Source organism: Toxotes jaculatrix, chromosome 21 (genome assembly GCF_017976425.1).
Source record: "Toxotes jaculatrix isolate fToxJac2 chromosome 21, fToxJac2.pri, whole genome shotgun sequence".
In the NCBI taxonomy this organism is placed as follows: domain Eukaryota; kingdom Metazoa; phylum Chordata; class Actinopteri; family Toxotidae; genus Toxotes; species Toxotes jaculatrix.
In genome coordinates, this window is record NC_054414.1 from 9,493,064 (window position 1) to 9,599,197 (window position 106,134).

The 106,134-nt window shown below is 39.2% G+C and overlaps 4 protein-coding genes across 9 annotated transcripts; 2 read left to right on the forward strand and 2 right to left on the reverse strand.

The window, feature by feature from the left end:
* Positions 1-31,378: 31,378 nt before the first annotated feature.
* Positions 31,379-33,810, forward strand: prr35 (proline rich 35). The gene is made up of 2 exons (XM_041029280.1): positions 31,379-32,787; positions 32,991-33,810. The coding sequence occupies exons 1-2, from the start codon at positions 31,379-31,381 to the stop codon at positions 33,808-33,810; spliced, it is 2,229 nt and encodes a 742-aa protein (XP_040885214.1).
* Positions 33,811-35,866: 2,056 nt separating this feature from the next.
* LOC121200935 (toll-like receptor 13) lies at positions 35,867-40,364 on the forward strand. The gene is made up of 6 exons (XM_041066440.1): positions 35,867-36,779; positions 36,877-37,439; positions 37,516-37,663; positions 37,782-38,152; positions 39,087-39,180; positions 39,316-40,364. The coding sequence occupies exons 1-6, from the start codon at positions 35,940-35,942 to the stop codon at positions 40,063-40,065; spliced, it is 2,766 nt and encodes a 921-aa protein (XP_040922374.1). The 5' UTR covers positions 35,867-35,939; the 3' UTR covers positions 40,066-40,364.
* A 682-nt stretch (positions 40,365-41,046) lies between these two features.
* On the reverse strand, positions 41,047-88,223 carry si:ch73-103b11.2 (early endosome antigen 1). Of its 6 annotated transcripts, XM_041066436.1 has the most exons (27): positions 87,375-88,223; positions 84,832-84,909; positions 82,693-82,758; positions 65,594-65,745; positions 63,739-63,823; positions 60,994-61,047; positions 59,704-59,929; positions 58,912-59,473; positions 57,433-57,574; positions 57,181-57,297; positions 55,730-55,786; positions 55,541-55,609; positions 55,317-55,406; positions 53,309-53,418; positions 53,121-53,159; positions 50,609-51,392; positions 50,406-50,522; positions 45,757-49,506; positions 44,454-44,601; positions 44,242-44,347; positions 43,741-43,900; positions 43,537-43,644; positions 43,366-43,452; positions 43,086-43,248; positions 42,895-42,980; positions 42,551-42,632; positions 41,047-41,775 (listed from the first exon to the last, which is right to left on the reverse strand). In XM_041066436.1, the coding sequence occupies exons 1-26, from the start codon at positions 87,492-87,494 to the stop codon at positions 42,600-42,602; spliced, it is 7,509 nt and encodes a 2,502-aa protein (XP_040922370.1). In that variant the 5' UTR covers positions 87,495-88,223; the 3' UTR covers positions 41,047-41,775; positions 42,551-42,599. The 6 variants fall into 6 exon arrangements, with proteins under 6 accessions (XP_040922370.1, XP_040922372.1, XP_040922367.1 ...); XM_041066438.1 differs by lacking the exon at positions 42,551-42,632 and having other exon boundaries at positions 59,293-59,473; XM_041066433.1 differs by lacking the exon at positions 42,551-42,632.
* Positions 88,224-89,899: 1,676 nt separating this feature from the next.
* LOC121175630 (actin-binding LIM protein 1-like) lies at positions 89,900-101,688 on the reverse strand. The gene is made up of 20 exons (XM_041029441.1): positions 101,508-101,688; positions 99,907-100,090; positions 99,704-99,813; positions 98,542-98,668; positions 98,297-98,390; positions 98,123-98,210; positions 97,870-97,928; positions 97,569-97,625; positions 96,922-96,999; positions 95,894-96,064; positions 95,096-95,125; positions 94,797-94,926; positions 94,564-94,653; positions 93,528-93,575; positions 92,811-92,866; positions 92,511-92,556; positions 92,387-92,394; positions 91,986-92,060; positions 91,373-91,453; positions 89,900-91,255 (listed from the first exon to the last, which is right to left on the reverse strand). Exons 1-20 carry the CDS (start codon positions 101,686-101,688, stop codon positions 91,142-91,144), a joined length of 1,827 nt encoding a protein of 608 aa, XP_040885375.1. The 3' UTR covers positions 89,900-91,141.
* Positions 101,689-106,134: the final 4,446 nt, after the last annotated feature.

Consider the following 106,134-nt stretch of genomic DNA (forward strand, 5'->3'; position numbering starts at 1 on the left):
TAAAAAACGTCATAGTATAGTATGGCGTTTTTTTCGGGCAAAAAAAGTCCAAATTTTTTTTGGCCTCTAAATGTCATAAAAAACGTCATAGTATAGTATGGCGTTTTTTTCGGCCAAAAAAAGTCAAAATTTTTTTTGGCCTCAAAATTTCATTAAAAACGTCATAGTATAGTATGGCGTTTTTTTCGGCCAAAAAAAGTCCAAATTTTTTTTGGCCTCAAAATTTCATAAAAAACGTCATAGTATAGTATGGCGTTTTTTTCGGCCAAAAAAAGTCACAATTTTTTTTGGCCTCAAAATTTCATAAAAAACGTCATAGTATAGTATGGCGTTTTTTTCGGCCAAAAAAAGTTCAAATTTTTTTTGGCCTCAAAATTTCATAAAAAACGTCATAGTATAGTATGGCGTTTTTTTCGGGCAAAAAAAGTCAAAATTTTTTTTGGCCTCAAAATTTCATAAAAAACGTCATAGTATAGTATGGCGTTTTTTTCGGGCAAAAAAAGTCAAAATTTTTTTTGGCCTCAAAATTTCATAAAAAACGTCATAGTATAGTATGGCGTTTTTTTCGGCCAAAAAAAGTCCAAATTTTTTTTGGCCTCAAAATTTCATAAAAAACGTCATAGTATAGTATGGCGTTTTTTTCTGGCAAAAAAAGTCAAAATTTATTTTGGCCTCAAAATTTCATAAAAAACGTCATAGTATAGTATGGCGTTTTTTTCGGGCAAAAAAAGTCCAAATTTTTTTTGGCCTCAAAATGTCATAAAAAACGTCATAGTATAGTATGGCGTTTTTTTTCGGCCAAAAAAAGTCCAAATTTTTTTTGGCCTCAAAATTTCATAAAAAACGTCATAGTATAGTATGGCGTCAAAATCGGCCAAAAAAAGTCAAAATTTTTTTTGGCCTCAAAATTTCATAAAAAACGTCATAGTATAGTATGGCGTTTTTTTCGGGCAAAAAAAGTCAAAATTTTTTTTGGCCTCAAAATTTCATAAAAAACGTCATAGTATAGTATGGCGTTTTTTTTCCGCCAAAAAAAGTCAAAATTTTTTTTGGCCTCAAAATTTCATAAAAATTGTCATAGTATAGTATGGCATCAAAATCGGCTAAAAAAAGTCAAAATTTTTTATGGCCTCAAAATGTCATAAAAAACGTCATAGTATAGTATGGCGTTTTTTTCTGGCAAAAAAAGATAAAAATTTTTTTGGCCTCAAAATTTCATAAAAAACGTCATAGTATAGTATGGCGTTTTTCTCGGCCAAAAAAAGTCCAAATTTATTTTGGCCTCAAAATTTCATAAAAAACGTCATAGTATAGTATGGCATCAAAATCGGCCAAAAAAAGTCCAAATTTTTTTTGGCCTCAAAATGTCATAAAAAACGTCATACTATAGTATGGCGTCAAAATCGGCCAAAAAAAGTCAAAATTTTTTTTGGCCTCAAAATTTCATAAAAAACGTCATAGTATAGTATGCCGTTTTTTTCGGGCAAAAAAAGTCCAAATTTTTTTTGGCCTCTAAATGTCATAAAAAACGTCATAGTATAGTATGGCGTTTTTTTCGGCTAAAAAAAGTCAAAATTTTTTATGGCCTCAAAATGTCATAAAAAACGTCATAGTATAGTATGGCGTTTTTTTCTGGCAAAAAAAGATAAAATTTTTTTTGGCCTCAAAATTTCATAAAAAACGTCATAGTATAGTATGGCGTTTTTCTCGGCCAAAAAAAGTCCAAATTTATTTTGGCCTCAAAATTTCATAAAAAACGTCATAGTATAGTATGGCATCAAAATCGGCCAAAAAAAGTCAAAATTTTTTTTGGCCTCAAAATGTCATAAAAAACGTCATACTATAGTATGGCGTCAAAATCGGCCAAAAAAAGTCAAAATTTTTTTTGGCCTCAAAATTTCATAAAAAACGTCATAGTATAGTATGGCGTTTTTTTCGGGCAAAAAAAGTCCAAATTTTTTTTGGCCTCTAAATGTCATAAAAAACGTCATAGTATAGTATGGCGTTTTTTTCGGCCAAAAAAAGTCAAAATTTTTTTTGGCCTCAAAATGTCATTAAAAACGTCATAGTATAGTATGGCGTTTTTTTCGGCCAAAAAAAGTCCAAATTTTTTTTGGCCTCAAAATTTCATAAAAAACGTCATAGTATAGTATGGCGTTTTTTTCGGCCAAAAAAAGTCACAATTTTTTTTGGCCTCAAAATTTCATAAAAAACGTCATAGTATAGTATGGCGTTTTTTTCGGCCAAAAAAAGTTCAAATTTTTTTTGGCCTCAAAATTTCATAAAAAACGTCATAGTATAGTATGGCGTTTTTTTCGGGCAAAAAAAGTCAAAATTTTTTTTGGCCTCAAAATTTCATAAAAAACGTCATAGTATAGTATGGCGTTTTTTTCGGGCAAAAAAAGTCAAAATTTTTTTTGGCCTCAAAATTTCATAAAAAACGTCATAGTATAGTATGGCGTTTTTTTCGGCCAAAAAAAGTCCAAATTTTTTTTGGCCTCAAAATTTCATAAAAAACGTCATAGTATAGTATGGCGTTTTTTTCTGGCAAAAAAAGTCAAAATTTATTTTGGCCTCAAAATTTCATAAAAAACGTCATAGTATAGTATGGCGTTTTTTTCGGGCAAAAAAAGTCCAAATTTTTTTTGGCCTCAAAATGTCATAAAAAACGTCATAGTATAGTATGGCGTTTTTTTCGGCCAAAAAAAGTCCAAATTTTTTTTGGCCTCAAAATTTCATAAAAAACGTCATAGTATAGTATGGCGTCAAAATCGGCCAAAAAAAGTCAAAATTTTTTTTGGCCTCAAAATTTCATAAAAAACGTCATAGTATAGTATGGCGTTTTTTTCGGGCAAAAAAAGTCAAAATTTTTTTTGGCCTCTAAATGTCATAAAAAACGTCATAGTATAGTATGCCGTTTTTTTCGGCCAAAAAAAGTCAAAATTTTTTTTGGCCTCAAAATGTCATAAAAAACGTCATAGTATAGTATGGCGTTTTTTTCGGCCAAAAAAAGTTCAAATTTTTTTTGGCCTCAAAATTTCATAAAAAACGTCATAGTATAGTATGGCGTTTTTTTCGGGCAAAAAAAGTCAAAATTTTTTTTGGCCTCAAAATTTCATAAAAAACGTCATAGTATAGTATGGCGTTTTTTTCGGCCAAAAAAAGTCCAAATTTTTTTTGGCCTCAAAATTTCGTAAAAAATGTCATAGTATAGTATGGCGTCAAAATCGGCCAAAAAAAGTCAAAATTTTTTTTGGCCTCAAAATTTCATAAAAAACGTCATAGTATAGTATGGCGTTTTTTTCGGGCAAAAAAAGTCAAAATTTTTTTTGGCCTCAAAATTTCATAAAAAACGTCATAGTATAGTATGGCGTTTTTTTTCCGCCAAAAAAAGTCAAAATTTTTTTTGGCCTCAAAATTTCATAAAAATTGTCATAGTATAGTATGGCATCAAAATCGGCTAAAAAAAGTCAAAATTTTTTATGGCCTCAAAATGTCATAAAAAACGTCATAGTATAGTATGGCGTTTTTTTCTGGCAAAAAAAGATAAAATTTTTTTTGGCCTCAAAATTTCATAAAAAACGTCATAGTATAGTATGGCGTTTTTCTCGGCCAAAAAAAGTCCAAATTTATTTTGGCCTCAAAATTTCATAAAAAACGTCATAGTATAGTATGGCATCAAAATCGGCCAAAAAAAGTCAAAATTTTTTTTGGCCTCAAAATGTCATAAAAAACGTCATACTATAGTATGGCGTCAAAATCGGCCAAAAAAAGTCAAAATTTTTTTTGGCCTCAAAATTTCATAAAAAACGTCATAGTATAGTATGGCGTTTTTTTCGGGCAAAAAAAGTCCAAATTTTTTTTGGCCTCTAAATGTCATAAAAAACGTCATAGTATAGTATGGCGTTTTTTTCGGCCAAAAAAAGTCAAAATTTTTTTTGGCCTCAAAATTTCATTAAAAACGTCATAGTATAGTATGGCGTTTTTTTTCGGCCAAAAAAAGTCCAAATTTTTTTTGGCCTCAAAATTTCATAAAAAACGTCATAGTATAGTATGGCGTTTTTTTCGGCCAAAAAAAGTCACAATTTTTTTTGGCCTCAAAATTTCATAAAAAACGTCATAGTATAGTATGGCGTTTTTTTCGGCCAAAAAAAGTTCAAATTTTTTTTGGCCTCAAAATTTCATAAAAAACGTCATAGTATAGTATGGCGTTTTTTTCGGGCAAAAAAAGTCAAAATTTTTTTTGGCCTCAAAATTTCATAAAAAACGTCATAGTATAGTATGGCGTTTTTTTCGGGCAAAAAAAGTCAAAATTTTTTTTGGCCTCAAAATTTCATAAAAAACGTCATAGTATAGTATGGCGTTTTTTTCGGCCAAAAAAAGTCCAAATTTTTTTTGGCCTCAAAATTTCATAAAAAACGTCATAGTATAGTATGGCGTTTTTTTCTGGCAAAAAAAGTCAAAATTTATTTTGGCCTCAAAATTTCATAAAAAACGTCATAGTATAGTATGGCGTTTTTTTCGGGCAAAAAAAGTCCAAATTTTTTTTGGCCTCAAAATGTCATAAAAAACGTCATAGTATAGTATGGCGTTTTTTTCGGCCAAAAAAAGTCCAAATTTTTTTTGGCCTCAAAATTTCATAAAAAACGTCATAGTATAGTATGGCGTCAAAATCGGCCAAAAAAAGTCAAAATTTTTTTTGGCCTCAAAATTTCATAAAAAACGTCATAGTATAGTATGGCGTTTTTTTCGGGCAAAAAAAGTCAAAATTTTTTTTGGCCTCAAAATTTCATAAAAAACGTCATAGTATAGTATGGCGTTTTTTTCCGCCAAAAAAAGTCAAAATTTTTTTTGGCCTCAAAATTTCATAAAAATTGTCATAGTATAGTATGGCATCAAAATCGGCTAAAAAAAGTCAAAATTTTTTATGGCCTCAAAATGTCATAAAAAACGTCATAGTATAGTATGGCGTTTTTTTCTGGCAAAAAAAGATAAAAATTTTTTTGGCCTCAAAATTTCATAAAAAACGTCATAGTATAGTATGGCGTTTTTCTCGGCCAAAAAAAGTCCAAATTTATTTTGGCCTCAAAATTTCATAAAAAACGTCATAGTATAGTATGGCATCAAAATCGGCCAAAAAAAGTCCAAATTTTTTTTGGCCTCAAAATGTCATAAAAAACGTCATACTATAGTATGGCGTCAAAATCGGCCAAAAAAAGTCAAAATTTTTTTTGGCCTCAAAATTTCATAAAAAACGTCATAGTATAGTATGCCGTTTTTTTCGGGCAAAAAAAGTCCAAATTTTTTTTGGCCTCTAAATGTCATAAAAAACGTCATAGTATAGTATGGCGTTTTTTTCGGCTAAAAAAAGTCAAAATTTTTTATGGCCTCAAAATGTCATAAAAAACGTCATAGTATAGTATGGCGTTTTTTTCTGGCAAAAAAAGATAAAATTTTTTTTGGCCTCAAAATTTCATAAAAAACGTCATAGTATAGTATGGCGTTTTTCTCGGCCAAAAAAAGTCCAAATTTATTTTGGCCTCAAAATTTCATAAAAAACGTCATAGTATAGTATGGCATCAAAATCGGCCAAAAAAAGTCAAAATTTTTTTTGGCCTCAAAATGTCATAAAAAACGTCATACTATAGTATGGCGTCAAAATCGGCCAAAAAAAGTCAAAATTTTTTTTGGCCTCAAAATTTCATAAAAAACGTCATAGTATAGTATGGCGTTTTTTTCGGGCAAAAAAAGTCCAAATTTTTTTTGGCCTCTAAATGTCATAAAAAACGTCATAGTATAGTATGGCGTTTTTTTTCGGCCAAAAAAAGTCAAAATTTTTTTTGGCCTCAAAATGTCATTAAAAACGTCATAGTATAGTATGGCGTTTTTTTCGGCCAAAAAAAGTCCAAATTTTTTTTGGCCTCAAAATTTCATAAAAAACGTCATAGTATAGTATGGCGTTTTTTTTCGGCCAAAAAAAGTCACAATTTTTTTTGGCCTCAAAATTTCATAAAAAACGTCATAGTATAGTATGGCGTTTTTTTCGGCCAAAAAAAGTTCAAATTTTTTTTGGCCTCAAAATTTCATAAAAAACGTCATAGTATAGTATGGCGTTTTTTTCGGGCAAAAAAAGTCAAAATTTTTTTTGGCCTCAAAATTTCATAAAAAACGTCATAGTATAGTATGGCGTTTTTTTCGGCCAAAAAAAGTCAAAATTTTTTTTGGCCTCAAAATTTCATAAAAAACGTCATAGTATAGTATGGCGTTTTTTTCGGCCAAAAAAAGTCCAAATTTTTTTTGGCCTCAAAATTTCATAAAAAACGTCATAGTATAGTATGGCGTTTTTTTCTGGCAAAAAAAGTCAAAATTTATTTTGGCCTCAAAATTTCATAAAAAACGTCATAGTATAGTATGGCGTTTTTTTCGGGCAAAAAAAGTCCAAATTTTTTTTGGCCTCAAAATGTCATAAAAAACGTCATAGTATAGTATGGCGTTTTTTTCGGCCAAAAAAAGTCCAAATTTTTTTTGGCCTCAAAATTTCATAAAAAACGTCATAGTATAGTATGGCGTCAAAATCGGCCAAAAAAAGTCAAAATTTTTTTTGGCCTCAAAATTTCATAAAAAACGTCATAGTATAGTATGGCGTTTTTTTCGGGCAAAAAAAGTCAAAATTTTTTTTGGCCTCAAAATTTCATAAAAAACGTCATAGTATAGTATGGCGTTTTTTTCCGCCAAAAAAAGTCAAAATTTTTTTTGGCCTCAAAATTTCATAAAAATTGTCATAGTATAGTATGGCATCAAAATCGGCTAAAAAAAGTCAAAATTTTTTATGGCCTCAAAATGTCATAAAAAACGTCATAGTATAGTATGGCGTTTTTTTCTGGCAAAAAAAGATAAAATTTTTTTTGGCCTCAAAATTTCATAAAAAACGTCATAGTATAGTATGGCGTTTTTCTCGGCCAAAAAAAGTCCAAATTTATTTTGGCCTCAAAATTTCATAAAAAACGTCATAGTATAGTATGGCATCAAAATCGGCCAAAAAAAGTCCAAATTTTTTTTGGCCTCAAAATGTCATAAAAAACGTCATACTATAGTATGGCGTCAAAATCGGCCAAAAAAAGTCAAAATTTTTTTTGGCCTCAAAATTTCATAAAAAACGTCATAGTATAGTATGCCGTTTTTTTCGGGCAAAAAAAGTCCAAATTTTTTTTGGCCTCTAAATGTCATAAAAAACGTCATAGTATAGTATGGCGTTTTTTTCGGCCAAAAAAAGTCAAAATTTTTTTTGGCCTCAAAATGTCATTAAAAACGTCATAGTATAGTATGGCGTTTTTTTCGGCCAAAAAAAGTCCAAATTTTTTTTGGCCTCAAAATTTCATAAAAAACGTCATAGTATAGTATGGCGTTTTTTTCGGCCAAAAAAAGTCACAATTTTTTTTGGCCTCAAAATTTCATAAAAAACGTCATAGTATAGTATGGCGTTTTTTTCGGCCAAAAAAAGTCCAAATTTTTTTTGGCCTCAAAATTTCATAAAAAACGTCATAGTATAGTATGGCGTCAAAATCGGCCAAAAAAAGTCCAAATTTTTTTTGGCCTCAAAATGTCATAAAAAACGTCATAGTATAGTATGGCGTTTTTTTCGGCCAAAAAAAGTCAAAATTTTTTTTGGCCTCAAAATTTCATAAAAAACGTCATAGTATAGTATGGCGTTTTTTTCGGCCAAAAAAAGTCCAAATTTTTTTTGGCCTCAAAATTTCATAAAAAACGTCATAGTATAGTATGGCGTTTTTTTCGGCCAAAAAAAGTCAAAATTTTTTTTGGCCTCAAAATGTCATTAAAAACGTCATAGTATAGTATGGCGTTTTTTTCGGCCAAAAAAAGTCAAAATTTTTTTTGGCCTCAAAATTTCATAAAAAACGTCATAGTATAGTATGGCGTTTTTTTCGGCCAAAAAAAGTCACAATTTTTTTTGGCCTCAAAATTTCATAAAAAACGTCATAGTATAGTATGGCGTTTTTTTCGGCCAAAAAAAGTTCAAATTTTTTTTGGCCTCAAAATTTCATAAAAAACGTCATAGTATAGTATGGCGTCAAAATCGGCCAAAAAAAGTCAAAATTTTTTTTGGCCGAAAAAAACGCCATAGTATAGTATGGCGTTTTTTTCGGGCAAAAAAAGTCAAAATTTTTTTTGGCCTCAAAATTTCATAAAAAACGTCATAGTATAGTATGGCGTTTTTTTCGGGCAAAAAAAGTCAAAATTTTTTTTGGCCTCAAAATTTCATAAAAAACGTCATAGTATAGTATGGCGTTTTTTTCGGCCAAAAAAAGTCACAATTTTTTTTGGCCTCAAAATTTCATAAAAAACGTCATAGTATAGTATGGCGTTTTTTTCGGCCAAAAAAAGTTCAAATTTTTTTTGGCCTCAAAATTTCATAAAAAACGTCATAGTATAGTATGGCGTTTTTTTCGGGCAAAAAAAGTCACAATTTTTTTCGGCCTCAAAATTTCATAAAAAACGTCATAGTATAGTATGGCGTTTTTTTCGGGCAAAAAAAGTCAAAAATTTTTTTGGCCTCAAAATTTCATAAAAAACGTCATAGTATAGTATGGCGTTTTTTTCCGCCAAAAAAAGTCAAAATTTTTTTTGGCCTCAAAATTTCATAAAAAACGTCATAGTATAGTATGGCGTTTTTTTCCGCCAAAAAAAGTCAAAATTTTTTTTGGCCTCAAAATTTCATAAAAAACGTCATAGTATAGTATGGCATCAAAATCCGCCAAAAAAAGTCCAAATTTTTTATGGCCTCAAAATGTCATAAAAAACGTCATAGTATAGTATGGCGTCAAAATCGGCCAAAAAAAGTCCAAATTTTTTTTGGCCTCAAAATTTCATAAAAAATGTCATAGTATAGTATGGCGTCAAAATCGGCCAAAAAAAGTCAAAATTTTTTTTGGCCTCAAAATTTCATAAAAAACGTCATAGTATAGTATGGCGTTTTTTTCGGGCAAAAAAAGTCAAAATTTTTTTTGGCCTCAAAATTTCATAAAAAACGTCATAGTATAGTATGGCGTTTTTTTCCGCCAAAAAAAGTCAAAATTTTTTTTGGCCTCAAAATTTCATAAAAATTGTCATAGTATAGTATGGCATCAAAATCGGCTAAAAAAAGTCAAAATTTTTTATGGCCTCAAAATGTCATAAAAAACGTCATAGTATAGTATGGCGTTTTTTTCTGGCAAAAAAAGATAAAATTTTTTTTGGCCTCAAAATTTCATAAAAAACGTCATAGTATAGTATGGCGTTTTTCTCGGCCAAAAAAAGTCCAAATTTATTTTGGCCTCAAAATTTCATAAAAAACGTCATAGTATAGTATGGCATCAAAATCGGCCAAAAAAAGTCCAAATTTTTTTTGGCCTCAAAATGTCATAAAAAACGTCATACTATAGTATGGCGTCAAAATCGGCCAAAAAAAGTCCAAATTTTTTTTGGCCTCAAAATGTCATAAAAAACGTCATAGTATAGTATGGCGTTTTTTTCGGGCAAAAAAAGTCAAAATTTTTTTTGGCCTCAAAATTTCATAAAAAACGTCATAGTATAGTATGGCGTTTTTTTCGGCCAAAAAAAGTCCAAATTTTTTTTGGCCTCAAAATTTCATAAAAAACGTCATAGTATAGTATGGCGTCAAAATCGGCCAAAAAAAGTCAAAATTTTTTTTGGCCGAAAAAAACGCCATAGTATAGTATGGCGTTTTTTTTCGGCCAAAAAAAGTCAAAATTTTTTTTGGCCTCAAAATTTCATAAAAAACGTCATAGTATAGTATGGCGTTTTTTTCGGGCAAAAAAAGTCAAAATTTTTTTTGGCCTCAAAATTTCATAAAAAACGTCATAGTATAGTATGGCGTTTTTTTCGGCCAAAAAAAGTCAAAATTTTTTTTGGCCGAAAAAAACGCCATAGTATAGTATGGCGTTTTTTTCGGCCAAAAAAAGTCAAAATTTTTTTTGGCCTCAAAATTTCATAAAAAACGTCATAGTATAGTATGGCGTTTTTTTCGGGCAAAAAAAGTCAAAATTTTTTTTGGCCTCAAAATTTCATAAAAAACGTCATAGTATAGTATGGCGTTTTTTTCGGCCAAAAAAAGTCCAAATTTTTTTTGGCCTCAAAATTTCATAAAAAACGTCATAGTATAGTATGGCGTTTTTTTCTGGCAAAAAAAGTCAAAATTTATTTTGGCCTCAAAATTTCATAAAAAACGTCATAGTATAGTATGGCGTTTTTTTCGGGCAAAAAAAGTCCAAATTTTTTTTGGCCTCAAAATGTCATAAAAAACGTCATAGTATAGTATGGCGTTTTTTTCGGCCAAAAAAAGTCCAAATTTTTTTTGGCCTCAAAATTTCATAAAAAACGTCATAGTATAGTATGGCGTCAAAATCGGCCAAAAAAAGTCAAAATTTTTTTTGGCCTCAAAATTTCATAAAAAACGTCATAGTATAGTATGGCGTTTTTTTCGGGCAAAAAAAGTCAAAATTTTTTTTGGCCTCAAAATTTCATAAAAAACGTCATAGTATAGTATGGCGTTTTTTTCCGCCAAAAAAAGTCAAAATTTTTTTTGGCCTCAAAATTTCATAAAAATTGTCATAGTATAGTATGGCATCAAAATCGGCTAAAAAAAGTCAAAATTTTTTATGGCCTCAAAATGTCATAAAAAACGTCATAGTATAGTATGGCGTTTTTTTCTGGCAAAAAAAGATAAAATTTTTTTTGGCCTCAAAATTTCATAAAAAACGTCATAGTATAGTATGGCGTTTTTCTCGGCCAAAAAAAGTCCAAATTTATTTTGGCCTCAAAATTTCATAAAAAACGTCATAGTATAGTATGGCATCAAAATCGGCCAAAAAAAGTCCAAATTTTTTTTGGCCTCAAAATGTCATAAAAAACGTCATACTATAGTATGGCGTCAAAATCGGCCAAAAAAAGTCAAAATTTTTTTTGGCCTCAAAATTTCATAAAAAACGTCATAGTATAGTATGCCGTTTTTTTCGGGCAAAAAAAGTCCAAATTTTTTTTGGCCTCTAAATGTCATAAAAAACGTCATAGTATAGTATGCCGTTTTTTTCGGCCAAAAAAAGTCAAAATTTTTTTTGGCCTCAAAATGTCATAAAAAACGTCATAGTATAGTATGGCGTTTTTTTCGGCCAAAAAAAGTTCAAATTTTTTTTGGCCTCAAAATTTCATAAAAAACGTCATAGTATAGTATGGCGTTTTTTTCGGGCAAAAAAAGTCACAATTTTTTTTGGCCTCAAAATTTCATAAAAAACGTCATAGTATAGTATGGCGTTTTTTTCGGGCAAAAAAAGTCAAAAAATTTTTTGGCCTCAAAATTTCATAAAAAACGTCATAGTATAGTATGGCGTTTTTTTCGGGCAAAAAAAGTCAAAATTTTTTTTGGCCTCAAAATTTCATAAAAAACGTCATAGTATAGTATGGCATCAAAATCGGCTAAAAAAAGTCAAAATTTTTTATGGCCTCAAAATGTCATAAAAAACGTCATAGTATAGTATGGCGTTTTTTTCGGGCAAAAAAAGTCCAAATTTTTTTTGGCCTCAAAATTTCATAAAAAATGTCATAGTATAGTATGGCGTCAAAATCGGCCAAAAAAAGTCAAAATTTTTTTTGGCCTCAAAATTTCATAAAAAACGTCATAGTATAGTATGGCGTTTTTTTCGGGCAAAAAAAGTCAAAATTTTTTTTGGCCTCAAAATTTCATAAAAAACGTCATAGTATAGTATGGCGTTTTTTTCGGCCAAAAAAAGTCAAAATTTTTTTTGGCCTCAAAATTTCATAAAAAACGTCATAGTATAGTATGGCGTCAAAATCGGCTAAAAAAAGTCAAAATTTTTTATGGCCTCAAAATGTCATAAAAAACGTCATAGTATAGTATGGCGTTTTTTTCTGGCAAAAAAAGATCAAATTTTTTTTGGCCTCAAAATTTCATAAAAAACGTCATAGTATAGTATGGCGTTTTTCTCGGCCAAAAAAAGTCAAAATTTATTTTGGCCTCAAAATTTCATAAAAAACGTCATAGTATAGTATGGCATCAAAATCGGCCAAAAAAAGTCCAAATTTTTTTTGGCCTCAAAATGTCATAAAAAACGTCATACTATAGTATGGCGTCAAAATCGGCCAAAAAAAGTCAAAATTTTTTTTGGCCTCAAAATTTCATAAAAAACGTCATAGTATAGTATGCCGTTTTTTTCGGGCAAAAAAAGTCCAAATTTTTTTTGGCCTCAAAATGTCATAAAAAACGTCATAGTATAGTATGGCGTTTTTTTTCGGCCAAAAAAAGTCAAAATTTTTTTTGGCCTCAAAATGTCATTAAAAACGTCATAGTATAGTATGGCGTTTTTTTCGGCCAAAAAAAGTCACAATTTTTTTTGGCCTCAAAATTTCATAAAAAACGTCATAGTATAGTATGGCGTTTTTTTCGGCCAAAAAAAGTCACAATTTTTTTTGGCCTCAAAATTTCATAAAAAACGTCATAGTATAGTATGGCGTTTTTTTCGGCCAAAAAAAGTCCAAATTTTTTTTGGCCTCAAAATTTCATAAAAAACGTCATAGTATAGTATGGCGTCAAAATCGGCCAAAAAAAGTCCAAATTTTTTTTGGCCTCAAAATGTCATAAAAAACGTCATAGTATAGTATGGCGTTTTTTTCGGGCAAAAAAAGTCAAAATTTTTTTTGGCCTCAAAATTTCATAAAAAACGTCATAGTATAGTATGGCGTTTTTTTCGGCCAAAAAAAGTCCATATTTTTTTTGGCCTCAAAATTTCATAAAAAACGTCATAGTATAGTATGGCGTTTTTTTCGGCCAAAAAAAGTCCAAATTTTTTTTGGCCTCAAAATGTCATTAAAAACGTCATAGTATAGTATGGCGTTTTTTTCGGCCAAAAAAAGTCAAAATTTTTTTTGGCCTCAAAATTTCATAAAAAACGTCATAGTATAGTATGGCGTTTTTTTCGGCCAAAAAAAGTCACAATTTTTTTTGGCCTCAAAATTTCATAAAAAACGTCATAGTATAGTATGGCGTTTTTTTCGGCCAAAAAAAGTTCAAATTTTTTTTGGCCTCAAAATTTCATAAAAAACGTCATAGTATAGTATGGCGTCAAAATCGGCCAAAAAAAGTCCAAATTTTTTTTGGCCTCAAAATGTCATAAAAAACGTCATAGTATAGTATGGCGTTTTTTTCGGGCAAAAAAAGTCAAAATTTTTTTTGGCCTCAAAATTTCATAAAAAACGTCATAGTATAGTATGGCGTTTTTTTCGGCCAAAAAAAGTCCAAATTTTTTTTGGCCTCAAAATTTCATAAAAAACGTCATAGTATAGTATGGCGTCAAAATCGGCCAAAAAAAGTCAAAATTTTTTTTGGCCGAAAAAAACGCCATAGTATAGTATGGCGTTTTTTTCGGGCAAAAAAAGTCAAAATTTTTTTTGGCCTCAAAATTTCATAAAAAACGTCATAGTATAGTATGGCGTTTTTTTCGGGCAAAAAAAGTCAAAATTTTTTTTGGCCTCAAAATTTCATAAAAAACGTCATAGTATAGTATGGCGTTTTTTTCGGCCAAAAAAAGTCACAATTTTTTTTGGCCTCAAAATTTCATAAAAAACGTCATAGTATAGTATGGCGTTTTTTTCGGCCAAAAAAAGTTCAAATTTTTTTTGGCCTCAAAATTTCATAAAAAACGTCATAGTATAGTATGGCGTTTTTTTCGGGCAAAAAAAGTCACAATTTTTTTTGGCCTCAAAATTTCATAAAAAACGTCATAGTATAGTATGGCGTTTTTTTCGGGCAAAAAAAGTCAAAAATTTTTTTGGCCTCAAAATTTCATAAAAAACGTCATAGTATAGTATGGCGTTTTTTTCCGCCAAAAAAAGTCAAAATTTTTTTTGGCCTCAAAATTTCATAAAAAACGTCATAGTATAGTATGGCATCAAAATCGGCTAAAAAAAGTCCAAATTTTTTATGGCCTCAAAATGTCATAAAAAACGTCATAGTATAGTATGGCGTTTTTTTCGGGCAAAAAAAGTCCAAATTTTTTTTGGCCTCAAAATGTCATAAAAAAACGTCATAGTATAGTATGGCGTTTTTTTCGGCCAAAAAAAGTCAAAAATTTTTTTGGCCTCAAAATGTCATAAAAAACGTCATAGTATAGTATGGCGTTTTTTTCGGCCAAAAAAAGTCCAAATTTTTTTTGGCCTCAAAATTTCATAAAAAACGTCATAGTATAGTATGGCGTTTTTTTCTGGCAAAAAAAGATAAAATTTTTTTTGGCCTCAAAATTTCATAAAAAACGTCATAGTATAGTATGGCGTTTTTCTCGGCCAAAAAAAGTCAAAATTTATTTTGGCCTCAAAATTTCATAAAAAACGTCATAGTATAGTATGGCGTCAAAATCGGCCAAAAAAAGTCCAAATTTTTTTTGGCCTCAAAATGTCATAAAAAACGTCATACTATAGTATGGCGTCAAAATCGGCCAAAAAAAGTCAAAATTTTTTTTGGCCTCAAAATTTCATAAAAAACGTCATAGTATAGTATGGCGTTTTTTTCGGGCAAAAAAAGTCCAAATTTTTTTTGGCCTCAAAATGTCATAAAAAACGTCATAGTATAGTATGGCGTTTTTTTCGGCCAAAAAAAGTCAAAATTTTTTTTGGCCTCAAAATGTCATTAAAAACGTCATAGTATAGTATGGCGTTTTTTTCGGCCAAAAAAAGTCCAAATTTTTTTTGGCCTCAAAATTTAATAAAAAACGTCATAGTATAGTATGGCGTTTTTTTCGGCCAAAAAAAGTCAAAAATTTTTTTTGGCCTCAAAATTTCATAAAAAACGTCATAGTATAGTATGGCGTTTTTTTCGGGCAAAAAAAGTCCAAATTTTTTTTGGCCTCAAAATGTCATAAAAAACGTCATACTATAGTATGGCGTTTTTTTCGGGCAAAAAAAGTCCAAATTTTTTTTGGCCTCAAAATGTCATAAAAAACGTCATAGTATAGTATGGCGTTTTTTTCGGCCAAAAAAAGTCAAAATTTTTTTTGGCCTCAAAATGTCATAAAAAACGTCATAGTATAGTATGGCGTCAAAATCGGCCAAAAAAAGTCAAAATTTTTTTTGGCCTCAAAATTTCATAAAAAACGTCATAGTATAGTATGGCGTTTTTTTCTGGCAAAAAAAGTCACAATTTTTTTTGGCCTCAAAATGTCATAAAAAACGTCATAGTATAGTATGGCGTCAAAATCGGCCAAAAAAAGTCCAAATTTTTTTTGGCCTCAAAATTTCATAAAAAACGTCATAGTATAGTATGGCGTTTTTTTCGGCCAAAAAAAGTCCAAATTTTTTTTGGCCTCAAAATGTCCTAAAAAACGTCATAGTATAGTATGGCGTCAAAATCGGCCAAAAAAAGTCAAAATTTTTTTTGACCTCAAAATTTCATAAAAAACGTCATAGTATAGTATGCCGTTTTTTTCGGGCAAAAAAAGTCAAAATTTTTTTTGGCCTCAAAATTTCATAAAAAACGTCATACTATAGTATGGCGTTTTTTTCGGGCAAAAAAAGTCCAACTTTTTTTTGACCTCAAAATTTCATAAAAAACGTCATAGTATAGTATGGCGTTTTTTTCGGCCAAAAAAAGTCCAAATTTTTTTTGGCCTCAAAATTTCATAAAAAACGTCATAGTATAGTATGGCGTTTTTTTCGGGCAAAAAAAGTCCAAATTTTTTTTGGCCTCAAAATTTCATAAAAAACGTCATAGTATAGTATGGCGTTTTTTTCGGCCAAAAAAAGTCAAAATTTTTTTTGGCCTCAAAATTTCATAAAAAACGTCATAGTATAGTATGGCGTTTTTTTCGGGCAAAAAAAGTCCAATTTATTTTTGGCCTCAAAATTTCATAAAAAATGTCATAGTATAGTATGGCGTTTTTTTTCGGCCAAAAAAAGTCCAAATTTTTTTTGGCCTCAAAATGTCATAAAAAACGTCATACTATAGTATGGCGTCAAAATCGGCCAAAAAATGTCAAAATTTTTTTTGGCCTCAAAATTTCATAAAAAACGTCATAGTATAGTATGGCGTTTTTTTCGGCCAAAAAAAGTCCAAATTTTTTTTGGCCTCAAAATTTCATAAAAAATGTCATAGTATAGTATGGCGTTTTTTTCGGCCAAAAAAAGTCCAAATTTTTTTTGGCCTCAAAATGTCATAAAAAACGTCATACTGTAGTATGGCGTCAAAATCGGCCAAAAAATGTCAAAATTTTTTTTGGCCTCAAAATTTCATAAAAAACGTCATAGTATAGTATGGCGTTTTTTTCGGCCAAAAAAAGTCCAAATTTTTTTTGGCCTCAAAATTTCATAAAAAATGTCATAGTATAGTATGGCGTTTTTTTCGGCCAAAAAAAGTCCAAATTTTTTTTGGCCTCAAAATGTCATAAAAAACGTCATACTATGGTATGGCGTCAAAATCGGCCAAAAAATGTCAAAGTTTTTTTTGGCCTCAAAATTTCATAAAAAACGTCATAGTATAGTATGGCGTTTTTTTCGGCCAAAAAAAGTCCAAATTTTTTTTGGCCTCAAAATTTCATAAAAAACGTCATAGTATAGTATGGCGTCAAAATTAGCCAAAAAAAGTCAAAATTTTTTTTGGCCTCAAAATGTCATAAAAAACGTCATAGTATAGTATGGCGTTTTTTTCCGCCAAAAAAAGTCAAAATTTTTTTTGGCCTCAAAATTTCATAAAAAACGTCATAGTATAGTATGGCGTTTTTTTCGGGCAAAAAAAGTCAAAATTTTTTTTGGCCTCAAAATTTCATAAAAAACGTCATAGTATAGTATGGCGTTTTTTTCGGGCAAAAAAAGTCACAATTTTTTTTGGCCTCAAAATTTCATAAAAAACGTCATAGTATAGTATGGCGTTTTTTTCGGGCAAAAAAAGTCAAAATTTTTTTTGACCTCAAAATTTCATAAAAAACGTCATAGTATAGTATGGCGTTTTTTTCGGCCAAAAAAAGTCAAAATTTTTTTTGGCCTCAAAATTTCATAAAAAACGTCATAGTATAGTATGGCGTTTTTTTCGGGCAAAAAAAGTCAAAATTTTTTTTGGCCTCAAAATTTCATAAAAAATGCCATAGTATAGTATGGCGTTTTTTTTCGGGCAAAAAAAGTCCAAATTTTTTTTGGCCTCAAAATTTCATAAAAAACGTCATAGTATAGTATGGCGTTTTTTTCGGGCAAAAAAAGTCAAAATTTTTTTTGGCCTCAAAATTTCATAAAAAACGTCATAGTATAGTATGGCGTTTTTTTCGGCCAAAAAAAGTCAAAATTTTTTTTGGCCGAAAAAAACGCCATAGTATAGTATGGCGTTTTTTTCGGCCAAAAAAAGTCAAAATTTTTTTTGGCCTCAAAATTTCATAAAAAACGTCATAGTATAGTATGGCGTTTTTTTTCGGGCAAAAAAAGTCAAAATTTTTTTTGGCCTCAAAATTTCATAAAAAACGTCATAGTATAGTATGGCGTTTTTTTTGGCCAAAAAAAGTCCAAATTTTTTTTGGCCTCAAGATTTCATAAAAAACGTCATAGTATAGTATGGCGTTTTTTTCTGGCAAAAAAAGTCAAAATTTATTTTGGCCTCAAAATTTCATAAAAAACGTCATAGTATAGTATGGCGTCAAAATCGGCCAAAAAAAGTCCAAATTTTTTTTGGCCTCAAAATTTCATAAAAAACGTCATAGTATAGTATGGCGTTTTTTTCGGGCAAAAAAAGTCCAAATTTTTTTTGGCCTCAAAATTTCATAAAAAACGTCATAGTATAGTATGGCGTTTTTTTCGGCCAAAAAAAGTCCAAATTTTTTTTGGCCTCAAGATTTCATAAAAAACGTCATAGTATAGTATGGCGTTTTTTTCTGGCAAAAAAAGTCAAAATTTATTTTGGCCTCAAAATTTCATAAAAAACGTCATAGTATAGTATGGCGTCAAAATCGGCCAAAAAAAGTCCAAATTTTTTTTGGCCTCAAAATTTCATAAAAAACGTCATAGTATAGTATGGCGTTTTTTTCGGCCAAAAAAAGTCACAATTTTTTTTGGCCTCAAAATTTCATAAAAAACGTCATAGTATAGTATGGCGTTTTTTTCGGCCAAAAAAAGTCCAAATTTTTTTTGGCCTCAAAATTTCATAAAAAACGTCATAGTATAGTATGGCGTCAAAATCGGCCAAAAAAAGTCACAATTTTTTTTGGCCTCAAAATGTCATAAAAAACGTCATAGTATAGTATGGCGTTTTTTTCGGGCAAAAAAAGTCACAATTTTTTTTGGCCTCAAAATTTCATAAAAAACGTCATAGTATAGTATGGCGTTTTTTTCGGCCAAAAAAAGTCCAAATTTTTTTTGGCCTCAAAATTTCATAAAAAACGTCATAGTATAGTATGGCGTTTTTTTCGGCCAAAAAAAGTCCAAATTTTTTTTGGCCTCAAAATTTCATAAAAAACATCATAGTATAGTATGCCGTTTTTTTCGGCCAAAAAAGTCCAAATTTTTTTTGGCCTCAAAATGTCATTAAAAACGTCATAGTATAGTATGGCGTTTTTTTCGGCCAAAAAAAGTCCAAATTTTTTTTGGCCTCAAAATTTCATAAAAAACGTCATAGTATAGTATGGCGTTTTTTTCGGCCAAAAAAAGTCACAATTTTTTTTGGCCTCAAAATTTCATAAAAAACGTCATAGTATAGTATGGCGTTTTTTTTGGCCAAAAAAAGTTCAAATTTTTTTTGGCCTCAAAATTTCATAAAAAACGTCATAGTATAGTATGGCGTCAAAATCGGCCAAAAAAAGTCAAAATTTTTTTTGGCCTCAAAATGTCATAAAAAACGTCATAGTATAGTATGGCGTTTTTTTTCGGGCAAAAAAAGTCAAAATTTTTTTTGGCCTCAAAATTTCATAAAAAACGTCATAGTATAGTATGGCGTTTTTTTCGGCCAAAAAAAGTCCAAATTTTTTTTGGCCTCAAAATTTCATAAAAAACGTCATAGTATAGTATGGCGTCAAAATCGGCCAAAAAAAGTCACAATTTTTTTTGGCCTCAAAATGTCATAAAAAACGTCATAGTATAGTATGGCGTTTTTTTCGGGCAAAAAAAGTCACAATTTTTTTTGGCCTCAAAATTTCATAAAAAACGTCATAGTATAGTATGGCGTTTTTTTCGGCCAAAAAAAGTCACAATTTTTTTTGGCCTCAAAATTTCATAAAAAACGTCATAGTATAGTATGGCGTTTTTTTCGGCCAAAAAAAGTCAAAATTTTTTTTGGCCTCAAAATTTCATAAAAAACATCATAGTATAGTATGCCGTTTTTTTCGGCCAAAAAAAGTCCAAATTTTTTTTGGCCTCAAAATGTCATAAAAAACGTCATACTATAGTATGGTGTTTTTTTCGGGCAAAAAAAGTCAAAAATTTTTTTGGCCTCAAAATTTCATAAAAAACGTCATAGTATAGTATGGCGTTTTTTTCGGGCAAAAAAAGTCACAATTTTTTTTGGCCTCAAAATGTCATAAAAAACGTCATAGTATAGTATGGCGTCAAAATCGGCCAAAAAAAGTCAAAATTTTTTTTGGCCTCAAAATTTCATAAAAAACGTCATAGTATAGTATGGCGTCAAAATCGGCCAAAAAAAGTCACAATTTTTTTTGGCCTCAAAATGTCCTAAAAAACGTCATAGTATAGTATGGCGTCAAAATCGGCCAAAAAAAGTCAAAAATTTTTTTGACCTCAAAATTTCATAAAAAACGTCATAGTATAGTATGCCGTTTTTTTCGGCCAAAAAAAGTCAAAATTTTTTTTGACCTCAAAATGTCATAAAAAACGTCATAGTATAGTATGGCGTTTTTTTCGGCCAAAAAAAGTCCAAATTTTTTTTGGCCTCAAAATTTCATAAAAAACGTCATAGTATAGTATGGCGTTTTTTTCGGCCAAAAAAAGTCCAAATTTTTTTTGGCCTCAAAATGTCATAAAAAACGTCATAGTATAGTATGGCGTCAAAATCGGCCAAAAAAAGTCCAAATTTTTTTTGACCTCAAAATGTCATAAAAAACGTCATAGTATAGTATGGCGTTTTTTTCGGGCAAAAAAAGTCCAAATTTTTTTTGGCCTCAAAATTTCATAAAAAACGTCATAGTATAGTATGGCTTTTTTTTGGCCTCAAAATTTCATAAAAAACGTTATAGTATATAGTATGGCGTTTTTTTCGGGCAAAAAAAGTCAACATTTTTTTTGGCCTCAAAATTTCATAAAAAACGTCATAGTATAGTATGGCGTTTTTTTCGGCCAAAAAAAGTCCAAATTTTTTTTGGCCTCAAAATGTCATAAAAAACGTCATAGTATAGTATGGCGTTTTTTTCGGGCAAAAAAAGTCCAAATTTTTTTTGGCCTCAAAATTTCATAAAAAACGTCATAGTATAGTATGGCTTTTTTTTGGCCTCAAAATTTCATAAAAAACGTTATAGTATATAGTATGGCGTTTTTTTCGGGCAAAAAAAGTCAACATTTTTTTTGGCCTCAAAATTTCATAAAAAACGTCATAGTATAGTATGGCGTTTTTTTCGGCCAAAAAAAGTCCAAATTTTTTTTGGCCTCAAAATGTCATAAAAAACGTCATAGTATAGTATGGCGTTTTTTTCGGGCAAAAAAAGTCAAAATTTTTTTTGGCCTCAAAATGTCATAAAAAACATCATAGTATAGTATGGCGTTTTTTTCGGGCAAAAAAAGGCCAAATTTCTTTTGGCCTCAAAATTTCATAAAAAACGTCATAGTATAGTATGGCGTTTTTTTCGGGCAAAAAAAGTCAAAATTTTTTTGGGCCTCAAAATGTCAAAAAAGAAATTTCATAGTATAGTATGGCGTCAAAATCACCTAAAAAAAGTGAAAAAAATTTTTGACCTCAAAATGTCATAAAAAACGTCATAATATAGTATGGCGTCAAAATAGGCCAAAAAAAGTCAAAATTTTATTTGACCTCAAAATGTCATAAAAAACGTCATAGTATAGTAAGGCGTCAAAATCGGCCAAAAAAAGTCATATTTTTGTATGACCTCATATTGTCATAAAAAACGTCATAGTATAGTAAGGCATCAAAATGGGCCAAAAAAAGTCATGTTTTTGTATGATCTCAAAATGTCATAAAAAACGTCATCTTATAGTAAGGCGTCAAAATCGGCCCAAAAAAGTCACAATTTTTTTTTACCTCAAAATGTCATAAAAAACGTCATAGTATAGGAAGGCGTCAAAAATCGGCCAAAAAAAGTCAATTTTTTTTTTGGCCTCAAAATGTCATAAAAATGGTCAGTATAGCATGACCTCAAAATGTGCCAAAAAAAGGTCATAGTATAGTAAGTCTTCAAAATCGGCTAAAAAATGTCATACTTCACAGTGTAGGGGGTGCTGCAGAGCCGTTTGGCCGCACCCAGTCGCACGCACAGTGTCAAACAAGAATTTTCGTCGGGGGACAATTTTGCGCAAAGTTTGGTGACTTTTTAAGCTTTTTCAGGGGGTCAAATTAGCCGTTAAAGCAGCGGATGAAAAATAAAAGAGGAGAATAATAATAATCCCTTCAGTTAGAATAGGGCTTTGCACAAAGTTTGTGCTTGGGCCCTAAATATACAGTGAAGGCTGGGGAAAGATCATGGTTATTGCAGATAAACAATGGTTAAGGTGCCTAAAACACACACTTAAAATGAAAGAAAGGTCAGGGTTTCTTTTAATAAAAAGGCAAAGGTTAAATGCAGGACTGAGATGGGACATGAGCTCTAGCCTCATTCATGAAAAGCAGACTTGATACACAGTCATGCAGCACCCTCACCTCCACTACATAGGCAAATCTTGAGGTGCAGAATTGTCCAGTGTGAATATTTCTGTAATCACTGTCGTGATGTATTGATTTTCAAACCAAACTCTGTAAGTGATTTGTATTATTTTCCCAAAACAATGAGACTAAAGTCCCTATTTCTCAGTCAAACATGGAAAAACCAGAGGAAAAAAGAGGGTCTCAATACAAAAACACTAAACAAAAACATAGAAACATATCACGTGTTCTCTATCATCTATCTACTGTGTATTACAGCTCCAGATTATGGGATGTGAGAGGGGAGAGTCTGCAAGTGGCAGAGAGAATACGCGAGAACGACAGCCAGTGAGAAGGAAACAAGACTTCCCTCTAGCTATGGCTTCCTGACTTGTTTATTTGCTAACTGGGTGGGGGGGTTATGTGGGGGTGGGTTGGTTGGGGGAGAGGGTGAACATATGGTTTGCTAAAACATGGACTTGTAGTTGGGAGCCGAGGCACCCTAAGGGATGGAGCTGACGGGCTTTGGTCCCTGTCTTCCTCAATTCCTCCCGCTTGGACAGCCAGAGCCGAACAGCCGTCCTCCAGGAGTTAGCAGCACAGTGCAGCCTCTCGCTCTCGTTTTCTCTCTCTCTCTTCCCACTGCTGTCCACACCCCACACCCATCCTCAGTCAAACCTAGAGATGGTGAAGAGGGGGAGGTGAGGGTGCCACTGGCTTTGGGGTGAACATGGGGGGGGGGTCCCTGGCTGCAGCTGGGAAACTGACTGACACCATCCACTAGTCCCTGGTCCCCAGAGTGTGGAACTGCTCTGAGCCCTGTTGCTGAGGGAATAAAAGCCCTGGTCCCAGCAAAAGGACATGCTGGTACTGTGGTCCCAACACATATGGACATTTGCTGTGCATTAGCGTTCAGATTTTGGGCATGTTTGACAGGTAATGGATACTTTGTGCTTTGGGAATTCGTCAGAACTCAAAGTGAGGATACTGAACGAGGTCAGGAGCTTCGGTTTTTGGAGTCGAAGGTTGTCAATGACCTACCAGCTACTGCAGCTATCTTCTACAGATCACTGCACTGAGATAGACAGATTCACACAAACACACACACTCATCCACACACCCTCAAGGTCTATGTGTTTACAGACACACTTACTCACTGGGATCAAGGCGCTAATGTACACACATGATCTCACACACCCTGCATTGATGAACAAACATATGCACACACTCACATGCACTCCCTGTGGGTCAGTGACTTAATATGCACATACTTATACACGCGCGCGCACACACACACACACACACACACACAGGGTCAGTTGTTGATAGAGTTTACACATGCACACGCACGCACACACACACCCTGAAGGTCAGCTCCATGATGGACAGCAGTCCTGATGTGTTCTGACAGAATCGGCTGCTTCCTTTCATTTCCACTTGCTTTTCCCCCATCAGGTGACACCCACAGGTGCCTTGGCAAGAGAGACCCCGCCTCCTGCGGGTGTGTGTGTGGGGGGGGGGGGGGGGGCTGAAAAGTTAGGGCAGAGACTGACACGATGAGAGAAAAAGCAGGCGACCAAGGCACCAGCTGCTTCATGTCAGCGGCCCCACAGCACAGGCATTGGTGTGAACTCCATCTCTCATCACACGCACAGATATATCAATGATGAGTAGTGGACGTTAGGCATCAGCTGCATCTCATTCCAAATGAGTGCCTCTGACAGACAGACAGCAACAAGCCCTTCTCACCTACCAATTCTGCCTCAAAGTTGCATCCATATCTGATGTTTAGACTCAGAGAAGGGCGCAGACATCTGCAGAGAAAGAATCCAACAAGTCATATGTCCAGTCATGACTGAACGCTGACATCTGCCCTTTTCAGACATCAACCCAGCTCACATTGAAGGCTGCATTTTCACATTGGAAAATAGCCAGTGTTTGTCTAGCCCTCATCTGTATAATTGTATGTGCTCATTTAAGTGTGAAGCTGAAAATGTCTCACTGTGTGCTCCCAGCGCTGTTCCCTGACATACTGTGGGGGCAATTCACCTCCGAAAAGGACACTTGACTATTTTGTCAGGACTTTTGGACACAGTAAGAGGGTCTGATATAGTTTCAAAGACAGCGATGACTGTTTAAAGGAAAAGTGCAACCTTTTGGGAAATACATTTACTCACTAACTTGGTGAGAGAAAGAGGAGAAGATTGACATCAGTCGTACATCTTTCAGTCAATTTTGTTCCCAAAAAAATTCACCTACCGCCACAAACAATTCATCACTTTCCACAATGATTCAAATTTTGAGTTTTGAGAGACTACTCTGGTCCATGGGTCCAAGCTTCTGTTGCCAAGCACCTGTCCCACTGAAGTGTCCTTAAGCTTCACTTGCTCCAGGACTGCTGCAGCACCTGGAAGAAAAAGCAAAAAACACTAGAATTTTTATGTATACACTTTTACATGCAACATCATAAAAAATGAGCCCAGACTCACATGGAGAACCTACAGTGTGTGTAAATTAAATTCTTGCAACAATGATGTAAGACAGTTATTAGCATGTTCAAGACTATTAATATTATAAGGATGATCTGAAGTCATAAAACACACTGGATGCTAAAGAAAACCAAAGGAAGTCACCAAAGGCTGTGGCTGTGTGTTAGTGAAGCTGGGAATAGCTGTTGGAGTTGTTCTCCTTTGAAATCGAGGGGAAAGAGGGGAGGGGTGCTGGTGAATAATTGATAGTGGCTGAGAGCGATATGAGTTTAGTTAATGTGCCCAGCAGCGCAGGCTAAGAGAGGAGCTGTTAGCTATTCCACCTCAGGCCTAAAACTCAGGCAGTGGAAAGAGCTGAAGACTCAGCCTGAGTTAGAGGTTGCTTTTTAGTCATCTATCTTCCTATCTATATATCTTTCTATTACACCACATAGTCCATCTTGTCGAATGGTGGGTGCACGTGTGCTGAAGATTCCTCTTCATTTGCAAGGGTTTGGCTGTGTGTCTGTGTGTGAGTGTTTGGAGGCATCTGCACAGCTGGATCTCCCTGGTAGCTGTGTTGTTGCAGCCCTCAGGTTCCTTTCTCTGAGTGGTAATCGAGTGCTCCTGTCAGCCCTCCCAGATGCCGCTCCATAAGGACCCGCAACTCTGTCAACTCGCCAGGAGAGTTGTGTGCTCACACTGCAAGACTCCGCTTTTTTGAATTTCTACTTTTTCCTGTGCACTTTGAGGTTAACTGAGCACACACACTTTTTGTCTGTTAATTTAGGAATAAGCTGCTAGCTTTGTCAGTAAAAATAAAATAAATACATAAAGGTTAAAAAAAAAAACATTGACCAAATAAACACAAAATTGCAAAATGTCCCCTTTCACATATAGCTTTTCACTGAGGATTTTGACCACACAAATTATTAATTTAATGATTAAAGTTATCAGTAATCTTCCACAAAAATAAAATAAATGAATAAGAAACTCCTTTAAACACAACTCAATTTGGAAGATTATTGTTCAGCCTGTAGTCTTTTTGCCTCTCCAAATAAAAAATAATGATGGAAATGCAATACTCGTGTTTCTGGGATAGTATAGTGGCAGATGAGTAGGGCTGGGTATCGAATTCAATACTTCCTAAGGTGACCGAAATGCCTCGATACAAAAGTGCTGGTGATTGGCTGTGTCCAGTCATCCAGGAAAAACACAAGTTTATGCCACGCCCACAAAGATCTTTTCCGCATTTTACTCGGATTGCGGAAGAATGCGCGTGACGCGACAGCTTCGCTTGAGATACGTAGCTCACATAGAATAGCTACGTGGGAATATTAACAAATAAGTGAGAATATTAACAGTGGATCAGTTCTTTCAATGAATGATGCGTAATCTGACTTTACATTGTGGCTGAGTTTTGTAGAAAAAATTTCAAACTAATATCGCAGCCCTTGAAATAGCAAGGTCTGCCTCCATGTTTCCACAGCATTGAGTGAGATCAGTAGTGGAAAACTATGTAGGGCTAGAAAATGTATATATGACTTCACTCACATCAAATAAATATGAATAAACCTGGCCACTGATGTTGAGATATAATCTATGACCCATCTATCCACTGAAAACAAAGTGACAACACTGACACACTAAAAATTGGTCTTTTATTTTGGACAATGTTAATGGATTAGAGCCACTCCCTGTAGTGCATTTAAAGCATCAAGCACAAGACCATGAATTTTATGCTACATGCCATAAATCAGTATATCAGTATATCCCACATACTGTGTTCTATATACTGATGTATAGTTAGTGTTTTGGCAGTCTGTGTGCAAGATGCACAACATCCACATTTAGCTTGGAATTTTTTTTATTTCCAGCTGTGAGCAGCTCCTCTCTTTCCTTTGTGCATTGCATTGTGGGAGAATAGCACATGTCAAAACAATCAAAAAATAATGTTACTGTACACTGTACAACAGTGTCACATATGGCGTCGGATTGTTTCAGTGCCTCATTCAATCATTAAGACAATTCTTGAGCTTCTTTTTATGCACACATTTTATTTTACATTTTATTTTTGTTAATTTGTGGAAACCTTTAGATCTTTATTTGAATTTAGATTTGAAAACATCATTGCAAGAGACAGTGTTGGGTCAGATCAATAATGTTAAACTTTATGAGGCATCTCTAAGACTAGCAGTCTCTCCCCAAACCAGAACAGGCACAGACGACAAAGAGGCTGAAGAAAGTGGCAGCAGTGAAGGAGTTGGTCCTCACTTAACACGCTTACTCTTAACAGAAGAAACTGACACCGTTTCCCAAGTGTCTTTGTTGTTGGAGAGAAACAGTCTCTTACTTGCGGCGAAAAAAAACTGACATCATCTCCCATGTGCCCGTGCTTTAAGAAGTAGAGGATCTTTCTCTGTTTCTCATTCCTCTCTTCCTTCTCTACTTGCTCCTCCATGTCACAGTGCACTCCTGTCGTTCCTCCTGATTTACCAGACATCCTCTTTCCCCTGCTGTCACATTTGGTACAGATGGTTAGGCTCAATGGAGTGGCCTGTCAGTCTCCATTCGGCTGCCTCGGTGTGACAGGGGGCCTGATGGCTTGTGAAGGGCCCCCGACTTTACCAGCACATGGACACTGACATTTCTCAAAGCGGCTTGCATGCACGCTTCCCACCCAGCCACAGAGGAGAGAAACGAAGAACCTGGAGTTGACCCAAAGCCCGCCACAGGCTAAGAGAGCCAGAGATGGAGGGAGGAGAGAGGAAGGGGAGAGAAAGGGAGAGAGGAGATTGAGAGGTTGAAGTTAGATTCAGAAGAAGACAGCACAAGAGGAAAGAAAGAGGAAGCGCAGAAGATGAGGAGTGAGTGCGAGACAAAGAGATGAATAAAGAGGACAGGTGAAGTGGAAGAAAGAGTAAGAGTTAAAGAGGAGTGAGTCGGAACTGTCAGTGAGACATATGTCAGTCATTGCCTGTGGATGTGATCTTATACCTCATGTCAGTAACCCATCCAGTGGCTGCCCCCCCACTCACTGCACCCCCCCAGGACTTGACTGCGTGTCTGTTGTTGGAGATGCAGGTGAAGTGAAGCAGAGAGACCCCTCCTAAAACATTCTTTCTACCTGCATCACCCAGATGAATCAAACACTCACTCTGTCAGACAGACCACAGAGATACAAAGGTTATAACTGCTCTGTGCAAACTCAACAAACTCGAAAATAATCTAAAATTGATTAAAATTTTGATTTAAATCAGGAATAATCTAAAAAAATTAATGAATCTGATCGGGCACTTACTACTAAATTGGCACAAAAAACACCCAGCACCATTTACTAATGTGTATAATTCTCATGAACTGTAACATCTTAACTCTAATCCTAAAAAAAAAGAAAAAAAAAATTCAATGTCCCATAAATATTCCTTCAGACTTTCTCTTAGTTTTTGTTTTACAATAAGTTTGTTTTCTGAGAATTTGTTAAATAGTTAATGTGCTTTTCTGCTGGAAATCATCCTGTTATTCATATAATGTCATATTCATATTCAGATAATTGTCATCCTGAAATAGTTACCTTTGACAAGTACAAGTTGATTTTTCTTCTGTAATTTTTTTTCAATGTCTCATATCAAAAGAGTGAAAACTAAAGCAAGACTTCAACAGTCAATCCAGAAATGCAAGACTGTGCTGCTGCCGTAAGAAGGCTGAGCCTGGATGCTGGTAATAATCAGACAAACACAGAGCATCTTCCTAGTCAAACACTTAATTGTTTCCTTTTTCAGTGCAAACATTTGGTTTAAATAAATCATTCATGAAGTCACCTCATAATGGAGGAATTAACCCCGACAAATGTCATCTCCACCCTCCGTTATAACGAGAAGCCATCACCAACCAAACCTTTGCCAATATTGTGTAAGTTGTTATATTGCATCCTGGCTGCAAGGTAGAGACCACATTTGACAATCCAGGGGGGGAGAGAGGGAGTAGAGGGGGGGAGCTGCTGTATTGTAGTGCCTCGGGGCAGTGCTCCCAGTCAATATATATCTCCACACTCGCTCCTGCGCTCCCATTTGAGCGCTGCCCTCTCAGTGCTGCTGCAGAGGAGTGACAGCCAGCCTCACCGGGACGCTCTGTAGGTACGGATGAATACATTTCTTCTCTACTTTTATGTTGCTCATGGCATGAAAGAAGGTTAGTTTGTTAAGATTAAGTGATATTTATTGGAAAAAAAAAACCTAAGAAGAGGCCTCGCTGCATGGTGTTTTTGACTTTAAACTGCACAGCTTTTATTTTGTAGTTTTTAAAACATGTAAACGAGGTTGAAATGTGAGTGTTTTTTTTATCCAACTATTTTATTAAATATGCTCACAATTTTACAAGAAATAATTATGAAGATTAATTATGATTATGATTATGATTATTATTATTATTATGTTACAGACTTTTGAATTCCAAATTTAACTGGAGTGTCATTACATTTACACATTTCCATAGAATTATAAAACAGAATCCGGTTCCCAATGTCATTTATTTTAACTAATAATAAAAAAAAAAAAAACTTATATTAATCATCATCTGGTGTTTAGCTGTAAAATTTTGATGCCAGTAAATAGCTTTTCTATTTATATGTGCAATAAGTTTGAGGCTTGTGTTTGTAGAAAATTTGTTGGTCCAAAAATGGTTTGATTGCAAAATCAAATCAGAGCTTATTATACTGAAAATGAAAAATTGAATTCTTCATTCTTCCTTCTTATTTTGCAGGATATTTTTCAGAGGGAGACAACCAAGAAATCATTCTGATCTCAGGTAAAATATTTAATTAAAAGTATTAAAAGTATGTTTTTGTAGAAACCAAGAGCTTAAAAACTATTTTTTTAATTTTTACAGTTGTGTACTTGTGTGCATTTACTTACTCTACAGTCTGTACCATAGGCTGTCAGCAGTGTGGTTGCTGCTGCATGTAACTTGTCAAAGCTTTTACTGTGGTGAACCTCCTTAATTGCAACAATAGATGTTCAAGCGGTGTGGCTTGTTTGATCATCAGCTCTAAAAGCTTAAAACAAGACCGCAGGGTTTGGATACGGGGCAGCGGGGGGGCCAAAGTGCACAGTCAGTGGAGAGTCGAGCGGTTAGCAGTGGCCAGGAGAGGGAAAAAAATCTACTGTAAAAATGATTTTTATTGATTGGCTCGTAGCAGCAGCTGTTAGGCTCCATTATGAGCTCAAAGCCCAGGTCAGAGCCCCAGGGCGGACAAATGAGCCAATCAAATGGTCGGCCACTAACGGGCCAATTCTGAGGGTCCAGTTGGGAGAGCAGTTGGCAACAGCCTGCCATCCTGTGTTAGACTCACTGAGTCTTTCATCATCGCCCTTTGTGCTGTGGGTTTTATTGATGAAGTTGTCCACTGTCTCTTAGAGTAACAGGCCATCCATCACCTGCGTTTGCTTCACTGGCTTTCGTCTCAAAATTTTGTCATGATCAGTCTGTGTAAGACAGAAAAAGGATTAGTTGGTGAAGTTTATTTTTACCCAGGCTTGGACCCTGAACATCACACAGACTTTCATCTTTGAATGACCTGAGGAAAAAAACAAAATAAAAAGCCCTCAAAGCAGAGTGTTTTAAATTGAGGAGCACACTGTTCCTCACATCATCTTTCACCGCGGGGTTCTCCCACCGGCTTGGCTTAAAGTATAAAAAGATCACAAAGTTTCTGTAATTTAACTGATGAGAAAAAAACCCATTATTGTTGGATATTTAAATTTATTTTGGGGGATTAGAAGAAAGAAATATTAATTAAACTACTGTCATGGAATTCCTATCATTTAAGATAAAAAATGAAGAAGAGGGATAGAAACAAAGAGAAGGAGAGAAAATTTCTAGAACAGAAAGATTTATGAGTAAATTAAAATATGCACATAGATCACTTTAAAATGCTAAATTGGAGGTGTATATAAAATAAAAAATAATAAATAAATCAAAATGTCTGTCATAAAAAGTATTTTAAAAAGGTTTTTAGCTTCTCTTATGGGACCCGAGTTATTAAAAAGTCATCCATCACACTAATTTGAAAAATTTTAATTCCTTTTGTAAAAAACATGTTTTATTTAACACATAAAAGCCTTATAATTGCACTGTGACCTCTCATAATCTATGTTATTATTTCTAATCGAGTAACAAAGTATGATCCAACTCCAAATGCAGAGGTAGTACGATGAGACAGAGTACAGGAGATCAGTTGAACTTATGCACCATGTCCTGACCCAGATCCTAGACCTGGCACTAATGACGCCCTGTAGGCATGATGCCAGGCTCTCATTAGGAACCAGGCCTCAAACCCCCAACAACTCTCCCTTCCATGCCCGCCTGTACGCAACCCTCAGCCTGGCCGTGCACTGCCTGTAGCCGGCCTCCGAGGGTCAGACCCTAAACTCATGCAGGACTGAGAGTGCTGTGAAGCCCCCCTGCACAGGTGCAGAGTCCCCTGTGACGGCCCTGTTTGCCCCCCAGCCTTGGGCCCTGGTAGCGCCTTGTACTGCACTGGAACTAATGAGTAGTGGCAGGTACAGTGAGAATAGAGCAGCGTGGGCCTCCCTGCAGTTAGGTTAGTGGCAACCCTCAGTTTAGGCAGACAACAAATGTGCTCTCATAATACACATATGTGCATAATGATATATACCACCCTTCGGTGCACACTCAACTTTATATTGGATATTTGGATTTCAAGCTGTCTACTTTTTTCAGAGTCACAAAGAACAAATAAGGAAGGGAAGAATATGTGATACATGTAGGTGAAGGATAAAGATACGTAATCTGTTTTTGAACTGTTGATGTTCTGTTCACGCAAAACTGTCTTGTTTGTTTGTTTCACAGAATCGGCTTCACTTTGATCAAGAAAATGCTCTTTTTCATGCCCATCCACCTACAAAACTGAGGAAGAACCTGCATCAAGTGAAATGTACCCTGGCACAAAAGATAGAAAATCTAAAAATCTATCTTGAATTATCATAATCTGAATACAAATCAAAAAAATCTTTATCAATATCAAGAGTCAATCATGTCGAAGGACGACACTTGCAAAGTGACATCTGCCAGCAAACACAAGGAGCGCAAGCCTAAGAAGCCTCACTACATTCCCCGGCCATGGGGCAAACCCTACAATTACAAATGCTTCCAGTGCCCCTTCACTTGCATGGAGAAGTCTCACCTATACAACCATATGAAGTACAGCCTGTGTAAGAACTCACTTTCTCTGCTCATAGAGTCAGATTGGCCCTATAAGAAGGGCAACATCCTGCACCCAGACCAGCTGCGACCCTTTCAGCAGGCACACGGCCTCCACACCCCCGGGAAGGATGAGCTAGATCAGGTAACACGGACTGAGGAGAGACAGAAGCAGCGAAGGAGTGTGGAGGAGGAAGCAGAGGACAGGGAAAGCCAGGGAGCAGAGGATGAGGAGGAGGGAGGACAAAGTGAGGGAGCAGAGATCACCGGGCTGACGAAAGAGAGCTCCAGTAACAACAGCAGCAGAGGAGACGCTGCAGAGTGCGCTGCCAAGAAAACCAAACAGCCAGAGTCAGAACTTCTGATGGCTGACATGCTGTCTCTGGAAGATCAGCTTTTACGAGCACGCTCAGTAGAAGTAGAGGCCCAGCTTAAACACTATAAGCTGTCCAAGACATGTCTAACAGCTCCCGGGCTGTTGTCAGAGCAGTGGCGGCTGTTAGCATCCAGCCACACAAAAGCCAAATCAGAGGGAGCTCAGCCCCGAGTGAGTAGCTCAATTCCCTGTTACCCTCCTCCGCCAAACTTGGTAGACTACCAAGATCCCACTGGACTCAATCTGTCAGTGCTCGGGGTGGGCTATCCCATCAGCCCCAGCCTCTTCTCCTACATGAACTCAACTATTCCCACTGCTGCCACGGGTGTCACCGCCCAGACCCACGCACAGCTCGCCCAGCTTCCTTTCCTGGCATCGGCCGCTCAACTGATGCACCCAGCCTCCAGCACACACGCGGACAGAGCTCTCATCCCCCCTCGTCTCTACTACCCATTCCTCTGTGAGCACACCTTCGGACCGGCCTCTGGTCAGAGTGATGCCAGCAAAGTGGTCAAGACATCAACAAACAGTCTAGAAGGGAATCCCCTGTCTGGCTTCCAGCCTAAAGTCAATCTGTGGAAAGTGCCAGCTTTGAGGCCAGGGACCACTGCTGTCTCCCCTGCTGGGTGGGTGTCACCTCAGAGAGACTCCCCCGACCAGGGCTACAGGCTGGTGGATAAACAGCAGGCAACAGCCAAGGAAGGCAAAGCAAGCTGGGGTCTAAAGAGGACAGGGGCTCCACTGGGAAACCATGAGGCACCTGTGGAGAAGAAGCCGGCCATGGGCTTCACCTTGGACCTTCTGAAGAATATTCAGACTGCATCGACTCTTAATGTGGCAGCGGACAAATTTCTCTTCCAGAACAGGTAAATATTTTCTCACATTTTACTTTTCTTATTTTATAAAAATCATCATGACAAGTAAAATGAATAATAGTTGGAGTATCATCATCACGTCTGTCATAATATCTACAGTGGAGATTCTACAGTTTAGGAATATTTTATTTTGTTATTCTAGCAAATGTTGTAGGTTTCTAGTTTGAAAATTCCTAAATTGCTTCTCTCACCAGTTTGCAGGATGCTCAGCTTCAGACCAGGCCTGCTGAAGTGTGGTACAACGATCCTCTCACCAGTCCCAACAGTGAAACATCATCTCTTTCAATATGTGGTGGACCCAATAGCCAAGACTCGACTGCTGCCCGGACAATGGGAGAGGGAGCCTCAGAGTCAGTGGCTGCTCTCCTGAGTGACCTCTCCAAGGCCTTGCAGGAGTACCAGGAGGCTGAGCGCAAAATCTCCCACCTTGAGAAGGAGGACCTTCCGGCCCAGCGTCACCTCTGGGAACACCTGAGCAAAATCCGCAGCGAGCTCTCCCACATCCACCAGGCACTGGAGCGGACGGCTCGCCAAAGCGACGGGCCTCTCGACCTGTCAGTGAAGAGGGACTCGACAGATTTAACTGGTGAACAGGGCATGAGAGAGGACAACAGTCTTAAGGACAACAGTACAGAGACAGAGGAGGATGATGAGGAGCTGGAGGAAAAAAAGGAGGAAGAGGAGGATGAGAGTGAAAGGAAGGCGTTGAAGGCTTCGTTGGAGAGTCGTAAGCAGTCACTGGACATGTTGATCAAAATGAGTCAGGCATCAGTGGTAAACACAGAGGTTCTCTCTCCTGGTGGTCTCAGCATGAGGCCCAGTCCGGCTGAGGCCCTGTGGCCAAGCAGAACCACCAAGTGTGAGGCAGACTCCAGCGTCCTGCTCTGCCCAGACGGCCGATCAGTGGTGTTCACCGACATCCCTGCCTCTGCCAAAACCTCAAAGAGACCCCCGTCCATACAGCGACTGGACGCTCAGTGTCCTCCAAGCCCTCTGACAGCTATTGACAACTAAATGTCTGCTCTTCTGACTGTAATATAACTGATTCAATACTGTCCTCAAATGTCTTGTCTTTATTGTTACTGGCATGACTTGGATTTTCACTGGCTGGAAGAAGACTGTCACACTTATTCTCAGTTTACATTCACGAAAACCTCAAACATTTTGCACCTTATAAGAAAAATGAATGATAATTTGAAAGAGAAGGATTTCAGATGCACTAAGAACATTGATTGTTACAACAAGATTCTCCTTAAAATTTAAAAATTTTAAAATGTAACATCAGCACTTCAGAATTTACATCAGGATATTTGAACAATTAAATTTATTAAAATCATGCTGACAGACAATCCTTTGAATGGATTTGTAAATACTGTAATTACAATAAATGTAAGTAAAATGTTTTAAAGGGTAAATGGTTTTATATGGATGACATCATGTTGGACTGCATCATTTCACTTGATGAAAATAAAATGTATTATACACACTGTATTTCTTTGAATAAATGGAGCAAAAAACAAACGCTTTCATTCTTTTTGTGGAAGTGCAACAATAAAAGGGGAAATTGGAACAAAAAGGAGGACAGGAGTCATAGGAAATAATTAAATAATAATAGATTTTGATTAAATTGTGTAAAGGAAAAAACCTACTGTAATATTGTTTGAACATAAATTCATCACTTTGGAGAGCTATCAACACTATTATTGGTCTAAATAGGAGACAAACAGATCTACGGTGGCAGCTCCACCTGACTCTCCCCTATCTGCTCTGACATAATTGGGTGGTGGCACTAAAGGTGAAGTGGCTCCTTGAGCTACCTGTGCCTCGGCTCCTAAATCCAGGAGCCCCCCCTGCAAAGGTCAGGGCCTGCAGGGGCCAAGCTCCACATTGAATAAACAGGGGACTACCTGTCTGCCTCCAGGATGGGCACCCAGTGCTGGGTTGTGCTGGGTCCTCTGACCCCTTCACCACCCTCACACTGAAGTCACAGCAGCAAAGGTCAGCTGCCAGGACCAGAAGAGCCACCAGTGGACATTCAGCTTGAAGAGGTCAAAATGCCTGTCTGATCCTTTTAATATACATTTTTTTTTTCAATTCGTATTTGGTCATGTCTTATTTGAGTAATTACAAATTACAAAAAATAAAAACAAGCAATTGTTTGCAAATATTTAGAATTTGATGTGATATATATAAAAATACAGCTGTGAAAAAATGGCTTTCATTAATGCAGATCCTGCATTGCTTTAAAAACAGGATTTTAGACAGTTGTAGTCTAAAGTTTTGTGTAACTTCACCCTTGACTTGCTGATGGTGACTCACCAGAAAAAGTGATATCTTTATAGTATCTTAATGTTTGCAAATTAGCAAAACACCCCTGATTGTTTTAAGGTATTCTGCTATATCTGAATAATGTTGCTCTCTGCCGTAGCTCAGTAAAACAAGGGCCTGCTGACAGCTCCCTCATGTGGACAAAAGATTAAAAGCCATGTGAGTTTTGCTGATGTTCCCCGCTGTCAGCAACGGAAGAAACAATAGAGCCTCACTGTGGTAGTCTTTGTACACTCACAGCTACCAGTAGTGTAGTGTGAACACAGTGAACTGTATACGACATCCTGCCTCAAAAAGAGAAGAGATATTTATCTAAACATGCCTTTTCAAATAGGAAGTGGAGTTGCGCAAATAAAATCAGCATAAGAGGACCATAAACGGTAAGTTGTGATCATTACAAACGATCATTACAAAAAAAGAGATTTCTCTTGTTAGACATAAATCTTCCTCTTCATACGACCATGTTAGGACTGATGCAATTTTTATTTCTGTATAATGGGTGTTATCAAAGATTTTAATGTGGTTTAATCAAACAAAGCTTGAAACTGAAAAAAGTGAAAATTCAATATGATGACTCAAAAAACATGTTTTGCTTCACTCTCACTACTTTCAAAGTGTTGTTTTCAGACACCACAGGCAGCTGTTTTCCAAAAAAAAAAAAAAAAAAAAGTTATTGCAGGTTTAGGTGCATTATCTCTCTAAAGAAAATTCAGCACTGTTGTTATGCAAGATTGTTTTCTAACTTCCCTATTGGCTTTTTTTTAATCTTATATTTTTAGATTACTTTGGTCAGACCTCTGTGCAGTCTGTGCAAAATGTGCTGTCTAGTAAAGATGGTGCAAACTGTCCTGTTCCTGCTTCTGCTCAACATCTTGGCCTGCTGGGGTTATGGTTTTAGAGGCTGCTCTCGTAACTACCCTGAGACTGACATAATGTGGTGTTTCAACCGGAACATCGCCAACCTGTCGGATGTCATTCGCATGCTCCCTGATAACATAACAACCATCAACCTGTCCAAGAACAAGATCGCAGTCATCCCACCTGGATCATTCAGCCAGGTGCTCGGACTTAAAAAGTTGGACCTGAGCCTAAACCAGCTGGTGTCTCTAAAAGGAGGAGAATTCAGAGGCCTGGATGTCCTGGATCATCTCAACCTTACCAGCAATAACATGTCCAGCATCCACTCCAGCACCTTTGAGGGACTCGCCATGTTAAAAACACTTCTTCTGCCCTACAACAGACTTGCAACAATCTCACTGGGTATGTTTAATTACCTTCCAGCAATTCAAGTCGTCGATCTGTCTTTCAACATGCTGAAGTCTTTGCTCTGTGAAGAGTCTGGAGGCTCCTCCACTCTTAAGCGTCTTGATCTTTTTGCGAACAGCATCCAGAGGGTAAATGTGAGCTGTTTCCCTGCCCTTGAGTACATCAGGCTGTCCAACAATTCTAAGCTGAAGCTGCAGGCAGATGTTTTCGCCTCCAACCCCAGGCTGAAGAGTCTGCTTCTTCAGAGAGTTAAAATAGAAGAGCTGATGGGACTCTCTGTGGAGACAAAGAAGAATCTCACTTGGGTGGCATTTTCTCTGTTTTTGGACAAATCTCCTCTGACTATCTGTGGAGTGCTGAAAGAAATGGACCAGCTTGAGAAAATAGAGGTATGTGTTCTCCCTGTAATGCAGAATCTTGTTTCTTATGCAAAATCTGTTTTTTATGTGCTTTAAAGAAATATGATGTCAATATAACTTGATACAGGTTGACCTGAAGGGATCTAAGATACCTCAACAAAACTCCAGCCTGCTGGACTGTGCCACACCACCAGTGGTCATTATTATCGATGCAAACCTTGGAAATGTTGCCCCTTTGTCGCTGGGTAAAGGAAACACAAGCAAACTTTATCTCATTAACTGTGGCTTGAAGCAGGTATCTCACAGTACATTTAATGGTCTCCAAGGACTGGAAATGCTGCAGATGAATCAAAACAAGGTCGTCATTCAGCCGGACACATTCAAAGGACTGGCCAGTCTCACCTTTTTAAGTCTTGACAAGAGCAAAATACGAGACATTGACCCAAACTGGTTTTACCCTCTGAAGAGTCTTACTTGTCTCTCTCTCCTGAAAAATGAAATCTTTGAGTTGACACCAAAGGTATTCACTTCCCTCACCCAACTTCAGCAGCTCTACTTGCAGTTCAACCTGTTAAAATACATCACAAAGAAGCCTTTCAGTAAGCTAAAGGCGCTAAAGAAGCTCAACCTCAGTCTGAACCTCATAGATTTCATTGAAGAGGGCTCTTTCGAAGACCTGACAGATCTCAGGTATTCACGATTCTCCCCTTTTGTGTTCATCTTTCCTTTCTGTGTCATTTATTTACCTCATCCTTTAATCCATTAGATACCTGGACTTAAGTGGGAACCGCATCAAGAGGCTGACTCCAGCTATTCTGTCTGGACTTCAAAATTTGAGAAAATTTGTTCTGTACAACAACCGCCTCTATTTTAGATCTTATGAAACTCCTTTCATCAACCTCTCTTCTCTGGAGGTAAATGCATTTCTTTGTCAAATGCACATCCTGGTCAGTAGAAGAAGAGTAATACACTGTGTGAATAAATCTGTCTTTCTGTTTCTGTTTCTGTCTGTCTTCCATGTCCATTTTGGAGTATCTGGAGATGAACTACCAGGGGCCTGGAGGTCGGGGCATTGGGGATATTGGGCCGCATTTCTTCAAAGGTCCACATCAACTCACCTCAATTGCCATTGGACACAGCATCATGGTCAACTTCCACCATGATGCATTTGCTCCTCTGGTGAATTTGAAGTTCCTGTACATAGCTGGGGTGGTTATGAAAACGACCAACCTGAGTGCATCGTTTACCCCTCTGAAAAAGCTGAAGAGGCTGACTCTTTACAGGGCAGACCTAGACGCCCTGCCGGCTAACCTGCTACCTCCAGATAATACACTGGAAATTCTCAAAGTCCAATCAAACCACCTCCGCACTGTGGACAAAACGATGCTGGATTCTCTGCCAAGGTAGAAGAGCTAATGAAATATCTCAGTGGGCAGCTCTTAAAGGAGCAGTTCAACATTTTGGGAAATATGCTCATTCACTTTCTTGCTTAGTGTTTGATGAAATGAGACCATGTATGTGAGCTAAATTTGAAGCTACAACCAGCAGCTGTTCCTCATGAGGAAACAGCCAACCTGACTCTGTCCAGTGGTGACAAAATCCACCTACCAGCACCTTTAAAACTCACAAATTAACTAATGTTATATTGAGTCTTCTTGAACACATAGTGTAAAAATGAAATGTGGTTTCACAGGGGCTCATGTACAAGACTATTTCTAGCCCAGGGACTGTAACTTCCTGAAGTCTCACTTCCCTGTGCAGTCTCAGTGAGTGTAAACATGTTAGTCCAGACACCGTGATGAATGTCGCAGGATGGTCAGATGTACATTTATGTTCAACTGTCAAAAAGAAGATTTTAAACCAAGCTTTATTAATTTGATTTATTCTTGATACATCTGACCTAAAAGCAAAATGTATTCAGCAAAATAACAGAAAAATAAAAACAGATATTCCTGTCTCACTACCTTTAGGAGAGCTCAGTGATCAGCCTGTTACGATAAGAAGAGCTGAGCAGAGGGGTCATTTAAAACGATCAGTGAAATTGTCCCATACATGATTATGGACAATGTAGAAACAATTTAGGTCTAGGCTGAAAAACAGTAACATTGCCTTTTTGTCTGTCTTATGCAGTAACGTCTATTGAACAAAATCTAAATTTGACTTCCTTTCCTATACTAAAAAAAAAAGGTGTGAAGATAATCTTACTTCCTCCTCCTGCTGTTTGGACGTGTTCTGCAGCTTCAGGACTGCGACTGTGTCCACTTCACCTGCAGTCGTAAGCACATATTTTGTATGCATTGTAATTTAATCAAACAGTCAACCTTGGTGTGTTTCCAGATTGCGTGTTTTGGACATTACAGAAAACCCACTCACCTGTACTTGTGATAACGGCTGGTTCAAGAGCTGGGCTATCCACAACGCTCAGACACAGGTACACAAGCTGCAGACAGTTTGACAAGTATTAATGCATGTTACATATCAATTAAAAATACTTGGCTCTAACTTTCTTTGACAGTTCAAATGATACATTTTTTTGGTTTGTTTTTTCCTGTTAAATTCCCTCCAGGTGTCCTACCTGTACAACCTCCAATGTGACAATGACAGAAGATCTCCCTACCTGTGGCAGTTCGATGATAAGGCCTGCTCCTATGAACAGGCTTCCTTCAGCCTCTTCATCACTTGCTCTGTGATAGATGTGTTGTTTGTACTCTTGTGTCTGCTCTGGCACGTACATGGCCCTGCCATGCGGTACCTGCTGCTCATCTACAAGGCCAAACTGCGTGGGCGTAGGGGGGGCACAGGGCCCAAATTCCAGTATGATGCCTTCATTTCCTACAGCTCTAAGGATGAGGCCTGGGTGATGGGACAGCTGGTGCCCAATCTAGAGAGGCCTGCTGCTGGAGCACAGAGGCTCAGACTGTGCCTCCACCACAGAGACTTCCGCCCCGGCGCTGCAGTTCTGGATAACATCGAGGCGGCCATCTACAGCTCCCGCCACACCATCTGTGTGGTGACACGTCACTTCCTGCGCAGTGAGTGGTGCTCTGTTGAGTTTCAGCTGGCCAGTCTCAGGCTGCTGTGTGATGGCAGTGACGTCCTGCTGCTGGTGTTCCTGGAAGACATACCTGAACACTGTCTGTCTCCCTACACACGCCTGCGCAAGATTGTCCGCAAGAAGACATACCTGCTGTGGCCTGAGAAACCACAAGAGCAGGACGCTTTCTGGGTCAGACTGATAGATGCTTTGAAAGGCAATGAGGAGGAAGAGGAGGGGGGAAGAGGAGGGGAGGACGAGTTGGCTCGGCTGATTGGCTAACTATTTTAAAACACCTGTAGTAATGTTTTAATAGCCTGTAAAGTGTGCATTGTAATCATTTAACAAGTCAAAACCAAAGTACTTTTTCTGATTACCACTCCATGGCCTGTAAAGTGTGGTGTGCATTGCATAAATGTATTTAGTTACTTTCCAAATAGCAGCTCCTCTGTACTTCTTGACATTGATTTCTGTCACCATTGATGTTTAATGCAATGTTTTGAGGATTTCCATTATTCCAGGGCACCACACTTCACTTCAACATGAATGACCGGAAAAAAAATACCTGAAAGATTTCCAAACACTTCATTTATTTGACGTTATACATTCAAATGAAAATAAAAAATATTCATATATATATTTCATATAGAGCTAGTGAGCAAGTTACAAGTTTAAAACAAAACACAGAAGTCTTCCGTGTGGCATATATATATACAAGGCGTGGTTTGAATACTATACAGTGTGTATCCATAGCTGCACAGGTTTCATGGATGTTTATATTCTTCACTCAGTTGAGGCACGACTAGATTTCAGTGAGAGGTCAGGGATTGGGCCAAGTGCTTCAAGACTGCCGCTTACAGTAAAACATGTCAATCTCAACACCTAAACAGTAGGACTTGCAAAGCAAAGCTTATTAGTGTTAAGAGTTCCACACTAAAGCATAAAGTAGGAAAATGAGGCAACATGATCATTCTGCAACTCAAATTATACTGTACAGTCATGCAAAGCCCTAAATAGTTTCAGTTTTCATGAGATGATTTTCTCACACCAAAGTCAAAACTGAGCAAACACAAATTCTGGTTTTAAGAAGCTCAGAAAAAGAAAAAAAAATCCAGTATCACTAACAAGTCACGGCTATTCACTAAGTTTGACAGAAGTCAGGATGTTTGGTTGCACTGCAGTAATTGACTCAAAGTCACTACACCAATTTGAGACAAAAAAAAAAGCTTCCTCAAGTAGTCAAGTGATAAGTGCAATCCCAGCCCCCTTATCCCCCCTTCACACACAGACACTCCTTTTTTTTTTTTTTTTTTTTTTTTATAAAACTCTCATACATAAGCAAGTTAAACATCACATTGTTTTCCACTATCAATCAAACCATAGTTGTAGTACAGCAGATGCCCCAACAATCAACAGCAAACCATACTCTTACTTATATCCAGTAGTTATGTACAACAGAACTGGTGCAACATTAAACACATTAAAAATTATTAGATATAGAAACTGTAACAATAATAAAATACAGCAGAGACTTAATTCATATGGGGAAATATATATTATTCATACTGTGTATTGCTGTCTGTTTTGGCATTTTGGAGGATGAATAAAAAAATGCTGTCATGTCTCCCTCTCACAGCTTATTTGACACAACATGGACAGATTATCCATCTATGTATGTTTTTAAAGGATTCTAACACAGGACTGATTCAGTAAAACATATAACTATTAATTTTTAAAAAATCAAACAAATATATGACAACTTATCAGAGGCATGGAAGCAGCAGATCCATGTTAAGAACCAACCTTTATAGATTTTTTTCCATTTCCTATAAGAGTCTTCAGCTGATTCTGGCACGGGTGTAGCAATCGGACCAAAAACCAAAGCCAGGAAAGAGAAAAGAAACTTCAGATTCTCGATATTCAAATCTTTTTGGAATCTTTTGCCTCAAAAAGCTTCATGCGCTCCTGCACGGTTAGTCCCTCTTTCAGGCTCTGTGGAAGATAAGAAAAGTAAAGTAAATTATTTATTTTTATTTTTTTAGACGATAAGGGCACATGTGGGCAGAGAATTAATAAACAAAAAACACAAACGCGCACAGACACCACCACACAGTTTATGGTTTATGCTTAGTCGCTGACGATCCCAGAGATTTTTCGGCTCTGGATGACATTAATTCATTCATTCAGATCAAAATATAAGACACACAGGAAAAAGTGGTTATGGTGGAATCTGGTCATGCCACACAAGAGTACACACTTGTATACACAAGACACGAATGAATTCAAACACACTACAAACAGACAAAAAAACAACCATTACATTAACAGAGCAATCACTGTTGGAACATGTGAGATGTGTTGCAGATGTGGGCAGATTTATTTATTTTAAATCTAGCCTTGTTACAGCTGTTTTCTTCCTCTCTAGTCTTTATGCTGAGCTAAGCTAGCTGGCTGCAGGCTATGGCTTCATATGTACTGAACAGACGTGAGAGTGGTATTGATTCTCTCAATCTAACTCTTGGCAAAAAAATGTGACTAATTATAATTCTCAAAATGACAAAGCTACCCTTTTAAGCATTCTGTATGGGAGAGGAATGTAACTATAAAGACCCACTAAGACACACACCTGTGATGTTCAAGTGAGGGGTGGGCACTACAATCTGTTTGTGCGGTGTAGTTTGGGGCAAAAAAGAAGGGTTGTGGGGGTGAAGGGAAATCATGCGAGGGTGGTAAGGGCATGCTTTGCTCTATGTCATGCTATACCTACAGCACATCTTAGGGCGGGGGTTGGGGGGAATCACCCCACAATAGGAGTGTCAGCTATCCCATGAGACCTGTTCAGTGACAGACTGATGGACAAAACAGACAGATGACAAACTTACGGGACAGGAGACTTTCAGTGACAATGTCCTGACCAGCCAACTCCTGAACACATTTCTACAGTGTGTGGTGGCTGAGTTGCGACAGTTAACACTGATTAAGTCTGCACAACAAAACCTTGAAACACCACGTCACGCAGAAATGACAGCTTTAGAGTGTGTGGGTTTGAATTTGAGACAAAAGGTCTGTAATCAGCGAAAGAAAAAAAAAAAACAATCAACTGACACTCACCTTTGACCTTACGCCTCTCAATTGCCTGGAGGTTGTTGATTGTTCTTTTTTAATGAAATCCGGATTACTTTTTGATTTCATGATGTCTAAAAAACACAGTGAAGGTATGTCATAATTAGCCCTTGAACTGATATACATCCAAACTAACAGATACACTGGTTGTGCTTTTTTACTTTACTTGCTCTTCTTACCGTATCCAGACGTGACTGTTCCATCGACAGTCCTCTCTCCTAAAGCTTCTGTGGCAATAAGCAGTTTCTCCTTCAGTTTGCTGATGTCGCAGTCAGCCTTTGCTTTCACAATGCTGAGCTCTGTATATATGTCCTTATATTTGTCTGTGGCATATTTCTTGTCCTGGTGAAATGAAAATCAGTGATACAGCCTAGGTTTTTTTTTTTTTTTAACTTTGCTAACATGAAGAAATACAGCTAACTTAACTGTTGGCAATATATTACCATTTCTTTTGCTTACCCTTAGAGCAGACTGCAGTTCATCTTTCAAAGAGTGGATTTCCTGTTTAAGGTACTGGATCTCTGACTCCTTAATACGTAGCAACACCTACAAGATGAACAGACACTCATAAGATTAAAGAACAAATCACTGTATATGTCATGTTTGTGCATATTGTGTGTTTACACATACCTCCAGTTCATACACATCTTTACCCTGGGTAAGTGGTGACAACGCCGTTTCACCGCTGAAACAGGAGCGCATCCGAGTGATCTCTGCACTCAGTCGATTATTTAATTCCTGCAGGACAGAATACAGTCATGCCATATTTCTGTGGACATAAATGTTTTTGTATGTACAGCACATGTGCAGGTATGTATGTATGTGCAGTCAAACCTGGTTGTGAGCGTTGAGCTCCTGGTTCTCTCTCTGACACTGCCTGAGGGCCTGCCTCTCGGCCTCCAGCGCCTGGGCCAGGTGAGCGTTCTCCAGGCATTTCTGAGAATACTGCTCTGACAGCACCTCCAGTTCTCTCTGGATGGACTGCAGCTCCTCCCTAGACAGTCAGATGATCATATGATCAACTGGAGTTCTCTTCTGATGTTCTGATGAGTTTTTCACCATGTTATAGTGGTTTTACCAATAGCCATTTCAAAAGTTACTCTAGTTTAACTTCTCACAAGACAGTGTCTTTTTACAGTTATCCTAAATTCTTTGGACAAAAAAAAGAAAAAGTGACAAACATTCTCTCGATCTCACAGGTTATAGTTAAGTGTTTTTCAGGGTTTGAATTTCAAGTTATCCCTCTACATGTATGCTCTTTTCCAACAAGTTGTGCTTCTCACTGAAATCAAGTTTAATAGTTTTGATGTTCTTAACAGAAAAAAAAAAACATACTCATATTGTAAGCGAAGCTCATCAATGTCAGAGTTCAGTCCACTGAGCTGGGAGCGCTGGGTCTTCTCCAGTTCCTCCTTGTGCGCATTTTTCATAGCTTCAATAGCTATAATAAAGACAGATTGATCACATGCATTTAATTATTGTGTGACAGTCTTAAAACTGTGACAGTTTTAAGTATAGCAATTATGAAGAAGAATAAATTTCTTTACCAGCAATTGTTGCGGCAGTCTCCTCAGCCAATAGTCTCTCTCGCTCTTCCATAAGTTTGGATATCTCCCTCTGATGCTGCCTCTGGAGGTCCTCAATCACCTTCTGGTGTGTTTCTTCCATTGCAGCAAAGCCACGTTCACACGTGGCCTACAGAAAGAAAGGGGCAAAATTCTGTCATCACATAATTCATTTTGCACACAACTGACTACCTATATTTTAATTTGTGACTACAGATTCAGTGCAATATCTAATACTAGTTCACTACATGGTGTGGCATGCAAAATCAGTGATAGAGCCAATGCAAGCTTTCTGATGATCTAAAGCCCAGCTATGTTAGTAAGAGAGCAAGTTAGAGCAGTGAAATTTTGTTACAGCGACGCTGAATTTTTGCTATTGATAGACCGCCTTTCCTTCTGTTAATGAATGTGGGAAATGGTATGCTTATTTATGTCAAAATGAAGAACCCATGTTGGAAGCAAGTGAGGCATTTTGGACTTTTACTTGTCAGAATGTACTCAAGTGGTGACAACCTGTAATGGATTGCTTTGCTTTATTATGTAAAACTACTAGGGATGTCCCAAGCTGATCCACAGCACTGAACCTTCTTGTCACATCAGAACCACACTGATTCTCATTTCTCCACTTATGATATACAAACACTACTGAGACATTATACAAAATATAAAGCAATCCTTAAACTGTGACACAGGTGGATTAAGCATTAAGCATTAACTTACTCAGCAACTATAATTAATTTTGCAGAAAGTAATAAATATAAAATAATAATGCTAGCAAATCCTGGAAGCTGTAGGCTTTAGGCTAAAAGCTAATCTCAGCATGTTAACATGATCACAATACAGGCATGCTAATGTTCAGCAGGTATAATGTTTACCATGATCACCATCACCCCATAGGATTAATCATTTGGTAGGTCTCTGCCAAACTCCATGTCAGTCCATCCAGAATTTGCACAGATTTTTCAGTCTGAACCACAGTGGTGGACTGACCAATAATGACATTTGTAGACCCACACTCCTAATGAGGCTAAAAATCTAAAGGGTGTTACAGGAAAAACAACAACAACAAAAAGTAGTTTGGGACATCCCTAAAAGCTCCAGTTACAAAAATGTTTAAATGTACTCTCAAGTCACACCATTTCCCAATTCCAGATCATCAGTGAATATTAGCAGATTGTTGAAAAAAGTGACAGGTTATTTAGTTATTTCACTATTTATCTACTACTCTCTCACTTATATATATAAAAAAATGGATTGACTAAGGTAATATTGAAAGAGCAAAAACCTTAAGACTTTCAAAGTCTCTCTGGTATTTCTCTCTCAGGCTGGCCACATCTCCTTCGAGGTGCTTGTTCTCCAGTTCGTCCCTCATGGTGTTCATCTGAGTCTCCAGCTCCTGGATCCGGTCCTTCAGAACCACCATGGAGTCAACCTCCGACATATTTTGTGCATTCTCCCCCTTCCCCTGCTCCTCCTCTTCCATTGGTATTACGGCCTCATCACAAGGGTGCAAGTGTGAAGCCTCAAGGCCTTTTTTCTCCCGCAGGTGCTCTCTGACACATTGAATGTTTTCCTCATACTGGGAATGTAACTTTTCAATCTCCTCTTTGTGGACATGCTGGAGCTGCCAGATCCTCTGTTCAAACTTCTCCTCCAGTTTCCTCACATGACTCTCGTGCTGCTCCTTCATGGTGTCCATGTCTACGAGCAAAACCTCTAACTTTCGTTGGCTGTCCGCCATTGTCTCCATGAGGGCCAGCTCTGTTGAAGCACGGCCTTGCTCTGCTTCGCGTAGCTCTTTCTTGTGCATGTGATTCAACTCTTCAGTGTCCTTCTGGTAATGCTCCTCCAGGAGAGCCAGCTGCTCCTGCTGCTGGGAGAGCTGGTTGACACGTTTGCTGATCTCGCTCTTTAGTACTTGGTTCTCCATCTGGAGAGAGGCCACTGTCTGTGTGAAGTTCAGGCGCTCCTCCTGTAAAGATGCTTCGTATTTCTCTTGGATTGTACTGACATTGCGGGCATGCTGTTGGACTAGAGCGTCCATGTCCTGACCTGTCTGTTTACACCAGCCCAAGTCTTGTTCATGCATGGCCCGTAACCTGCATGCCACATAAGCCACTTGAGCCTGGATAAGGGCTTCACGCATACAAAGCGAGGTACTTGTGAAATTATGTGAAGTTTGGTGCCCGAAAAGAGAGTGGATCATTTTAGCCAGTGCAGGATGGTTTCCACCACTTTCTATCTCTTGAGCATACTTATGGAGGATTGCCGCTTGTCTCTGAAGCTCATTAGCCAGGTTGTCATGTGCATTTTGCAGTGTTTCAATAGAGTCAACACCACAAGACGGCATTTCTCCAGCCAAGTGTCTGTCTACAATTTCCTCAGCCAAGTCTCTAGCTGCTTCCATTTCAATCTGCTCCATGTAGGGAGCAAGTTCAGGGGGGCGAATATCGGCTAACTTGTGTTTACTAAACCCAAACTTATTTTTAACTTCTTTTATTACGTTTTTCAAATCAGGCCTTTTGGAGGCTTCAATAATTGCTTTCAGAGCTATTTCCCTTTGATGTAGGTTATTATGAGCTTCAGTCAACTCCCTTTTCAGTATTTTGAATTTCTCTTCATAGCAGAGTTTAAGGTTTTGAACGGAGTAGGCTAGTTCTGCTTTAATAAAGGTCTTAAAGATTGTGGCATCAGCGTCTACATCAGCTGACACACTGTCCTCTCTGCATCTAGCAACGTCTGTCTCAGCTTTCTCCAATTCTTTCCAAAATGCACTCTCTAACATCAACTTCCTGGTCAAGACATCAGCATAAACTATAGCCAAGCAATCTTTGTCACTCCTTTTAATGTTGTCTATGTCTTCCCAAATCTCTGCAAGAGCTTGTAAGATGTCAGACTTTGAAGTCTGTATTAATAAAGCCATCTTGGTCAAAACGACTGCCTCAAAAGATAAGGTTTTGGCAAAGAGGTGCAAAGCTTCTTCATCCAGAGTCTCTGGCGTTTGATTTTGATGGACACCTGATGTTTGGTCTTCCAATGCCTTTTGTCCTTGTTGAATGTACAGTGATGCATTGAACAAGTCATTCTCTATCTCTGACAATGAATGCAGCTGCGAATCAGTGGTATCGTGAGAGCCACTGAGAATAGCTCTGACTTTCTCTCTGCTGTTTTCCACACACTCCAGGGCCTTGGCATAATGCTTATTGGCAGTATTACTCTGTATGCCACTTCCACAACTGAACTCTTTCTCTGGGTAATTCTTCTTTTCTGTCATCTTTAGATCAATCTTGGACATGTCTTCTGCTTGGGTGGGTGGCGGCTCTTCTAGATTCTGTGTGAGGTTTCTTAGTTTATCCTCAGTGGCAAGGAGTTTAGTCTCTAGGGCATGTATGATGGAGATAAACTTCTCTGGGTCACTAGCCTGTGAGAATGTGATATCAGATGAGATATCTCCTTCAGTTAAATGGATGTCTTCATTTACATCTTGGTCAACTTTTTGTCCTGTGTCTACAAAAGTACTGCTAACATGGCCTGTGGCCAGGCCCTCTAAGCTGATGTATTTTTGGCACTGAATATTGGAAAAACGTATCCTTGATCTTTTAGCTTGAGATTCCTTATCATCTAGGGGGTTCTCTGTCTTGGATGTACTGTCAAAAGAAAGTGAATGGTCTGTGTTTGGTGATAAGGAGGTTGATGTTTTAACCATTCCCTTCTTGCTCTGCTCTGGGATTTGCTGTTTTTCCATGCATAGGTCAGCATAGCCCAGCTGCAGGGCATTGAGGTGCTGCTCCAGTTCTGCAATACGGTCCTCTGCAACCACAAGCTTGGCCTGCAGATCCTTTTCAGCACTACAGGGTTCAACCTTATCTAAGAGGCTTTGACTCATTTGACAGAGAAGCTCCTCCTTAGCTTGCAACTTCTGTTCTGTTTCCTCTAAGCTGTTGCCAAGTGCCATCATTTTAACAAGTGCCTCTTTTAGGTCCTCTTCCTTGCGTTCCACCAGCCTCTCATACATCTCCTTAGTCTGCCGGATCTCTTCCTCTTTTTCTCTAAGAAACTGGCTCATTTTCTGAAATTCCTGGGTAGCCCTCTCATATGAGTTCTCCAGGGCGTAGTAATCAGCCTCTTCGGTTTCCAGACGATTGCGGAGCTTGTTCACCTCACGGTCCGCTTCCGCAATCTGGTTAAGAAGCTCTTGACAGCGGCAAGTGAGATGGCCTTTCTCTTCTTCTAGCCTACGCACACTCTCCCTCAATGACTCAACCATGTCAATCTTCTGGGCCAGCTCCTCTTGCAACTTCAACATTTCCTCCCTGCACTCTTTTCCTCCTGAGGTCTGCTTCCCTCTTAACAGAGCCTCTACCTGCTGCTCAGCCTCCAGCAGTCTTTCCTCCGTCTCTTTCTGTGCTGTTTCAGCCTGAGCTAACCTTCTACACAGATTCTGTCTTTCCCTTTCATGACTCTCTTGCATGCTATGCTGCTCATTCCTCAGACGCTCCTCCTTCAGTGCTTGACCTTCTTCAGTAGCACTTAGTCGAGCTGTCACCTCTTGCAGCCGTTCCTGCAACCTCTGCACCTCTCTGATGTGGTCTCGTTGTAGGGCCTGCTGGCGCTCCAGGTGCCTAAGGGCCTGGTTCCTCTCTAAGAGGCTGGCCTCTACTTCACGGAGTCTGTCCTCACTGTCCTTTAGCTGGGCTCGTAGGGTGGCCTCATTTCGTCCAAATTCCACTTCTTGTTCCTTTGAACGTTCCTGCTCTAGCTTGAGCTCATTGCGCATTCGGGCCACAGCCTGTTCACTAGCTAGGATTTCAGCCATTGCAGATGCTAGTTTAGTCTGCAGAGCCTGAATATCAGCCTCATGGCGGTCTACAGCATCCTGGGCTTCGGTGTAGCTTCTCTTTAGTGTACGAATCTGCTGCTGAGCAAGGTCCTGCTTACGCTTTTGGGACTCCAACTCACCCTGCAAATCCTGATTAAGCTTGTGCAAGCGTTGCCATGGCACTCTGTGCGGTGAAGAGGAAGGGGGTGTTGCACTCTTGAAAAAGATTGATGAGACAGTTTCATTAATGACATCACCTTACTTCCCCTACCGTATACGGAGAACCACATCTCAGGGGTTACCAGGAAATTAAGTTTTCCTGGTATCTCTTTTGATCAGGATCTTTTTTCTCCAAGCTTCCACTGTGCTTTTTCAGAGATGACTTGGAAATTGAAAGGCTTAAATGAATACCCATCCAAACAAACAAAAACAAATAAACAAATGGGTAACAAACATAGTGTTTTAAAAATAAAAATCAGAAAAAGAAACTTTTAGAAAATGAAATAAGACACAACACAATAACCATTCTGGCTCTGCGATAATTTCACAGTATAACTAATCTGTTCACAATATAAGAAAGCAATTAGTTTATGAATGCAACTCTGAAACACCAAAAAGCATGCCAACATCAAGCTTGGAAAGGACACACCGACAAAGCACAGATGAACAGAGGGAAAAAGCACAGCGCAAGGCCTATTGATCAAGTTTCTTACCTTAAGCATATCAGATCAAACCAATTGTTTTCCCAGGAGATGTGACACTCCGTAAAAACAGTTAGTGAAAACTCATGCCAAGAACACCACAACCATGCGTAACAGTTTTAGAGAATAAGCACCCACGCCTGTTAGTAGAACTTTATAAGTTACAGTGGCCACACACAAATCTATAATAAGCCAGGAGCCTGTATAACAAAAAATACAATCAAGAAATGTGGTACAGTTCATAACATTTACTGCACCACATTATATGTATACTGCCTCACAAACTTTGCAATACTAGCCTATACATTTTGATGCTCCAGACTTCTTTGTCTAAATTCATGTTGAAATGCTATTTGTACATGGTGTCAATTTTAAAACATACTAATCCTGTGTGATGGATGGTGAGTGTAGTACCTGCAGTACATAGCCCTCTCTGGCACTATGTTCTCTCCCTAGTGCATCTTCCAGCTGCTCTTTTAAAAGGTTGTTCTGCTTCTGTAGTCGGTCCAGTTCCTTCTGCTTCTGTCCCAACTGAAGAAAGAAAGAAAGAAAAAGTATGAATATATGGCACAAGATGCTCTGATACTAATGTGTATGACCACATTCAGTAGACATACCTCTTTGTCTAGCAGCGCAGCAAGCTCATGTGCAGGTAGTCTGTCCGAGCTTCCAGAGTTTCCTAAAGCTGTGGTGATGGGCACTTGCTTCTCTTCTCTCAGAGGTGTTGTCTCCACCTGATGCCATCGCTGCTCAATCTCTTCATGGACACCTGAGGTTCTGCTGTCCTTCTTATCTTCACTAGCAGGGTGCATGGCTGTGGGGTGGTCTACTTCCATCCTTCCTTGCTCTTGACTTTCAGGTGTCGATGGCTGTACTGGTGGTGTGGTGATTAGTGTGGAAGTCATGGTAACAGTAACAGTATTTGGTATGTGGGTTGCACTGGTTGTGCTTTGTGGAGAGACACCCCTCCTAACATTCTCCTTCTCTGCTTCTTCAGTCACAGAAGGCGGGGGTTGAGCACCTGATACCGAGGAGGTTAGGAGGGAGGAGGTAGAGACAGGAGAGGACGCTAATGAGGAAGGTGAAGAGGAGGAAGAGCAATATGAGGAGGTTGTGGAGAATGATGAGCTGAGGTCGACTGTGTCTGCTCGTTCCTTCACAGGTTTTTCTGTCTGTTCCACTTTGAACTCAGCCCAATCAAAAGTCTTAGAGCGGCCCTCTGGTCTGCGTTCACGAACTCTGCCTTTTCGGGGCTCAGAGGAGGGGACAGAGGCATTGTTGCCAGCTGGCTGTCTGTGGACATCAGACCTGGGGGCCTCAGGAATGGGACTTGGCTCAGGGGTGGCCTGTGGACACGGCTCCAACATCACTTGGGCTTTTATCTTCTCATCAGGGAGGGATCTGAATGAACAGAAACCCAGGAAAATAAAAAAGAGATATAGGCAGGCTTAAACATAACTTGACAATTAATCTTCATTGTTACGTCAACTCAAGCTATAATACTACTACATAAAGCTTTGCTGGACGAAACAATAAGGCAGACATTTCTAGTAGTGCAGCATCAATTAACAATGCATTTACAGGATTTCTGCAGGGTTCACCAAGTTAAATTTAAGACTGTTAAAAACATTTTTAATACCTGTTTCACAATCATACCAGGCAAAGTAAGTAAAACCAGTAGGGAAGATATGGCCTAGAATAAATTTTTACTATATCACTTTTTTTTTCAGTACATCCAAGCTGTATGTAACAACAATTTATAATGTTAAAATAAATTCATGTGACCTGGACCTGGATAAGCAGCATACAATAAATAGATGGATTAGCCAGTGGAAAAAGATGAATACATTTAAGTCTTTGCCAAAGTCGACACTTGTCCATTGTGAGTCGATGAGCCTCCTAGCTACTGTAAATAGCAGGAGTGACAGTGTTTCCTGCAGGTCAGATGGTGCTGACTGAAACACCACTAAAAAGCATTGAACAGTGTCCCACATGAACAATTCTCTATTGCAGCAATCCCACTTTCACTTTTTAAGTGTGTAATGTCTCCTAACAGCCCAGACAAAAACAATTTATGGCTAACATTACTGCCTATAGCTAATGAAAGAAATTCTAAGACTTTTGTAACTTAAATTAATACCTTATACGTTTTTTTTTTTTAGAAAATTGATTTAAATATTTTTAACTTTTCAAGGCCTGCAGATACCCTGATTTACAAACAAACAAACAAACAAAAAAATCAGTCACTTTAATGCATCAGAGTCAAAGCATTAACATCAAAACATTAGAAGGCACACTGCAGTGGGCTGAAAGCAGCTTTGGTGTTTGCAGTCATGATCCGAGGTAAGCCTGATGGCAGACGCTGGCCTTTAGCCACTATGTTATTACCATTTATATAATGGTTTAATGTGAAGAATGTGTTTGCTGTAAACTGCACACTGATTGGCACATTTAATGTGGAGGGGCAGAGCATTTTTAAAAAAGTGACCTGACGGAATAATCTATTTTTACCATGTTGTGTGGAGGTGTCAGGAAGTGTGAGTAAGGGGAAAATGAGAAGGGACAGAGCTCAAGAATGAGAAAGAGGTGTCTGTGAGGCGTCTGTGCAGAAATGCCAAAAATATCACTCATTCTCCCCCTGAGAGAGAGCTGCCTAAGAGACAGTGGCAGAGTAAAGTGTGTGACTCAGTAAATGAGGGTCAGAGCACGTATATATTATCACATCTGATAAGCCAACTGAAAGGTGATACTCCACTTAAAAAAAACAAACACTGAAATAAGTTTTTAGGTAATTAAAATAATCCTTGGGTTCACTGTTTCAGGAAAAAAAAAGATGTTTATATCCCAGTTCTTCTCTCTGTCCACTAAAAGTCTTTTTCCTTCTATCCTTCAGCTATAGCATGATTTTTCAATTGTTTTGTTTTCGAAAAGTTACTGAGAGGACAGTCACATTATTCTCGTACGATGTGATCGCAGTGTGTGTCTCTACAGTGGCACAACTGACAGGGAGACATTACTCAACAATCACATGACATATGGTGGGACGACAAACACGCTGGGGCTGACATTGCTGAGCAATTACATCACTGTTTGAGGAGGGGGAGATATTCAACACACAAGCACTCCAACCTGGGCTTCAGAACGGACAGTTTCAGAGAGATGTTTTTCCTGGAGGCAGGTTGAAAATACCAGTTGAGGGAGGAAGAGAAAGAAGGGAGAAGAGGGTGAGGAGGAGAGAGGGATTACGATAAAATAAGCGAGAAAACGAGTGTTTTCATCTGCCAGTGGTTAAAGTGTTAATCCTCTCTGGGTATTACCGGGTGACGTCGGGGGCAATAGTGGGTCGCACATTCTTCATAATGGCCTGAATCCAGTTGCGACGGATTCCAGAGGTCATGGCTGACAGGGTGCATGCTCCCTCTTTACACTGAAAGCAGACAGGCATGACATTAACGTGTCGATTAAAATACCTTTTTGACACTTTAAAAAAAATGTGTGCACGCCTTTGCACCAGCTTCAAATAAAACTCAGGTATGCAGCTGTGGAATTGCCTAGACAATGCACGCTCTTCTTTCACTGATTGTAACCAGAGATGGGCAGAACACGTATATTTACTGATATCCTTAAGTAACCTCTTTAAAATAACTATTTGCAAAATTAGTTTAATGCGGAATATGTCTAACTGTACATGGAGTGTAGTTTGAGAGAAAAATCTTTCTACCATTCTACATTCTCTTTGCTCTCCATTGTCAGGAAGCCATGCCCCACTCAGAATGCCGTTTTATCAGACGTTTAATAATGGATGAAAAATCTGTGAAATAAGGCTTCACGTCTCCTCTGATTTGCTCTGTTGTTCGGTCAAACTACAGTGAGCTCGGGTGCTAAATGCTTGAGTAAAAGTATAGCATCAATGCACCAGGCTGACATGAAGCTGAGGAGAAGTGTGTATTTTTAGGCTGTCATTACACCCACATTTTTAACACCAGATTTTCTTCCTGTTTGATCACTACCTCCACATTTGCCACGATGTGATAGCAGAGTGAAAGGTTTAGATCTATTGACACTGAACAACATATTTTCAATCATTCATGTGCAACTTTCAGATTTGGGATTTTTACAAATCATTTCATGTTAACCTGTGACAAAAAATTAAATAAGGCAGATATAAGATTTTTATACACTTGATACACTTGATATATATAGCACTTTTATGTATGTACATAGACACAAATATACAGTGTTAAGTGTATATCTGTGTAACAGAGAGCTTTACTGTGTGTGCAATAAATTTAACTTCATATACAGTGACCTCTAGTGGCACTTAAGTAACTTCTGCAAGACCACAGTTAATGCATTAATGATGCATTGCATCAAATGTAGTGAGGTCTAAGATACCAGGCAGGTCATTCCAGACATTGAGGGTTAACCTTTCACATCTACACTGAAGCTAAGCCAGAACCAGTGACAGAACAACAGCAACTCCCAGTCTGACCTAGGAGCACTGAGAGTAGATATAAATACTGGAGTTATTAATTTCTCGACACCAAACCCATGTTGTTCTCAGCCAAAGAGACAACGATCCCTCTTGACTACTCTATTTCTGACTTCCACCAGAAAATAGCTGTGGAAGATGCGTCAAGCAAAAGTAAACAAAAGAAATGACCTTGTAGCTACTGTTCTCCTCACATAGGATTAGTATGGCAAGTTTAAATGTAGCAACCCAACAAAAGCTGCCACTGACATCAATTGGATAACGACTGCATTGCAAGCAACTATATATGTCCAGTAAGTATTTTGCCAGCAACAAGTGCTAAAAATGTTTAATAGCCAAAGGATTATATGAAGAAAGCAATGTCTCATTAGGCTCACAGCAAGATCCATACAACTGCAGGGCTGCTATGCCATTAGGGTCCAGAGTAAAACTGTCCCATAAATAAATATTTTTTAAAAATTTAAGTGATATTCAGAAAATGTGGACAAGGACAGTGCTTCTGACTGCAAGAGGTTAGGTAAACATATTGTGAAAGGGCTCATGGGTTCAGAGAGACAAGCGGGGCTGGCAACGGCTGTGGCCGATTTAGACCAGTATGATGTCAGCCTTTCACAGAGAGATGACAAGTCAAGTGACATCCTTCATGACAGACAAAGAATCGTTTCAAAAAGAGAAATGGCCAAACCTGATACCTAATGTTGCACCACATGGTGTCTAAGGCTGTTTATAGACTGTCAGGAGACAGCGGAGCTAAACGGTGTAGACAATGAGTTTCATCTTTACTGGTGATTAATGACGCAGTACAATCGATGACACGAAGAATCAACACTCACCAGGATTTGGAAACCGTAATTTCTCTGCACCGGGAACTCTTTGACATCATAGCATGTGGAAAGGTCAATCTCACCATCCATTTCTGAAGCCTAAGGAACACAACAACAAAAAAAAAACCCAAACCAACAACAACAACAACATAAAAAAAGAAAATATTAACAGCCGATTTATTCACATAAACAATTAAAAAAGACTTCACAACTGCTTTGAAGACAAGTCCTACCTCCTCAGCTATTGAGTCCTTGTAGTACCTCAGACTCTGGTCTGTCAGGACAAACCAGTGTTTCTTCCACTAATGGGGGAAAAAAAGACACCATTAGGTGGATTCGTACTCCATGTATGTCATGTGATATTACTTCAGTAGGAGAGAGAAGCAGATGGTCATTTAATCCTACTAATGATAACAAATTACCACTCCGTCTTCATACAGCTTGGTCATCCATCCTTTTTTGAAGTTCAGCAGATCTGGCTGCAATGGAGACAAACCAGAGTGATGTGATATATTCAGCAATTAAAAAACAATAATAGGAAATTCAGCTATCAGTAGTAAGCACCTTGTAATTAAACATTAAGCACATAAGCAAACAGAAAACCAGGATAGAAAAGCAGGATTACACTTTGTTCAACCAATTTCTACAAAACTGCCCCGATATTAGAAGCTGTCATGAAGTGAGTATTCATCGCTGATGCATTTCTGTGCATTTGTTTACATTTAGGTCAGCACCTCTGCCCAAGAAGTTTATGTGCCGATACGTGGCTCGAGCTAAAGAGACCGACTGGCGGGAGCTGGACTTTCCCCTGTGAAACACAAACTGCTGCACATTGCAACCAAGCTTAAGTCTGTTTATAGACTGTAAACTAAGTCATTTGTCTAAAAACTGCCTTTTGCTCACTCAACAATACCTTGTTTTTGTTGAGCTTCATCAGGTGTGGTGTCACCGTCTGGCAGAGAGTCATTCTGATGGCTAACTGCCTTCACTTCATAGGTTGACAATCTGTTTCTTTCCGTCTGTCCCGGGGACATACACACTACTGCGGCTGCTTCTGTGCTGGCTATTTATAATCATCAGTAGCGGTGGCGGCAGTGGTGTGTACATGAATGTGAATGTGTGTGTGTGTTTAAGTGGGTGGGGGTTCTGGCAGCTGCAGCTCAGCCAGAGAGACCAACCACACGCTGACTGGATCACCCCCGCAGCACTCTCTGATTAGACTTCAGATCAGTAGCAGTTTGTCAGACTGGTAGGAGTCAGACCAGGAAGATACCAGTGCAACCGTAAGCAACTAGACAGCTACTTAAATCTCTGTTGTGAAGACCAAGAAAACAAAAGCTGTATTGCTAGATCTGTGTGTGGAGCGGCAGTGGTCTTTTGGTGCACGTTCAACTGTAGTTAAATTATGAAAGATGATTTTATGCCTGGCCAGTGCAAACTGTCACTCTCCAGAGATACATGTCATTTTAGCAGTCTAGATGATCATTGGGGTTAGAGAACATCAATATCTTAAACATGTTTACAATAATAAATAGACAATACATACATTCATTCAATTAACACTGAATTGTTAATTGCTGTGCCGGTTATTTGCATCTATAAACGTCAGCTTTTTTTTTTTTATGTGCTACCGCAATTGTTGATTATACATCAACATCATTGCTGAAGGACATGTCAGTCATTCAAGGTTGGTTCACACATCTACTTCATTCACATTTCACGTGGTGGGAAGGCAGTGAGGGATCACATCCTCTTCCCTGTGCTTTAAATCAAAATGTTCAATCACCAAAGCCATTTAATGGGACTGTGAAATGAGTTCTGTAGTCCGCTGGTTATGGCCTCTATCTGTTTTTCATGTACTGCTAGTACTCACAGTCATTGAAGACTCTGTGACTCTGCGGTCCAGTGACTTGGCTCTTCTTAAGTTGGCAAAAGTGGAGCTGGACACATCAGGGACTGAACGGTCTTTTCCTGCATCCAATGACATCTCCTAGAGTAGGAGATGTAGGGAGATCATTTCTAATTCTCTTTATATAACACATCTTCAATTAAGTAAATTCTCTGATGGGAGCATTTTACGCCTTTTCTGATTGATTTGTTCAAGATTATGAAGAGAATAGCATACATGTTTGTTAGCCAGATAGCGTCTCTCGCTGCGGCCTTGTCTCTGAGTTAGCACGGTGTTAGCGGAGGGCTCATTGGAGGTACTTGTGTCCATACGCTCTACATGCTGCCCCTCCTCGAACCGGCCGATGATCTGAGAACGCCTGAGAGACACAAATTTTTTTTTTCTTTTTAAAAACACACTCAACATACAGCACATTTCACTCAGCATAAAAGTCTTGTTACATGTTTCTCTAAATAGAAAAGTCTCATCTGAGAATGAGCAAAATATTGAGCAACAAAAAACAAAACAGTGGTAAAACAAACATTCATTCTTAAAAAACATAATAATGCAGCATATCATCCTTAAATGGTGGCAGAATCAGTTAGGATAAAAACAAGACCACAGCATAACATGAAAGCAAATTTGAGCCCAAATCGATGTCTGTAACAGACACAAGTACTTTCCATTTATTGTATGCAGACTGTAATGCTGCCATTACTGTGCGCTATCCATTTATTGTGTGGGAAATGTTTTGACTTTGGACATCATTCTAGACTCAAAGTCCCTTTCACAGTCAACAATGTGCAACATAAGGCAGAAGTAATATCCCCAAAGAGGAAAATCAAGAGATGCACCAAAGAATAAAGAGTAGTGTTATATGATGAGAGATTAAACTTTAGAAGAAAAGGAAAATGTGTAGGATGGTGGATTAAACAAATTGCGGAAGTAGCAGCAATGGCAACAGAGTCACCGTTACCTTAAGGCACTGCATGTGTTAATGTGTATGTAAACTAAGCTGTATGTATAACCAACCAGTACCAACCATTAGTATGAGTATGCACTTTATAGGCACTCTGTACAGTAAATCAGCCATTTGTATGGAACAGTGTATGTGTGTGCTTCCAGGCAGAGATGAAATGACAGAAAGCAGGAATCAGCGGTGACCAGCAGGGAACAGCATTGGGACAGGGATGGAAGGGTTGGTTGAGCATTAGCTCTGAGAAGCTCTGTTCAGAAGCCCCTGGAAAAGATTGAAACGACAAAACAAACTAGCAAAGTTGCAAGAGCAAAGGGTAGAGACCAATAGAAAAGAAAGTAACACGTGCATTTCAATCCCCAAAATCATTGATGGCAAACCACTGGTAAGATAAGGTAGGCAGCAATAGCAAAAGATGCTCGACAGAGAGGAATGCCTTCAGGACAGCAGCCACAGGGTGGTGCTGAAATGCTGCATGTTTTAAGCAATGCATGAGATTCACATAGTAATTACTTGCATGCTACTTATATGTTTTAAGTCTATGTCAAGTGATAACCAGTGGCTCATTAATGATTATTAATGTTTGCTGTCACAATTAAATTTGCATTTATATTTCTGCTGTTTGATATCTGTTCAGCATTGATCTAATCTTTCAGAAAGCAGGTCAGAGAAATTAACAATGTCTCTGTCTAATCTTTTTTGCGGTGTGTCGAGCATGACACTTATCCGTAACCTCTTACCTGCGCTCCTCCCCGAACAGCCGAGCCACCTCCTCCCTGCCAGGGCTGCGTGTCCGTGCTCTCAGCTCTTGCCGCTTTTTCTCTGAGCGGAAAGCTTCTCGGTAGGTCAGCCTGCGAGCCCGTGGCACGTCCGACAGCGCTGCGTACTCCCTGCCAGACCGGCCCACTCTGCCTCCTCCGCTGACACTGACACTATTAGTGCCCCCTCCACTACCACCGCATCCCTCCCAGGTGGGCATAGTGCCGCTGGGTTCAGAGTCCAGTGAGCTCTGGGAGGAACTGATGGTGGAGTAGCTGGGGGAAACAAGTGCACCTGGAGAAGGGAGAGGATCTTGGGAAGGTTGATAAGGGGAAGTTTGGGGTTCTGACTCAGAGCTGTACCTGGGACTGGGAGCTCCTAAAGAGGAGGATGATGCAGAAGAGGACAGGGGCAGATGCTGGGGTGGCTGAGGTGGCTGGGAATGCTGTGCAGACTGTGGAGAAGGCTCCGACTTGGTCTTCTCCAGGGAAAAGTAACCACTCTCCACTCGTACCTTGCGTCCAGTGCTCACGGTGCCGCCATCTGAAATAAGGACATAAAGCCACTGATGTGAAACACCCAAATCAACTGGTAGACAGTGCTAAATATATGAACCTAAATTACATATCTGTTAGATAATACATAATGTTGACTGATAATACTAATGTTGACGGTCAAGTTACTTAAGAAGCTTATATTTTTTAGCGGTTTCCAAAGCTGAAGCACATGTGCAGGATGTTAAAGAATTCACATGCTCTGTCCTTAGTCCTCACCGTCTTGAGTAGTGATACTGGAGTCTGGTTGGCTGTGGCTCAGCTGGCTGAGACAGGAGGCACTGCGGCTGCAGGGGATGGTGGCCCTGCTCCAGCGGCTCTCCTCCTGCCACAGAGAGGCGCGGCTCATCGGGACACGCTCAGCACTGGCAATGCTGCTGGGCAGGCACGGGATGCTGCCTCCTGTGCTGCTGCTGGTCACCGTCACCTTGGCAGGGCCGGGCTCCTGGGTAGGGGTTTGGGTTGGAAGGAGTGGATGGGAAGAGGAAAGGACATAATGGGAGGTAAGGTCACACACAGTCTACAAAAAGGAATATGAGAAGGAAAGGGATTAAGGAATAATTAAACACCGAAAATTAAAACTCAAACAAAAACTGAATAAATCCTTTTTTCTTGATGCACGCTTGATGCACGCTTGATGCACGTGTGCTTCACTAAATGCCTACTCTCAAGTACCGTAGTGTCAAATCATGTGCCAATCACACCATTACACAAGGTTATCTCACCTACTAGTTGATCCCTCTGTGTCTGAAATGGTGCCAGTCAGTGAAATCGACCTTCTGCACAGTACAGGGATCTCTCCTTTTTGGAGAGAGACTCTTAGTGTTAAGTGGCGCATGAGTTCACACTATTGGTTGTGTGTGTGTGCGTGCGTGTGTGTGTGTCAGGTAAATCCAGCATTAAAGTCACAAAGCAAAAGAAAATTTCTTTCATCAATGGTAAGATAACAATTTCTCAGAAGAAAGAAGGGAATGCGTGAGGAGGAGAAAGAGATGGACAAAGAAAAAAAAAGAGTTCATTCAAGACAAACACACCTGTGCAGAGAACAAAAAGATAAGAATATTCTGCAGACATGGAATACGTTGGATCAGAATTTTGAGGATAAGAATCATATAGATTGTCTTCACCTGATTGGTAAATGCAAAGTACAAACAAAATTAAACACTTATTACTGTTGGGTCCAAGTTTGAAGTGAAAAGTTGACATTGGAAAGTCTTTTGGTGATCAGCAGACCTACAAATTCAGATTTTAAGGAGAGAGAGAGCGCAAGATTTCCAAAAGCAAAGCGACCCTCAAACAACTGTCCAGCCAGCCTGCTTCAATCACCACAAACATGCTGCTGTGCTAAGAATCCCTCTTTCAGTATCAGAGAGAGAAGCGAAAAGCATGTCCTTTTTATTCACCCTTCACCGGATTGATTGGTATTATAATAAATACAGTTTATTAGGGCTGGGATTTCAAGCCACTAAGGGTGAAGCAGGATAAAAAGTTTGGCCAAGCTCAACTCACTGGGTGTCCATTCATGTCTTCAGTGGAAAAACACTGGCTTGGAGTTACTCCACCCTGCCAATCACAAAAAGCCTTTGATGTTAATGCTTGCTATGTAGTGTGGATTATAATCAATACAGGTAGACCCAAAAACCTGTCTATGTGATTTTGTACTTTCTGTCGCATTTAAGCCAAACCCTTGCAAATTTATGATATAAAGCACTTTTACAAGATCCAACACAAGAATCTGAAAGTAAAACTCCTTCCAGACTCCTTTCAGTTGCAGTATGAGACACAAATAGATATTACCGTCTCCTGTCACATAATTTTTTTTGTACTCAAGGTCAGGTGCTTCAATTAAGGGGAACCACCCAGAAGGCAAACACGTCACTGGGCTCAAGCTTACCACCATCTCTGAGCATATGTTTCCAGTAACCTCAGTAAAAGTGGGAGGAGAGCTTTCAGGTGGAAGTGTAGAACATGTGAGCTGTAACTCCTCTAACTTTGATAAACTTTATCACATTCTTTTTTTTTTTTTTCAACCAAACAGTCCAGATGGCAATGATAGAAACTGACATGAGACAAGCAGTGAAAGCATAATCACTCTCACACATTATTAACTCTAATTGTATGGCTTGGCCTTGACCAGTTGAGTTAGCAGTTATTTCAAGTGATACTCATTTCACACACATGCAAGGAAAAAAAAGAGGAATTCCTGTTCTGCGACTACTAGGTTCTCCACCCATATTGCTGTTTAAAGTAGATATCAGTAACTTATTGAGATAAAATACAATCAGAATATCAGACCATCTGGAAGTGTTAGATGTTAAATCCTGCATATTTATAGAGCAGTAACTGACCTTGCCCTCTATGCGTCACTATACCGTCTTTAGTCTGTGGATAGTGTATACATACATACATATATACATAGATAGAGAGAAAGAGAATATGGCTGATACACTTATCTACACAGGAAAGTATTGTAGATGAACATGAAGTCCAGACACAAATCATGGGGGACACAAGAGAGACGGTCAAGGTCATCACTGTCCCTCTGCAAATGAGCCTGTTTGCGTAAGCTCGGTAAAGGTCACAGTCTGATTCAGGGCGCCGTCATTAGAGGAACCAGACAGTGAACTTCAGAGAGAATTTTGTGAGCATTCACCACAAATTTGGCCTCGCATCAAAAATGAGGTGGGGAAAGGGGAAAACTGCATCGCACGGTGGGTGGTCTGTACAATATCACATTAAATGTCTATATTTCACCTTGTGATTAAAACCATTATTATGGTAATAAAGCTTTACGTCATCCTGTTATTTTAGTTCTACCTTCCAGGGAGATATCTTACTGAAGCACATGTAAGCTTGCACTGACATGAAAACTGCATTTTGAGAAAACGAGTCTGGCAGATGTCGCATGGATGAACTCACGGATTTAAACATGCATCTTGTCATGTCTGCGAGGGCTGCGAGGCTGTTACAGTGTGAAATCAGAAAATGTTTGCAGGATCCCACATGGACAGTTTGAGTCATAGCACTGTGATGTTAAAAACAGATGAATTGTGAAATTGGGGGAAAAAAAATCTTCTATGAGGGTATGATTATTGTTTTCAACATTTTACATTACAAACGTCTCTGCGCCAGGTGACGTGTATTCACAAAGTTCCGTCCCATTGACCTTTAAGCTTTTCGAGCCACGTGCTGATGCTGATGCCACAAGGTTAATGACCATCCAGGCAGGACTTGGTGCAAAGGCCTGGCAGATGAGACAGCAGCTGCTGGATGTGACACTGAAACAGTGTGCACCGGCAAATTCATGAGTGAGAGGATCATGGTCACATTGCTGAAAGTTACTGCTGAGTGTTATTTTAGCAGGCAGCTGTCATCATCAGCCTTGATTATTGTTCACAAATATCTTGATAGCTCATTAATGTTTGCTGCCTGATAACGAGGTGATTATGTATGCATATTAAAAGTAGGTAGTCTGTTCTGCTTTTATAAAACCAGAACTACATTATTAGAAATACAATGCAGGCATTACTTGCAGTAAAATACCTGACAACATGTGAACACATCCGTGATACAATCCAGTCAAATAGTGCCACTGTAATTCTTTCATTACTGTATACCAATGGACACTGCAATTACTTTAGAAAAGTATGTAGCATATAGTCTATTAATCTATTAAGACTGCTGCATCATCTGAATCAAGAATGCAAATATGGATTACATAATCCGTTGAGCATGTCACAAGCAAAGGAACAATACATCTCATCTCTGTGGGGAACGCAGCTGGTGTAGTCTGACTGGAATGAAAAGCCTCCACACTGCATACCTCCATGGCTCATGTCATTCTTAAATGTGTGTTGATGTTCTCTCTTTGTTGCAGCAATGGCCCGACTGTCACATGTGGATCATTTATAATGTTCACCTTTGGAAATGCTTCAGTTATAACGCAGATGATGTCAAACAAGCTCAGATACTGAGCAAGATCTGCATCAGATTTGTTGATGCATCTGCAACCAAAATGACCAATTTCATTTGATCATCTCAACCTAAAAATAAAACTCAAAATACTGTAGCATCATCCTCTCTTTGTTATCTGCTGCTGCATGTGTCTAAGCACAGACGTCTCCCTGGTTTAAAAAACATGAACCTCTTCCAGATCTGATTGCTTACTACATTTTTTTTCTTTTTTTCTTTACCTTGTTCAGTGCGAGAAAGGTAAAACCACCTCACCATGGAGAGTGCAAATAGGTACATTACCTGGTGAGTGGGTGGATCAACCTTGCGTTTTTTCTTCTGGTTCTGCTTGTTGGTCCTGGGATACACAGTCAGAGCCTCCTGCCACCTACAAACAGTGAAACAGTCAAAATGTTGTTCTTGGAACACTAAATGCAAACTATTCAAATCCTGCACCCATGGTAGATCAATAAATGACCAGGCCAAAGTTCTCGTCAGCAAAAAAATAAATAAATAAAAAAGAATTGTAATTGCCAGGATAAGCATGTGCAAGACCTAAAACCACCACCAACTCTGAAAAAAATATATTTATACTACTTTCTGTGAAATAATGCTGGGAAGAAAAAAAAAACCTTTAGTCACTGTCTAATCCCCTAAAAGCATCTCAAAGCCCTGTGCGGTTCTGTCTGATTCTCCTTGATTATTCACGTTTTGCTTTTCTGTTCTTTGTGAAAATTAACAATAGTATATTGTGCTAAACAGGCATTTCATGAGGATATTATTATCTAATTAGCAGCTATAATAAAGTGGATTTAATTAAGCGCTGCGCTTAACAAGCAAAAATACATTATTTATTACACAGCACGGATAATACTCCCACACTCAGCTATCCATAAAAAAAAGTGGGACAATACTGCTGTGCCAACATACTCCACTCTACTCAGCTGTATATCATCGATCAAAATGAATTCTAACCTGGAAGCAGTTTGCTGGAGTTTCATTCAGATGCTCATTCTTTGTCTTGGTCTAAAACCAGACTAAAATATTCACCAAGTCTTCAGCCTTTTTTTCTTTTTTTTTTGGTTGAATAACCTTGACTAAAATGTTCATAGTGTACTTTGACAATGACGAGACTCAAATATCCAGAGATTTACACTGAATAAAAATAAGATTGACGATGTTGACAAAATAACCAAACTTAAATATACTAATCTCAGGACTTATTAACAGAATTTGAAAACAGCTGTCAAACTCATGCAGTTGTAAAATATACTTTATCCAATACAGAAAGCCCTGGCTCTTTTATAGTTAGAACAATCAAGTCAGTGACCATTGCACAGAACATGCATGCATTATCAAATGTGTTTTACTCCACCCACTTTGTCAAGAGTGAAAGCCTTTGGTGTCACAAACACAATCATGTGACGCAGTTATAAAGGAACGAGTGCCCACACAGCACACAGTGAGGAACTTAACATAACCAGGGAAAAACAGACAAATTAATACATGTATAATAAAAACAAAATCCTGATTATTACAACACTGTCAGTCAATTTAGGCTTTGCCAGGACTAATATGATTGCATGATGGCCCAGAACCAACACATGGGAGCCAGATGATAGGAGAGTGGGAGGTGTACAGTGTACAGTGCAGGTAGCATAACAGAGAGTGGGTGCTGTGAGTCACAGTTCTCCAAGAATAGCCATAAAATCTATGCTACAGCCAGGGAGGGAGAGCATTGCAGAAATACACTTTCAATGTGCAGCAGTGGAGGAGGAGGCGCAGGGAAAAATTATATTATGAGGCTTACAGATCGTGTATTGTGATCTGCGTCCAGGCATATGGGGCTTTGTGTACAAAGGGAGAGGGAACAGTTCAAGAATGTGCACTGTCACTGCAGTGTGGATTACAAGTCTCTGAAAAGCACAGCCCAAAAGAGACAGCAGGGGGCAGAGCAGTTTTGGCTGCCAGAGCAGTTGCGCACAACTATTCTACCTTGTCCAAGTCTCTGTCATCCCTATTTACTCAGCCCAAAAGAGAGAGCAACACAACCCATACTGCACAGTTATTTTATATCATATATGCTAAGACACAATGGTGATTTGTCGATATGCAATTCCTACATAAACGGATCACATTCCTGATTATTATGTCTTACCCGTTGATGATTTCTTTACACTCAGCCCGTATGAAGTGCTCTTTCTCGGAGGTCAGGATGCACAGCGAGTTCTTCTGACCCGTCCTGGTCTCTCCGTCGATGACGTCAGAGCACTGGTTCATATTGATTGTACCCTGGGGTAGAGTGCTGGGCTGCGGGACACAACGGAGAGAGTGTGTGTGTTAAGTGGGGAAGTGAACAGACGTGCCCACTTATCCCTCCACATGGTCTTTCTGTCTTCTCACACAATCCACCCCAGCATCAATTTTCTTGCCAAGCTTGGCACACCACACGCTGATATAACAGTCTGGGAACAGGCAAATGTTCCTGTTAGGGTCCTCTGTGATATTTTTGTTTCTTTAGATGTGTACTGCAGCACTTATAAGACAATAATTACTTAACTGAATCATATATGCAGCTTTTTCCTTCAGTAGCTCTATTTGTAAAACAGGGCATGGGTCTAGCAATAATTAGCAAGATTTTAGACAGTAGCTGTTTACAATTCATGACAGGCTCAGCAGGACATTATTGTATTTAATTAATAGTCACCAGCGAATCCAGACTAAAGTCTATAATCAACACAACAGTAATGATTCACTTTTATTAGCTGCTGAAGAAGCGCGATAAAGTCAAGTTACAAAGGCGGTATCTACCCTTGCATATAAAAAAAAAAAACTTTAAAACAATCACACTAATTTAAATTATTCATTAAATGCACTAGACTGTTTTATTTCTAGATTAAACACACTGTATCCGATCCAATGTGGATAAAGCCTGTGTACATCACCGTGTTGGCTGTTCAGCCCCTATCTGCACAGCCATGTTGTGTACTGTACCGCAAGAAACAGTCTGAAAAAACCTGTGGAAAGGACTGTCTGTTCCACTTATAAACCGTGCAAGTTCATGGGTTCACCGCGCGGTTTTCAGTTTAATCTGTCTGATGCCGAGCTGCGAGGTGTAAACTCAACTACGCGCACTGACATGGATGCCATCTGTCAGCCACAAATAACGTTACCGCAGGACTTTCAGAATAATACTACTTTGTGTACAGTGACTTAAGGTTTTACATGCAGGTTTATGCAAGCACACAGTGGCTTTGTATGCAGGCATGGCTCATTTACAATGAATGGACATCCTAGCTGAACTTGAAACAGATAAGATAATCTATTTATAGTCCACTGCACTGCATCACTTCAAGGGAACCTGTTGTGCTAGTCATACAGTTTCTGTAAAAGTATGCTTTTTTCAGTGTTAGCTTTGTAGATGCATTCTTAGAAAGAGAGTACTTACAAAAGGCAAATATTAGCAAAGACATTACCATAACAAATATTACTAGTTCAGAACACTGACTTTTGCTTGGTATGACCTCCAAATGACTTACTCCAGAAATACAAGAGGCCTTGATAATCTTATGTTGACTGAGGGACTTAGGTTTGTTCAATGAGGTAAATACGTTCTGTGCAACTGAGCACACTGGGCATGGAAAGCTGTTTCAACAACCTTTGGGTCCTACCTTCACTGCACTAAACATACAGGCAGAATTACAGACACCAAAAAACCACAGTGGTTCCAAGATATAAGTACCAGTTAGCCACGGATGATAAATTACAGCCCTCAGCAAATCAAAATATATTAGGAGATAAAGCTGGAAACCAAATTAAAAGGTATCACATTCAAGTTAGCTAGTGACTGAATAAATCTAGCTCAAGGACCCAATTTGTGCAACCTAACCATAGCCTGTCAGTAAAAGAGCAATTTAAGCCTATGGATGGCCTCTAATGTGGACAGAGAAGTCAATAGTTAACAGTTTGTGGTAATCCCACCCTTAGGGCAGATGAGAGGCCCTGTTTACTTCGTCACTGTTAAATGTCACTTTCATTCTCAGCTCTTTGACCACTGTGTATATTGTAAAAGGGCAGCAGTGTCAAAATTTGGCACAGCAAATTGGAACAAGGAGGTTTGTCTACGAGAAAAATCAGAGACCTGAACATCCAAGCAGCATGGTCTGACAGCTGGTATGACTTTTACTTGCACTATGGTAAAACACAAGTGCCACAGAAGCAATGACTCAGTTGGCCATTATGTTTTGGTTCAACTTCTTATGCCCGTGGCTTTAAAATTGTCCATCACCGAAGGGCTCTTGACACTGAGGTGAGAGGCCAGGGCAACAGCCGGGCTTGACAGACAGACGGACAAATAGACCTTGGGGACAGCTGGGCGAGGGCCTAGGCCTGCTTCAGACTGGACAGAGAGCCTGGCGTCAGCTTGACCTGAGAGCCCTGTCACTCTCAGACATGTAGAGAGGAAGGAACAGAGGCAAGAAATAGTAGAGGGTGAGAGGAAGGAGATTAAGTCTTGAGCTGGTGGTCAAGGAGGACAACAGTGCAGCAGGAAGGGGAAAAAAAGGGGGCTTTTATGGGCTATGACTTTGGACTGTACGGCCATCTGTCTGTGTAAACAAACCTAGAGTACACCACACATGTGGGCTTGTCCTTGAGCTGGAGTCAGAAGAGGATAAACAGCAAAATATTTCAAATTCTGGGAACAGTTGTACAAGCAGCTTAAGCCCCCAGTTTTATAATCACAGCATCGGATTCTCTAGGACACAGAAAATAAATCAGAGACTGACAACAGCTCTGATTAAAAACCTATTTTCATAAAGCTGCTCACTTCTGAGAGAGATTTGAGCGCTTATATAAAGTAGGTGTTGGTTGTGTGGGAGTAGGCCTATGGTATATGTGCTGTGCTGGAGCTGTGTGGCAAGCAGCACGGGACTCTTGTCACACGTGTGCACCCTCCCTGTGTCAGCTGAGCACCAATACACGCCCCTACTTTGGGCCAGCCACCGCAGCTCAAGCCCCCAGACCCAGGCCCCCCGAACCCACACCTCTCTGTCACCTAGCCTAGACCCAGTCCCCTCTCCCCGGGCCACCGCTCTTCACAATGGGCCCTTTGTGAAGCAGCACCAGTTCACACAATGTGGGATTGTCAGCCGCCACAGTCCACAGAGCCACTCCTCCCCTTAACCCTCAACAAGGAAATGACCGAGAGACAAGAGGCCCAAACAAGTGTCCTTTTGTGATCAGAGCATGGAAATTATGAAGCCAGCATAAACTTATTCTTGTCTCTAAAGTTGTTCAGACAATAGTATGAATGCTGTCTCGATGGGAGTCATTGAGCAGAGTCTCAAGGGGAGACGGGACAAATCAGAAAAAGATTTGGTTTCTCTACTGTGATGACTGAAGGGACAGGGCCAATATTTATTCAGATATATCTGTGAAAATATTATAAAAGCAACAGACACATGGGCCATTTTAACTAATTCATTCAACTAATTAAAAAAAAAATTACAAGAGTATTATGGTGCAGTGGCAAACAAACGCTGCATTAGGAACACATCTGAGTATTTGATTGGTTATTCATAAATTTTTATTAATTGCTTAAACACTGAAACACTCAAAGTGAGACTTCACAAACTGGAACTGCTAAAAACAGCTGATGAAGACCATTCACAATATCACAGCCAAGATGCTTTTAAAAAGAAAGGTTCCTCTGGAGTTCAGCACTGCATTACTATGCATGAACACAGCATAGTTTAGGCCTATCTCTCCCCTCCTCACCATATAGTATTCATATGTCTTGTGATCTCTGTCCAGATGTTGTGTAGCATTACAACAGCGTTCATTAGGAACCAACTCTCTGTTTAGAAAATGGTAATTAGTAACCTCCGTGCATGCATGCATGACTTTGCACCCTTGGCTTCCTTCACTCTTGGCCATCCCACAGCTTAGCAAAACATCCCATTCTCCCTTATGACACAGCGGGAGAAAAATTTGCTTCTTTTGGCCGCTGGCTGATGGTCTACTTTCATTTTTGGTTGAGAAGCAAATTCTCTTCCTCTGCCATCAACATTTTTGGGTCTGACAGACTCATTTCTAGTCATGAAAGGAGTGCACTTAAACTGACTCACTCATGAGGAGCACGGGGGAATGAAATGGCATTTAACCCTTGGATGCATGACCTACCAATACCTACACTCTTCCATGAGTGGGGTCAAAAATGACCCCAATTAGAATAAATGCGCTTTTGCAATAAACTTAAGAAATTTCTTTAATTTTGGTTAAAGATAATGATTTTTTATTATATTTTGATTAACAAATGAGTGATTTCATTTTTGACATGTTCATTTATCATATTTTATTCACATTTTATCACAAAAGAAACAATCAATCAATCATGTATCAAAAAATGTCAAAATCAATTGTGTGTATGTCTGTCTGTTACTACAATGAAGGATGAACAGAGAATGAACATAAAGTAAGTCCAGGGACCATAACACTGTCCACGCACATGTAGAGACACAAATGTCTTCTCTCTTCTCACTGTGTGCAGCTGTTACAAATGACTTGCTGCTGGCTGTGATCGTTGCACACAGGAATACTGCATTTCCAGCAGCATTTGGTGGCTTTGCGATCTTTGTTTCTTGGACACATCTGGCATCTCTTTCTCTTCTGTTGGCCCTGTGTGCTTCTCTCCTGTGGCTAATTTGATGACAATAATACTAATACCCTATCACAGAAAAGTCAACTAGCTTTGTAGTTGGTAGTAAGCTAACTAGCTAACAACAAAATAGGCTAATTTGATGACAATAATACTAATACCCTATCACAGAAAAGTCAACTAGCTTTGTAGTTGGTAGTAAGCTAACTAGCTAACAACAAAATAGGCTAATTTGCTGACAATAATACTAATACTCAGAAAAAAAAAAGTAGATAAATGAAGATAATACTTACATGTATGTTGCTGTGTAGAAATGACCTCCTTGGTGGTGAAACTGCTAGCATCAGATGTGTAAGTGCAACAGTAAGTGTATACTGACAATCACAGTTGATAAGGATCAAAGGTTCCTGGGCTAACTTCAGATTTCATAGGAAATGTATGGGGTCATTTTTGACCCCGCTCATGGAAAAGTGGGGTAGTCATAGAAAAACTGCAATTTCTTGAAAAGTGTGAAAAAAAAATTTAAAATTGCAATGGCCTCATGTCACAAACATGTTTTATGAGGAATACCTGGAATATGAAAATATAAATACTTTTAATTTAAAAGATTTTGAAGAATAACAACCCTTGGGGTCATTTTTGACCCCACTTATGCATCTAAGGGTTAACTATGTGACTGAGTAAAATATTGCAACATCTTTTTCGATAAATCTAATTACCCATTCTGTTTTCTGTCAGGATGAAGAATGTTTGTCAACGGCAAAGTTAGTTTGGAACACCTGTAAGCTGATTAGAAACATCTGTTTTTATTGGTATTAGGTGCCAGCTTGTCTGCCGACTTGTGTGGTGACAAATTCAAATGCTACGACTTTGCTTTTTAATTTACATCACTTTTGTTTAGACATGTAACAGCAGGATCCATGAGCACAGTTTCCGAGCTCTTCACCCTGCATGCGGGTCATTAAAGACACCGAAGCCAAAAGGAAAGCTGACGAACTGGCACCGCTTCATCTTGACTCACGAACATGGCCTAGAATCAGGTCTTTTCAGGGTCCAACATCCTCCACTCGTTCCCGATAACAGCAATTATGCAATAAATCTTTCCTTAGCAACTTAGGACAACAGAGGTAAACACACATTTTTGATACCGGTGAGCATGCCAACAACCAGCTGCGGGGAAATATCCTCAGGTGCCAGACGGATGGAGTCACCTCTTGTCTTGCTAGAGAGGAATATCAAACAACAGTTTCTCTCTCTCTCTCTCCTTCCTAAGTCCACAATAATCATACAAACACAGATATACATAGCAATCAGGAAGGAACTAGAGCTGACAGATTGGTCATGGACAAGATTACAATCATCACTGTCCCAGAGTCCTCACGCTCCTGTAATTTTACCCCAATATCAAGACAACTTTAAGCCAGTACATTCACACATGATATTTACCTTAGCCTCGGCTGTAATACCATCCTTAACCCCTGCCTGTACTTTAGACAAACATATAGCTCTATAAAAATCAGACCAAGCCATATGGTGGGTATCTGACATCTCTGTTGTAGGGCCAAGTACAGTCCTCCAGGCATTTGCAAATACACCTCACCCCACTGGTATGCATTCAAAACGTTCAAGTGAATGCTACAGTATAGGAGTCCGCTCTAAGCTTGGTTACACAGCAACAACGCTACAGTGAAGGCGAACTGCAAGATCACCGTTTTAGCACAACACTGTTAGAAGAACGACGACTTAAGAAAAAAAAAAAAAAAGGAAAAAATCTAAACGCCACACATTTCACACATATTTGTAGCAGGTATTTCAGAGAGGACTGTGGGTGGTAGCAGCACTGCTCTTCTTATGGAGAATGGTGAGAGCATGTGGGTGGTTTAATGCTGTGTTAGGAGGCCAGCAGTCGACAAATGCAGAGGAGGAGGAGGAGGAAGAGGAGGGAGAGTTGGAGGATGAAGACCATTTTCTCTGCTAGGATGGCAGAATTCTTTTCAAATGGAGGCTAGGATTGATCGGTCAATCAGATGCAACTGTACTGGAGCTACACAATCCAGATCTTTGGCTGTGCACAGTGGTAGCAAGCCCACTACACGGTGCAGTAGTTAAGTAAAAATGTGTGGGTACCAAATTAAATCACGCGTCTACAGTATATTATTTTATTTTTCTATAATATACAGCATTGTAATTTCAGCTTTGACAACAGTGTTAATATAATGCCCACAAAAATAACAATTTCATAATGGACTGCAAGAAAAGAAAAACTGTGAGAAAGAGTATGAGAAATCAGTCAGTCTATGTCTGGGTGGTGACAGAGTAGATGGGCCGGCTGCAGAAACAGGTGCTACAATCGAGTTGTGTCATGTTGCGCTGGCTGTTCAGACTCTGACTGTCTAAGGAGAGTTATTGTGAGTGCGTGTGGTTTCCCAGGCTGGTAACTTTTTCCTTTCTTTGCTCTCCAACTCCCTCTAATATTCATCAAAGCTGTGTCTTTCTTCTCCGCGCACTTGTCAATGCCTAATAATATAGACTGTCCTCAGTTCAATTACTGGGTTTAAACCTCTTTCTTCTGCTTCTTATTTTCTTCACTCTTTCCTATCAGTGATGAATGAAATCTCTGTTACGGCTACTTGCTCTGCAGTTCAGTTTGTACACTCCACTCTAGACTGCACATGTAATCATAAATAATTACTGCAAGTGCACTGCATGTGTATTTATCGGTATATCCTGTGTAACCATCACCTAAATAAGGAGTAAAATCATAGGAGATAAGAGTAGAATTAGTATTGTTCATCTGAACATCTCCAAAACAGTGCTGCTTACTCACTGACTTGTAGAGCACTAAATCCTAAAGTCACAGCTGCCTGATCCCCTTTCTGTCACAGATAAAAAAAAAACAAAAAAACCCAGAAGTCATTCTAAGATCACAAGGTGGCCCAAAACAGCAAAACAGCAGTGTCTGGATTACTTCAGCATCCTATACGCTGCTCTGACACAGCACTTTGGAAAGTAGGCCAAGGTGAACAGGCACCCATTATAAACTCTGGCTATTGTAAAGTCACAGGGTCCCAATGAAAACTATTCCAGCCAGACAAGAGGCACATAAATAGCATTCACTCCAGCCACACAATTAGCAAGAAGCTGGTTTCTGCGACTCAGTCTACACTTTGTGAAGAAATTACATAAGACCTGCAGTCAGGCTTCAAATACTTCTTTGATAATGACTGCAAATCTGCCAAAGCCTCACTAAGTCAACGCAAATTAGCCCATCAGGTAGAAGGGAAGGGAAAATGAAGGAGGGATAGGAAAATGTTCCTTTGGGAGCTCAGCTAATATCACAGTTTTGGAGCTAGCTGTTTTTCCACAGGATTGAAGAGCAGATCCCTACAGGCCCAGATGTGGTGGTTAGCAGTTAACCTGCTATTCCAAACAGTGCTGACAGCAGATAAATTCAGAGGCCAAGAGAAGCCAATCTTCAGCCAAACAAGGCCTTTTTTCAAATATAATACCATATAAAATTAAAAAAAATTATGGTTTGTGTTTAAGAAGATAAGCTCTGTGTTGATGAAGATGAAGAAGGCCTGTCAGATGGTTTTTCAGGTTTGACTCTTGATTGTTTTTATCTGCAAAAGTTGCCAGATATCTTGCCCATTTCATCACTGCTGTGTTAATTAATTTTATCATAAATAAGGGACATTTTATTGGAGGGGTTTGATTCCCATTTTATTACATAAGAATCTGTTTTGTTTTGTTTAGTTTAGTTTTTTTTTTCCAATTCAGTAGTTAATATTTCAAAAGGACTGCGGTTTATTTAGGCAGAGGGGGCATGTTTTTGCTGCTTTCTCTTTAAAGCCGAGAAAAAGCACGGAGGAAAGCACACTAAGCTGATTAGGTGCTGAGGCTGGAGGCTGGCCAGTCCGTGGCTGCTGGAAATGGGAATTTTGGGCCAGGTCCTGATGAAGCTGGAGTGGGTTATTAAAGAGCGAGTGGCTCACCCAACAACAATTAGTGAGAAGCCAACATACTTACGTTGCAGGTTATGTGGATTTTACAAGCAAAACCTGCCCATGAAATAAGACCCAGAATTGCGAGTAAGAGCTGCTGCTATTGGGTGATATTTTCATCTGTATATCAGAAATTTCTGTCTAAATATGTCATGACATGGCATATGTGTCGTCCCCTTGCTATTGTATTTACGTGAAGCGTCACAAGACCCAACTCCAAGGCTGCACTTACTTTCTTTCTTACTAAAAATATCTTGGCTGCAGAGCCCTGACCTTAACAGGTGGTTGGATTGGCAGGTCGCCAAGCTGAGGTGAAAGGTTAGAGGTCATCCAATACACCTGCACCTGTCGCAGCTCTGAAAGACATTCGATTGCAGCTGTGGCTTCTGCAGACCATCGCAAGGCAGCAGCCTACCAGACACCCGGTCTCAGGCCAGGTTACAGCTGGACTTCATCCAACTGAGACGTCTTACTGCAGTGATGTAACTAACAACTCTGTCACCCGTCCTCACAACCTAAAAACCACACAGAGTTACAGCAAAAGAGCAGGAATCTAGTGTAATTTAGTGGCATTCTATGTTTTAAAGAACTGCGTAGCCAAATCTACATTTAAATGACAAAAATTTCCTCCTTCTATGCAGTTGTGTGTATACAAGGGTAAATAGCTGCTTTTTCACTTTCAAAATGTGTCTCAGTGCCCCCCCCCCCCCGCCCCCATCATCACCCATGCAGACATCTAACCACCTAACCCACTGTTTTATTAGTGCCTGTCTCAGAGCTGGCTAACCCCTCGCCCTGATGCTTTAAATGAAACCTTTTGTCAGTGTCCTAGTCTAGTGTTTAGAACAAACTGAGCGAGCAGTCCGTCAGGCAATGTTTGGCTTTATAGACAAGGGAGGGTTTGGGGGAGAGAAGTTACACAATACTGCTGGCTGCTCTCTCCAACACAAATGATTTATTGGCCAGAGAGAGCTGGAATGAAAGACAGAGATACCAGTGAGTGGCAGAATAAGAGAAAGTGAGGAGGTAAAAGGAAGGGAAAGTGAATCAGACTGAGTAATGGGAAAGTAAAAGTGAGGACCGTGCAAGTGCGAGTGGACACTGGTTTAGCCAAAGCCTCCTGGAGCCAGCCTTTCTCTGGATAATGAATGGCTGGAAATCATTAAAAAGAACAAGAAAATGAAGGAGGGCACAAAGAGAAGGATGGTAAAAAGACATCTTGGGAAAAAAAAATGTTTCTTTCAAGGACTTTTCACCATGGCGCAACAGTGGACTGCCATCAAGAATGTAGCGCAACCCCACATGGCAATCATATTCACCATGAGAAGTTTGAAACAGAGTTCATCAGCAACTAGAATCCCACATTAGTAGAAAACTGATACCTTTCAAGAAACCATTATGCCTTTACGACGAGCAATATAGTACTATTTTACTCAAGGTGCTGATAGAGCTAGTGCCCTGTGTTAAATGATCCTGTCCACAGCCTCACGCAGCAGTGAACACCAATATAATAATAGACCAGAAGGCCGAACAGGACTGTCTTCAGTAGCTTAGTGCCTGCAGTTGAAGCAGACCATCAGAGATTGTGTTGTGAAAGATGTGCGATGTTTACCATAGTGCACCAAAGATTCCCACCAATTTGTCAGAGCATTTCCAGATCAATAAATTTCAATAAACTCAGTCCCATTTTATTATGTGAGTCTTATTAACCTAACTAGACAGCTCTTCTGCTCATGAAACCATGGTGGGACAGCTTAGTCCCTTTTTCTGTGTGTTCAAGTCTGCATACTGGAGGACAATGCTGTTTTATTCACTGTAACTGGAATTTCATAAGTGTAATTTGAAAGCCATTATTTTTAGACTCATTAAGCGTTTTGGCTATTGAACACATACACACATACACACACACACACACACACACACACACACACACACACACACACACACACACACACACACACACACACACACACAATAAATTACAAATTGGAGGTGGAGGGAGACTGGGAGGGTCAGAGAGGAAACATAAAATGCCTCCCTGTCCTTCACACTTGATCTGTAATTGTTTACAACAAGAAGAAAACCAAAGCAAAAGGTTAGTTTAAAATCAACTAGAATCATGTTTGTGGGCAGTTCTTCGTGTGTACACTAATGACAGTAACAGCTTTAAACTGCATCTCTAAAAATAAACATAATAAAAGTGATCAAAGCTGTGCCATGTAGAATAGTGCCTCACACCCAGTCCAAACTCAAGAGTTTAATGTTTAGAAAGCAGACTTGGTCCTGAGCCAGACAGGGTTACTGTAATTCTGACTGAAGAAATGGAAGCAGTCAAACAGTGAGCAAGCGGAGGAGATAAGATTTTTATCGTCACCACATCCGGGATGGTGTGGTGACTAAAGCCACGGCAAAAAACTAAAGAGTACAGATAAGACAACACTGGGAAGTCAGACCAAAAGGCCAGCTGAGAGCCAGACCGGTCATTTATCAAGTGAAAATACAGCCTAGCCTGCCTTCCATGAGACCTTTCATTCTAGTCAGCTTAATCATACTCTCATGGTAATGGCAAACTCATGCTTCCACAGAAAGCACAGCACTCAGGTGCAAAGTGGACATGCATATTGGGGTTGTCTAGAAGGGAGCAAAGTCCCTCATCCCATCAGTGTGCCTACACAAGGTTGTACGATCACTTTTCAGAATACCAAATTGCTTCTGGTCTGATTTTTCTACAAGCTACAGCCAAGTTTGTTGTGTGCTGTGTCAGGTCAATGATCTGTCTGGGGATCAAACTGGGAGTAAGGCGGACTCATTGGCTTGGATCTGACTGGAAGACTGAAGCTCTCGTGTGTGGTGCTTGGTTAGGGTGGACAAGATCTTTCCAAGTACCTTTGACATATAGAAAGAAAAACGAAATAGTCCTGCCTTAAGTTACAAGGCTACAAATGATGGGTCCCCACGTTTTCTGATGATGTTACAATGACACTTGAACACCACATCGCTGGTTGTCCTGATACAACTTTCAACAGGAAGGGAGAGGGTGTGGTGCACTATTTTTAAAACCTGTGTTCTCATGAAATGACCTTTTGACTCTGGAACTTGTGCTCATGACACAGAACAGGACAGAGGATGAGTCAAGACAACAGTCTTAAAAGTTGTAAAAGTAAACAATTTTTTCCCATCATTTTATTTTGTGCCACACAGTCACTGCCAATTTGTTTAGTGACCTGGTGAGGATTTAGACATTTAGACAGTTTTCCAGGATGCAACATTCAGTATGTTCATGCTACCCCCTGCAGTTCCTCTTTCGTGTTTTATTATGGAGTCTGTATACGTTGGCAAGCTGGTGAGGGTTTTTGTCTTTCTTGCCACACTTTCAATTGTTGGTCACCACATCTGAACAGTGGTTGCTAAAACTGGAAAGGATAACAAAATGACCTGTGTGTTGCACCCTCCCACTGAGGCTCTTCATGGTCAACCTCCCCCGGCCACCAGCAGAGATGGCCATGACAAGATCTACAGTCCACAGGGAGTTGGGAATTCCGAAATGGGATAAAACAGAGACAAAAATCCACAAACATTCCCTGCTTTGGTACATGAACACAAAAACCAGGGAATTTTCTTTATAAATAGTACACCGGGCGACAGCTTTGGGATGTGGGGTTGCCACTGGGTTGAGGAGGAGTTACAGTGTTACAGACCCTGATGATTACAAGCTGTATGAATGGCTGTTCCCATGGTTTTGTGGCTTTGTGCAATGGGAACAGTGACCCTACTGTAATCCATTGCTGTTTACATTCCAGCAGATCAGTTCCTACTGGAACCATGGGGAAGGAAGGGCAGGGGTTAAAGAAGACTCTCACGCACCAAATCTCCACTAAACCAACACATGCCTCACCCAAGACCCACACTAAATAAACAATCCGCAATGATCCAATATAGAAGCTGACACGGCCTTATCAAAGCGAGCTGTGATCAGCATCTCGTTTATTCGTTACCCTTTGTCTAAATCACCTGCTCCTCTCCCCTGTCCATCTCTACATCTTGTGATGTAACACAACCTCATTTGTACACCAGACAGACTCTCCACTCTCATGGCCTGCTGTGAGCGGAAGATTGGAGCTCCCCTATAAGTATCCCTAATCTGATGGGGTGGGGTGGCCAGCCTCCACTTATTCTCTGCATAGAGTGCCTAGAGGCAACAACACAGCTCAGAGGCCCTGCCCACTCATCCATTCCCTAGAAAACTCTCTTCATTCCCAAACCAACACAAGACAATAGCTCCTAAAACTGGCTAAAAATAGCTCTTGATGTTTCCCTGGGGTAGAAGAGGGAGAGGGTTTATGCATGTTTCAGCCTGTCAAAAGGTCTTACAAGTCTGAAGGCAAACACAGGCTGAGGGTGAATATGATCACATCTGAGAGATGCAAAGGAGGCCTTGGAATAGTGTGCCTCAAGTTAAAGGAATTAACAAATGTGTGGGAAATGGAAGGAAGTTTGTCAAAACTTCTTGGACAGTGCTAAGTGGGCAGGGGTCTACTATTTGAATTCCAGTAAACACAGGAAATTATTTGAGCTAAGATGAAATGAAAATTACTTCAACAGCTGAAACATCATGAGAACATCGTGTTCTTGTTGGAATAACAAGAATTATGGCTGCGATACAGAGAGTCAACTGCAGTCAAGACAGTCTAAAAGTAATTGCAATTCAAGTGTCTGTGAATGGGACTTTTGTGTACTGCAACTCAATAGCAATAGGTAGCCTTGTTTTATTTGCAGGTATATTGTGCTTGTTCAGTCTGGGCTAAAACACCTTTACTAACCAGCGTGAGAAAACAAAATGCACTGTCTTTTCCCAGTGTCCACAAAGACCTCCAACTAAAGTGAAGAAACATTTCAAACAATCCTACAACAACAGTAATAAAAGTGTGTAAATGCAGAAGCCTCCTTCATCGGAGGATGTAATAAAACACACACACGCGCACACACCCACACTAACTGACTAGGCTATAATTGCTATGAATCAGTGTGAGCTCAGAGACCACAAGACAGATTGAGATAGACAAAATTGAACCTAGATCGTATGATAAGGTGTGTGTGCGTGCTTGTGTCAGTAAGAATAGGTTACAATTAGGTCAAAGTATGGTCAATGGGAGTTAGGTGTTGTGTGGGGTATTTAGGGCAGCATAGCGAAGCAGTTATTAGAGTGTGGGTGTGATCATTTTAACTCGCACTGATGTCATCACAGTGGCTTTATGGAGCTGGAGAGTTCTTTACACCCACATACCTGCCCTCACCACGAGGTGATAATGGATTTTGTGTGTGTATGCGTGTTTGTCACATCACTTAAACAACTTGAACAGCTTACGCAGAGCTGTGTATGGGTGACCTTTGCTCATGTTGTTCATGATGTTCCATTTTTCTTTTCTTTACCTCTAAATGATCCTCACACCAATATTAACGAAGGATGACTAAAGCCGGAGTCCGTTTAAAACTGAGGTTTCTCCTTGCAGCACCTGTTCCTGACATGGCCTCTGCAGTCAAGCACCCTCTGTCCCAGGTGCGTTCACACACTCACACACACACACACACACTCAAAGAAACGTGCAGCTCAGCACAAACTATAACTCTGCCCAATCCAGCCTTGCACATTTGTTTCGATGCTGTGTCTGATGTTTTTTTTTTTTTTTCTACAGCTACTATAGAAAGGCTAGCTCACCACATGACTGAGCCTGGAGACAACCTCAGCCCACACACTTGTGCGTTGCTTCCAGAGTGTTCTGTCCTGTATCCCTGCAGTCAGGACAGAGACAGCCAGAGCTCTCCACAAAACAGAGAATAACTCTGTCCCCATGTTACACATGCCATGGTCAACTGTTGCTGGACAAAGAGACAAAACATGTTGCCTTGGCAACGTGCCCCTGAAATAACTGCGTTGGGTTGCTCTGGGAAAATCTAGCTTGTACGTTCAGCAAATACTGGGAGACTGAACTGACAGTGGTCATAGTGAGCAAATTTATCTTATATCCATGTTTACAGCTAAAAAATCATATCATGCTAAAACTCAATGAACTCACTGAGACACATTTCTACTCCCTTCTTTAGGCCTATGCCAAGAACAATCCACTAAAGCTGCACTAACACATTAGCCTTGCATGGCAGCACATGTTCTATGCAGGCCAACATTTTCAGCTATTCACCCTCTCCATCCGTCCAGTCAGTGACAGAACACATTTCTCTTTATCTTGCTCATATTGCAGCTACGTTTTCTTCTTTTTACCACTTGTCTCTTGCATAGAATGCTGATGGCAGTGGTGTGTCATGCTGGGTGTTCACTGTAGGTGGGCAACCCCAATTCGATGGCTCCAAGAGCTGTGATCTCTCCCAGGCCTTTGCTAACTCATTCCTTTCCCCCAGAGTTGTGCCACATCCTGCAGGTTGGGACCGCAGCCCATCTGGGTTTGGTTAGAGCCAAGACACAAGAGCCATAAAACTAGGCCGAGAGGAAAACAGAGGGGCACCTCCTCATCTACAACCCCAACCAGTGCTCTTGGATGGGGGCTCTGATGTGGTCAGGAGCAATGTTACACTGGCAAAAGCTGGCAGCCTTTAGATTTGACCTGATGTCACTGACAATAAAGCTTTAAACTGATCGTAATGTCGGTCTCTTTCTTGCATTTAATGCTGACTGCGTCCAACTGAAACATTTTGCACTGTGCATTTGTGTAATAAGTGTATTATCCATACTAATTAATATAAAACACCTCAATATTAGAGTCAGATATGTATGCCAATTTGCCACGTTTGTGCAGCTGTTTATTCAACGCAAATCAATTATTCTAATGTGCCTTATGTGGCAAGTGAGGTTCTATATTTAGTGTCACTTGATAGTTTCAGCCCCAGACCCTGCTACCACCCCCCCCACCCCTCCTTTTGATCCTTCATTCAGAAGGGAGATGAAAAGATGAAGAGTGACATCCAGAGAGAGCGATGAATGGTGGGAGGACAGACGCCTCTTTCTTTTGTCTCTTCCTGTAAACACATCATCCGTCCTTCTGATGTCATCATCCTCCACCAGCGGCTCACAAAGACAATTTACAGGCTCCAGTTCGAAGAGAACATTAAACACGGAACAATATTTCTTGCCATGTTTTGTACAATAAAACAAGAGGGTAAGAAAGACTTTCCCTGCTCTTGGATGCACTGTGCAAATAGTAGCCTACCCACTGAACATGCAGCAGATTTCTGTGGGGTGAATGCAACGACCCTAGAGGGCACAGAAGAGAAAAAAAAAAATCTACACAGCATCCCAGCTTCTGCTGCTTCTATTACACTAAACCTCTCAGCATCTGTCTCCTCTGCCAGCGAATGCAGTATACAAGGGTCAAAAGCAATAAAGCAAGTGCTGCTTTAACTACTTCTGCTTTCACCTCATTTCAAAGCACATCCCACGTGCAGAAAAAAAGCTGTTGAGCACTGCTTTGGGTCAATCAATACACAGTGTGCCCACGTGCTGCGCTGCATATAGAACTTAAACACTACACTGCATTCAGACAAGTGACCTACAAAAACATGAGTTCAAAGGAGACAGTGAGTCTACATAATAATGTTTTAATTATTGTAGAGATATTTGATTACTGGCACCAATAAAGATCACTGAAGACATTAATCTTCCCTGCTTTGAGTGGTTTTTCCAGTTTTCCTTTCAAGAGGAAGTTGCCACGGGGCTCTTGCACAATGTGTTAGCCACTTAAACAAACACACAGCTCGGCACATGACATTTAGTATCAACACCATGTGGTGTCACTTCATTCCTTTTGACTGTGCTAGTTAGCTTATTGTTAAGCACATTGACTAAATACTCAGCTGTATGAAAGAAAGCACTGGTGTTAACAGTGTGGTGACTGCCTGGTCAATTGGCAGCGAGCCTGTATGCCTCAGGCGAAAACGCCAGTGACAAGATAAAATATCAACTGACGAGTAAGTAAAACAATGCTTCTTCCTGGTTTTTATGCAACTTCTACACGGAGACCAACTCATTTTACCAAGAGAAAGGAACAAGCAGAGAATCTCTATTTCCTGCTAAAGTCAAAATTACTTGACTGGCCTCTTAACTCTATGTATTATATGGCATATCAATCAACAGCAAAACCTACTGTCAGTTACACTTAAAAGAGCTGTTCCAATTTGTGTGTTAAACTGCTGTCTCTGCTGTTTGCTGGTAATGCAAACTCGAGACTTCCTCCATCAGTTTCACATTAAAGCAGTAGGAGTTTACGAGGTCTAATCCCTTCCCCTTACTGACAGATATTGTCCTGAGTTTCATTAAAAACAGGTCAATAGTCAAATAAGTGCACAGGAGGATAAATGATAAGTTCAGTGTTAGAAAAATGTTAAAACAGAAGCTCAAGAGGATGAGTGGGGAGTATGGCCTGACTGCTGTGCCAATGCACCAAATGCAGAATTTATCGTGAAAGTCATTACAGAACAGGTATATCGCATAGTTTTTAACTGGCTCCACACCCCCAGCTACTATTTGATATCAGGCCATTATTTTGGGATTTATCAGCAGCTGACATGGAAAAAGCCTTAACTCACCATTTCGTCCAGAGCGTAGCGAAGTAAGCCATGCTCGTAGAGGATGAAGAACCTCCTCTGCCATTTCTGTTAAAAAAAAAAAAAACCACAGGGAAAGATTACTGACATGGTCACATGATTGATCAGTATCTGTCCCAGCAGTAAACATCAGCTGTTTATAAAGGCTGAAGCAATGAGAAGAAAGTGCACATATTTAGCATAGATTTGAAAGCTGTTTATTTATTATAAATTATTATAAGTAAGCCAAATCCTGCCATGACTGTTTAACAAACAGCCTTAAAAGTATGGATCGATATATCCTTCATAAAGCCACAGATTTTTTTCCATCGGGTCTGTACGTGAATCTGTAGACTTGGCAAATATACTGGTACATACACACAAACAGACAAACAGTACATACAACACACAAGTTCAAGGACACCTTTACGAAACAGTTGCCATGTAGCAGCAAACAAGTTCTTTGGGATACTCTCAGTATATACCACATCACAAGGTATTTAAGCTAGCTGAACAACATTTTATCATCATGATTCAGTTTGAAAATCAATCATCCAGCTTACAGGCTGTTTTTCCTCATAGCTGTAGGAGGAAATGATGTCTTGATGCAGAAAACAGATTGGAAAACTCCTGTTCGTTTTAGTTTGTTTGTTTTTAATGTCCCAGTCAAATGCAGGTACAGTGACCACACCTCTTGCAGGATCTACATGATAAATGCATACAACTGTGAACTGACATCTGACAATATCATGTCACACAATGTTAATGGACATTTAGCTCAGTGGAGTTTCATATTTCTGAAACTACAAGGTCATATTGAACGCAGTGGGGAGTCAATTTATCTCTTGGTATTTCTATTGATATCTGTGCAATTGACATGGTAAACAGAATCCATTGATCTTCTTCCACACTGGCTCGATCTGCTCTCCACTGCCCGCCTGTTATCTTAATGCACCGTTTTGTCCCAGTGTTAAATTTCCTGGGCTCCAATTCCAACAGAGCCCAATCCATGAAATATTGAGAGGTGCTTTGTAACCTAAAAGGCACTGGAAGGTGTCAAGAGGGGTACAGATAACCCTCACAGGTCATGTTAAAGGGACACTGCAGTCATGTCCACAGATTCCATTAAAAACAGTGAGATATGTAGCTCAGGAGGGGCTACTAAAGTTCAGTTATACTGTCCCGCCCTAAGCAGAGCCGCAGATCTGTAACCTGTCACACTAAAGTGGTCCTAAAGCATGATTCATCCAACACATCAGCACTTTTTGGTCTGTTATTTGTTTGCTGGTTAGTCAAAACCCAACCAACACTGCTCACCTCAGCACTACGTGCAGGCCACCAATTATACCCCCACAGTGAAAAGCTGATTGTAAGAATAGACAGAATAGACATGAGTGATGATGTCAAAGCGGCAGCAGACTGTTGACAGTAGTTGAGTTGAAGGATCCAGAGGTGCTTTTTCCAAAAACCCATATGGAAGCCATCAGTGTGGCTGTGAGAACTGGGACTTTTCCTTCTCCTCCCCCACATTCTCCCTACTCCTCTTTGGGATGCACCACCACAGTATAATCCTGGAGCTGATAAAGGAAGCGGTGCGACAGAGCAAGGCTCCCATTACATGATGCTAGGGGGAGCGCGATTCATGAAACAAAGTCAATATTAGACTCATTATTGCCTGAAAATGAGGCTTCTTCTGATAGAGAGCCAGGCCTCCCACGGGAAGCTGCTGAGTCCATGAAACAGCTACAGGAGCTGCAGTACAGACCTCCCGTTTGTCAGATGTCAAAGGAGTGCCAGAATGAATAACAGAATTAGAGGAAGGACTAGTCAAGCTAATTGCCTTTTTAACTCACCTGACTGCCACTGAGCTGCCCTGATACACTACACTTTATGCATCTCATACTCACATACATAGCTGTTCAACACAAAATCCTACAAATCTATTATCTCTTAGCACAAGCAGTAACCTCAGACCTTGGGTCAAAGAAAGCTGTCTCCTTTCAAGAATACCATTTTGTATTCATGAATTTCGTGAAGATGTACCGATTGTTCCTTCATTAAAAGGAAGTCAAAAACAATGCTCAATTCTGAATGTAATTAGTTTCAAGTTCAGCAAAGGTAAAGACTTTTCAAACCACTTACCCGAGATCTGTGTAAGGGATTGTCAAAGTTTGTTCCCTCGGGTGCCAGCAGCAACCATCCTCCATATATAGGTTTTGCCTGGTGAGCGGAAAACACAATTACTGTGCTGAAAGCAAACACTGAAACAGGGACATTAACATGTCGATTAACAGTTCAATTATGCACATGTTAATTCAATGTAGATGCAACTGCAGGCTAGTCCCCAGTTTAGGCCACAAGTTGTGACCCAACACCAGACGGCATTACACCAACAGACACAAACATTTTAGTTTAACTCAAGAAAGGTGTGTATTAGTCACTGGCTGCCTTGAGTTGACTGCAGGCTACATTCTCCAGCTGGCTGTGTTCCAGAGCACCATGCTGCCCTGGAATAAAAAAAAAAAAAAAAAAAGAAAAAAGGAAAGGCTAACACACATGATTTTCCCTCTGATCCTCTAAGTGGGTGGACTGGTGGGTGGAGGGGGCAGCAAGAGGCAGAAGTTAGCAAGAAAAACAGTGGATGAGAAACAGGAGAGGAAAGTGGTACAGAGGCCTGGGAGCTTTTGTGGCTACAGATTTGCAATTCAAACTTGTCCCGAGAAATTCAAGTTGGCCTGGCAGTCTTTCTTAAATAGTTCTGGTACATACTTGAACTGTAGCCACACTAGTAGTCAGCAATTGTTTGCTGAGCTAAAAAAGCCCTGCATAACCACTGTGGGGGCTGTGTGTAAAGGAGCATGCATTTTAAGAAATGTTTACACTCAAATCTTTCTTACACCGTAACAGCTTAACAAATTAAGTCCCTTACGTAATTCAACTGCACTCCCAATTCTATGGGACGGTAGCCTACAAATAAAGTCAAGCAGCTCTGACATTTACAGCCGTCTGGCACCTCCACGTTCCTCTATCAGAGGGTTTGATTACAGTCATAACTTCATCCCATGTAAAGCCAAGTATAATCCACCATAAAATACTCTTTCAATTTGATTACAGCAGGCCCAGCACATTTCTCACCTGAGTGACTCAGTAAACAAAGTGACATAACAGGAATTTTCAATCATAAGTCCCAACCATAGCCTTCGACAATCAAGAGTTTGAGAAGCCTTGTAGGAAAAACAACATCCAACTTTTGATGGACATTCAAAAAACCTGTAAGGTGACGGCACACAGGAAAAGTACTTTACAGATCAGACAAGATTAAGTTATTTAATTAGAAAGGGAAGTAAAGGCTGAGAGGGAATCAAACTGATACTGGGACACTAGCTGCATCCCTTCCTGTGGGAACAGCAGTCTAAACACCAAGGAGAAATACTGAGACTCAGCACAGTCTAGAAAAATGTCCCATCTCTCCTCACATGACCTGACAGCAGCCCGGATGGCAAGGCCTCCTGAGAGAGAGAAATAGACGAGATGAATCTAGGTCACTTTTTACCCTTCAATGGTTCAGTGGTTAAACGGAGTAATTTGAGTGTGTTTGTCTGTGTTCACTTTGCAACAGCCCCCATCCTCTTATTCCCTCCCATCATAAATGACTATGTAATACTGCCCGATAGCGTGGGCCTTTGAGTGGTGAGTTGGTGGGGAGGCAAAAGGAATGGCACAAAGTTCTGGCTCAGAATATGAACATTACGAGATTCGCAGGCCTTCGGTATCCTCCTTTTAAACCATGAACAACATGATCTGCACGTCTTGGGTCGTCTGTCTCTGACAACAAATGATAACCTTTCGCTAAGCGCAGTCATCACAGGATATGCTTGATAGCCAGTGGGTCAGAAATTCCAGTGGGAAGGACAAAAACCCTCAAGACTATTTCCATCCCGACAGGGAAGCCGCTGGTCATGATGGAGAACATTGCAGGAAAATGTGTATCTGTGTCCTCACGCGGCCACGTTGAACATATTACCAGCTGAAGAGGTGTCATTCAGATGAACAGTCAACCTAGATACAGGTGACTCTTAACCTGTCCCGTTAAACAGCTTATCAAAAGCAATGAGCACATTATAGGCCAACAGAGCTCAAAGTGACCTGATGCCACCATTCACAACCTGCCAATAGCAACAACACAGTCCAGGAGGGAGTGTTAATGGAATATCATCATTTGTGTTTTATGTTTTATTGGGAAAACAACAATGCGTTTCTAACAGCCTTATCTGTCTCCAACCCGTGGTGCCTTTAGGTGTGGACTTGATTGCTGGTTAAGAGAAACAACAATGTGGTATTATGTATTATATGGGACATTATAGCAAGTTTTTAAATATCTGTAACCCAAATAAAAGCAAATGACAGCAGGCTACTGTGCTGGAAGGCATGGAGCAGGGTGGAGGCCTATATCTGCATGAATTAAGGTCAATATGCGCCCTTGGGCTGGAAACTAATTATGTCCAATTAACCTAACTTTTGCACTTCATGGTCTGTTGACACGACTAACCCTTTAAAATGAGCACATCAAACACAAATATATGGACAGGCTTCCCTTTTTCCATTAATATAGGTTACACAGACAATATCACAGGTAGGAAATATAAGAAACCCAATGTTTAAAATAAACATATATGTTTGCTCACCTGATTTAAGTCTTCGTCGTTCATCAAATGTGATTCTCTGGGCTTAAAGCAGTTCTGGCATTTACTTTTGTTGAAAATGTTGGCTTGGAATTTCCGACAGGCATTGTCTTTGAATGACATGGTTGACGAAAAAGGTGACACTTGATGAAGCAAAGAAAAAAAAAAATCCCAAAAAGTCTTTGTTTGAGACACGAAACTGCTTAAATCTCGCAGCCAGGTGGGTTGGTAACAAACACAAAGTAATAAACAATATAAAGCGTAAAGTCCATTAAACAGCGCGTTTGTTCACCTGTCCCGGGTTACCTGAGGCGGCGAGCAACCTCTCGCTAAGTGATATCTATGACGGTCATCTTGAGCGAGGGGGTCGCCTCATGCAGCTGACGCCGACCTGCTAACTTTTGTTTTTGCACAGAAGCTCACGAAGGAAGTTGTCAAATAAGTTGTCGGGCGGTCTTTTCCCTCAGTCGCGTCCTCCGACGGGCTGTCGACGCTTCACAGGTGACATTCCGGGCCTTAAGCTAACTGCAAGGGTCCCGTCTGCCTCCATCGGGCGGAACGTCTCTACCGAGGGAGGGAGTCCACTTTAGCCCCTCTCTCTCTCTCTCTCTCTCCTTCTGCTTGTGTGTGTGTGTGTGTGTTTCTATCTAACAAGTGGTGCCGCAGTCATTGCCCTTAAATCTATTTCACGCTTCAAACATCTGCTCAAGGCCAAAAACCGTTATCCAACTTTAGCAACGCCATCGACGTCGACTGTCATGCCGATGGATCCATAGCGTCGGCGTCCACCGTCCGTCGTAGCTGCCTCCTCGCTGGCACTCAGACGCAGTCTGCGGTTGCTGTTTTCGTGAAAATCCTCGCTGGGGCCGGACAGCCAGTCGGTGGAGGGATGGGGCGGTGCTCGGGAGAGAGTAAAGTGGTGACTGGCGGCAACCGCGACCAATCGCATTCATCAAACCGACGGCGTGTCCAATAGGAAGCCTTAAAACAAATCTTCAATACTTTCGCTCAGGCTAGGTGGGCTTTAAAGAGCCCATGACAGCAAAAACTAACTTCCATGCAGAACTATGATGTTACTAGAAACAGCCTGAGATAATATTTTTCATTTTTAGTTTCTAGTTAAAAATACAGACTGTGCGCTACATTTATTCAGGCTGCCTTCGTTGTTAGTAGAGTTTATTTCTTTAACTGATATTGTTTGTTTTTTGTGTGTGGTGTGCTAATCTTCAAAATCCACAACAGAGCAAGAAGGGGTGGAGGGGAGACAGGGAACTATATGTCAGAACATTTCAATTTCCTTCTTTTTTTTCCTGTCAAAAACTGTCAAAACTGCCGAAAGCAATTGGTAAAGATGGCCAATAAACTGGATAACACATTGACCCTTTGGCCTCTCATGGAGGGTGTTCATGTCAGTCTGAAGCCATAACTACACAAAAGTACTACACAAAAACATGCCATCATGACCTAATAGTACAGTGACAAACAAATGAGAGTAGGATAGCAAAAGACCCCTACAGCAATTTCATCCTATGAGTGTAATAGATGTATTTCACATGCCGTACCACAACATGAAACACTGAAAGAAATTTCTTTTTTGAAAACAACAAATTAGCAAATAGCAGAAACAAAGCATGACATTTTGTGGTGATTTAATATGCTTACATTGTCCTATTTGTCTTGTCATTGGGGCTGTTTTCACAAGACAAAGGAGGCAATTTGTACACTACTACTACTATGACTACTAGTCCATGAAAGATACCAGTGAAGAAAAGGCTGTCTCAAACATACTGGTCAAATGCAAGCTTAAACAAAGTCTGGCAGGTGTTAATTTTAAACATGGAAAGTAATCCTGGTGTCTTTTGTGATTCCAGGCTCCAGAGCACCATCTGTTGGTTTTAAATTTCCAGTGGCTGGATCCCAGACTGGGTCAAAAAAAAAAAACAACAACAACAACAAAAAGGCCAGAAACAAACCAAATGGAAATGTATGAGTGATAGATAACAGGTGGGATTAAGTCAGTGTATTTTGTAATTCTTCAAACATGCAGCTGGTTTTGGGAGTGAAAATATGAAGTGTTGCTCAGTACTGTGATGTTATGAAAACACAATGATGATAAAACAATAGGTCGCTTATCTTATTGCACTATTAACACAGTCATGGAAATTTAGCAAGATGTGATCATAATCATAGAAGAGTTTTATACCTACAGTAGTCAAGATGACACATTTAATGGTGAATTCATTTCTGACATACTGTACAGAGAGAGCAGTAACCATGAAGGTATCTCTGCAGAGTACAGATAATCAGATCAAGAATGTCTGTCGTCATGGGCAGGTTTTTTGATGTCGACATGAAAGTGAAAAATATATATATATATTTTTTCAGATTCCAAGATAATGACCAAAAACTTGAAATTGTGTGGAAAAATATGTGATCAAAACACTCAAGCGTACATACACAACCTCATTCATCCTGTCAATGAGAATCCACCGGTTTACTCAGCTTGTAATAAGTCCAAGATTTTATTTTGGACGCTTAACAACAGCGATGTCAAGGTAACACATACGGTTTGCCACAGTCAGGTCGGGGTGAAACATTAAACAAAAATAAATGTGTTAAATCATCTCAGTTATTAATTTAACAGTCTATTGACACAGAAAAACAGTTCCCACATATTTTCTCTATTCAGTTTTGTGCTTAAACATGTTTGTGTAACCAAGAGACAACAAAATAAGTATCAACAGAGTAACAAAAATATAATATCACAAATCAATAGCAGTGAGAAACATGGGTGAAATGCATCCAGTTCCTGAGGGAATCTTGTGTCAGCCTGTATGGAGAGGTCATGGGAATCATGGGAAGCATTATTGATAAAGGGGTAGCACTAGTGATCGACAAAGGCTTTAAGATTGGGAAAACTATATTCAACCAACTTAAAAACATTTCAGATATGTAAGTGACTGACTTTAAACACCAGAAATACCTAAACATTCCCAAGCTCTGTGTTATAAAGTCAGTAATTCTCTATTTTTTAGAAGGCAAGCAGAAAAGCACACCAATGAAAATGTTTCAGTTATACTATGTTTGTGCTGTAAATGTTTTGGGGCCTTACCTGAACCATACCTTGCCCATCATCTTCTAGTTGCCATTTGCAGATGTTTTACCAATAGCTAAAACATTAGTTGTCCTCAAAAACTTTGCCATTGAACTTAATCCAAGGTTTTGCAAAACTATTCCAAAGCGATTCACTGAGTGAGCATTTCAGTGATCTGGCGCCATCATCAGTACAGTGAGGACATGCTAACAGCTTTGGCTTCAACTATCTGCTTGAAAAATTATGTAAAACCTTACTTTTTTTACTTTTCTCCATACTTTTGCCAAGCTACTTAAACACAACCTGCTCCCTTTTTGATGAATGGGCATAAATTATATTCAGCTGAATCGTCCAATATGAACGTAATTCCTGGAGAGACAGGGCTGACATAGGAAAGACAAATAATGGCTATCTATTACTGAAGCCAAGAGTTTAGTTGAGTTGAGTTCTCATGTTCATATATGCTTCGAGGCATTACAACTTTAAGCATTATTCATTACAATACCCTACAGAGGAAAACACAGTGTTGTGGCCCTGTAAAGTAGTAATTTGTGCTGTTCTTGGGCCAAAGATTTCTAACTTTTGTGCCAAATGCAAAGAAATAAACAAAAAGGTTCATCAGAACTTGACATGTACTGCATATTAACAATGACTCAAAACACGCACCAGGCAGCATCTAGAAGAGATTTGCTTTCTTCTTCATGTCATTACGTTTCCAGAGTGGAAGTCTGTCAAATTCTTGAATCTCCATGCCAAAGATCTCAAAGAATGAATCTGGGGAAAGGTGGCGCTACAAAGGAGAGACAAGGGAATAAAAGAATAAAGTTATTGTGGAGAGGCTCTACGTTAGATGGATTTCTCAACATTTGTGTTTCTGCATGAGTGCTTTTCTCACACTTTACTGTACCTCAAGTCTTGTTCTGTCAACATCTTTCGGAAGCTTCACTCGTCCTGTACTAGTAACTATGAGCATTTCATATGGGTAGACCTTGACAAAACAAAGACTGGTTGAGAAAGCTGATTTTCACATATGATACTGAAAAACAGTCATTTGAACACTTATGCTATGAGCTGTTGAGAGTTAGAACATCATGTACCACACAACTATGCATCTGTTGTAAAAACTACTGCACAGTTAGCATGGATATTTGCAGTCTCTAACACCAGTGCTTCAGCCTTTAGAGAAGAAAACGCTGTCAAGGTCCTGCATATATTAGCTTTTGTCAAAAGACTTTTTCACATATTTTGCTGTAAAGGAAGAATGATAATGAAGTTGTCCTTGAGAGCTCAGCGCACTCAGCACTATCCTACAGCCATAAAACCAGCAAGCTTGTGTTTGAAATCCATCCCAAGTTCCGCTGGATTGTATTGAAGTATTATTTGTATTTATTATTGCTGTTCTCAAACGCCATCTTCAAAGGATTATTATGAATAGAACATGATGAGTCTTTGCAGGGAAAACTCTACGCTCATACACAGTTTGGCACAGAATTAAACATGAATATATAAATAATACTTGCTTTTGGTTCCAACAAATTAGGCATAGACATTCCTCTTTCCATTCTTGTTAATGCATGTTGACCATCATGGGTGAGCTACAGAGTGAAACAAAGACATGCAGCAGGAAAATGTCACGGCAGGATGAATCACTTCAGAGCTGAAAGCCAACTGGCAAGATCACTGTTAGTAAAGCATATTTATGATGTGTATGATCAAAGAGTCAGTTATGTAATAGGTGCAACTCATAAATCACTAGAGATGTATACAGTACAAGTACAACTGTGAATTGAAACGGAGTTAACTGTACATTTCTTTAAATATTCAGATAGGACAGGGAGGTGAAGGTCAAACTCAACAGGGAAAGGAAGCATAACCAGGGATTCAAGATCACACAAAACGTCAAACAGTTCCTTTCACGTACCTTAAAATCTGCAAGGCAAGGGAAAAGGAAAAGTAAAAGCAACACAAAATTAATTTTTATTCACTGATTTAATATGGGTGCGATTGACAACGTCCGCAATAAATAATAATTGTCATGCACATACCTCTGTATCTGGCTTCGTTGTAGTGGGAGAAATCAGCTGATTGTGGCTGGATGAGAAGCAAACACATTAAAACACTTTTTCTCTCTACTTTTCATGGAATAACCTTAATATTTACACTCTAGACACAGCCACTCTGATATTTGTGTAGTTCAGAGTCAAAATCTAAATCGGTGAATACTTATATATATATTAAACATAAACAATCTGGTTAGCTATTTGCACTAAATTCAGTGTGCTGGATCCAGGGATTGTCACTTAATAATACTAAAGACAGTGTTAGGTGAGTAAAGTCGGTCTTACTGGATGGAGGCCATTGCGACCGTATCCAGGCAAAGAGGACGTTTGGGATTTTGGATCTATGTAAAAGTGAAACAGCAGTTAGATTAGCTCACCATGAGATGACTTACACCCAGTTGCAGCACTTTGCCCAGAGTAGATCAGACTTACTGAGTAAACTTGAACGTACTAGGTAAAGTACCTTGCCAAGTTCTTTTCTTAGTCTTTTATTAACTGTTCCGTAAAACTGACTTCTCAGTACTGCTCTATTTTTATAGTTTCTTTTTATAAGTTATAGTTTATATTTTCCACAATACATTTATTTAACATTTACATTTTTACCAACAAAAAACATTGTTTAGGTTGGACTAGGTTACCTTTAATGCTGTTAACCAACTTACATGCATTGAATTCTGACTTACACTAGTTTGACCTTACACAACACTGCAGGGGTCAGATCCTGCTCAAGGATTCAAATAGTCTTTAGCTGCCCTCCTGTTTGGTCTAACCAAAACAAAACTAACTGACAGGACCCTTTATTAAATCAGTGTTTTAAACATGTAGGCATCTGACAACACAAAGATGGTGTTGATGATTACTAGCTTTACTCTAAATGTAAGCATAAGTAAGTAGAGTTCAGGCAATGAGAATAAATCAATAGAATACAATACAAATGCCTATCCTTTAGAATGACACAATTGAGATAACCATCAGTAATTTAAAATATGACTTATACGATACCTTGCTGTTTATAAATTGGAGGCCTCTTGTACATGTGGAAGCCTTCGTCTGCAGATAGAAAAGAACGCAGGGTTAGCAGATAATTCTTTCAAAAACATTACACAACAGAAACAAAATAATGTGGTGTCTTTTTTGATTGAGTACAAGGCAACATCACAGATTTTATAATTGAGCATTGGTGCATTTATTTACTCAGAAAAAAAGTGTGGCACAAGGTGCAGAAAAGGTTTAACACAGAACTTTATGTTAGATTGTGCTGTAGCATTAACAAACCAGACCTGCAAAATGACAATGCCATAATGAACACGCTTAAATTTACAAACAAGTGTAGTAAGCAAATTCGGAATGAGCATCATGTAAGACTCTAATGTTTGATATTGATTAATAAAGACTCTGACTGAATAGAGGTACATTTCACTCACTGTTGTACATAGAAATCAAGGCCCTGTGGGCTGTAAGCGAGCTGTGACTGATCTTCAGTTCCCACAAAAGACACATGCCAGCGACTACTGTTCATAGCTTTTAATATCTCATCCGCACAGATGTCAAAACAGGCTTTTTTTTGTTTGTTTGTTTTTTAAACAAAAGCACAGCACTGCTATAAATAGGATGTAGAAACATATGTGATTGAAGTTTGGCACAGGCACATGAATATTTATTATTAATATTTATTCAATCAAACCAGAGAAAAGAAAGAAGCTAATCATGCAAAATGGGTAAAGAAAAAGAAAGTAGAGAGAAGCATCTGGATGTTCTATGGTGTATTTTTTTCTGGGGTTGTACTCGAGCTGTCTCCTCGAGTCAAGCTGTGATATGAAGAGTCTGTGTGTCTGACACTTTCTGTGAGCTTTGACCACTAGATGGCTCAGTGTTTCTAAGAAAAAACTGAATCACATCTCTGTGACATCCTTTGCTGTGCTTGCATTATAAATTCTAAGGCTGACCCATGAACCTTAAACCAGTTTCTTGTTAGAAATTTGGGTGTTGTATAAATTCACTGCACTGTTTTAGTTAGGGTTGGGAAGGGGCGTCTTACCTTTGGTGTGAGGGAGAAAGAGGTGGCATAAAGGGGAAGTGGAGCAGGTGTCATTGTTGCCAGAGAATAAAGAGGGAGAAAGCATCAACCCTGTTTGTTATTCCACAAAGGCAGTGGGAGGAGGAGGGGTTGTGGAGACAGAGGAGATAAAGGAAGATGGTGCAACAGAGAAAAAAGTGAGCAGAGCAGGACTGGTCTCTTTTTTATTTTTTACTTTGGAGTGCTCCTCTCACCTGGCCTGTGGAAGTGCTGTGGTGCTCTGGACATAGTTGGAGTGTAGCTGTGACGGTTGTACACTGCATGAACTCCGAAAGATCCATGGCTTGTAGATTTTGGTAAGGATTTCCTTATTTCAAAACTCTCCTTGAAATTAGAAAGACACACACAAAAAAAGTGTGAAAAAAAACCTGTGAAATATGCTACAATTTAAAACTCATTTGTGTCAGTGAGTGTTGAATGCATATGATTTGAATGTGGGTCTGGTACATGCTGTGTGTGATCTTGACTGTGTAAAGCCAATAAAAATACTCACCTCTGTGGTTTCAGATACATTTCCTGTTGACTAAATCAGAAAGACGGAAGAAGAAAAATCAATGTATTGACTGAATCGTACATCAGTATACATTCTGATATATGTACAATTCAGGTAAAAACCTTGTATCTCCAAACTTGCCAGATATGAAGATATGAAGAGGATGACTTCATTCTAACTACAACACATCTCATCTTTTTTTAAAATTACTTAGCTGTATGAGAGGAGGTTATAAGCTTGGAGTTATAAGGTTTTCACATGAATGCAGACATATGAAAGGAAGGAAACAAAAGGATTTGATTGTAAAGGTAGTTTTGTCTAATTATTGTAGGTTAGTTTCTGGAAGCCTGGCAGTGATCATTAATGCAGCCTCACTCACACAGTAAGCAACAACTAATCAAATATGTTGTTTTTTTTCCAATTAGCTCTATATTAAAAGTAAATTGGCTTATTTATTAGACAAATTCTTAAAAATGGAAACTATAGGTAGAGAGCAAGTATCCTGTGTATCTGCTGTGACTTTAACTTAAAACATTTAAAGTAGTTTGTGACTGTAGAAAGCGAAACTAAAAGCTCTATTGCTCCAAAACGCATTTAAATACACATCTCTCCCATTTTTCACAATTAATGTGTTTGCATTTTGGGCCAAACACAATTAAATGCAAGAACTAAAATGAAATAATAATAATAAAAAAAGGAGTTCACTTGGTTTGATTCAAACCAAGAAAAAAAAAAAACACCAAAACAATGACACACAAAAAATGTCACTGCATGACTTGGAGCATTGAATAAAGTTACCTCTGCAGGGTTTTGTCTGTCTTGTCTGTTGCCTTTGTTGTCCAAAGCAGAGGAGTTGTCGCTCACAGACTTATAGGATATCATATCAGGATGCTCTATATCATATATAGCCTTGACTCTGGGAATTGCTGCTAAGTCTCGGTAATCAATGATCTCATTATCTACTTTTGCCTGGGACCAGGACAGGCAGGAGAGGGAGAAGAGACGGGTTGAGGAGGACACAGAGGATGGGAGATAGAAGGATCAGACAGTACACGTTATGTCAGGTGAAAGGTCAAAGGTTGCTTATTACATAATTTCAGGGAAGAATGAAACTTTAATCCCACAACACCATGTTGATCTGCCTTCGGCTCTGAAGTGAACAGACTGTATTATTCTGTAAAGTGATAATCTACTGTAGAATCTGTTTCTGTCTACTCTATAAATTATTTCACATGCTTTCAAATACAAAAAGGTAAATTGTTATGTTATGGTAGGTGACTTGATGGGGGTAAAGTTTACTCCATACAGTAAACCAGCAGGGTATGGATCACGAGAGAGTGGGAGGAGGAAAGAAAAGGAAATTTGTTTCTCTAATCACATTCAATCTGAATCGCCAAAGCATTCAAATTGATTAAACAAGTAAATCTAAACTCCTATTCAATATGTGGTTGATTTTCTTAGAATATTAATAAATTCACAGAGAAAATTTAAACAGCATTGGCTCTTCATCATTCAACCACAATTGAAATCACATTTTTTCTCTCACAAGCGAGATGAAGCTAGTTCCGATCAGTCAAGGTAAAGTTGAAAAAATATGTTTACAGAAAAATGTAATTGTTTTCTTTTTTCAAATGTTTTTTTTTTTCTTTTCCACATTGGCTATTTTCCTAGATGTATTCAGTTACAACAAAGACATATCTTGCAAGAGAGACACTTTGTCCACACGACTCCCCTGTATAAATAAAGGGATAAATGAAACGTAAATCATCCGACGGTGAATTGTGCACCATGGCAGACACTGAACTGATGTTATCGCCGGAACTTACACAGATGGTTCGACCAGGACTCCCTGGAGTGCACGAGCCGGGCCTGGAACAGGAGCTTTCAGATGAGGATCTGGTGGGCTAAGGAACAAAAAAAAAAAAAACTGTTGTGTTAGCTTGATTCTTAGGATGTTTCCACTTCAGTTTAGATGCTGTTATACAATCAGCGGTGCCCTCGAAACATCTCGTCACATGCACACACAACTTGGTTCTTGCATTAAATCTGGACCAGTTTTTATTTTTAAAAAATCTTTCTGCCTATTTGCACAATGACATCAGTCAGACAGATAGGTGCAACATCTTATAGTGAGAGAGCACACTGGTGTGTGTTAAATTGTGCAAATTCTGGCAGATTGCAAGGCCAGAAATAACCACAGCCAAGCGTGCAGCACTGTCAACAAAGACAGTTCATATGCTACCACTACCTTCCTTTTAAAATGTTACGTATGAAATGTAATACGGTATATAGTGTATATAGTTTGCTCTACAAATTAAAAGCTTTTCTTAATCATTCATAGATGCAAAAGAGCAAAGTGTTCATGTTGCATGTGAAACAAGCACGCGTGATTAATCTCAAACTTCGAGAGATGACAGCCTGCTCACTCCAGAAAACCATCAGAGCAAACGGCAGACGAGCTCACAATATTAACCTTCAGTTCATGTGGGGGGAAAAAGTAATCGAGACAAGGTGTTTTTGGTCTGCTGACCTGGGAAGGAAGAGAATGTGAATAGACATGAAATTATACAGCTAAAAGTCTTTATCATGTTGGACAACAGCTTACACAGATACCACACTCAGATCCTCTTTGTGACAAAGGTCACAACAGCTGGATATTAACAGCTTATTTTGAGAAAGTTGGGGGAATGGTATCATGTTGTGCTGCCTCCAACATATTAAACTGCGTCTCACACATAGAAATAAAGTTGAGTGTTAAATTGAGGAGAACTTACCCTGTTACTGTCCTCAGTTCTGTTGTTGTCTCTGCAGTCTGGGTGCCAGACTGTGGATCCTGTGAACAATTAGCAATTAGCTAGTGCAAAAACAGTTTACATAGTGACAAAAAAACAGCTGGAACTCCAAACACTTTGTTTTTCTTCACCAAACAAGGCCTTGAATTTCAGCATATACTCCAAACCAAATCCATATTATCACCATGGGTTTGTTCACTCTAGATCCACAGAATAGCTATGATCTTAAACTGACCTTGCAGATACATTTCTTCTCCTTCTGCAAACATTTTGTCACATCGGCTGCATCTCGCACAACTCGGGTGATAATGTTTGTCCCCAGCCTACAGCAGATAATGAGAACATACACAAATTACAGAAAGCGTGCATGTTTGTAAATTAGGAGCATGACTTTGCAGCATGACTTTACCTCGAGGACTTTTCCTGTTATAAACTTCTGACATGCCTCACACTGTACACCAAACTTTATCTGGTAGTCTCTCTCACAGTAGGGGACACCATCTCTGGAAGATAAAACATTTAATATTAAAAACACACATTTTCTCATTCATATTTATATTGACTATATTCCTGATATAGTGGTGCATTTTTATGAAGGCAAGTAGTCAGAGGATCAAGAATGAGAGAAGGTATGAAAAAGAGATTTGCATTTACTTGCTGATGTATTCTCCGCTCAGCACTTTCCTGCAGGCTTTGCACTTGAAGCAGCCGAGGTGCCACTGACCACCCAAGGCTAACAGAGCCTGGCCATTCTTGATGTCTCTACCACAGCCAGTACAGTCTGAAAATACACACATGCATGTTCACTGACAGAGATCTGAACAGGTTCTTGCCCCATGTGTAAATTCATGTTTTTTTCTTTAAAATTCAAATTATCCTAAATGTATTAGGCCTGTTTTTTCTGTACATTAGATCCAGTATCTCATTTCCTCTTAAGTATTTAAGGTTTATACATGTGTAAACTGAACATTAAAAGTAAAAGGCCATCTGATATCAGAACTAGAGCTTTTCTCTCTAGTTCTTTGTGTCCTGTCCTGTAGATTCTCTTTTAAACAAGCACCTTTCTGTAGACTCCTGCAGAGAAATCTTCTTAATCCTGGGGCTTTGTGAGCCTGGATCCTCTATTGATCCCTGCTGTAGCCCTAGTTGTTAGGCGGATAAGGTCGAGCTGAGGTGGAGAGCTAAGTTCTACTTCATCTCTTAGTCCACACTGAGTCATTGACCTGGCAGGGTCCCAGGAGAATGACCAGAGACTGACCACATTTGTAACCTCATGTCAACTCATTGTAGTGAAAAACAAATCCAGTCTACCTGGGGAAGGTCAGACTAGAAATAGGGACAATGTTTATCCTGCACTCCTGACAGAGAAAGAACTTTCCAGACATTATAAATCGTCTCCTGAATGAAAGCTGAACATGTTTGTTGTAAGGTCCTGCAGAGTCGTGATGATCCCTCACTTTCCACATCTTCTCCCATAATGGCATGAAAATCAATCGTGGATGTACTCAAAAGACTTGTTATCCAGTTATAAAAACAAACTGGAGCTTCACCTTAAAACACGATGAAGGAAATGCACACACTGGAATATAATCAGGTGTTTCATGTGCAGGAAAAGTGTGATGTGCAGACCCTGAATGGCTTGTCATCACAAGATAAACTAAATAAACAGGCAGCTTGTATTGGAGCCACGGTTGGACAGTGTTCAGTGCACAATCCACTGTCTGATCAGGTCTGCAAAGGATCAAACTCTTTGATCTATTTTAAAGCTTCATTAATAAATAGTTTGGACCTGCAATTTATGAAAGAACGCACTCACTACTAGAATAGTTGATATCATTGGGAGTGGGAGATGCTGGTTGCATGCAGCGCTGACAGAGGCAGTCTTTTCCACTGAAGGTGACGCAGTCTCCAGCAGGAAAGGGGTGCCTGAGAAACAGAGGAAGAGACAGAGGTATACTCCACAAAACATGTTTGCAAAGCTAAAACTCCCACAGTGTATATTTTTTCTTTCAAAGTTACTTGCAAATGGTGCACACAAAGCAGGCTGGATGATAGGTCTTCCCCAAGACCGTGACCACCTCTCCCTCCACAAATTCCCCGCAGTTGTTGCAGAGTGTGCCGTGAAGCCTCTGGAAGTCCAGCGGGCAGAGGTAGTCACCATTCTTCACGAAGAAGCCACTCTGAGCCAAGTCGCATCCACACACTGCACACAGACACACATTCATAGAAGAAGAAAGAGAGATCAATGTTGAAAAATTTAATATCAGCAAAAAACCTCAGCCAAACAATACTAGAATACACTGAATACTAGAATACATTCAGAAGTCCCTTTGCATTTGAACAAGGTATTTGTGTATTTTTACTACATGATACACCTACTTTACATAAAATGATTTATTTTTATTTTGGGTCAGTAACAATAAATTCACAGTTTAAAGTGTTGCCTTTTTTCAGGCTGTTGTCACAAGAATAAATCAACAACAGCTACAAAATCTAACAAAGGGAGGAGATCAATGCTATTTAGGTTGTCTGACCTCATGATTGTGCCAGGCTTGCTGAAGTGTTCATGTGTGTTTGTATGCATTCAAGTGTGTGTGTCTGAATGTGTGTGTGTGTCTCAGTGCTGCTCAGCCTACTGACATGTTACTGACATGGAGGCAGCTTTCTCTCAGCTTGTTTGGAGTCATCTGATATGACCAAACTTATCTCTGACACCGTCCCGCAGAACCTGCCACAACAGAATGCACTGAGATGCCAAAGACAGATTTGTGCTGCTCTATTCCTGTCCTGCTGTGAGTCACTCACAATGGACACAAGTTTTATTTGAAAAATATCTATTTTTAAGTCTGAAAAAAAAAAATGCTTCTACATTCCATTTACCTAAAAGTTAAGACAGATTTTTGTTAGACTTATGATGACTCCCACAGAACTCTTCCATCCCCACTGTTAAAACACTGAAAGCTTCTCTGCTCTGAAAGTCCCTTTGTTTTCTCTGTGCTGTAAACATCATCACAATGTGATGAAAGGGCAACAACACGAGAAGCTTGTCAGTGTCGATTAGCGGGGACAATAGGCTGCAGAGGAAATATGTTTTCCACGAAGCAGAGTAACACTGGTGAATGACTGTCTGACAACCCAGGAGGTTCTCACAACAGTCCATTGTGGATGTAGACTGTTTTGTAATAAATTGAATTTGATGGCACCCATGGGCTAACTAATAAATGATATAAAATAAATGATAGCGGCTTTATTGCACCCTAAATTGTCAAATGTTACTTGTGTTGTTGCCTGCACGTAACTTTACAACAATGAAGATTAAATGTTGAAATCGCTAATTTAAAATCGACCACCCACCACAGAACGCCATTCATGTTACAGAGCAGTCTTTTTTCAAGCAATGCTTTGGAACAAAAGTCAGGAAATGACTTGATTATAATATATTCAAGACAGTCACCAATTTACCTACACTGCACATGAGGAATTTTGTTCACTGGTTTGCTCTCAAGTTTCCCAAATGTCTCAAATATAGCCCAAGAACACACTGAGCCTGCTGGATAAAGTCTATTCTGACAGAGGTGTGATTGCACAACTGCCCAGGACAGCACTTGGATGGCACTCACCCTTACAGGTGAAACACTTTATGTGGAAGTGATTGTTCTGGACTCGCAGCACCTCTCCTTTGCATTGCTCCATACATCTGAAGCACTGGATGACCTGCTTCCCTGCAGGAGGACACGGGTGGCAGCCATCCTGAGCATGCAGCGCTACAGCGAGCAGAAGGAATAAGTGAATCAGTGACATGTGTCAAGTGAATTTTCACTGTTACATTATCATTCAGAGCTACAAATGTCAGCCTGATGGTGGCACAGGAGTCAGTCAGTGGAAAGTCAGGGGATTGCCTGAGTCATTAAGGTTCAACGTCTTTGAATCCATTTCATGGGAAAATCCATCCAATACTGGTTGTTGTATTTTAATTTGGACCAAAGAGCAAACATCTCTCTCTGTACAGTAGGTTTATCCTTTTTCTGGCCAAACAGTCATTACAAAGCAGTAGTCCCTCAGAATTGTCCATTCGGCGATTACATAACTGGACATAATGTACAGGCATGCTCTCATTTGGCACAGAAATACACGCACATATACAAATACATACATACATGGTCAAAGTAATCTGCGGTGGCTTTAATCCAAATGATTACTATCTCACAAAAACAGACAAGAGCTCACAAACAGTCCTTTATTTCTCTGCAGAGAGGTAAAATACCATCTGTATCATGTGGTTTTGGAAGACTGAAGCTCAGCCTGATTCCTTCTCCTTCTATTTCTTTCATGTTTATATGGCAGCAGAAGCAGTGGATGCCTGTACAATCTAATCACGGCCCACTTGAAAGGTCCTGAATGTGATTAGCAGAGGAGAGAGAGGAAAGAATGTGGCACGTCGAGAGCGCTCCGTCTCCCAGTGTGTGGACACCCAGCGTACAAATAGATGAGCAGACACGAACTTAAACTTTTTTTTTTTTCATACACCCTTAGTCACAGAAAAGTTAGAAAAGCATCCAGAACAAATTCACTTATGAGGCGACCAGCAGCTGGAAATAAACCCTAAATAAATATTATCTAGACAAGTGGTGGTTAAACTTATTTGACTTAAACTGAAAGATTTTCACACTTGGAAAAGCTGGAATTGTTTTCTGAGCTGTTCTGGTTACCCAACTCAGCCTCGTGAACACTAAGACAATTGAGTCAAGCACCACTGGTATGTGGCCCCAAGTCTGCCTCACTACAGGAGAGATTTGTTACCATGGTAACAAGCATGTAGTAACAAACTAGATTAAGAAACCATGCCTCCAAAAGGTTAGTATAAAGTTCATTGTAGCTTGTTGTAAAGTTTTAAAGACATAAGTAAAACCACTGTGTACATTGTGCAGTGTTGTGGTGATAATAACCTTCCACCATGAGCCATGCAAAATGTGTTAGTCATGACTTTTTATGTGACAAAGACCAGTAATCCACAACCTAACAACTACAGCTTTGGAGCAGACTGATGATTTTTACGAAGGCTTGTGCCTAAATCCCCAAAAGCAGCGCAACACTACAACTTTTAGTGGAGCTTTTCAAATGAGCAAACAAGCAGTGTTGGTCACACTGATATAGAAATGCTTTGGTTTTAGTCAGTGTTTGCATCACACATGAGTCAGATTCACACTGTTTTGAATTCCACACATTTACAATGTACATGTATCAAGAGAATAGAAGAATAGAAATGCATGCTCAGTTTTAGCACAAGCACATTTTAAAGCTAAATTTGGACATTCTACAAAGGCTACAGCATAAAATCTTGTGATCATAAGTATTATCTCTTCCAAAGTTAACAAAATCCTTGTGGGAGAGCAACCTGTCCCTCTGGACATGGCACTCCAACAAACCTGAAAGCTCGGCCAAACTGACCTTTGTCCTAAAACGCCTCAGATATTTGTTGATGACAGAGCGGTGATGCCAACACAGATTCAGGCATAAACTGGGTTTGTGTTCTTGTGTGAAACTGATGTGTGGAGCCTTCAGACAGAGAGATTTTTAATAGTCTAAAATGTCTTCCAGTCTTTCTTGATCTCTCCCAGAATGTGAAGCTGATAGGGTGTCAAGTATTAGCAAATGGTAGATTTAGAAAGACAGCAAATGGAGAGAAACCTGAGACGGGCAGCTAATCACACAGCCCACTATCTCCAGCTATGAGTGTGTGTGTATGTGTGTGTGTGTCTGTGTGTGTGTGTGTGTGTCTGAGAGAGTGTGTGTATATGTGTGTAAGGAGTGAGGACGTATCTACATTAAGTATCCAGGGTTTTTAAAAGTAGTGATGCTATTTTTAGGTAAGAATAAAGTACTGAATTGTAAGGTAAGCCTGGTGCACTGTGGCAATATTACTTTTTCTACAAAACAAATTTGGTTTCACACATATTGAGCTACAGGCTGTATTTGGTCATGCGTCATGTGTTACTCACTGTTCTTAGTAATAACTCTTGAATTTCCCTTGAATTACTGTTTATTGATGATGCCGTTGTTAGTAATGTCAGGATCTTTAAGGAATGTGTTTTCAGATTCAGAGCTTTTAGTAGCTTTGGGTGTTTTTTGGGTACAAACGTCTTCACTAAAAATTCCTCAATTCAAAACACAAAGTTATCATACACCTATGTATCAAGGAAAATCCAGTCTACTGGGAACATAATGGACTTACAGTGAGAATGATGAGCTTTTTTTTTTTCATTAACTGTTAACTGACTTAAGATTGACTTGATGTCTTGATAACATCCCAGCATGTGTGTGTGCTTTAATTCAGAATTACAGATACAAACAAAACAAACACACAAAAAAGCTCAGTAACTGTGAGATGTAAAAGGAATGTGAAAGCTCATTTAAACTACTTCTATTCATCCTCAGTGGAGCAATTTCAGTAGTTTCTTGAGACTAGTGTATCAGAACAGCAAGTGGCAGGAGGTTTTTATCTCAGCAGAAATGAATGACGGCATTTTTTTCCAAGATGTTATGTCATTTCTTATCACTGTGTAAGTGAAAATAACTTCTTTCTGCTTAAGGAGTCACAACAGCAGTTTCGTCACAATAGAACATCTGTTTGCTCCCTATTACTGCAAAATAGGATAATCAAGGCAAAACACTGCTTAATTCAGAGGTATTGCTAAAATCACATGCTGGTGTTACCCAAGCATGATGCTCAGTGATAAGCTGTAGCAGCTGCGCTTGCACTTTTCCCCACTTGGCAAATCATAGTTTTTATCTCCAAATGTAGTTTCATAATTTGGGAATGTTTGATTTGAGTCTTAATAGATCAAAAATATTAACAGTAGAGCATAAAATGATATAGCTTTGTTTTCAGAATTCACAATCCAGAGCTATTACACAGCCAAAACTCAGCCTTACCAAATAATAATGTACTGTAACAACACTATACAGTACAACACAATATATAACAAAAGACCATTACAGCTAAGTTAGGAGGAGCATAGAGCAGTCAAAGTAAAGCCATGAGCCATACTTGTTTTATTTAAGACAGTCACCTCTATGGTGGCGTCACATGGAAAGCAAAAAAGTAGACGCACAAAGAGAATTGACAAACTGAAGCACACAAAACTGTTAAGCAGTGAAGTTAGCATGATCATATATCACATTTTTCAGAAATTCGGATCAAGCTCCAAGACCTTCTGACTTGATAACAACAGCATACTCAACAACAAGTTAACAAATTCTCAGTAGATGAAGACAAACACAAAGCAAGATGCACAACCAGACATACTTTATCATCCTGTCACCCACACACACACACACCCACACACACACACACACACACACACACACACACACACACACACACACACACACACACACACACACACACACACACACACACACACACACACACACACAAATGTCTACCTTTCTCTTTCATGACAGCTGGTTTCTGCTCTTCAGTGGGAGCACTCAGGGCAGCGGATCAGAGTGAGGAGAGGAACTAACTGGAGTGCTGGTCCAAGGGAAAAGGGGTTGGTCCAAAAACACAGAGGGCAGGAGTGACTTTGTGTGTGAGTGTGTGTGGTCTCACTCACAGAGGACAGGAGGAGTGGCACGGGGAAGTGCTCCTATTCCATTTTAAACTCTTGAGACACATGTTCAGAGGGGAATTTTAAACACATAAAGCCTTTTAATGAGAAAATGATCAGAGATATTGTTGTTTGAATAAATGTGAAAATTTATGAGAGAAATTAACAAAAATATCAGACTTAATTAGAGTAGTCGTATTTTTATCTGTTTCCTATGGTGATGATACTCATACAAGATAAACTACACCTTCATTTCACATGTGAGTGCAGACTCAGGCTGTTTCTTTAGTTGTAGTGAAATCTGGTTAGCATCTCTGGGTGATCAATCTAATCAATATACAACAATTTACCTGTTGAGTATCAATAACTTTTTTGTCCCATGGTGCCTCTACAAAACACTTCTAATCTCTAAAATTATAGCACATAATGACAAGTCATTAATATAACAGTTGATGGAGCCAGTTCATGTAAAAGACACCTACCTGATATTTCTGCAGGCACACCAGCCAGCTTCTCACACAGGATGTAGTCATTGGGGTTGAGGAAAGGCAGCTGCTCCATCATGGACTGTTTGGGAATAAGGTAGAGAACTTCTGCAATTTCACCATCTTCAATTATAGACATGCGCCTGACAGAG

Bases quoted from the DNA above. Each gene is read 5' to 3' on its own strand.
- prr35 (XM_041029280.1), top strand. From the start codon at position 31,379: ATGTCGAAGGACGACACTTGCAAAGTGACATCTGCCAGCAAACACAAG. The intron at 32,788-32,990 runs GTAAATATTTTC...TTCTCTCACCAG, and splicing joins AAATTTCTCTTCCAGAACAG to TTTGCAGGATGCTCAGCTTC.
- LOC121200935 (XM_041066440.1), top strand. From the start codon at position 35,940: ATGTGCTGTCTAGTAAAGATGGTGCAAACTGTCCTGTTCCTGCTTCTG. The intron at 36,780-36,876 runs GTATGTGTTCTC...AACTTGATACAG, and splicing joins ACCAGCTTGAGAAAATAGAG to GTTGACCTGAAGGGATCTAA. The intron at 37,440-37,515 runs GTATTCACGATT...TTAATCCATTAG, and splicing joins GAAGACCTGACAGATCTCAG to ATACCTGGACTTAAGTGGGA.
- si:ch73-103b11.2 (XM_041066433.1), bottom strand. From the start codon at position 87,494: ATGTCATTCAAAGACAATGCCTGTCGGAAATTCCAAGCCAACATTTTC. The intron at 59,474-59,703 runs GTGAGGACTAAG...TCCTTATTTCAG, and splicing joins CAGTATCACTACTCAAGACG to ATGGCGGCACCGTGAGCACT. The intron at 55,787-57,180 runs GTGAGTACTAGC...TCTCCATTGCAG, and splicing joins TCACAGAGTCTTCAATGACT to CCAGATCTGCTGAACTTCAA.
- LOC121175630 (XM_041029441.1), bottom strand. From the start codon at position 101,688: ATGTCACTGATTCACTTATTCCTTCTGCTCGCTGTAGCGCTGCATGCT. The intron at 97,929-98,122 runs GTCAGTTTAAGA...AATTGTTCACAG, and splicing joins AGAAGAAATGTATCTGCAAG to GATCCACAGTCTGGCACCCA. The intron at 94,927-95,095 runs GTGAGTATTTTT...TCTAATTTCAAG, and splicing joins ATGTATCTGAAACCACAGAG to GAGAGTTTTGAAATAAGGAA.